Genomic DNA, 138,137 nt, shown 5'->3' on the forward strand with positions numbered 1-138,137 from the left:
CTTTGTATTTCTGTGGGGTTGGTGGTGATATCCCCTTTATCATTTTTTATTGCATCTATTTGATTCTTCTCTCTTTTCTTCTTTATTAGTCTTGCTAGCGGTCTGTCAATTTTGTTGATCTTTCCAAAAACCAACTCCTGGATTCATTGATGTTTTGGAGGGTTTTTTGTGTCTCTATCTCCTTCAGTTCTGCTCTGATCTTAGTTATTTCTTGCCTTCTGCTAGCTTTTGAATGTGTTTGCTCTTGCTTCTCCAGTTCTTTTAATTGTGATGTTAGAGTGTCAGTTTTAGATCTTTCCAGCTTTCTCTTGTGGGCATTTAGTGCTCTACATTTCCCTCTACACACTGCTTTAAATGTGTCCCAGAGATTCTGGTATGTTGTATCTTTGTTCTCATTGGTTTCAAAGAACATCTTTATTTCTGCCTTCATTTCGTTATGTACCCAGTAGTCATTCAGGAGCAGGTTGTTCAGTTTCCATGTAGTTGAGCGGTTTTGATTGAGTTTCTTAGTCCTGAGTTCTAGTTTGATTGCACTGTGGCCTGAGAGACAGTTTGTTATAATTTCTGTTCTTTTACATTTGCTGAGGAGTGCTTTACTTCCAATTATGTGGTCAATTTTGGAATAAGCGCAATGTGGTGCTGAGAAGAATGTATATTCTGTTGATTTGGGGTAGAGAGTTCTATAGATGTCTATTAGGTCCGCTTGGTGCAGAGATGAGTTCAATTCCTGGATATCCTTGTTAACTTTCTGTCTGGTTGATCTGTCTAATGTTGACAGTGGAGTGTTGAAGTCTCCCATTATTATTGTATGGGAGTCTAAGTCTCTTTGTAAGTCTTTAAGGACTTGCTTTATGAATTTGGGTGCTCCTGTATTGGGTGCATATATATTTAGGATAGTTAGCTCTTCCTGTTGAATTGATCCCTTTACCATTATGTAATGGCCTTCTTTGTCTCTTTTGATCTTTGACAGTTTAAAGTCTATTTTATCAGAGACTAGGATTGCAACCCCTGCTTTTTTTTGTTCTCCATTTGCTTGGTAGATCTTCCTCCATCCCTTTGTTTTGAGCCTATGTATGTCTCTCCATGTGAGATGGGTCTCCTGAATACAGCAGACTGATGGGTCTTGACTCTTGATCCAGTTTGCCAGTCTGTGTCTTTTAATTGGAGCATTTAGTCCATTTACATTTAAGGTTAATATTGTTATGTGTGAACTTGATCCTGCCATTATAATATTAACTGGTTATTTTCCTCGTTAGTTGATGCAGTTTCTTCCTAGCCTCGATGGTCTTTACATTTTGGCATGTTTTTGCAATGGCTGGTACCAGTTGTTCCTTTCCATGTTTAGGGCTTCCTTCAGGGTCTCTTGTAAGGCAGGCCTGGTGGTGACAAAATCTCTAAGCATTTGCTTATCTGTAAAGGATTTTATTTCTCCTTCACTTATGAAACTTAGTTTGGCTGGATATGAAATTCTGGGTTGAAAATTCTTTTCTTTAAGAATGTTGAATATTGGCCCCCACTCTCTTCTGGCTTGTAGAGTTTCTGCCTATAGGTCTGCTGTTATTCTGATGGGCTTCCCTTTGTGAGTAACCCGACCTTTCTCTCTGGCTGCCCTTAAGATTATTTCCTTCATTTCAACTTTGGTGAATCTGGCAATTATGTGTCTTGGAGTTGCTCTTCTCGAGGAATATCTTTGTGGCGTTCTCTGTATTTCCTGAATTTGAATGTTGGCCTGCCCTACTAGGTTGGGGAAGTTCTCCTGGATGATATCCTGAAGAGTGTTTTCCAACTTGGTTCCATTTTCCCCCTCACTTTCAGGCACCCCAATCAGACGTAGATTTGGTCTTTTTACATAATCCCATACTTCTTGCAGGCTTTGTTCATTTCTTTTTCTTCTTTTTTCTTTTGGTTTCTCTTCTCGCTTCATTTCATTCATTTGATCCTCAATCGCTGATACTCTTTCTTCCAGTTGATCGAGTCGGTTACTGAAGCTTGTGGATGTGTCACGTATTTTTCGTGTCATGGTTTTCATCTCTGTCATTTCGTTTATGATCTTCTCTGCATTAATTATTCTAGCTATCAATTCTTCCACTCTTTTTTCAAGATTTTTAGTTTCTTTGTGCTGGGTATGTAATTCCTCCTTTAGCTCTGAGAAGTTTGATGGACTGAAGCCTTCTTCTCTCATCTCGTCAAAGTCATTCTCTGACCAGCTTTGATCCATTGCTGGCGATGAGCTGCACTCCTTTGCAAGGGGAGATGTGCTCTCATTTTTTGAATTTCCAGTTTTTCTGCCCTGCTTCTTCCCCATCTTTGTGGTTTTATCTGCCTCTGGTCTTTGATGATGGTGACATAATGATGGGGTTTTGGTATAGGTGTTCTTCCTGTTTGATAGTTTTCCTTCTAACAGTCAGGATCCTCAGCTGTAGGTCTGTTGGAGATTGCTTGAGGTCCACTCCAGACCCTGTTTGCCTGGGTATCAGCAGCAGAGGTTGCAGAAGATAGAATATTGTTGAACAGCGAGTGTACCTGTCTGATTCTTACTTTGGAAGCTTCCTCTCAGGGGTGTACTCCACCCTGTGAGGTGTGGGGTGTCAGACTGCCCCTAGTGGGGGATGTCTCCCAGTTAGGCTACTCAGGGGTCAGGGACCCACTTGAGCAGGCTGTCTGTCCATTCTCAGATCTCAACCTCCGTGTTGGGAGATCCACTGCTCTCTTCAAAGGTGTCAGACAGAGTCGTTTGCGTCTACACAGGTTTCTGCTTGTTTTTTTGTTGTTGTTGTTTAGCTGTGCCCTGTCCCGAGGTGGAGTCTACAGAGACAGGCAGGTTTCCTTGAGCTGCTGTGAGCTCCACCCAGTTCGAGCTTCCCAGTGGCTTTGTTTACCTACTTAAGCCTCAGCAATGTCGGGCACCCCTCCCCTAGCCTCGCTGCTGCCTTGTGGTTAGATCACAGACTGCTGTGCTAGCAATGAGGGAGGCTCCGTGGCCGTGGGACCCTCCCGGCCAGGTGTGGGTACAATCTCCTGGTGTGCCCGTTTGCTTAAAGCACAGTATTGGGGTGGGAATTACCCAATTTTCCAGGTGCTGTGTGTCTCAGTTCCCCTGGCTAGGAAAAGGGATTCCCTTCCCCCTTGCGCTTCCCAGGTGACGCAATGCCTCGCCCTGCTTCAGCTCTCGCTGGTCAGGCTGCAGAGGCTGACCAGCACCAATTGTCTGGCACTCCCTAGTGAGATGACCCCAGTACCTCAGTTGAAAATGCAGAAATCACTGGTCTTCTGTGTCGCTCGTGCTGGGAGTTGGAGACTGGAGCTGTTCCTATTCGGCCATCTTGCTCCGCCTCCTAGATGGATTACGTAAATTTTTTAATTATTTTGAAAACTATAGAGTAGCCTAAAAAATGATGCTATGTGAAAAAATAAAAAAGTTCTCAAAACATTATTTCACAGTGTGGATATCATACACTGAAAATACGCATATTTATAGTATTTAAAATTATCAGGTCAGATGAATTTGTCCAGCATGAGCAAAAGTTCAGTGTACTGAAATAAAATAGTCGAGAATATTAACATGTAGAGTGGATGCCAAGCTGCTCAGTACAGTTGTGTAGGTTGTACACTGCACGTTTATGGGAACCAGTCATATCACTCTAGGTGAAGGGCAACCCCAGAAGTTGTGTAGCACACTACCTGTGTGATTGTATATGGCAATTGGATAAAGAGAAAGTACTTGTATAAGGCCGAGAAAGACTAGTATTAGAGATAGGAACAGAAGTGGGAAAGAATGTGACACAGAAGTCGCAGAAGCAGAATATTTCTCTAGAAGGGAGCAAGAAACTATGTCTGAAAGCTCTGAAGAGATCTAATAGTTTAATATCCCATAAGACTGTCTGACTGAAATGCAGTCTCCATCTCTAGGTAAAATTGCCATATTTAACCTATAAAAATATATTATTTCAAATATTGCATGAAACACATGTGCCAAAACATTATTCATTGTTGATCTCAAATTCAAATTTCACTGGGTGCCTTGTATTTTATCTGGCAAACTTATCTGTAGAGGTAGTGACTCAGGGAATGGTAATCTATCGGAGGGAAACTTTTTTAGCCAAAGCTTTTAAATTATTTCTGCCGTTGCTCTTTACACTCATTACCTCTTTTGGAGACAAGATTTTCCTCTGTGTTATAGCCTACTACCACTTTTCCTCTTGGAGCCCATCCCAGCAGCATCCTGGTCCAAGATATTCCCCAGGAAGCATTTTTGGATGCTGTGTCAGACGACCTTCAGTGCGTTTTGACTGGGAAAATCCATAGACAGTAACACTTTTAAATTAAAAACTGCGCATTAACAAAGTGCTTCATGGGCAAAGCCAGAGCAAGAGGATGAAAGTGTGAGCATCAGGAAGAATCACCTCCTTCTGGTTGTTCCTGATGAGCCTTTAGCCTGGCCTTGCTGCCTCAATTTCCACTGTAGCATCTTCCTCCCACTGCCAGAAAGAGCCTTGAAGGACACGCCCTCCAATGACTTCTCCTTGGTCTCAGTAAAATTAAAGCTCTCACCGCGGGGTGGGAGGCCCTATGTTATGGGCCCTTGCCCACCCTCTAGCCTGCTGGCAGCTCCCCAAAGGTCCAGGCAGGTGCCCGCCCTGTGGCCTTTGCACTTCCTCTTGCACTGGCCCCCTCTCTCACTATTGAGGGTTGCTGCTCAAATGTCACCAATCAGAGAAGCCCTCCCCCCACTGAACCCACTTACTCTATCCCTGTTACTATTCTTTGTTGCATTTTGTTCATAGCTCTCACCACCCTCCACAGTATGTACTGATGCTGTCACCCACCAACCATGTCTAGAGTGGGAGAAGAAACACCGTCTAATTTAGTCCTGCTGTACCCATTGTGCCTGGAGCCATGCCTGTCTCTTGGTGAGCACTCCATTCATTCATGATAAAGTGTTCACTTCCAGTTAGAGATGCGCGGAGCCTCCTCCACACAGCAAAGAGGGGACGATGGAGGGAGGAGAGCAGATAGCCGGGAAGGGACAGGATTCAGGGAGAACAAGTTCTAGAGCATGGGACCCTGTAGACCCTCGGACAGCTCCTCCCAGGGGGGTAAGCCCCCTCTGGCACATGGTTGACATGTTCTTTTTTTTTTTTTTTTTTTTTGAGACGGAGTCTCGCTCTGCCGCCCAGGCTGGAGTGCAATGGCCGGATCTCAGCTCACTGCAAGCCCCGCCTCCTGGGTTTACGCCATTCTCCTGCCTCAGCCTCCCAAGTAGCTGGGACTACAGGTGCCTGCCACGTCGCCCGGCTAGTTTTTTGTATTTTTTTAGTAGAGACGGGGTTTCACCGTGTTAGCCAGGATGGTCTCGATCTCCTGACCTCGTGATCCGCCCGTCTCGGCCTCCCAAAGTGCTGGGATTACAGGCTTGAGCCACTGCGCCCGGCCGACATGTTCTTCTGACTGGGACAATTCTCTGTGGAGACCTCAGTGCCACACCATGACTGATGCCACCTTCCCAGGGCTGGAGGGAAAGGACCTTGTTTTGGATGATGGTGGTGACTGGTTCAATTCCTTTTTTTTGTTTTCACCTTAATCTCCCTCCTTTCTCACTTTTCCTGCCAGATTCTCTTTGTAGCACATTCTTCCTTTCTTACCAACCAGCCCTCTGACTTTTACTCCTGCCTCACTCATAACCATGTGCAGAAAAATCCTTCCATGACACTCCACCCCTTTTAGCCACCCTCCTTTCCTCTTGGCAGATGCAACAGTGGAGAGTGGCCTCCATTTGTAACCACTGTCTCGCCTTCGATCACACTTCGACCTTCGGAGTTAGGACTTCTGTCCCCACCAACATGTGGAAATCTGTTTCTCTAAGGTCACCAAAAAATACCTATCAAGCAGACTCTTAGGTTTAAACTACTAGATCACTTCAGAGTTTTCAGACATAGTTTATTGCTCCCTCCCAGAGAAATAGTCTGTGGCTTCTGTGTCACATCATTCCCAGTTCTGTTCCTATCTCTAACACTAGTCTTTCTTAGCCTTAGACAAGTATTTTCTCTTTCCCCGGTTGCCACGTACAGTCACACAGGTTGTGCACTACACAACTTCTGGGGTTGCCCCTTCACCTAGACTGTGATATGACCAATGTCTGGAAATGCACAGTGTACAGTCTGCATAACTGTACAGAGCTGCTCTGTATCCATCTACATATTATATTCTCCACAATTTCGTTTCAGTGCACTTAACTCCTCATTCTTCATGTTCACACTGGGCAAATTCATCTGATCTGATACTTTCAAATGTTCTGTATACGATGATATTTCCCAAATTGACATCCCCAGTTCATGCTTCTGTTCTTGTGCAACAGACCTGTATTTTTATTGCCATTCTGGATATTTCCCTTTGGATGTCCCACAGGCACTTCAAATTCAGCATTTCAAAACTTAACTCAGTATATTTATCACCCATTGAACCAGATGTTCTCCTATATACCCTACTTCAGTTAATGAGTCTATTATCCACCTGTGACACGAGTCAGACACCGAAGAGTCATGCTTTTCAATATTCTCACCACCCAGTATCATTTATCACCAGGTTCTGCCAAATAAGCGTATCTCTGCCTCTCCTTCCCCCACCTCCATTCTTCCAGATATGCCCCTCTTCATCACCCTTAGGCTATTGCAGAAGGTTCCAATTTCATCTCTCCATCTGCAATCCATCTTCCACATCATACCCCAAATTGTCTTAATAAAAATACAAATCTGGTCTTGTCAGTTCCCTACTTATAACTCTCATTATCTTAAAAATTACATCTCGTCTTTGACAAGCAGTGCCCTCTACAATGTGGCCTCCTGCTGATGCTCAGATTCATATCATGCCAGTTTCCACCTATACCTCCTACTCCAGCCATACCAGCTATTGCCATTACAGAGAAAACCAGACTTCTGGTACAGTTTCGTGCTTTTGCGCAAGCCAGTCTCATGATAGGACTTGTACTCCAGGCTACCTGGAAAACCCTCAAAATCAAGTCCTCTGTAAACTCACCACTGGGCTCAGACCAGGCTAGCCACTCTGCTCTCTGTGCCACCATGTAAATATGTGTATAACTCTATGCTTTTCCTTATCCCACTACATTGTAATTGTTTTGTTTGCATGATGGTCTGTGTGATTGCTTGAGGGCCAAGCTCATATCTTGTTCGAATTTGCATCCTCTGTGCCTGGCCTAGTGCCTGACGTAGATTATGTATTCCACAATTACATGCTGATGAGTGATGAAAAGTCATATGCGTCACCATCTAAATAATACAAGGAATGGAAACATCTTGTATGTTTGGAATTAGTGGTTCTAAGTCTTCCCCGAGAGAATGCCTAATTTACATACATGGAAAGGAGAGAATCTTTCACCAACCCTCTTTCAATATTGTCCCTTTTGCCCATATTTCATCTTGTGTGAACAAATAATAAGCCAACTGCAGCCAACAGATGTCTCCTGTAATATGTCTAAGTTGCAAGCATGTGACAAGGAGGAACCCAGGAAGGGTTGCAAGTTGCCAGGCCAGGGTTAATGACTGGGTGGATAGAAATAGATGCAGAGGATGGGTGAATTAGAAGTCCAGGCAATTAAATGGCACTAAGGGAAGAGGGGGTCAGGGTTCACAGGAGGACAGAAGCTGCAACTAAGAAACAGCCAAAGAGTTCTGCTAATGGGCCAAGCAGAGGCCCAAGAAGATATTGCTGAGGCTACTTGAAAGAGAACCTGCCCTTCAGAATCCAAGTTAGAGGTCAGGCAAAAGCTGGCTAAAAGTTTTAGTCTGATAAAACGATGGGAAGAAGGAGGAGGAGGAACAAACACTTATATCATAGTACTCACTATGTGACAAATACCGTTCTAAGTTACCTTTACAGGTGTTAACAACATTCCTAGGAGTTATTTTCCCAAATTTTACAGATTAGGGAAATTGAGTCCCAAAGAGCTGAAATATCATTTCCAAAGCTGCATAGTAAGTTGTGGAGCCAGAATTTAAACCAAGGAATTCTAGCTCCTGGGAGCAGGCACTCTCAACAATATGCTGCCTCCTAGAAGTAAATTTCTGAGTCAAATTGTGTTTGATTTTTAATGATCTTTTTCCATATTACCAAATTGTCTGAGAAAAGGGTTGAAACACCTGATCTTCAGAAGCAAAGTATAAGGCTGAGCCTTTTCTCACACCTATGCCAACTGCGAGCACCATGATGTTTCATTCTTGCCTGTCAGATATACAAAAAGTGGTCCCTATTCTCAGAATTCGATTACTAATAAAATCATCATTTTTATACTTATTTTTATTTTTGCGAATTTATTGTTCGTGTTGTTGGTTCTTTTTTTTCTTCTGGCATCCATCTTTAATGGTGATTTTAAAGCAATCTTATATTTTAAGTTTACTAACCTTTTGACTCTTATATGTGTTGCTAATTATTATACAATTTTGTCTTTGTATTATGTATATAGTGCTTTTTACCATACTCAAATCTTGAGTTTTTCATAGTCAAATCTATCTCCTTAGAATTTTAACTATGAAACTTTATTATTTTATACATAATTTTCATTACTACTAATTACTTCATTATTATTCTTCATTGTAATATATTACTATACTTTAATTAATACATATTTTATATACAAAGGAAAGCACAGACTCTCACAAACATTTACGTAATCTCGTTCAAATTTCACCATTGTAACTTTTGGCTGCAAATGTATTCAGATCATTTAAAAACGCATCTCAAAAACAACAAGCAACTCTTCCCACATTCTCTCTCTAACTCCCTAGTTATTTATAGCTCTGAAAGTTTAAGCATTTTATCACTTACATTTAAGTCTATGATCCATTGTGAATTAATTTTTGTGCAGCATAAGGTAAGAATCTAGGTTATTTTTTCCCAAATAGAATTTTCCCCAGCAGCATTCATTGAAAGAAATGTATTTTCCCCATAGGAATACCTGAGGACATTGTGGAAAATCAATTAAGCATATAAGTATGGATTCGTTTTTTAACTCTCTTCTGTTCCATGGATCATTTTATGTTTACACCATACCACACTGTCTTAATTACTATAGCTTTATAGTAGGTCTTGAAATGAGGGAGTTTATGCTCTTTATTTCTCTTTCTAAAAAATGTTTTGGATATCCATGTATTTTGTCTATTTATATAAATTTTAAACTCACCATGTCAATTTCTTTAAAAAAAAAAAAAGGATTGCTAATAGTTTGATATTTCACTGAATCTGTAGATTACTTTGGGTAGAACTGGTATCTTAACAATATTGACTCTTTAAGTTGATTAACATGGTGTAAGTCTCCATTTATTAATTACCCTTGGCAACTTTTCTACATCATTTATTAAATGTATTCCTAATTTTATGTTATTGTCAATAGTATGTTTTATCTCGTTTTCTAAATGTTTATTGCTAGAACATAGAAATACTATTGGGTTTTGAATACTGGCCTTTATCCTACAACCTTATTAAATTAATTTATTATTCCTACTAGATTTTTGTAGATTACGTAAGCTCATGTTGTCTGCAAATAATGACACTTTGCTTTTTCTTTTCCAATGTTTATACCTTTTTTTCCTTGCTTTACTACACTGGCTAGGATGTCTAGTAAAATTATAAATATAGAAGTGCTGAAGCAGAAATTCTTAATTTATTCCTGATCTTAGGCAGGAAGCGCAAAGCTTTTCATCACTGATATGTGCAGTAGTTTTTAGGGGTCTTAACCAGGTCAAGAAATTTTCTTTCTAAAAATCATCATTCATTGAGATTATTTTAGTTATGAATGAGTGTTGAGTGTTGTCAAATGTTTTTGGCAACTTTCAAAGTGATTGTGTGTTTTCTTCTTCTTTCTTTTATTAATATGATAAGTTACATTAATTGATTTTCAAATATTAAATCAATCTTGCTTTTCTGGAATGAAACCCCACCTCCCCATAATCATGTCTCATCCTTCACATATACAATTAGATTTGATTTGTGAACTTTTTAAAAGGATCTCTGTGTCCATGTTCATTAGAGATACTAGTCTGTAGTTCTGTCTTTTCTGGACCTTTTCTTCAGTTTGGGTAACAAGGTAATAGTGGCCTCACAAAATAAGCTAAAATGTTTTTCCTCCTCCTTTATTTTTGAAAGGGTTTTGTAAGAGTAGCTTTATTTTCTTTTTTACATATTTGATAAGAGACATCTAGGACTAGAGTTTTCTGTATAGGAAAATTTCAAGTCATAAATTCCACTCTGATATGATTTCGCTCTGTATCCCCTCCCAAATCTCATGTCAAATTGCAATTCCCAACTTTGGGGAAGAGACCTGGTGGGAGGTGACTGGACCATAGGGGTGTTTTTCCCCCTTGCTGTTTTCGTGATAGTGACTGAGTTCTCATGAGATCTTGTTGTTTAAAAGTGTAGCACTTCCGCTTCATGATCTCTCTGTTTCCTGCCATGATGTGGAGATGTACTTGCTTCCCCTCTGCCCTTCTGTCATAATTGAAAGTTTCCTAAGGCCTCCCAGCCATGCTTCCTGTATAGCCTGTGGAACTGTGAGTCAATTAAACCTCCCTTCTGCATAAATTACCCAGTCTTGGGTAGTCCTTATAGCAGTGTGAAAATGGACTATGACAAAAAATTGGTACCAGGAGTGGGGTATTGTTATAAAGATACCTGAAAATGTGGAAGCAACTTTGGAACTGGGTAATGGGCGAAGGCTGGAACAATGTGGAGGGGTTCGAAGAAGGCAGGAAGATGAGGGAAAGTTTTGAACCTCCTAGAGATTTGTTGAATGGTTGTAACCAAAATGCTGATAGTGATATGGAAAATAAAGTCCAGGTTAAGGTGGTCTCAGATGTAGATGAGGAACTTACTGGGAACTGGAATAAAGGTCACTCTTGCCATGCTTTAGCAAAGAGACTGGTGGCATTGTGCCCCTGCTCTAGAGATCTGTGGAACTTTGAACTTGAGAGAGATGATTTAGGATAGCTGGCAGAAGAAATTTCTAAGTTTCTGGCAGAAGAAATTTCTAAGCTTCTGGCAGAAGGAATTTCTAAGCAGCAAAGCATTCAAGATTTGACCTGGCTACTTCTAACAGCATATACTCATTTGCATTTGCAAAGAGGTGATCCGAACCTGGAAGTTACATTTAAAAGGGAAGGAGAGCATAAAAGTTTAGAATATTTGTAGTCTGACCATGAAGTAGAAAAAAAAATCCCATTTCCAGTGGATAAATTCAAGCCAGCTACAGAAATTTGCATAAGTAAAGAAGAGATGAATGTTAATAGCCAAGACAATGAAGAAAATGTTTCTGGGGCATTTCAGGGACCTTCACAGCAGCCGCTCTTATCACAGGCCTGGAAGCCTAGGAGGGAAAAAAATGGTTTTCTAGGTCAGGTCCAGGGCCCCAGTGTTCTGTGCAGCCTCAAGACCATGGTGCCCTGTATTTCAGCCACTCTAGCTACAGTCATGGCTAAAAGGGCCCAAGGTACAGCTCAGTCCATTGCCTCAAAGGGTTCAAGCCCCAAGCCTTGGCAGTTTCCATGTGGTCTTGGGCCTGTGGGTGCACAGAAGGCAAGAGTTGAGGTTTGGGAGCCTAGATTTCAGAGGATGTATGGAAACACCTGGATGTCCAAGTGGAAGTCTGCTGCAGGGTCAGAGCTCTGATGGAGAACCTCTACTAGGGCAATGTGGAGAAAAAATGTGGGGCTGGAGCCCCCACATAGAGTCCCCAGTGGGGCACTGTGTAGTGGAGCTGTGAGAAGAGGGCCATCGTTCTCCAGACCCCAGAATGGTAGATCCACTGACAGCTTGCACCATGTACCTGGAAAGGCTGCAGGCACTCAATGACAGCCCATGAAAGCAGCCACGAGGTCTGTGTACTTTGCAGAGCCACAGGGACAGAGCTGCCCAAGGCCTTGGGGAGCCCACCGCTTGCATCAGTGTGGCCTTGATGTAAGACGTGGAATCAAAGGAGATTATTTTGGAGCTTTAAGATTTAATGACTGCCCTGTTGGGTTTTGGACTTGCATGGGACCTGTAGTCACTGTGTTTTGACTGATTTCTCCCTCTTAGAATGGGTCTATTTACCCAATGTCTCTACCCCCGTTATATCTTGAAAGTAACTAACTTGTTTTTAATTTTACAGGCTGATAGGCAGAAGGGACTTGCCTTGTCACAGATGAGACTTTGGACTTGGCCTTTGATGAATACTGGAATGAGATAAGACTGGGGACTGTTGGGAAGGCATGATTGTGTTTTGAAATGTGAGAAGGACATGGTGTTTGGGAGGAACCAGGGGTAGAACAGTATGGCTTGGCTCTGTGTCACCACCAAAATCTCAGGTCAAATTGTAGTTCCCCATATTGGAGACAGAACCTGGTGGGAGGTGAATGGATCATGGTGGTGGACTTCCCCCTTGTTATTCTCATGATAGTAAGCGATCCTGAGATCTGGTTGTTTAAAAGTGTGCATCACCTCCCCCTTCACTTTCTCTTTCTCTCTCTCCTGCCACATGCTTTCTCCCCCTTCAACATTCTGCCATGATTGTAAGTTTCCTGAGCCTCCCAGGCATGCTTCCTATACAGCTTGCAGAACTGTGAGTAAATTAAACCTCTTTTCTTCATAAATTACCCAGCCTCAGGGAGTTCTTTAGAGCAATGTGAGAACAGACTAGTATACACTCCCTTAATTAATATAGAGCTATTCAAGTTTTGTATTCCTATTTTGGTAATTTGTGTTTCTCATTTCTATTTTAGCAATTTGTATTTTTCAAGGAATGTAGCCATTTTATCTTAATAGATTTTCAAATTCACTGGCATAAAGTTAATATTCTGTTGTTGCCTTCTTATTATCTATAAGTTCTATAGTAATGTCCCCTCTCTCATTGCCATTGTTATTTTAGTCTTCTGTGAACATCAATGAAATCAAGATGGTTGATAATGTTGTTCACATGTTCTATCTTTGCTGGATTTTTGCTTAGTCGTTCTTTTGATTGTTGTTGTTGTTGTTGTTGTTGAAACAGGCTCACCCTCTGTCACCCAGGTTGAAGTGCAGTGGCACAATCACAGCTTACTGAAGCCTTGACCTCTCAGCCTCAAGTCATCTTCCCACCTCAGATTCCTGAGTGATTGGGACTACAGACGTGCATCACCATGTCTGGCTACTTTTTAAAATTTGTTTGTAAAGATGGGGTCTTGCTATGTTGCCCATGTTGATCTTGAACTCCTGGGTTCAAGTCAGCTTCCTGCCTCAGCCTCCCAAACTGCTGGCATTACAGGCATAAGACACCATGCCTGGCCTTTTCAATTGTTGAGAAAGTAGTATTAGACTCTCCAACCGTCATTGTGGAATTGTCTATTTCTCCCACGAACTTTGTCAATATTTGCTTCATGTACTCTGAAACTCTGTTATTAGGTGCATGCACATCTATGATTGTTAGAAGCAGCAGTGACTTCCAGAAACTTCAATTATTCTCTGGGAATTATCAACTTCAGAGTTACAGGCAGCTGAAAATATTGGTAACATATACTTGCATTTCCAATAATTTTTTACAGCTTTATTTTCCTACGTTAAACTTCTTTCTACTCAAAAAAACCTTAAAATTGTTCCTGTTTTACTTGAACAACATTTTACGACTATAAGTACAAGCAATACCTACATGATCATAATAAACACTGAATATTTATTTAGTAAAAATTATCACATATAAGAAGAATGTGGGCTACATAAGACGAATGGGAGGAAGGAAGTGTAAAATTGGGGATGGGGTATAGAATTAGTATGGCAGCTAAATTTTCATCTTCCTTAGTAGGAAGTGAATTGATAATCTAATATTAATGGTCAAGAAATAAAAACTTAGGTATATTATATACAAACATGGAAATAACTACAAGAGGAAACATTTAAGAGTTGAAATTGTTTATTCTGGAGAGAGGCACTAGGTTTCTTCTGGAGACAGGTACTTGGGTATAGGGAAGGGTGGAAGAGAAGGAGCCAGAGAATGCTGGTTTTATTAGTCCTGCATTATTATTTGACTCTTTACATATACTTCGATAAAACCAAAATTTTACTTAAATGTAATTTAAATGTAACTCAAAGTGTGATTCCACTTGTGTGGACGGTCATACAAGTACCATATCCAGGGAATATTCAATAGAAGAAAAGAAACAGTGGCTGCTTGATAGGTCCTGGTTTCATGGCAGAGACATAATTTAACTTGAATTCTAAAATATGAGAGCAAGTGACATTAGATTTCCGTTGGTGATATTACTAGGTTATAAGTGTTTTCTAGGGAAGATACATACCCATGACAACTTACAGGCCTGAATTCTTAGTGACATTTCCTGTCCCAAGGCTGATTCAATTCTCAGACTAACAATTATTGCCTTTCTCCAATATCCTTTTTCATTTCTGTAACACCAAAGAACTTTCTGCCCTAGAATTGTTCTACTTCCAACACAGCTGACATGTGATGTTATGGCAAATTCAGAGACTCAGGTTTCTCCTGAGAAATCTGAACATCTTTTCCAATTAATTATATTAAATAGTATATAATTTTTCTTTGAGGATTCAGAAAGCCCCTGAGTTAAGTTTGCCTAAGTTAAATTAGAAGCAACAACTTAGAAATAGCAGGACTCTGAAGGGGCTGAACATTTACCTAAGCAACTATACTGTGGGATGTAATGAAAAGGTGATTTTAGCATTTTTCCACTATACCTTAAATATTTTTCTGGGTCTAATTCCTCACTAGGATGAAATTTGAGACAAGTTACATGAATCTTCAGGTAACTCTCTATTTCAGTGATTAAAATGGACATTTCCCTGTAATAGAAGTGACTTTAATCTGGAGTTAAATTCACTCTCTCCTGAAGTTCAAAACTAATAGGTACAAAGTTTTGAAGTCAAGAGAGTCAGTGTTGTCAGAGTACTTATTCTTTCCTATTGCATATTTTTATATGTTCTCCCCCAACCTCAATTTATGACCTTGCCAGCTTTGGAAGAAGGAAGGAACAGAAATGTTTTACAGTGGTGAGTCTGTTTCATACTCTCTGATCCTTGCAGCCAGGGTCTCTCATGGGGTCTTTGCACAGTTTGAAGGATCCCACCTCTTTTATCTCTGAAAATCTTCAATAACTATTTCCACAGAGTAGGTGGTCCATCCTCCCTAGTTGGTCATATATCTCTTTCCTTAGTCCTTAGACACCTAGCTCAAAGGGAAATGTCTTTCTGCTAAGATCTCTTCTCCTCTCTCGTTTTTCCTCATGAAACTCTCAGGAAATCCCCACACTGATCTCTATTGCAGGTGTCCCACAACTGGGAAACACTTGCTCAGCCTGAGCCCCATCAAACATTTTGAGTGCCAACTGCCCACAGAAGATGCTGCTCTTTCACTCTTCCATTAAACAGATTTGTTGGCCCATAGCTCACCATGTAGATTTCCCAGGAGGATGTTAGCAACAATCCATTATGTCACTTAAACTGCAGGGGACACATGAGGCACTCTGCACCTGGTCCTGTTGTATCCTCATTGTCTTGATTTGAGAGGATGGAGGTAGGGAAAGGCATCACAGGACACTAATATTTCTTTTTAAGAATAACGAATAATCTCTTATTGTCAATTGTTTTGTACCCTTGATGTGGGTGAGAGATGTAAGAGGCAGAAAACCAAATTATGATTACCCCCCAGTAAATCCTTCATCACTGTAAGTGGTAAACATGGAGATGTGGTGCTCATATCCTCTTTCATGAAAGGACATTTATTGCCCAATTGCTGGGAATGCTGTCTGTGAAGAGTCTTTAGATAACAGTCCTTTAGGAATGGACCCACCCAAGGTCACATCCTTTTTGGGGATGGCCAACATGATGGAGGCAGAGGTATCGAGGACCACCTATTTTGTCGCAACATGGAACAACTTTGACAGATCATTTTGTAGGGTTTGCTGAGGCTGCTGGGCCTACATCACAGCTCAGTTTCTTCCCCTTCCAAGTCCTGCTGTATCCTTCTACCTTTCACATATATGGATGCCAATGGCACTACTTAATAAACATCTAGATGACTAACCTGTATATCAAAGTCAGGTCCTGGAGAACAAAAACTGTGACGATAGGTCTCATACCAGCGAGCAATGTGACACTTATCAAATCTTGGTGCTCTCACCAAAATTTCTATATTTATATCTTAAAACACCATTTGAGCAAAAAAGAACAAATGCAGGCCTTACTTAATAACCTTATGCTGAGATGGAATATTTATCATAATAAAAACACTTTTACCTTGGTATAATTTTCACATGAAATGTCAAACATTATATTCTAGTATTAAATCTATTTGAATTACTCATCCCTTATTCTTTTGTGCTACATATATACTCTGCTTTTATCACAGTATATTATAATTATCTGAAGTACCAGGCCTTGGTTTATCAAAGACAAGAACTCTCTCTTATTTGTAGATATGAAAAGACTTAAGACAGAATTACTAGTACTTAGAAATTAAGAAATATAACTTGGGAAATAAAAAAAATTATATCAGAAATGATGACAAAATTAGAAAGAACAAGAACAAGAAAACACAAAAATTATTCCTTAAGAAAAGCAAAAGGTAAAGAGGATAAAAAATTAAAAATCTAAAATAAATGTAACAAGAGAAAAAAATTAATAACAAATATTGAATATAAGCAAAGAAGATTTAACATGCAGATACTATGAGTCTCCGAAGAAGAAAACAAATCAAGAGGAAAGAGCAAATAAGAAAGAATAATCAAGAAAACTCTCCTTAACTTGAATATGCTATTTGAAACTACATACAAAACCAAGAAAAGTACATACCTGAGAATATTGACTCAGAGTGACCAATGTCAAGAAAGTCTAGTAAAACGACTGCACTATGAAGAAAAAATTTAAAAATCCTTTGGACAGCTAGGCAAAAAAGCAAGAGATTAATAAGGGAAAATATTAGATTATTATTAGACTTTTCAACAGTAAAGTTTAACGCCAGAAGTAAATGAAGTAACATATTTAGAATACTTCAGGAAAAAAAAAATGTGAGTTGAGGATTTTAATATCCTAAAAACTCTCTTTCGAGTATAGAGTACACATACAAACTGTTACCAACATGTAAGAACTCAAACATGTTCCCAGGAGCCCTTGTGAGAAATCTATTGAGTGTAAGTTTTAGGAAACAAAGTGACCAAAGGAATATTGATATAAGAACTGATGGTGAATATAAAACATATAATTACTTATAGAAGTAATTTTAAATTTAAATTTAATACATATTTACACACAGAAGAAAAATTGAGCTGTCTTCACCAAAGAGACTTAGGTATAAAGGCCAAGAGAGAAGCAATGATTTTTCCTAACAGTCAAATTTTTTCTAAAATATTATTTACCACTAAAAGAAACCAGAACTTCTTGGCTGATTTCAGGTTTGGGGCAAGAAGTGAACCAAACAAACCTGAAACATCTTGTCATATGAAGAAGACATGAGGACATATGTCCTCAGACAGTGAGGAAGCCATTCAAAACTATTAGGGTCATATCAAAAGAACTCAGAAACCAGCTTGAAGAAGCTTCTCTCCGCAAAAGACGAAACAATTTGAGCCTCCAAATAAATACAATTTCAACTGACTGAAACTCAGAGAATATGTTTAAGTCCATGAGTATATAATAATATTTCAATCTAATTGGTTTCCTTAGAAGATGACAGGTAATAAACTCATAATTTTTAAAACAGGTTAAATAAAAGAAAAAATCAATAATCTATCCTTCTTCCCATGTGAGAATTGTACCAGAATAACAAAATTGTAAATGGCATAAAGTACCACTTTATAAAAGTTTTCTAACAAATAAATAAAAAGTAGCAATACCATTAGAATACAAATTAACGAATTTAGGCATTGAGCACCAACAGCTACTAATATCACAGAAAGAGAGACAACTATACATTTTATGCCTCCTGATGAAAGAACATCACGCCACCTGCAGTGCTGACAGCAGGATTAAGCAAGTCTCTGGATTCAACTATCAATTTACAAAAATACTGAGAACAGAGGAACCTTTTAACCTACACCAAGAGAATGCAAAATTTAGACTGTGACAAACTCTTGGGAGGAAAATAAACTGTATGAAAAATAAAAGAATAGGAGAATGACTTACAGATTAAAGGAGACATAAAAATATGTCTATTTGTTAATGGCAAGGCTATTAGCAATTTCTAGGGTGCACATGAGGATAATAAAGCTATGAAGAAAAATAAAGAAGTGAATAATATAAAGTCAGGATACTCATTACTTATTGGGGTAGGGAGGCTGTGATTTTCAATCACACATAAAGAAACTTCTGAAGTGACTGTCACAGTTTTATTTCTTTACTGAGTGGTAGTTACAATACTGTTTGATTTACTACTCATTAAGTTATATCTAATATGTGTTTTTCTGTTTCTACAATGAAACGTTTTTTTAAAAAAGTAATAAAGTGAATTCTTGGAAGAATTAAGAGAGTTACATGGGCATTGAAGCCTCAAACCTCTGAATACTGGAACTTACCAACCCATCAAATAGTTTCAACATAATCCCCATCAGAATCCTAGACGAATTCTTAGTAGAAACTGACAAGTTGATTTTAAAATTCACATGGAATTGCAAGAGACCCAGAACAGCCAAAACAATCTTGAAAAAGAACAAAGTAGGAGGACTCATGCCTCCTGGTTTCAAAATACGCTACAAAGCAATGTTAATTAAGACAGTGTGCTACTGGCACAAGGATAGACAAATAGATCAGTGGCATAGAATTGATAGAGTCCAGAAACCATGTGTCTGTGGTCCACTGATTGTCAACAAGGGTGCCAAACTATTCAATGGGGAAAGAATAGTCTTTTCAGTAAATGGGTGCTGAGACAACTGGATAGCCTCATGCAAAAGCAGTAATTTAGACCCTCACCTCATGCAAAATTTAACTCAGAATGGAGTTTAAAATTACAAAAATTAATTCAAAATGGATCGAACACCTACATGTAAGAGCCCAAATAATAAAACTTTTAAAGGAAAACAGAGGTAAATCTTCATGACCCCCAATTTGGCAAAACATTCTTAGCTATAATACAAAAAGCATGAGCAACAAAAGAAAAAAAATACATAATTTGGACTTCATAAAAAAGAAAAATCTTTGTGGCTTAAAGGATGCCATTAAGAATGTGAAAATACAACAAAAAGAATGAGAGAAAACTACTGGCAAATCATATATCTGATAAGGCAATTGCATCCGTAATATATATAGAACTCTTACAACTCACTTGTAAAAAGGAATAATGCAATTTTTATAATGAGCAAATGATCTGAATAGACATTTCTCCAAGGAAAACACGCAAATGGCCAATAAGCACACAAAAGGATATGCCGCATCATTAGTCGTCAGAAAAATACAAAGCAAAACCACAACAAAAGACTTCTTTATACCCACTACAATGACTAGAATCAAAAATCAGGTAATAGCAAGTGTTAGGGAATCTGTGGAGAAATCGGAATGCTCATACTCTGTTGGTGGGAATGTAAAATGGTGAAGCTGCTTCGGAAAACAGCGTGGAAATTCCTCAAACTCTAAACACACAGTTGCCTTAGAACTCAGGAACTCCACTTTAGATGTATATCCAAGTAAAATGAAAATATATATATCAAACCAAAAAACGTATACGTGAATGCTTATAGCAGTATTATTGATAATATCCAGAGATGAAAACAACCCAAATGTCCATCAACTGACATATGAGTAAACAAAATGTAGTATATCCACACAACAGAATATTATTGAAGCATAAAATAATAAGTACTAACATATGATACAACATGGATAAACTTAAGAACTTCATGCTAAGTGAAAGAAGTCAGTCACAAAAGACTACATGCTGTGTGACTCCATTCATATGCAATATCCAGAAAAGGGAAATCTAGAGAGACAAAAGGTAGATTAGAAGGTAGATTAGTGGTTGCTGGCTGGGCGCAGTGGCTCACGGCTGTAATCCCAGCACTTTGGGAGGCCAAGGCGAGCGGATCACGAGGTCAGGAGATCGAGACCATCCTGGCTAACATGGTGAAACCCCATCTCTACTAAAAACACAAAAAAATTAGCCGGGCGTAGTGGCGGGCGCCTGTAGCCCCAGCTACTCGGGAGACTGAGGCAGGAGAATGGCGTGAATCCGGGAGGCGGAGCTTGCAGTGAGCCGAGATGGCGCCACTGCACTCCAGCCTGGGCGACAGAGCAAGACTGTCTCAAAAAAAAAAAAAGGTAGATTAGTGGTTGCTTAGAGCTGAGGGAGATGGGAGGTAGGGGCTTATATAACAGCCAAAGGACATAGAGTTTCTTTTTGAGGTAATGAAAATGCTCTAAAACTGATGATGGTGATGGTTGCACAGATCTGAAAATACACTAAAAACCATTCAATTGTATACTTTAAATGGGCAAACTGTATGTTATGTGAATTATATCTTAATAAAGCTGGTTTTAAAAAATCAATTGGAATAGACACACAGTGTTCCCAAGCAATGATTACTCATTCTTAAATATAAAAATAAAAATGGCCAAAAAAGTCTAAACATAAATCAAAGGAACAACATGATACATATTTTAAATTGACCTAGTTGTTATTCTCAGAAAGTTTTGAGAATATATTTATCCATGAAACAAGTACAGGATATTAAGAAGCAGAAACAATTAAAGAGATGACTTGGAAGGTGAAGTAAAGTAAGTCTACCAAAAACAATCACAAAAACAGGATAAAAAAGAAGGAGGGGGTAGAAATGGCATAGAGAAGCAATCCAGCAGGTTCAACCTCCTGATAGACATCGCAGAAAGAGAGAATTAAGAAAAGGAAGAAAAAGAGAGTAATCAAATAACAAAAGAAAATAATATCCAAGAGCTGAAAGTCTTCAGATTGAAAAAGGTCAACAAGTGCTCAGGGCAATAAATGAAGAAAGGTCCTTACCTAGATGCTTGATGTGAAATTTCAGAACACTGAAGATAAAGAAAATGGTTTACAAACCTTCATAAAGTTAAAAAAAAAATTAAGACCTCATACACAAAGGAACAGACAGACTTCTTAGCAGCATACTGAATGGCAGAAGATGATGGAGCAATGTCTTTTGTGTTAGGCCATTCTTGCATTGTTATAGAGAAATACCTGAGACTGGATAATTTTGCTCATGGTTCTGCAGGCTTTACAAGAAGCATAGTGCAGACATCTGCTTGGCTTCCAGGGAGGCCTAAGGAAGATTACAATCGTGGTGGAAGTTGAAGGGGTAGCAGGTACATCACATGGCAAAAGCAGGAGCAAGACAGCAAAGGGGGAGGTACCACACACATTTAAACAACCAGATTCTACAAAACTCACTCACTATAGAAACTTAGCACCAAGAGGATGGTGCTAAGCCATTCACGAGAAATCTGCCCCCATAATCCAGTCACCTCCCACCAGACCCCACCTCCAACACTGGGGATTACATTTCAGCAAGAGATTTGGAAGGGGACACACATCCAAACTACATCACCTTCCACAATCATAGCAAATCATTCTCAGCTTTTAGGTATATTAAGTAAATATGAGTAAAAGATAAACCGTGTAATGGCAACTTGATTTGTCAAGCTTGGGTTGCCTAGCACCCAACTTCCTTCCTAATAAAATCCTAATATTTTTATACATCTTTACCACTCCCTCCTTATACATAGCCTTGGTGGAAGAAAATTCCTGGTTGCTACTTCCCACTGCCCCCTCACCATTATTAAAGCTGAGAGACAAATTCTTCCTCTTTCTGCCACATGCTATATGCTTCAGTATGGGCCCATGATATAGGTTTAACCAAAATAACTCCTCTCCATTGAACCATGAATACAAAGTCTAAACAAACTTCTGGAACTCCTTTTCTTCACAGTAATGCCAGCAACAGTAGAGTAGTGGTATCATGGTCTCAGAAAACTTCTCTTTTCAGGAATTTAATGATATGTGCATATAAATAAAATAAGGAGAAAACCAAAAAGAAAAAATATATATTAGATTACATAATACACTATATCAGACTAGATTATATATAATAATCTAGAATGATTTATATCCTAATGTTTATAATACATATCTTATATTTATATATCCAGTAATTTATATATAATTTATTCCAGAATAATTTTCTAATAATAATTTATATTTTGGTTTAATCCACTCTTTCTTTTTCTTTCCTGAAGAAAGAGTAGATCTAATATGGAATATAAATTATACAGGAAGAAATCAGCTGACATTGGAAAATCAGAGAAACCATATAATTTGGAAGTTAGAAAGATTTAATGACATAATAAAGTAAATAGAGGGTGGAAAAGAAATCATACTTGAAGTTTAAACAAGAAATATTCTCCATTGAAGGACACAGTGGTTATGATATTTAATCCACAAAGAAGGAAATGTAATCTTAGTTTATGACTAGGCTTAGAGTATACAACATTTACCTAGTCATAATAATAAAAAATATTTTATTGATTTTAAAATCCTAATATTGACTTGTAGAGAAATCATGGCAGCTTCTATCATATTAACAAAATAATATTATTCATCTTGTCAATGCAAAAATAAAGATATTTTCAAGAGAGATAAAGAAGTGAAAAGGAGTAAGAAGAGATAGGACTGGCTATCTATGGGATAGCCATAGATATTTAGAAGCATTAGGGTGCTTCTCTTACAAAATGAGGGTTCATAAGCAATTTTCTCTGGTTGATGAAACAAGAAATGGAGGTTTAGGTTGTTTAAAATCACGGAGTTTGTAAGTGAAGCTCAGAACAGTGAGATAAAATACACTGAAAGAATTTCTGGAATTCAAGGAAGATGAAATGTAATTTTTCCAATTCCTCTCACTAATACAACTAAAACTCTGAAAATTTTATATATAAAAAAATAAGATGACTCTACTATGTAAAAAGAAGACAGATTGGCTAGGGACCACAGGACAGGAGGAATAACATGATGGTGACCTCTCCAGGCTTTCTTTTTGCCTCATATACTTCAGACTTGGAGATAAAAAAGCCAGAAATTCCATAATGCCAACAGAAGCAGACAAGAAGAGCCCCCCAAAAAGCCTACTCTCTCTCTCAGAGGACAGGAAGGGGGCAACTATCAAGAGAGACAACTTTTAGACAATGGCCATCCTACTCGGACTACCACCACAGAAAACCTGTGGCCCAAACCCATCATACCAGTAGAGGCACAGTGGGGAGCCTCATCCATCCTTGTAAGTTTATAACAAGTGTGTCAACACCTCTGCAGTTTCAGAGTAAGAGAAGGACGCATAATGAAGCAAACCTTTTTTCCACCCTCTGGTTACAACCACCCAACCTCACCCCAACCAAAGTGTCAGTGGGTACCACATAGAAAGTCTGGATTTTCCCTACCTGACAGAAATGAGGTACTCCCTCCTAACTGGTTTAAATTAGGTGGTTTAAAATAACAGAAATTTATTCTCCGACAGTTCTGGAGACTAGAACTTTAAAACCAACGTTTCATCAGAGCCACATTCTCTGAAGGCTTAGGGAGAAGATCCTTCCTTGCCTCCTCCTAGCTTCTAGTGGTTGCTGGCAACCCTTAGCTTGTAGATGCATCACTTCCACCTCTGTCCTCATCATCACACCACGTTTTGTGTGCCTTCACTTCATCTTCCTTCTGTGTGCATCTCTGTATCCAAACTTTTCTCCTCTTATGAGGAAACTAGTCATTGGCTTAGGGCCAACACTGTGACTCATTGTAACTTGATTACATCTACAAAGATCCTATTTCTAAGTATGGTCACATTCTAAGTTTCTGAGTGGGAATGAGTTTTGAGGGAACACTACTCAACCCAGTGGAGACAACTAAAGTAAAATGTTTAAATAAGACCCAGAGTCTTATATTATGAAAACTTTCCAAGTTTCCATGGAAAACTACTCTCATACCAAGAATCAAGAAGTCTCGAATTAAATAACAAAAGACAAGCAATAGATGCCAACACGAAGATGACATAAATGTTAGAATTATGAGACAAAGATTTGTAAACAGCCACAATAAAAATAACTTAATGAGCAACTAGAAATATGTTTGAAGCAAATTTTTTTAAAAATAGAAAACCTCAGCAAAGAAATAAAAAGTCTCAGTAGAGACTAGAAGATGTAAATAAGAACCAAATAAAAATGTTAGAGCTGAAAAACACAATAGCTGAAATTAAAAGCTCTATACATGGTCTGACAACAAAATGGGGGAAGTAGAGGAAATAACCCATTAACTAGAATACAGAACAATAGAAATTACCTAATTTGAACAGCAGAAAGAAACACTGAGAGAAAAAAAACAACAGGAAACAGAGCCCCTGGGGATTTGTGGGACCATAAGAGATCTAACATTCATGTCATCAGAGTTGCAGAAGGAAAGAAGAAAAAAGGTAGGGCTAAAAAAGCATTCGCAAAATAACTGCTGAAAACTTTCAAAATTGACCAAGAGACATAAACCTAAAGAAGCTGAGAGAATCCAAACAGGATAAACAAGAATATCCACACCAAAGCACACCACAAGCTTCTAAAAACTAAAAATTATAAACAAAGAAAAAACATTGAAAGCAGTCAGCAAAAAGCAAAAGACATCTTCCCTATAGGGGGAAAATAGTCCATGCTAATGACAGCAAATTTCACATCAGACACATTGGAGGTTATAAGGAAGTGGCACAATATTTTCACCTGCTGAAAGGAATCAACTATCAACCCAAAATCCTGTATTTATATCCTTCAGAAATGAGCTGAAGATCAAAATGTTCTCAGAGGAAGAGAGAATTTGTCATCAGAAGATCAATTCAAAAAGAATGAAAATGAAATGATAAAAGAAGAAATCTTGGAACATGAGGAAGGAAGAAAGAACACAGTAAGAAAAAAATAGGGAAATACAATATACTTTTCTTCTCTTGTTACATTTCCTAATTTATGTTTGACATTTGAAACAAAGCTATAATACTATCTGATGCGGTTAAGGCAATTACATTACAAGCAGAGAGGTAAAGAGAAGTAAAGGAAAGTTAGATTTCAATATCTCACTTGCACTAGTAAAATGATGACACCAGCAGTGTAATATCTAAAACAACTACTTTTTTGAATACATAAAAAGAAATGCATTTAAAAACATTATACATAAGTCAAAATGGAATACTAAAATATAACCCACTGGAAGGCAGGGGAAAGAAAGATAAACAAAAAAAAAAGAAGAGAAAGAGAGAGAATAAAATGACACAATTAAAACTTAATACATCAGTAATTACATGAAAGGTAAATGATATAAATATGCCAATTAAAAGACACAGTTTGCCACAGTGGATTAGAAAAACATGATCTTACTATATGCTGTCTAGAAGAAATTCAGTCCAAATGTAACAATTTAGGCTGGTTGAAAGTAAAATAATGAAAAAAATTATGCAAACCTTTTTTTGGTTATTAAATAATTTGTTCATTGTATGACATTTACAAAGAAAACAAAAAGGATAGCAAGATAAAGTAAACTTCAGAACAAAGAAAATTGCCAGAGATGGAGAAGGATATTATGTAATAATGAAAGGGTCAATACAGCAAGAACACATAGTAATTTTAAATGTGTATGCACCAAAAAGCAAAGTTACCAAATATGTGCAGAAAAACTGATAGAATGGAAAACAAAAATAGGTAAATCCATAATATAGTTGGAGGCCTCAACAACCTCTCAAAATTTGATAGAGCAATTAGACAAAAAAATCCAAGTGAGACCCCATCTCTAATAAATAAATAAATAAATGACCAAAGATATGGAACTCAATCACACAATCAACCAATAGGATCTAATCAACATTTATAGAACCCTCCACCCAAAAACTGCAGAATATATATTCTTTTCTAGTGCCCATAGAACATACACCAAGATAGATCATAGACTGGTCCATGAAACAAACTTCAAGAAAATTTTAAAAGTTAAAATTATGTAGAGTGTTTTTCTAAACACAATGGAATGAAAGTAGAAATTAATGACAGAAAGATTTTAGGAAAATCTCCAAACACTTGGAACTGAATAACATGCTCCATGGATCCACGAGGAAATTTCAAGGAAAATCAAATGGCACATTGAAATGAACAAAATGAAAACACAACAGGAGATTTCTCATTTCTGGCCAGCATGCAGAAAGCATGAAATTGCCACTCAATCCTAACAAGTAAAAGGTTGGAAAAATGAAGAAATGAACAATTCTTAGATTTGTAAGAGAAGTGAGGTCACAGGGCAAACCACTGGCCCCAAAATCAGAAAGACAGACATGTATAGAGAATCACAACTTACCAGAGCAGAAACCCATGAGCAGAAGCCTCCATGGGAACCAGTGCCAGGGTGGGAAAACCTGAACTGTAATTAACAAATCGCTGGACTCTCAATGTGGACAAGTCAGAGAGTTTGAAACTTCAGGGGGATTCAGTTATTGAGGAGCCCCCTACTTTTGTGAGTTTTGCCTGCTAGAGCTCCACCAGTTTATCAAAGCAAATGCCAGATTTTTTAAAATGCCTCCATGCTTACAGCAAGGGAGGGAAAAGTGCCATTTTGAAATATGCCAGAGCATTGTACTCTTCTTAACAAAGTCTGCCCTCAGGAGAAACTATTTAACCAGAACGTAAACTGCTGGGGTTTCATCAGTGCCTAACTAACTTGGAGGAAGTAAAATTACCAACTCCAGCTGGCTCTAGTCTTCCTGTGGAACAAAGGAATTACACAGTTCCAGCCCCCTCCAGCCATATGGTCATACCTAAAGAGGGGAGTGGAACTGAACAGCACTTGTGAAGTTCACAGTCAAGAGGTACAGGCTCACTAAAAACTGAGGCCTAATCATAAGTAATTACATTACTTAAGGCCTATTTATAGCAGTTCCCTTGACCCCATACATCATATCCAGCTGTCAGTTAAAAAATTACAAAACATACTAAAAGGCAAAACACAGTTTGGAGTGACAGAAAAAGCACCAGAACAAGACTCAGATATTGGAAGAAATGTTGGAATTATTAGATGAGGAATTTTAAAACAACTGTGATTAATATGCTAAGTGCTCTAATAGACAAAGTAGAAAGCATGCACAAATAGATGGGAAATGTAAGCAGAGAGATGGAAATTCTAGCAAAAACCCAAAAGGAAATAGTTGACATCAAAACTAATGTAGCAGAAATGAAGAATGCCTTGCCTTTGATGGGTTTTTTAGTAGACTGAATACAGCTTAAGAAAGAATCTGTGTACTTAAAGATATCTCAGTAAAAACCTCTAAAACTAAAAAACAAAGGGGAAAAATTGTTTTAAAATCCAGAATATTTGAGAACTGTGAGAAAACTACAAAAGGCATAACATATGCTTAATGGGAATACCAGAAGGAGAGTAAATATTCAAAAAAATAATGATCGAGAATTTTCCCCAAATTAATGTCAGGCATCAAATGTCAGATGCAAAAAGCTCAGAGAATACCATGAAGGATAAATTCCAGACAAACTACACCTAGGCATATTATTTCCAAACTACAGAAAATCAATGATTAAAAAAAAATCCTGAAAGAAGCCACAAGAAGTGGGTGGTGGCCCTTGCATACACAGGAGCAAAGATAGTAGTTACATCCTACTACTTCTCCTAAGAAACTATGCAAGGGTGGAGTGAAATATTTTAAGTGTTGAGAGAATAAAAATCAGCCTAGAACTCTGTATCCTGCAAAATTATCCTTAATGTGAGAGAGAAATAAAGACTTACTCATACAAACAGAAATTGAGGGTATTTGTTGCCAGTAAACCTGACTTGCAAAAAACGTTAAAAGAAGTTATTTAAGGAGAAGGAAAACAATATGGGTCAGAAACTCAGATCTACATGAAGAAAAGAAAAGCATTAGAAATGAAGAAATTGGTGAAAGTTAAAAAAAGGAAATAAACCTTGTTTTTCTTGTTCTTAATTGATCTACATGTATATATGCTTATGTTTGCTCAGGTACAAGTAAAATGAATGATAGCAATGATACAAGGGATTGGCAAGAGGAATTAGGATTATTTTGTTATTATAAATTACTCATATTACTTGTGAAGTAGTATAGTGTTATTTGAAAATAGACTTGGGTTGAGCAGCTCTTGGGGAATCACTCCGGTACGCTCCATGCGGTCGCTGCCACTGCTATGGTTGCCGGTCGGCCGAGAGACCGTGATACTGGTTGGCCGCGGTGTGAGCAGGATTCAACGTGTACCGCTGCCATGAAGATGGAGGGGCCTTTATCCGTGTTTGGGGACCGCAGCACTAGGGAGGCAATCCGCTCCCAGAACGTTATGACTGCAGCTTCGATTGCCAATATTGTAAAAAGTTCTCTTGGTCCAGTTGGCTTGGATAAAATGTTGATGGATGATACTGGTGATGTAACCATTGCTAACGATGGTGCACCCATCCTAAAGTTACTGGAGGTAGAACATCCTGAAGCTAAAGTTCTTTGTGAGCTGGCTGATCTGCAAGACAAAGAATTTGGAGATGGAACTACCTCAGTGGTTATTATTGCAGCAGAACTCCTAAAAAATGCAGACGAATTAGTCAAACAGAAAATCCATCCCACATCAGTCATTAGTGGCTATCGATTTGCTTGCAAGGAAGCAGCAGTGCGTCATATCAATGAAAACCTAATTGTTAACACAGATGAACTGGGAAGAGATTGCCTGATTAATGCTGCTAAGACATCTATGTCTTCCAAAATCATTGGAATAAATGGTGATTTCTTTGCTAACATGGTAGGAGATGTACTTGCTATTAAATATACAGATATAAGAGGCTAGCCACACTATCCAGTGAATTCTGTTAGTATTTCGGAAGCCCATGGGAGAAGTCAAACAGGCAGTATGCTCATCAGTGACTATGCACTAAACTGTGTGGTGGGATCCCAGGGCATGCCCAAGAGAACTGTAAGTGCAAAAATTGTTTGCCTTGACTTTAGCCTGCAAAAAACAAAAATGAAACTTGGTGTACAGGTGGTCATTACAGACCCTGAAAAACTGGGCCAAATTGGACAGAGAGGATCAGATATCACCAATGAGAGAATTCAGAAGATCCTAGCAACTGGTGCCTACATTTTCTAACCACTGGTGGAATTGATTATATGTGTCTGAAGTATTTTGTGGAGGCTGAGGCTATGGCAGTTAGAAGAGTTTTAAAAAGGGACCTTAAACGCGTTGTGAAAGCTTCTGGAGCAACTATTCTGTCAAGTCTGGCCAATTTGGAAGGTGAAGAAACTTTTGAAGCTGCCATGTTGGGACAGGCAGAAGAAGTGGTACAGGAGAGAATTTGTGATGATGAGCTGATCTTAATCAAAAACACTAAGGCTTGTACATCTGCAACGATTATCTTACGTAGGGCAAATGATTTCATGTGTGATGAGATTGAGCATTCTTTACATGATGCTCTTTGTGTAGTGAAGATAGTTTTGGAGTCAAAATCCATGGTTCCAGGTAGGGATGCTGTAGAAGTAGCCCTTTCTATATACCTTGAAAATTACGCAACCAGCATGGGGTCTTGGGAACAGATTGCTACTGCAGAGTTTGCAAGATCACTTCTTGTTATTCCTAATACCCTGGCAGTTAATGCTGCCCAGGACTCTACAGATCTGGATGCAAAATTAAGAGCTTCTCATAATGAGGCTCAGGTTAACTCAGAACGTAAAAATCTAAAATGGATTGGTCTTGATTTGAAGAATGGTAAATCTCGAGAAAACAAACAGCAGGAGTTTTTGAACCAACCATAGCTAAAGTTAAGAGTTAGAAATTTACATGCCCCATTCCAAGATGGCCGAATAAGAACAGCTCCAGTCTGCAGCTCCCAGAGTGATCAATGCAGAAGACAGGTGATTTCTGCATTTCCAACTGAGCCTCCACTGGTGATACCCAGGCAAACAGGGTCTGGAGTGGGCCTCCAGCAAACTCCAATAGACCTGCAGCTGAGGGACCTGACTGTTAGACGGAAAACTAACAAACAGAAAGGAAAACCATCAACATCAACAAAAAGGACATCCACACCAAAACCCCATCTGTAGGTCACCGATATCAAAGACCAAAGGTAGATAAAACCACGAAAATAGGGAGAAACCAGAGCAGAAAAGCTGAAAATTCTAAAATCCAGAGTGCCTTTTCTCCTCCTAAGGATTGCAGCTCCTCGCCAGCAACGGAACAAAACTAGAGGGAGAATGACTTTGACGAGTTGACAGAAGTAAGCTTCAGAAGGTAGGTGACAACAAACTTCTCCAAGCTAAAGGGGTATGTTTGAACCCATCTCAAGGAAATTAAAAATCTTGGAAAAAGATTAGACGAATGGCTAACTAGAATAAATAGTATAGAGAAGATCTTAAATGACCCAATAGAGCTGAAAACCATGCCAAGAGAACGTGACACATCCACAAGCTCCAATAGCCAATTCAATCAAGTAGAAGAAAGAGTATCAGCGATTGAAGATCAAATTAATGAAATAAAGTGAGAAGAGAAGTTTAGAGAAAAAAGAGTAAAAAGAAATGAATCAAGCCTTCAAGAAATATGGGACTATGCGAAAAGACCAAATCTACATTTGATTGGTGTACCTGAAAGTGACAGGGAGAATGAAACCAAGATGGAAAACACTCTTCAGGATATTATCCAGAAGAACTTCCCCAGCCTAGCAGGGCAGGCCAACATTCAAATTCAAGAAATACAGAAAATGCCATAAAGATACGCCTTGAGAAGAGCAACTCTAAGACACATAATTGTCAGATTCACCAAGGATGAAATGAAGGAAAAAATGTTAAGGGCGGCCAGAGAGAAAGGTCGGGTTACCCACAAAGGGAAGCCTATCAGACTAACAGCAGATCTCTCAGCAGAAACACTGCAAGCCAGAAGAGAGTGCAGGCCGATATTCAACAGTCTTAAAGAAAAAAATTTTCAACCAAGAATTTCATATACAGCCAAACCAAGTTTCATAAGTGAAGGAGAAATAAAATCCTTTACAGACAAGCAAATGCTGAGAGATTTTGTCACCATGACACCTGCCTTACAAGAGCTCCTGAAGGAAGCACTAAACATGGAAAGGAACAACCGGTACCAGCCATTGCAAAAACATGCCAAAATGTAAAGACCATCGAGGCTAGGAAGAAACTGCATCAACTAACGAGGAAAATAACCAGTTAATATCATAATGGCAGGATCAAGTTCACACATAACAATATTAACCTTAAATGTAAATGGACTAAATGCTCCAATTAAGAGACACAGACTGGCAAATTGGATAAAGAGTCAAGACCCATCAGTCTGCTGTATTCAGGAGACCCATCTCACATGCAGAGACATACATAGGCTCAAAATAAAGGGATGGAGGAAGATCTACCAAGCAAATGGAGAACAAAAAAAAGCAGGGGTTGCAATCCTAGTCTCTGATAAAATAGACTTTAAACCATCAAAGATCAAAAGAGACAAAGAAGGCCATTACATAATGGTAAAGGGATCAATTCAACAGGAAGAGCTAACTATCCTAATATATATGCACGCAATACAGGAACACCCAATTCATAAAGCAAGTCCTTAGAGACTTACAAAGAGACTTAGACTCCCATACAATAATAATGGGAGACTTCAACACTCCACTGTCAACATTAGACAGATCAACGAGACAGAAAGTTAACAAGGATATCCAGGAATTGAACTCATCTCTGCACCAAGTGGACCTAATAGACATCTATAGAACTCTCCACCCCAAATCAACAGAATATACATTCTTCTCAGCACCACATTGCGCTTATTCCAAAATTGACCACATAATTGGAAGTAAAGCACTCCTCAGCAAATGTAAAAGAACAGAAATTATAACAAACTGTCTCTCAGACCACAGTGCAATCAAACTAGAACTCAGGACTAAGAAACTCAATCAAAACCGCTCAACTACATGGAAACTGAACAACCTGCTCCTGAATGACTACTGGGTACATAACAAAATGAAGGCAGAAATAAAGATGTTCTTTGAAACCAATGAGAACAAAGATACAACATACCAGAATCTCTGGGACACATTTAAAGCAGTGTGTAGAGGGAAATGTAGAGCACTAAATGCCCACAAGAGAAAGCTGGAAAGATCTAAAACTGACACTCTAACATCACAATTAAAAGAACTGGAGAAGCAAGAGCAAACACATTCAAAAGCTAGCAGAAGGCAAGAAATAACTAAGATCAGAGCAGAACTGAAGGAGATAGAGACACAAAAAACCCTCCAAAACATCAATGAATCCAGGAGTTGGTTTTTGGAAAGATCAACAAAATTGACAGACCGCTAGCAAGACTAATAAAGAAGAAAAGAGAGAAGAATCAAATAGATGCAATAAAAAATGATAAAGGGGATATCACCACCAACCCCACAGAAATACAAAGTACCATCAGAGAATACTATAAACACTCTATGCAAATCAACTAGAAAATCTAGAAGAAATGGATAATTTCCTGGACACTTACACTCTTCCAAGACTAAACCAGGAAGAAGTTGAATCCTGAATAGACCAATAGCAGGCTCTGAAATTGAGGCAATAATTAATAGCCTACCAACCAAAAAAAGTCCAGGACCAGATGGATTCACAGCTGAATTCTACCAGAGGTACAAGGAGGAGCTGGTACCATTCCTTCTGAAACTATTCCAATCAATAGAAAAAGAGGGAATCCTCCCTAACTCATTTGATGAGGCCAACATCATCCTGATACCAAAGCCTGGCAGAGACACACAAAAAAAAGAGAATTTTAGACCAATATCCCTGATGAACATTGATGCAAAAATCCTCAATAAAATACTGGCAAATCGGATTCAGCAGCACATCAAAAAGCTTATCCACCATGATCAAGTGGGCTTCATCCCTGGGATGCAAGGCTGGTTCAACATACGCAAATCAATAAACGCAATCCAGCATATAATCAGAACCAAAGACAAGAACCACATGATTATCTCAATAGATGCAGAAAAGGCTTTTGACAACATTCAACAGCCCTTCATGCTAAAAACGCTCAAGAAATTCGGTTTTGATGGAATGTACCTCAAAACAATAAGAGCTATTTATGACAAACCCACAGCCAATATCATACCGAATGGGCAAAAACTGGAAAAATTCCCTTTGAAAACTGGCACAAGACAGGGATGCCCTCTCTCAACACTCCTATTCAACATAGTGTTGGAAGTTCTGGCTAGGGCAATCAGGCAAGAGAAAGAAATAAGGGTATTCAGTTAGGAAAAGAAGAAGTCAAATTGTCCCTGTTTGCAGATGACATGATTGTATATTTAGAAAACCCCATTGTCTCAGCCCAAAATCTCCTTAAGCTGATAAGCAACTTCAATAAAGTCTCAGGATACAACATTAATGTGCAAAAATCACAAGCATTCTTGTACACCAGTAACAGACAAACAGAGAGCCAAATCAGGAATGAACTTCCATTCACAATTGCTTCAAAGAGAATAAAATACCTAGGAATCCAACTTACAAGGGATGTAAAGGACCTCTTCAAGGAGAACTACAAACCACTGCTCAGTGAAATAAAAGAGGACACAAACAAATGGAAGAACATACCATGCTCATGGATGGGAAGAATCAATATCATGAAAATGGCCATACTGCCCAAGCTTATTTATAGATTCAATGCCATCCCCATCAAGCTACCAATGAGTTTCTTCACAGAATTGGAAAAAACGGCTTTAAAGTTCATATGGAACCAAAAAAGAGCCCACATTGCCAAGACAATCCTAAGTCAAAAGAACAAAGCTGGAGGCATCACGATACCTGACTTCAAACTATACTACAAGGCTATAGTAACCAAAACAGCATGGTACGGGTACCAAAACAGAGATATAGACCAATGGAACAGAACAGAGTCCTCAGAAATAATACCACACATCTACAGCCATCTGATCTTTGACAAACCTGAGAGAAACAAGAAGTGAGGAAAGGATTCCCTATTTAATAAATGGTGCTGGGAAATTTGGCTCGCCATAAGTAGAAAGCTGAAACTGGATCCTTTCCTTACTCCTTATACGAAAATTAATTTAAGATGGATTAGAGACTTAAATGTTAGACCTAATACCATAAAAATCCTAGAAGAAAACCTAGGTAGTACCATTCAGGACATAGGCATGGGCAAGGACTTCATGTCTAAAACACCAAAAGCAACGGCAGCAAAAGCAAAAATTGACACATGGGATCTAATTAAACTAAAGAGCTTCTGCACAGCAAAAGAAACTACCATCAGAGTGAACAGGCAGCCTACAGAATGGGAGAAAATTTTTGCAATCTACTCATCTGACAAAGGGCTAATATCCAGAATCTACAAAGAACTCAACAAATATACAAGAAAAAAACAAACAACCCCATCAAAAAGTGGGCAAAGGATATGAACAGACATTTCTCAAAAGAAGACATTCATACAGCCAACAGACACATGAAAAAATGCTCATCATCACTCGCCGTCAGAGAAATGCAAATCAAAACCACAATGAGATACCATCTCACACCAGTTAGAATGGCAATCGTTAAAAAGTCAGGAAACAACAGGTGCTGGAGAGGATGTGGAGAAATAGGAACACTTTTACACTGTTGGTGGGATTGTAAACTAGTTCAACCATTATGGAAAACAGTATGGCGATTCCTCAAGGATCTAGAACTAGATGTACCATATGACCCAGCCATCCCACTACTGGGTATATACTCAAAGGATTATAAATCATGCTGCTATAAAGACACATGCACACGTATGTTTATTGCGGCACTATTCACAATAGCAAAGACTTGGAATCAACCCAAATGTCCATGTGTGACAGACTGGATTAAGAAAATGTGGCACATATACACCATGGAATATTATGCAGCCATAAAAAAGGATGAGTTTGCATCCTTTGTAGGGACATGGATGCAGCTGGAAACCATCATTCTTAGCAAACTATCACAAGAACAGAAAACCAAACACCGCATATTCTCACTCATAGGTGGGAACTGAACAATGAGATCACTTGGACTCGGGAAGGGGAACATCACACATCAGGGCCTATCATGGGGAGGGGGGAGGGGGAGGGATTGCATGGGAGTTATACCTGATATAAATGACGAATTGATGGGTGCTGACAAGTTGATGGGTGCAGCACACCAACATGGCACAAGTATACATATGTAACAAACCTGCACGTTATGCACATGTACCCTAGAACTTAAAGTATAATAAAAAAATAAAAAAGAAAAAAAAGAAAATAATGAAGTTGAAAACAAAAAAAAATGTATAAATAAATGTACATATAAAAATGTAAAAAAAAACAAAAAATAAAATAAAATAAAAATAAATATTAATAAGTGGAGAAAGATATACCATGCTAACACTAAGCAAAAGAAAGCAAAAGTATCTCTACTCATTTCAGACAAAACAAACTTCATACTGGCATATTTATTAGAAATAAATAGAAACATGACATAATTATAAAGGAGTCAATTCTCCAAAATAATACAGCAATCTTTAATTTGTATGAGCCTAACAACAGAGTGTCAAAATATATGAGGCAAAATCCTATGGAACTACAAAGGAAAAATAGATGAATCCACTATCACAGTTGGAGGCTTCAACACCCTTCTATCAGAAATGAACAGATTCAGCAGGCATAAAATCAGTAAGGATATAGTTGAACTAAAAATACCACCAATCAACTGTATATAATTAACACCTTTAGATTACTTAATGCAACAACAGCAGAGTATACATTCTTCTCAAGTACACATGGAACCTTCACCAAGATATACCACATCCTGGGCCATAAAACACGACCTTAACAAATTTAAGAGAATTAGGAATCATATGATGTCAGCTCTCAGACCAAAATGGAATTAAACTAAAAACAAATAATACAAAGATACCTGGGAAACCTCAAAACTTGCAGATTAAACAACACATTTCTAAATAACACATAAGTTGGAGATAAAATCTCATTGGAAATTTTAAAATTTTTTTTAAAGATCAAAATTAAAACAAAACTTATTAGAACTGTGGAATGCAGCAAATGCAGTTCTTAAATGAAAATTGATAGCATTAAAAGTAAAAAAAAAATTAGCTGGGCATGGCAGCAGGCACCTGTAGTCCCAGCTATTAGGGAGGCTGAGGCAGGAGAATGGCATGAACCTGGGAGGCAGAGCTTGCAGTGAGCCAAGATCTCACCACTGCGCTCCAGCCTGGGTGACAGAGCAACTCCATCTCAAAAAAAAAAAAAAAAAAAAAAAAACAGGAAGAAAAAAAGAAAATTGATAGCATTGAATGCATATATTAGCAAAGAAGAAAGATCTGAAATCAGTAATCTAAGGCTATACCTTAGGAAACTGGGGAAAAAAAGAGCAAATTAAATTCAAAGCAAGCAGGAAAACACATTAAAATTAGAGCAGAAATCAATAAAATTGAAAACAGAAGATCAATAGAGAAAATAAATAAAACCAAAAGTTGGTCTTTGGAAAAGATCAATAAAATTAATATGCCTCTAGTCAGGCTATCTAAGGGGAAAAAAAGATGACATAAATTACTAATATCAGAAATGAAGAAAGACATTAAAAGAATAATAAGGAAATACCAGGAACAAGTCTATGCCCACAAATCCGATAATCTACATAAAACAGACCAATTACTTGAAAGATACTATCTGCCAAAATGCACACAAGAAGAAACAGACAATCTAAACAGTCCTGTATCAAATAAATTAAATCAATAATTAATAATTTTCCCAAAGGGAAAGGACTAGGCCAAGATACATTCACAGGTGAATTCTAAAAAACATTTAAAGAAGAGATTATACCAATTCTCTACTCCCTCTTTCAGAAGATAGAAGCAAAAGGAAAGTTTTCTAACTCATTCTATGAGGCCAGAATTACCTTATACCAAAACCAAACAAAGACATTACAAGAAAAGAGAATTATAGATCAATATTTTTCATGAACATAGATGCAAAAGTTATCAAAAAATGTTAGCAAATCAAATCCAACAATATATAAAAAGAATTTTACACTGCAAACAAGTAGGATTTATTCCATGTATGCAAGCCTGGTTCAACATTAAAAAATCAAATAATGTAATCCATTACAACAAATTAAAGAAAACAAATTACATGATCATATCAATAAATACAGAAAATTTATTTGACAAAATTCAATATCCACTCATAATTAAAACTTTCACAACTGCAGATTGCAAACACTGGAGTTACCTGGAGCAGGAAATACATTCTTCTTCAACCAGCAAAGATAACTTCCAGAAATTACAGAGAAATAAAAATTTCCCAAACAACAAAAACTAAGAGAGTTCATCGTCATTAAAAATGTCTTACAGGAATTGCTATGGTGATTTCTTTAAACTGAAACAAAAATGTGCTAATTAATAACATGAAACATATAAAAGCACAATCTTAAGGGTATAAATAAAGCATAGCCATATTCAGAATAATCTAAGACTATAATGATGGTGTGTAAGGCAATTTTATCCCTAGTATGAGGCTAAAAGATGAAACTATTAATAACAATGATAGCTAAAATAAATTTCAAAGGGATACATTACAAAATTACGTAAATTTTGACAGCAAAATCATAAAATGTGGGAAGGGAAATAAAAATATAGAGTTGTTATGTGCAATTCAAGTTAAGTTATTATCAGTTTGATGTAGGCTTTTGTATAAGAAAGATGTGTGCAAGCTTCATGGTAACCACAAAGCAAAATCTTTAGTAAAATTACAAAACAAAAATAGAAAGCATTTCAAGCATAATACTATAGAAGACTATCAAACCACAAAGGAATTCATCAAGACTTCCTGAAAAGACAACCTGAAAAGAACTAACAAAATGGTAGCAGTAAGTCCTTACTTAGTAATAATTACCTTGAATGTAACAGATTATGTTCTTCCAAAAAGATGTAGAATGACTGAATGGATTTCATGGATTTCACAAAAATAAGATCTACCTACCTGCTGCTTACAAGAGATACACCTTACTTTGAAGAACACACATAGATGAAAGCAAAAGGATGGAAAAAGACATTCCATGCAAGTGGAAATCAAAAGAGCAGGAATAGCTATAATTATATCAGACAAAATATAATTTAAGTCAAAAACTGTAACAGGCAAAGAAAGATATTATAACATAGTAAAGGAGTCAATTCAGCAAAAGGATATAACAAATATATATATCCAACATTGGAGCACCTAAACATGTAAAACAAATATTAAAGAATCTGAAGAGAGAAATAGATTGCAATACAATAGTAATAAAGAAACACTGGATTTAAATAACACTTTAGACAACATGTACTGGACAGACATGTACAGAACAGTCCATCCAATAGCAAGAGAATGCATATCTTCTAAAATGCACACAAAAGATTCTCCAAGAGAGATCACATATTAGAACACAAAACAAACTTCATACAATTTAAGATTGAAAGTGTATCAAGTATCTTTTCCAATCACAATAATATAAAACTAGAAATCAGTAACAAAATTCGCAAGTACATGGAAATTAAACCATGCTCTTGAACAATCAATTGGTCTGTAAAGAAATTAAAGAAAAATTTTAAAACATCTTGAGACAAATGAAAATGGAAACAAAATTGTCAAAACTTATATACAGCAAAAGCAGTTCTAAAAGGAAAATTTGTAGCAATAAATGCCTACATCAAAATAGAAGAAAGATCACAAAATAAACTAATGTTACACCTCACAGAACAGGAAAAAGAAAACAAACTAAACTCAAAGTTAGCAAAAGGAAGAAAATAGTAAAGACTAGAGCAAAAATAAATGAAATAGAGACTAGAAAAACAATATAAAACCTCAATAAAGTAAGTTGGATGCACTGAGTTACATCTATACTCCCAGCACTTTGGAAGGCTGAGATAGAAGGATCACTTGAGGCCAGGAGTTCAATAACAGCCAGGGGAACATAGTGAGACCCTGACTTTACAAAAAATTTAAAAATTAGTCAGGTATGGTGGCATACATTTTTAGTCCCAGTTACTTGGGAGGCATGATGGGAGAATCACTTCAGCCTGGGAAGCTGAGGCTGCAGTGAGCTGTGATCATGCCACTGCAATTCAGTCCAGGCAACAGAGCAAGACCCTCTCTTTAAAAATGAACAAAATGTATTGGCTTTTTGAAAAGATAAACAAAATTGACAAACCACTAGCTAAATTAACTGAGAAAAAAGAGAGGAGACTCAAATAAACTAAAAGTGAAAAGAGGAGACAATAAAACTGATACCACAGAAATACAAAGGTTCGTAAGAAACTACTATGAACAATTATACACCAACAGATTCGATAACCTAATAAAGCCCTAAAAGTATACAATGTACTAAGACTGAATCATGCAGAAGTAGAAAACTGAACAAACCAATAAAGGATAAGATGATTGAATCAGTGATAAAAAGTCTCTCATCAGAAAAAAAAAAAAAAAAAAAAAAGCCAGGACTGATGACTTTACTGCTTAATTCTACCAAACATTTAAAGAACTAACATCAATCCTTCTTAAACTCTTCCAATACATTAAAGAGGAGAGAATGCTTCCAATCTCTTTTAATGAGACTAGCATTACTCTGAGACCAAAGCTTGACAAGGACATTCCAAGACAAGAAAATTACTAGCCAATATCCTTGATGAACATATGCTCTAGACAGGTGATCTGCTTAAGAATATAAGAATTTAATATTTTTTAAAATATCCTTGATGAACACAGATGCAAAAGTTCTGAACAAAATACTGGCAATCAATCTCAATAACACATTAAAAAGGTTATCTACCATGACCAAGTGGGATTTATCCCTGGGATGCAAAGATGGTTCAATATTCACATCAATAAGTGTGATATATTACATTAACAGAATAAAGGATAAAATCCATACAATCACTTCAGTAGATGCAGAAAAACATTCTTTCATGTAAAAAACTCATCAAATTAGTTATAGAAAAAATATACCTCAACACAATAAAGGTCATATATGAGAAGCACACAGCTAACACAAAAGTGAAAAATTGAAAACCTTTCCTCTAAGATATGAAATAATATAAGGATGCCCACTCACACCACTTCTATTCAACATAATATTGGAAGTCCTTGCTAGAGTAATTTAGCAAGAGAAAAAATAAAAGACATTCAAATAGGAAAGGAAGAAGTAAAATTATCAGTGTTTGCTGATGACATGATTTTATGTAGAGAAAATAGATTTTACCCAAAAACTCTTAGAATTAATTTTTTAAAATACAGTAAAGTTACAGGATACAAAATCAACACACAAAAATCAGTACATTGGAAATAAACGATCCCAAAAAGATATCAAGAGAACAATCCTATTTATAATAGTTATGAAAATAGTAAGATACTTAGGAATAAATTTAACCAAGGAGATGAAAGACCTGCACACTGAAAACCATAAAACATTGGTGAAATAAATTGAAGAAGATACAAATGTGGAAAGATATTCTATACCCATGGACTGTAAGAATATTGTTAAAATGTCCATACTGTCCAAAGTTATGTACACATTTAATGCAGTCTCTATCAAACTTCCAATGTCTTTTTTCATAGAAATAGGAAAAACAATCCTAAAATTCATATAGAACTGCAAAAAAAAAATCCCTAATAGCCAAGGCAAATATGAGCAAAAAGAACAAAGTGGAAATATCACATTACCTGATTTCAAATTATATTAAAAAGCTATAGTAATTAAAACAGCATGATACTGGCCAAAAAAAAAAAGACACGCCAACCAATGGAACAAAATAGGAAGCCCCAACACAAACCTATGCATATGTGGTCAATTGATTTCCAAAAAGGTGCCAAGAATATATAATGAGAAAAGGATAGGTTCTTCAATAAATGGTTTTGGGAAAACCAGATATCCACATGCAGAAGAATGAAAGTAGGCCCTTATCTCACACGATATTAAAATAATCAACTCAAAATGGATTAATGATATAAATATTAAAACCAAAACGGTAAAACTATTAAAAGAAAACATGGTGATAAACTATATGATGTTGGTCTGAACAACGATTTTTTTAAAATTTGATCCCAAAAGCACAGGTAGCAAAAGCAAAAATAGACTAATGGGATTATATCAAACTAAAAAGCCTCTGTACACCAAAATAAATAATTACAGAGTACAGAGATAACTTATGAAATGGGAGAAAAACATTTGCAAGTCATACATCCAATAAGGAGTTAATATCCAGTATATATAAGGAGCCCATACAACTCAATAGCAACAAAACAGAAAGCCCAACTTAAAAATGGGCAGGGAAACTGAATAGACATTTCTCAAAAGAAAACACACAGATGGCCAACAAAAATATTTTTAAGTGCTCAACTTTGCTAATCACAAGGGAAATGTAAATTAAAACCGTAAGATATCATCTCACCTCTGTCAGAATGTCTATTATCAAAAAGACAAAAGATAACCACCAGTATTGGTGAGGCTGTGGAGAAAAGGGAACCTTGTACACTGCTAGTGGAAATGTAGATTAGTACAACCACTATGGAAAACTGTATGGAGGTTCATCAATAAATCAAAAATGAAATTACCATATGATCCAGCAATCCAACTTCTGAGTTTTTACCCAAAAGATCTGAAATCAATTGTTAAAGATGTCTCTGCATTCCTGTGTTTATTACAGCATTAATATGATAGCCAAGTTATAGAATCAACTAAGTGTCCATGAGCAGATAAATAGGTAAACAAAATGTGGTATGCATACACCATAAAATACTATTCAGACTGAAAAAAAGAAGGAAATTCTGTCATTTGCAAGGACATGGATGGAAATGAAGAACATTATGCTAAGTAAAATAAGCCAGAGAAAGAAAGACAAATACTGGATATTCTCACTTATATGTGGAATCCAAAACAATTGAACCCATAGTAGCATAGAACAGAATAGTGGTTACAGTGACTGGGGGTTGGGGGGAATGGGGAGATGATGGCCAAAAGGTAAAAAGTTTTAGACAGAAGGAATATGATTTATTTGATTGCTATTGCTCAAAATAGAGCATAGAGTATTATACAACTCAAAATTGCTAAGAGGGTAAATTTCAGATGTTCTCACCACAAGAAGTGTTAAGTATATGGAGTGATGAATACGTTAACTAGCTTGATTTAGTTATTCCACATTGTATTCATAAATCATAATGTCACTTTGTGCCCTAAAAATGTATACAATTATAAATTGTCAATTTGTAATTTAAAAATTAAAAATAAGAAAGAAGGAGAAAAATCACAGGATTACACCAATCAGTATAGAAAAAGGCTGAAAAAACTCAACATCTACTCATGATTTTTTAAAAAACTTAAAAATATAGAAATAGGAAACCTGTCAACTTGATAAAGACCATCTACAATAAACCTACAGCTAACGTTGTGCTTAATGGCAAAAGATTGAATGCTTTCTCCTTAAGAATTTCTGCTCTCAGTTCTCTCATTCAACTTATTTCTGGAATTCTAGCCAGTGCAATAAAGCAAGAATAGGACATAAAAGACATATAGATTAGAAAGAATGTAGTAAAAATATCCCTATTTGCAGATGACATGATTGTCTACAAAAAAACTCCTAGAAATAGTGCGTCATCAAGATTGCAGGATATAAGATAAACATGTAAAAATCTATTGTATTTCTGTATGCTAGTGATAAATATGGACAACAAAATTAAAAACCTAATACAATATATAATCACTCAAAATAAAATACTCAGGTAAATCTGACAAAATACGCACAGGACTTGCCAAAGACTATACAATGCTAATGAAAGCAATCAAAGCTCTAAATAATTGAAGAAATATATATTTATGATTGGAAAAAAATACCTCAAATTAATATCCAGCTTTAATGCAATTTCTCTCAAAACCAAGATTTTTGTAGATATAAACAACAGTATCCTAAAATGTATATGGAAAGCAAAGAAACTGGAATAGCTAAAATAATTTTGAGGAAAAAAAGAATATAGTGGGAGAAATCTGTCTCCCCAATATCAAGGCACTATGTAGTTACAATAACCAAGACTGTTGGCAGAGAGGTAGAAACGTAGATTAATGAACTAGAACATAGGCCAATGAACTAGAAGAGAGAAACAGAAGGTGCAAAAACTATTTAATAGAGAAAAGATATCCATTTCAACAAATGGTGCTGGAGCAATTTAATATCCACAGGACAAAAAGAAAAAGAACCTTGACATAAACCCTGAAACTTCTACAAAAATTAATTCAAAACAGATCAAAGACATGGCTAAAATATAAAATTATAGATCCTGGATATCAGCAAAATGGCAGAGTAGAAGACCCAAGTCTTTGTCTCACTAAACACAAAAACATTAGACAGCTGTACACAAATGAAAATAGCTCTGGGAGGGCTCAGAAGTCCAGTTAAGAAGTACAGCAACAAAGTGGAGCACAAAAAGAAGAAGGAAGAAGGAAGAAGAGGAAGAGGAAGGAGAAGGAGGAGGAGGAGGAGGAGAAGGAGAAGGAGAAGGAGAAGAAGAAGAAGAAGAAGAGGAGGAGGAGGGGGGAGGGGAGGAAGAGGAGGAAAACGAGAAGGAGAAGAAGGAAGAGGGAAGAAGAAGAAAAAGAAGGAGAAGGAGAAGGAAGAAGCACCCAGAAAGGGTGGGAAGAACAGTTTTATGTTGCCTGCCTCATTCCATTCTCAGGCCAGAACAACTCAGCATCAGTGGAAATGAATTCTGCTCACAACTTCCCCAGTATTTCAGGGCAATGCCCAAAAGGCCCACTTTGTTTCATCTCACCTAGGTGGCTGAGGAGGTTTTTATAGCAAGATACCTGAAAATAGCTAGGAACAAAGATGACAGATAGAGGCCATCAGTATCAACCACACAAGGCAGCTTAAAAAATTGCTGAAGGAAGTTCTTCAAATTGACACCAAAATGATAAACATCAGTGCAAAAGCATATGAAAGCATAAATCTCACTGGTGAAGGTAAATATGTAGACATACACAGATTAATGTTACAGTGTAATAGTGGTACATAATTTACTTTTGAGCCTAATACAAAAGTTAAAGCATAAAAAGATGATAATGACCACACAATATAAAAAGAAGCAAATTCTGACTATGAGAACACAGAGTATGTTGGGGAAGTAAAACTGTAGTTTTTTTATGAAATTGCAATTAAGCAGTTATCAACTTAAAATAGAAGAGTATAACCAGAAGATAGTTTACACAAACCTGGAGCTAACAACAAATAAAAAACTTATAGTACAAAATATAAAGAGAAAATAAAGCAAATCACTACAAAAATTTATTAAACAACAAAGACATCAAGACAAGACAAAAAAGAAAAACAACTGCAAAATAGAGAGAAAACAACACAAAGGCAATAATAGTTTTTCATTTAACAGTATTTATTTTACATGCAAATAGATTAAATTCACCAATCAAAAGTCATTGAGTGGATGAATGGATTTTTTAAAAAGCATGATCCAGTGATATGTTTTTTACAAGAGACTCACTTTAGAGAGACACATAGGCTGAAAGTAAAGAGATGGCCAAAAAAGAAAGCAAGAGTGGCTACACTTATATTAGATCAAATATAAGTGTACAATAAGGCCATAAATGTCTCTAAAGATAAATTAGGTCATTATATAAAAATAAAATAGTTGATTCAACATAAAGATATAACAATTTAAATATATATGCACCCAGTAATAGAGCACCTAAATATTGAGAGAAAATGTATCAGATCAAAAGACAGAAATTGACAGAAATATAATAATAGTAGGGAACTTCAATGCCCAATTACAATAATGGATAGAACAACCAAACAGGAAATCAATAAGCAGGTACCTGGACAACACAATAGACCAAATGGGCCTAATAGCCTTTAGCCTCATTTCGACCTAAGAGCCCAATAGCCTCATTTCAAAGACCTGTGCAGGTCTTTCAAATAGCCTAATAGCCTCATTTCAACCTAAGAGCCAAAGTATACTTACATTATTTTCAGGTGCACACACAATATTCCTCAGAATAGGTCACATATCAGGTCACACACATAACAGTCTTCCACTTAAGAAAAATCAAGATTATTTGATGTACCTTTTCTGACCACAATGAAATAAAACCAGAAATCAATAACAGCAAGAAAATTCACATATATGTAGAAACTAAACAACACTCTGTTGAACATCCCATTAGGCAAAAGAGAAATCAAAAGAAAAATTTAACAGTATTTTCAGACAAATGAAAATGAAAACACAACATACTAAATCCTAAAGATGGCACAAAAGTAGCACTAAAAGGCAAGTTTATAGCAATAAATATTATATTTAAAAAGAAGAAAGCTCTTTACCCCTCCACAACCTAACACCGTACAAAGGAATTAGAAAAAGAACTAATGAAACCCAAAGTTAGCAAAAGAGTAAAAATAAATCAAATGAGAAACTTTAAAAAAAAAGAAAAAGAAAAAAATCAACGAATAAGAATTAGGTTTTTTGAAAGATAAAATTAATCAAACAGTTAGCCTAAGAAAACACAGAAGACTCAAAATCAGGAAACATTTCAATGGATGTCTCAGAAATAGAAAGGATCATAAGGAACTATTATGAACAATTCTATGCCCAACAAACTGTATAACTTAGAAGAAATGAACAAATTCCTAGACACATATGATCTACACAAACTTAATCAAGAAGAAGCAGAACACCTGAACAAACCAATAACAAGTAAGGAAACTGAATCAGTAACCAAAAACCTGCCAACAAAGAAAAGTCTAGGATGTGATGGCTTCATGGATTAATTCTAACAAACATTCAAAGAAGAATTAATAACAATACTTCTCAAACTCTTCCAAAAAATAGATGAGAGACACTTCCAAACTGAGTCAATGAGATTAGCATTACCCTGACACCAAAATCAAAGACATTAGAGAAAAGGAAAACAACAGGCCAATATCTCAAATGAACATAGATACAAAAAATTATCAATAAAATACTAGCAAACCAAATTAAGCAGCAATTAAAAGTATCACATACCATAACTAAGTGGAATTTATCCCTGGGATACAAGAATGGTTTAACTTATGCGAATCAATCAATATGATACAATACAGTAACAAAATGAAAAAAAAAGTATACTTATCTCAATAGATCCAGAAATCGCATTTGATGAAATATAAGATACATTTATACATAAAACTCTCAACAGAATAGGTATAGAAGGAACTTATTTCAACACAATAAAGGTGATATGAAAAACCACAGCTAGCATCATAATCAATGGGAGGAAACTAAAATTATTTTCTCTAAAATCTGGTAAAAGGTAAGAATATTCACTTTTACCACTTTGTTTCAACATAGTACTGGGAGTCGCAGCCAGAACAATTAGAAAAAAAAAGAAAAGGCATCCAAAGCTGAAAAGATGTAAAATTATCTTCATTTTCAGATTACATATATAGAAAACCCTAAATACTCAATTTAAAGAATACTAGAGCTTATAAATAAATTCAGTAAAATCAGATACACAATCAACATACAAAAATCAAATGCTTTTCTATACACAAACAATAGACTATTCAAAAACGAATTAGGAAAACAATCCTATTCACAGTAACAACAACAAGAAGAAAATATGTAAGAATAAACAACAAAAATTTGAAAGACTTATACACTGAAAATTATGAAACACTGATGAAAGAGCTTTTAAAAAAACACAGATATATGGAAAGACATTTCATATTCATGGAACAGAAGAATTAAAGAATTTTAAATGTCCATACTATTCAAAGAAATCTACAGATTCAATACAATGCCTATCAAAATCTCAATGGCATTCTTTACAGAAATAGAAAAACAATCCTAAAATTCATATGGAACCTCAAAAGACCCAGAATAGCCAGAGCAAACTTGCCTAAGAAAAATAAAGCTAGAAGCATAAAACTCGCTAATTTAAAACATATTTAAAAGCTACAGTAATTAAAACTGTATGGTACTGGCATAAAAATAGACATATCAACAGAGAATGGAATTGAAAGGCCAGAAATAAATCCACACATCTTTGACAAGGGTGCCAAGAACACAAAGTGGGGATCTCTTCAATAAATAATGCTGGGAAAATATGATATGCATGTGCAGGAGAATAAAATAAAATCATTATCTCACACCATACACAAATATCAACTCAAAATGGATGAAAGACTTAATTAATTAAATGGATTAAAACATCTTAGTTTTATGTCTAACATGTAAGACATAAATAACCAAAAGAAAGCAAGAGTAGCTACACTTATATTAGATAAATATAAGTGTAAAATAAGGCCATAAATGTCTCTAAAGACAAATTAGGTCATTAGGTCTAACATGTAAGACATAAAACTACTAGAAGAAATCATAGGGGAAAAGCTTTTTGACAATGGTCTTGGCAATAATTTTTTGGATATAACACAAACAGTGCAGGCAACAAAATCAAAAATAGGCTAATGAAATGGCATCAAACTAAAAAGCTTCTGCCTGGCAACCTATGTAATGGGAGAGAATATTTGTAAACCATATATCCGATAATAGGTTAGTATTCATAATATATAAGGAATTCATGCAAGTCAACAGCAAAAAAATAAATAACCCAATTTAATCAGGGATAAAAATCCTGAATGAATATTACTCAAAAGAAGACATACAAATGGCCAACTTAAGTTCACTAATCATCAGGCAATGCAAATCAAAAGCACAATGAGATAACACCTTACACCCATTTGAATGGCTACTATCAGAAAGAAATGTTGGGGAGGATGTGGAGAAAAGGAAATTTGTATATTGTTTGTGGGAATGTAAACTGGTGCCGGCAGACATTATAGAAAACAATATGTAAGTTCCTCACAAAGAACCCATCAGTCCCATTCAAAGGAAATGAAATCAGTACCTCAAAGAGATATCTACACTGCCATTGCTCATTTTTGCATTCCACAGAATAGCCAAGATATGAAATCAGACTAAATTTCCATTGATAGGTGACCAATAAAGAAAACATGATATATAAATCCAATAAAATATGATTCAAGGCTGGGCATGGTGTCTCATGCCTGTAATCCCAGCACTTTGGGAGGCTGAGGTGGGTGGATCACGTGAGTCCAGAAGTTCAAGACCAGCCTGAAAAACATAGCAAAACCCCATCTCTACTAAAAATACAAAAATTAGCCGAGTATGGTGCCACATGCCTGTAGCCCCAGCTACTTGGGAGGCTGAGGTGAATCATTTGAGCCTGGTAGGTCAAGGCTGTACGGTGAGCCGTGATTGTACCACTGCACTACAGCCTGAGCAGCAGAGTGAGACCCTATCTCTCTCTCTCTCTACATATATATACACATATACATGCCTTTAAAAGAAAGCTGAAACACATTTTCCAACAACACAGATGACCTTGGAGGACACTATGCTAAGTGAAATAAGCCAGACACCACAACACGAATACAAAATTTTTTTTTTTGAGACGGAGTCTCTCTCTGTTGCTTAGGCTGGAGTGCAGTGGCGCCATCTTGGGTCACTGCAAGCTCCGCCTCCTGAGTTCACGCCATTCTCCTGCCTCAGCCTCCCGAGTAGCTCGGACTACAGGCACCTGCCACCACGTCCAGCTAATTTTGTTGTATTTTTTAGTAGAGACGGGGTTTAACCATGTTAGCCAGGATGGTCTCGATCTCCTGACCTCGTGATCCGCCTGCCTCGGCCTCCCAAAGTGCTGGGATTACAGGCATGAGACACCGCGCCCAGCCACAAATACAAAATTAATGCTAGTGAGGATGTGGAGAAACAAGATCATTCAAATATTGCTGACAGTAATGTAAAATGGTACAGCCACTCTGGAAAACAGTTGAGCAGTTCCTTAAAAACCTAAACATGCAACTGCCATATAAAACGGCAATTGTACTCCTTTAATTTATCCCAGAGAAATGAAAACTTAGATTCACACAAAAACCTATGCATGAATGTTTATAGCAGCATTATTCCTAATTGCCAAAAACTGAAAACTATCCAGATGTCTTCCAATGGGTGAATTGATAAACACACTGTGGTAAAGCCATACCTTGGAATACTACTCAGCAATAAAAGTAGCAAACTATTGATAATGCGCAAAAGTCTGAATCAATCTCCAGCAAATTGTGCTGAATGAAAACAAGCAATTCCAAAAGTTTCCATGCTGTATAACTTAATTTATATAATATTATTAGGCCAGGCACCATGGCTTATGCTTGTAATCCTAGCACTTTGGAGGCTGATGCCAGAAGATCACTTGAGGCCAATAGTTCAAGACCAGCCTAGGCAATAAAGTGAGACCCTGTCTCCACAAAAAAATAGAAAAACTAGCCAGGTGTGGAGGCATGCACCTGTAGTCCCAACTACTCAGGGGGCTGAGGTGGTAGGATCTCTTGAGCCCAGGATTGTGCCACTGCAATCCAGCCTGTGCAACTGGTCTCCAGCAAGACCTTGTCTCAAATCATAATGCTAATATTATTATTGAAATGACAAAAGTAAGTATAAAAATGGAGAATAGAGTAGTGATTGCCACGGTTAAAAAGGAGGCTGAGGATGAGAAGGAAGCAGAGTAGCTACGAAAGGGCAAGACGAGATCTTTGTGGCAATGCAGTGTTCTGTGTCTTGACTATATCAATATTGATATCTTGGTGATGGTATTGGACCTACTACCTGTGCAGGATGGGGAATGCTGAGTAAAGGGCACATGAGCTCTTTCTGCATTATTTGTTATAATTGCATGTAAATCTATAATTACCTCAAAATAAAAACTTTAAAGAAAATTAACAAAATGCATACTAAAGGATAAACAAACAAAGACACATTGGGAGAGAAGAGGTGTGAGAAAGCTAAAAGCTCATCTACACACAGGAAACTGGAAAGCAATTACACATTGTCAAAAGCTGGTAAGAAAGATCAGGATAAGCTCATTTTATCAGTCTATCCGTATAAAATCATATTATTTAGAAATATGAGCTGTTCTCAATAATAAGGATCAAAAGCGGTTGTCTCTGAAGACAGGCCTTGAGAAGGAGAAAAGTAGGAAAGAAGGCAGGTCCTTTTCTTTTTTTTTTTTTTTTTTTTGAGACGGAGTCTCGCTCTGTCGCCCTGGCTGGAGTTCAGTGACCTGATCTCAGCTCACTGCAAGCTCTGCTTCCCGGGTTCCCGCCATTCTCCTGCCTTAGCCTCCGGAGTAGCTGGGACTACAGGCGCCCGCCACCTCGCCCGGCTAGATTTTTGTATTTTTTTAGTAGAGACGGGGTTTCACCGTGTTAGCCAGGATGGTCTCGATCTCCTGACCTCGTGATCCGCCCGTCTCGGCCTCCCAAAGTGCTGGGATTACAGGCTTGAGCCACTGCGCCCGGCGGCAGGTCCTTTTCATCATAAATTCCTCCGTACACTTCTATTAAACAATGTGTTTGCATTACCTTAATTAAGTTTTAACACTAAGTCAGTTCAGGGCCTTCTCTGAAGCATACAGTTAGAACGCATGTGAATGTCTTTCTGTTACTGATCATCTTGGTCAATAAATGGCTGAACTTAAACAAGGTCTTAAAGTACCTTTTCCCTTGCCCCTTTGTCGTGGATCAGCTCCTTTCCCAGATCAGAAATAAACAAAGGGGAAAGCCCACCTTACTTTCATTCCTCACATTCTGTTGACTTGTGCAACTCACTTGTGATTTTTATTCCCCTGAGTGTTCACAGGAACACTGTCCTCACTCCTTGCTCTCACCCCTCTGAGCTTCCTGATGAATAGGAATTCAATCCCACATTCACTAAGCCTCTTCAGCTTTAACCTTTTCATTCTTCTCTGGCAGAGACCTCTTCTTGAAGAATCCCAAAGCCTCGTCATTCTGAACATCTTAGATCACAAATTAAAATTAATACATCAGTTTCAAGATAGAGTTATATTGTGATTTATTCATAATCGGCCTCCCTTCAATTACCCAGGCATGTATTCACTTTCCTTGGGCTGCAGATCCAAAGAGTGATTGATTTCCAGGATCATGGTGGACACCAGCTCAGGGATAAGGCTTTTCTGGAGGGGAAGGAGCCACCCGTGAGCAGAAGCTACCTTGAATTCATACTCCACAGGTGGAATTAAATGCTTCTGGCACCCACCATCAACGGGATTTTTAATGTATCATGAAAGGAAGTTGAACTAAAAAAGACACATGCAGGAGAAACAAACAGAAGGACCATGGGGTTTTATTCGTAGGCATTATGATAGAAAAGGTAAGGTGGTGCCAATGGTTTTACAGTTCAAGTCAAGTAAGATAATTTGTGCTGGAGCCTCAGAGTTGGTTCTTGAGAGAGCTGTATCCTACAATGGAGCAGGGAGCAGTTCAAAAGGCACTGACTGACAGATTCCTCAAAATGTTTGTTCCAATCCTAGGCATAATAAGTGATCCCCTTAAAGCAAAGCTGGTTCCCCAGAACATTCATACCAACAAGAGGGTTTGGACTTCACTAGGAAAACATTGTCTTTCTGGTTTAAAAGTTGGAGGTTAGTATGAATCTTTTCCCTCAAATTGCATCTCTAAGGGAAATAACAAGTGGAGAGTGTGTGAGCCTTTGGCGTGAGCACCCTCCAAAACCTGAGCCCATTCAGATGCTGCATCTCGAAGGCTCTGAGAGATGATCATCCTCTTTACATCCCATTAAAACACTTGCGCTGAGATGATTTCTTCATCTTGGGGAAATAGAGTTGTGAACCTCAAGATGATGCATTGTGTGGGCTGGGCAAGTCTTATTTAACTCACCATCAAATGTTTAACTTTTGGATCACTTTACCCCAGCAGCACAACTGCCTCTTTACAATGCATTTGGTTGAGCTTGGAGCCTCTACATCTGGTTTCGTCCAACTTCAGCTCATTTGATTTCCATTGTCCAAAGATCACATCTGTGTATTTGAAATCCCCCACCAAATGCCACTACCGGCTCTGGTTCCCACTGGATATAGTGCTTCTCCTAATCAGAGCTGATGCTTTAACGGTGAGAAAAACAGGCGTCAAGTATTCAACAAATCTATTCTTTGGCACTTCTTTTAGCTTTGATTAAGGCAAATGTGAACAAGGGCAATGCGAAGTCTAATAAATAGAGAGGACAGGAAAGGCTCACGTTGGATTATGGCCAGACCTGCTTTGCCCATAATAGGGCATTTAATTTTTCCTTTATTGATTACACTGTGTTTGCCACAGCAGCCCAGCTTGCCAAGAACATAGCATTATATGAATCCCGAGAGCAGAAAGGACTCAAGGAGTAATACACAAGGAAATTCAAGAAACTTTCTTCAAAACATTGACCATTGAATACCATTTTTCTCAATTTTGAAAGTAAATTTTTTAACAAGTATAAGGCCTCACATTACGTGATGTGAAAAGGCTAAAAAGAGCAATAGAAATTACATTCATAAAAGTGCATTGCCAACATACAACAAAGGCTTTGGCTTGTTCTGTGCCTGTAGGGATGTAGACATGGCTAGGAGGGCTGCCTGGTGCTAATCCTCAGCTCCCTGGAGATGCCCATCCCTGGGCACTGGCTTGAAAATAAAAATTTAAACCTCTCTGATGTTGGACATGATATGAACTTAAGCCTTACAAGTTGAGTATCTGTGCATGTGGATATGTATATGTGAGTGTGGACTTTGATGGGTGTGTGCCTATGTGAGATCTACTCCTTTTCCCTGATTATTGTCTGTCCTGGTCATATTCTCATACATTTCTTACCCCTCAGACCCTCTTGGTATAAAAGGAGTACCTATTGACTTAAAAGAAAAAATTTAATTTTAGAACATTAAATTCCATTGGCATTAGTGATTAAGAGACTCACAGGTCCTTGCTCATCAGACATCAAGAAATCAGAGAAGTCCATGTCTCAGGACTCTTAAAAATAAGATTAACCTCTCTATTTTTTTTAAATGCTCTCTTCCAATAAGTAGAGTATTTGGAGCTTAACAATCATGTATTTACTATTTTGGTAGCTTTTAATCTAATATTAAAATGGTTCTGTTCAAAACATTTGGGACTATTTTAATATACCATTTGCTTAATACAATCACACAAACATGTTCTCAATAGGTATGTATTTTATTCCCTCCTAAAGGCACAAAGGGAGGAGGGAGACTTGGCTGCTCTTTGCTGTAGAGCCCAAAGGCATGAACCATTGAGGTACAACAGTTTGAAAATACACATGGGCTCTTTTTTGGTGCACATTTGGTTTCCATTTGCTTGAAATAGTTTTGTAGCCTAATAAAAAAAGAACCTACATTTTTTATATAGGGAAGTTAACTGGCTGTGGTTGGAAGACTTTTTTGTTTTTTACTCAGTTATTTTAAGGATATTATCACAATAATGCCCAACACTCCATTAGAGTGATGGAAATGAGCACTGACTTGATTTAGTATGTTTTATTATTCATCATCTAAAACACCAAATGCCAACACCCACATATGGGGTTATGGCATATGTAAAATAGGAAAGCATTTTCTAGAAAGCAGTAGTTCTTCTATAACATAATATTCCAAGGTTGCCATCATTCTTTAACCAACCCCCTAAAAGAAATAGTAAATGGTCAGGGATTTTTTTCATGCATAAAACTACCATAAACTCTAATCAAATGGATGCTTGCTTAAGGATTTGAATTCCAGAGTATCTCTCATGCAGAATAAGTTAAGAGCTAGTCTGGGTTATTGAGTAAGGGAAGCTCACAGACCTAGCAGAAGTCAGCACAGATGAACATTCAAAAGTTCACAATTTCCAGGCTTAGGTCAGTCCTTAGGATTTCACAAGCACAGATGGAATGTTTCTAAATACTTCTACTCAATATTTAGCGTCCTAAAATATCAACTAATAAGCACCACTGGAAGGATTTCTTAATTCATGAGTTCCAAATATACCCAGAATTTGGCATTTAGAATCCCCGTGATCCAGGTACTTAAAAACTCACCTGTTCATATTCAATCAGACATCTATTCTTATAGATGTTCATTTATTTGAAATATAAATTGATGTTCAGTAGAAAGCAGATTTCTCAAGAAGTAACCATAGTGGCCCAACAACAAAGAGGTAATATTTTGTAGACCAGTGTGCATCTTTCTCATTGGGGGGATTACAACAACATGAATTCCTCTCCAGCCATCCTCTTCAGGAGTGTTGTAGGAAGGTAGACAATTCCCAGGCATGGTGGCTCATGCCTGTAATCTCAACACTTTAGGAGGCCAAGGCTGGAGAATAGCTTGAGCCCAAGAGTTTGAGACAAGCCTGGGCAACATAGTGAGACCCCATCTCTACAATAGTTTTTAAAAAAGCAAGGGGACAACAGATGCTAACGCACTTGGAGAAAAACATTCTACCTTCATAAAATAATGGCTGCCAGTGAGTCCTTCTTATGTGGTACTCTTCAGCTTGCCTTCCCCTTCACAGCAATGCTGTAAGACAGGTATCATTCCCATTTTGGAGGAATAAATCGAGTTACCTAGAGGGCAAGTGGCTTCCCCAAGACACATAAACTAGAAAGCAGAGTACTGGGATTTAGCTTGAAGATGCTGCTAAATTATTCTCACTATCCATGAGCTTAAGTCTCCCCTTTGTGCCTGGAGGGATAAGGGGAAGGGGACCATTCTACCTTTCTCACAGACATTCTCTCCTACTCCCATCTTTCTATTTCCAGCTAATTCCTGACCCCACTCATGTGGCCAAAGAAGAGGCTAGATTGAGCTGAGTGAGAGCAGGTGTTGGAGGAGGCAAAGAACGGAGAGCATTTCCTCAGTCACGGAATTCCCTGTGATTGATTTGGGGTGGTCATGGCGTTTCCTTCACCTGAACAGCAATCTTGAAGCATCATCAGTGGTCCGTAACAAGTTCATATGGTCTGGGCCTTCTCTAGCCTTTTATGTTTCCTTCCAGGATTATCCAGGTGGATGCCGCCTTTGGGTTTCTGGTGTCTGTAAGTCTCCTGCACAGTACCCTGAAATGTCGGGATTTATCAGTAGTCTCAGCAATGACAAAGCCCACCTGGATTTGTGTTTTTTGCTTTTATTTCCAGCTTGTTTTTCCTATTAAGCGTGATCACTCCCTTTCTTCTCCATTGGAAGATCAGCTCGACTTGGGGAAGATGGTTCACTCTGTGTTCACAGGTGAATCCCCAGAACTGTTCCTGACACACAGGAGGAACTGGAGGCCTATTTGTTAAATGAATTAATCAATCAGTAAATGAACATATGCTAGCGATTAGCCCAAATAAAGCAGGAACCAGATTACTATGTTCTATATGAAGGTAATGAGTTGGGATAGACTCCTTGTAAAACAAACAAACAAAAAAACAGCCCAGTGGTTGATTTCTCATACCTGGCACATGGCTTTTGGGAGTCAGCAAAAGGCTCTGTTTCTACAGTTCCTTAGGGAGCCAGACTGGGGAGCAGCACCAGCCCTTCTCTGGAGCTCCTTGTCTGAGGGATATGGAACCAGGTAGAGATGCTCCGACCTAGAAGTGAAACACATCACACTGACAGGTCCTGGCCAGAACTAGTCACGTGTTTCTACTCCACCCCAGTGGGCCAGGAAATGCAAACTTCCCACGGGCCTGCAAGGCAGGAAGCTGGGAATATTTGGTAAATTGCATGTCTGGTACCACCGAAAACAAATGAAACAGTGACTCTGTAGGCATCAAAGTGCAGTGTGGAGATTCAAAACACTAGAGCCAGGAAATGGAAGGAGGTGAACATAGAAGATGGCCAAACTAGCCGCATTCGGCATAGCAATCTTCATAAACTGTCAGAGGCAGTGCTTGCAGTGTGGCTACAGCCGCACTAGGCAACACAGTAATTAACACACAAGAAGAGCTCAAAAAAGATTTGCTGAATGAATGATCACACAAAACACGAATTCTATAGACGAAATAGAAACAGAATGAGGCTGACCATTGCTGCTTCTATTTGGAATGGTATTGTTTCATGGAAGGATGTGGGTTCATGCATAAGCCACATCAGATAGCTCACTTTTCATTTCCCTGGAGTTAAAACATGTGGCTCTTCAAAGTCACACACACAAGGCTGCAGAAACCCAATACATTGGACAAGAGGCTATAGTCGTAAGTCCTGGGACTCTCGCCATATGAAAACACCCTCCCGTCCTGGAAGCTTTCTGCCTCCTCAGATGGGGGCTTGGATCAAGTGCTCTGCTACCCCGGTCTCTCCAGCTTTGAAATGCTGTTATTCTCTGATCCTGGTTTTGGCTTTAGCACTAAGTTATAATATATTGCTGAGGTCATTGTTTATTCTACCACATGGTTGTAGTGGCCTCATTTTATAAATGAAGGAACAAAGAACAAGAAAGTTCATGTAGAGTCCAGACTCACACTATGGTTTTATGCTGAGGCCAGGGCAATGACACAAGATTCAGTGTGGGTGGTGAGTGTGTGTGATGTGTGGGGCGTGTGGTGTGTGTGTGTGTGTGTGTGTGTATTGTGTGTATGTAGTATGTATGACTGCATGTATGGTGTGTGTATGTGGTATGTGTGACTGCATGTGTCGGGGGGATTGGGGGGTACGTTTCAACCTCTGCTGAAACAGCAGTTCAGGTGATAGAAGCCTCCTGTTCAACCACAAAAGAGATTGTTTTCCTCCAAATTCCTCTGACATTGTGGAGCCCTGAGCCGGGATGACTATCTCCACCATGGAGAGGGAAAAGGTTAACCTGAAATCAACGTTCAGGAGAGTTGCAAGTCATCTCCCTCAGTGGCAAACTAACACATGGAAGGCACTCACAAGAAGCATTGAATAGATGCCTCCGATGTGGAATTATACATGCTACTTTATGCACAAAGCCAGGCTGCCTGAAAGTTCCTTCGAAAGTTTTAAAAAGAGTGTGAATCTGTGCTGCAAATTTGAAGGCAGTTCCAATTCGGACAGAAAGCTCCCTCTGCTGGCTCCAGAGCTCCCCTTTTTCTTACCGTTGGTGCAACATAGTCCACCTGGCAGGGTGCAGCCGAAGGACATGGGATCATGGCATGTATGTGCTGAATTAGCAATACCTGGAATGACAGGCCATGGCTCAGAAAGGACACCAAAGGAAAAAGGAGCAAGTGGCCTCTGGCCAGGGAAGGAAATGCTACTGACACAGCCAGAGCCACTTCTCAAAAAATAGTCTTGCTCTCCAGCTTGGGTGACAGAGCGAGATTCCGTCTCAAAAAACAAAACAAAACAAACAAAAAAAAAGAAACAGCATCCGCACAGATTAAACACTCAAGTTATCCCCTCCATCCTACAATTCACTCTGACTGAAGCATTTGAGCACAAATTATACTCTCCAAGTTTTCTTAGGAACTTATAGTAAATAGAAACTCAAGCTAAAGTTCATCTCAGGAATCTGTCAACTTTACAGACAATGTTTATTTGGAATAAACTCCCTCTCCACGGTAGAGATAGTAATCCTAGCTCAGGGCTCCACACTGTCCAGGGAATTTGGAGGAAAACAATCTGTTTTGTGGCTGAACAGGAGGCTTCTATCACCTGAACTGCTGTTTCAGCAGAGGTCACAATGTGCCCCACACACACATGCAGTCACACACACCACATACACACACCATACATGCAATCATACATACTACATACACACAATACACACACACACACATATATATATACCACACACACCACACATCACACACACTCATACTCACCACCCATACGTGTTTGTACACACATGCACATGCAACCACAGACCCCATACACTGATTCTTACCACTCACACGCACACAGTCACACATGCTTATCCACACGTGTTCACACCACACACCCACAAAGTCAAGCACATTTTACTTTCCAACGTTTTAAAGTTTGTATGCTCAAAGTTAAAACTAGGATTTTATTTGGTAAGTACTCCACACCCCACTCATGCCCAAAGATTTTTGAATTATGCCTTCTGACAGATTTGAAATTCCTGAATAACTCATTCCTTAAGAGGTCACTCTAACCTCTGAAACTGATTTTGGGGGAAAGACCGTGCCAGAAATCACTCAGCCTAGTGAGGCCAGTTTTACAAGTAGGTGGAGAAGGTGAATATTGAAAGGTATAATTACCAGAGTTCAAACAAGTGTTTCAACCCTCAGAAGCCTCTGCTACCCTCTTCCTATAGCCTAAAATATAGAATTTAAGCTCTACTTTTTTTGGTCTAAAGCCATGTGACCATTTTAAAGGGACATGTTAGTCAAGGAGTACAAGGTTTCAGTTTTGTAAGATGAATAAATTCTAAGATCTTACTTATAACATGGTGACTGGAGTTTCCAAATCTGTATGAATCCTTGAAATTTGCTAAGAAGTTGGTCTTTGGTGTTCACACACACACACACACACGCAACTACATGAGGCAACAGATATGTTAATTAACTTGATTAAAGTGATCATTCCACAATGCATAAGTATATCAAAGCATCAGGCTGTGTACCTTAAATATATACAACTTTTATTTGTCAATTATACCTCAACAAACCTGGAAAAATGAGATAAAAAGAAATAATGTCTTAGACCAAGAGGTTATTAGATACTCTCTCAAAAACAGATTTTGTTGGAGGCAGGAGGAGCAAGGGAAGGAAGGAACCCTAAGACATTGGACACCACATCTAAAGAGAAGTTGGGGGAGGTATGACAGTACCAACTGGGAGATGACTTCTAGAATGAAGAGCCTTGAAACTGCTAACAGGAGGCTTGGATCAGCTCACGGTGTTGCTAAGCCAGGATGTGGTTTGGGGTTATTAACGAGCACCGATGGCTCTTCATTGCCACATACTGAGTGCTGTGCCATGGGTCAGATACTGGGCCCATTTCCCTATCACAGAATCCTCTCACAATCCTGTGAGGAAGAGACGAATCTCTCAACTTACAGATAGAAAACTAAGGTTTGGTACCTTATCCAGGGTTACGGACCTTTGCTCTAGGAAGTAGAATCACCTAAGTGCCCTAATAGGGACTGCTAAAATAGCCATGAATGGAGTCATTATTATTTTTCTACTGTTTTCACCACAAACAAGACGAATTCTGAATAATAAACTCCAGAACAGTATCCTGTGAGTACCAACACATTCTTCCAAGGTAATCCTTCAACCCTCCCTTTAGTGATGAAGATTTTGAAGGCCAGAGGGGGCCAGTAGCAAAGCAGCATTGCTCACGAGATGCACAAGCTGCCCCCACCCCTCATTAGGGCAGGACGAAGAGCCAGCCACGATTCTAGAAAAGAAACCAGGTGGGGCACAGCGGCTCACTCCTATAATCCCAGCACTTTAGGAGACTGAGGTGGGAGGATCACTTGAGGTCCGGGTTTCGAGACTAGCCAGGCCAACATGGTGAAACCCTGTCTCTACTAAAAATACAAAAATTAGCTGGGCGCCACCGTGCCTGTAGTCTCAGCTACTTGGGAGGCTGAAGCTGGAGAATCGCTTGAACCTGGGAGGCGGAGTTTGCAGTGAGCCAAGATTGTGCCACTACACTCCAGCCTGGGCAATAGAAAGAAACTCCGTCTCAATTAAAAAAAAGAAAAAAGAAACCAAAATGCACAGTAAATAAAGTATGATTTTTCACAATTTCAAGAACAAAATTGGCATAGGATGGTATATATAATTCCACAACTACATTAATGTTTATAACTGAAGAAACACTCATATATCAGCATTTTCATTGTATTGTATAGTTTTTCCATTGAATGCATTTGTTTATTTTGCTAATTTAAAAAAAAATGTTGTGCAGTTAGAAGTTTCCAGAATCTACAAAACAGATATGAATCAATTCTAGTAAAACAGCAATTACATTCTAATGTGAATGAAAAAGTTTTGTTCTAATTTTTCATGAGCACTACCTCGATTTAGCCCTCAAGACTGAAGTTTTCAAAGTTGAGGGCCCTCCTTTGTGTAAGTAAATCAGGAAATATGCTGAGAAGCATTTACAACCCACACGAAAGGGACTATTGTGAAATACATTGACTTGGTAATTGCTATGAAGAGTTGCTTTGCTGTTTTGATCTTTGCATGGTAAAACTCTTCCAAATGTTTCTAAAGAAAGAGAGCAGTGTATGAAGTACAAAAGTGTTGAAATCTATTACTGATCAAAATATTCCATTTGATCTTTTTTCTCTCAACACTGTAAAGCTTAGAGTCCTCATTTAGAGAATGGACATAGGTTGTCTCTGTTTTTTCCTAAATTCATCTGCCTTCCTATTGGTGGCCCTGAGAAGCTTTTTGCTATTTCTTCGATGGCTTTGCATTTGAGGCTTTGCAGGTATAGGTGGGCTGGGGAGGTGTTTTTGTTTATGTCTTCAAGGAGAATGCCTGGGCAGAGAAAGAATTATTCAAGGGTTTACTTTGGTATTTAAAAAATGATTTTCAACTTATTAAAATTACAAATTCATCTCATCTCAGCCTTTTGAAAGTTAAAAACTCAAAACATTTATTTCTTCTGTAAGCTTTTAAATTCAATCTATATATATAACTATACGTGTCAGTTTAAAAAGTTTTAACAATCACTTTTAAGGAGACTGATTCATAGTTGATCCTACTTACAAAATTAATTTTAAAACTTCAAATATATAAAACAACATCTATAAATTTCAAGTAATTTATTTCCTTCTAAATACTACAATTGTCTAATTGAACAAACTTTTCATAAACATGTAAAAATTACACTGTACATTTAATAAATTAAACTTATAAATAAGAACTTCAGGTTTTCTAAAATGATCTAATATTTACAAACAAAGCTATTTCAACTTAGAAATGACAAGTTTCAATCAATTACTCAATTACACATTTTTAATTTATTGATAAGTTTGACTAGCATTCTAATAGACAAAATCTTATAAACATATTCAGATGCCTTATTACAAAAATATTAACATTATGTTTTGATTCTCTTACAGATTTTGATGTTAATCTAAATCTTTTTCTGGGTAAAAGATGCTAACCAACTAAAATACAATATGTCACTCTCCGAAATGTAAGGGATACCTTCTTCACAGCTAGAAGTTCTTAACAGCTGAAAATATCAAGTCTGATACAAACTGAATTCTTGTCAGTGATACAAATGGGCCACTTCAAACCGAATGGACAGACTATAACAGGGACTTCATAGCATAATGAAGGGGCTGATATCACAGAGAACCTATGTCCTGTAAAATACAGTTTCCCCAAAATGAATGAAAATCTCAATGAAAAACTGCTACTACCCTCACTTATGCTGTTACATCACTTAACCGAGCTTTTTCATTCCTTTCCTTTACACAATATTTAAATGTCTTTCCAAAAGCTGCAAAGACCTTGAGCTTGACAGACTCTTGCACTTTTTTTCATATTAACCCTGTCTCTTAGGGCCACAGAACCTTTATAGATTATAAGATGGCATCTAATCGAGTATTTATTTATTTATAGTTAGTTATAGCATAGTTATGAAAAACAGATTTTGCAATCAAATTTGCATGGACTGAAATCCCAGCCCTGCCGTTTTCTAATTAGGCGACCTTGGGCAAGATACTTAAAGTCTCTGGGTCTCAGTTTTCTCATCTGTGAAAAGTATTATTTTGATATTTGTTGTGAGATTTAAATAAGTTAATATAGAAAAAGACATTAAGACAGTCCCGGGCACATACATTATATAAGCATTAGCAACCATATATTGTTGCTCTTTCATAAGATAGAACATTCTCTTGATAGACTGTCTGCCCATTTTGTAATATTCAATAATTGTCCATAAGATGTGCCTGGTAAAAGTTTCTAGCTTAGGCCTTGTGTATTTCTCTATTAATTCAAATCTTACTGAAGTGTAATTATTTTTTATAAAAGAGGAAAATGATCATTCTAAAGTTTTGTTGGAGCACTCGGCCTTTTTGCTTAGCCAAAGGCAACTTCTCCAGGCTTAGCCTGGGAAGTCTGGGAAGTCTGAAGCATGGGAGAGGGTGGACCCATGGACTGGCTCACTCAACATCCATCCCAGACTCTTCTCATAGGTCTCCCCTCACACAGAGGTGAAAAGCTGACCACCTGCTATGGTTTGGATATGGTTTCTTTGTCCCCACAAAATCATGCTGAAACTTGATTCTCAATGTGGCTGTGTTGTGGGGTGGGGCCTAGTGGGAGGTGATTGGGTCATGGGGCAGATCCCTCATGAATGACTTGGTGCCATTCTCATGGTAGGGAGTTATTTCTTTCACAAGACTGGATTGTTTCTTGAAGGAAAAATTAGTTCCCACAAAAGTGGGTTGTTATCAAGCCAGGATGCCCCCTCCGGTATGGTCTCTCTTCTCACGTGTCTGCTTCCCCTTTGACCTTCTCCACCATGTTTTGACACAGCACAAAAGCCCTCACCAAAAGTTGAGCAGATGCCAGTGCCATGCTTCCTGTACAGCCTACAGAACCATGAGCTAAACAAACCTCTTTTCTTTATAAATTAACCAACCTCAGTTATTCTTTTATAGCAACACAAAACAGACTAAGATACCATCACATTCTTTTTTTTTTTTTTTTTTTTTGAGACGGAGTCTCGCTCTGTCGCCCAGGCTGGAGTGCAGTGGCCGGATCTCAGCTCACTGCAAGCTCCGCCTCCCGGGTTTACGCCATTCTCTCGCCTCAGCCTCCCGAGTAGCTGGGACTACAGGCGCCCGCCATCTCGCCCGGCTAATTTTTTGTATTTTTTTAGTAGAGACGGGGTTTCACCGTGTTAGCCAGGATGGTCTCGATCTCCTGACCTCGTGATCTGCCCGTCTCGGCCTCCCAAAGTGCTGGGATTACAGGCTTGAGCCACCGCGCCCGGCCACCATCACATTCTTAAACTCCCTTGAAACTAGGGTCTGCCCAGTGATGTGGGCTCCACAAATGAGGTGCACCTATACATGTGTGGGAAGGTGGCAGCAAAGATGGAGGAGATCCGTGGTCCTTATGCTGCTTCTCCTCTTTCTTCTACAATCACAGAAGTAGAAATGTTGGGCTGAAGCAGAGATTCCAGTCCCTAGTCCCTGATTTTGTTAGTGTTGAGAACTAGCAAGAAAAAAAAAAAGAAAAGAAAAGAAAAACACACACACACAAAAATGTTGCTTTCTTCCTTTCTTCACTCGAAAATTTCGTGTTTGGTCCCCAGGCCATGCACAGTCTAGAGCAGTGGTTCTCAACCAGGAAAAATGTCTCATCCTCCAAGGGACATCTGGCAATATCTGGAGACATTTTTGATTGTTGTGAGCAGGTATCAGGTGGGGTTGGGATTGGTATTTACTGGGTAGAGGTCAGGGATGCTGCTAAACATCCTACAATGGACAGGCCAGTCTTCACAACAAAAAATTATCCAGTCCAAAATGTTAATAGTGCAGAAGCTAGGAAATGCTAGCACCTTACCCTGTGTTCTGTATCTGCTAACTACGTGGCTCTTTAGCTCCATGAGTGTGCTTGTATTGAACCCCACAAGATGAAGCGATAACAAGTAAAAAGTGAAATTGGAGGAGAGCATGAGATGACTGTAAGGAGCAGAAAAACTTCCTGGGATTGTGTGTATTTTGTTGGTTTATTGATGAGTTAGTATGCATTTAATTCAAGTGAGTGAATTCAAGTGAGCAAGTGTTCTAAGAGTAAAAAGATGGAGGGAATTTTGAATATGTTACAAAGCTATTGAAATCATCCCCAGACCCTTACCACCCAAAATGTGGTCCAGAAACCAACCCCACTGGCACCACCTGAGAGTTTGTTAGAAATGAAGACACCCATGAAGGGCTGTTGAATTTTGTCAAAGACCTTTTCTGCATCTACTGAGATAATCATGTGGTTTTTGTCTTTGGTTCTGTTTATATGCTGGATTATGTTTATTGATTTGAGTATGTTGAACCAGCCTTGCATCCCAGGGATGAAGCCCACTTGATCATGCTGGATAAGCTTTTTGATGTGCTGCTGGATTCGGTTTGCCAGTATTTTATTGAGGATTTTTGCATCGATGTTCATCAGGGATATTGGTCTAAAATTCTCTTTTTTTCTTGTGTCTCTGCCAGGCTTTGGTATCAGGATGATGCTGACCTCATAAAATGAGTTAGGGAGGATTCCCTCTTTTTCTGTTGATTGGAACAGTTTCAGAAGGAATGGTACCAGCTCCTCCTTGTACCTCTGGTAGAATTCAGCTGTGAATCCATCTGGTCCTGGACTTTTTTTGGTTGGTAGGCTATTAATTATTGCCTCAATTTCAGAGCCTGCTATTGGTCTATTCAGGGATTCAACCTCTTCCTGGTTTAGTCTTGGGAGGGTGTAAGTGTCCAGGAAATTATCCATTTCTTCTAGATTTTCTAGTTTATTTGAGTATAGGTGTTTATAGTATTCTCTGATGGTAGTTTGTATTTCCGTGGGATCAGTGGTGATATCCCCTTTATCAATTTATTGCATCTATTTGATTTCTCCCTTTTATTCTTTATTAGCCTTGCTAGCGGTCAATCAATTTTGTTGACCTTTTCAGAAAACCAGCTCCTCGATTCATTGATTTTTTGAAGGTTTTTTTGTGTCTCTAGCTCCGTCAGTTCTGCTCTGATCTTATTATTTCTTGCCTTCTGCTAGCCTTTGAATGTGTTTGCTCTTGCTTCTCTAGTTCTTTTAATTGTGATGTTAGGGTGTCGATTTTAGATCTTTCCTGTTTTCTGTTGTGGGCATTTATAAATTTCCCTCTACACATTGCTTTAAATGTGTCCCAGAGATTCTGGTATGTTGCATCTTTGTTCTCATTGGTTTCAAAGAACATCTTTATTTCTGCCTTCATTTCATTACTTACCCAGTAGTCATTTAGGAGCAGGTTGTTCTTTGTAGTTTCCATGTAGTTGAGTGGTTTTGAGTGAGTTTCTTAATCCTGAGTTCTAGTTTGATTGCAATGTTGTCTGAGAGACAGTTTGTTATAATTTCTGTTCTTTTACATTTGCTGAGGAGTGCTTTACTTCCAACTATGTGGTCAATTTTGGAATAAGTGCAATGTGGTGCTGATAAGAATGTATATTCTGTTGATTTGGCGGGGAGAGTTCTGTAGATGTCTATTAGGTCCACTCAGTGCAGAGCTGAGTTCAATTCCTGGATATCCTTTTTAACTTTCTGTCTCATTGATATGTCTAATGTTGACAGTGGGGTATTAAAAACTGTCAATAAATTAGGTATTGATGGGATGTATCTCAAAATAATAAGAACTATTTATGACAAACCCACAGCCAATATCATACGGAATGGGCAAAAACTGGAAGCATTCCCTTTGAAAACTGGCACAAGACAGGGATGCCCTCTCTCAACACTCCTATTCAACATAGTGTTGGAAGTTCTGGCCAGGGCAATCAGGCAGGAGAAAGAAATAAATAGTATTCAATTAGGAAAAGAGGAAGTCAAATTGTCCCTGTTTGCAAGTGACATGATTGTATATTCAGAAAACCCCATCATCTCAGCCCAAAGTCTCCTTAGGCTGATAAGCAACTTCAGCAAAGTCTCAGGATACAAAATCAATGAGCAAAAATCAGAAGCATTCTTATACACCAATAACAGACAAACAGAGAGCCAAATCATGAGTCAACTCCCATTCACAATTGCTTCAAAGAGAATAAAATACCTAGGAACCCACCTCTTCAAGGAGAACTACAAACCACTGCTCAATGAAATAAAAGAGGACACAAACAAATAGAAGAACATTCCATGCTCATGGATAGGAAGAATCAGTATCGTGAAAATGGCCATACTGCTCAAGGTAATTTATAGATTCAATGACATCCCCATCAAGCTACCAATGACTTTCTTCACAGAATTGGAGAAAACTTCTTTAAAGCTCATATGAAACCAAAAAAGAGCCTGCATTGCCAAGACAATCCTAAGCCAAAAAAACAAAGCTACCCGACTTCAAATTATACCACAAGGCTACAGTAACCAAAACAGCATGGTACTGGTACCAAAACAGAGATATAGACCAATGGAACAGAACAGAGCCCTCAGAAATAACATTACACATCTACAACCATCTGATCTTTGACAAACCTGACAAAAACAAGGAATGGGGAAAGGATTCCCTATTTAATAAATGGTGCTGGGAAAAGTGGCTAGCCATATGTAGAAAGCTGAACCTAGATCCCTTCCTTACACTTTATGCAAGAATTAATTCAAGATAGATTTAAGACTTAAATGTTAGACCTGAAACCATAAAAACCCCAGAAGAAAACCTAGGCAATACCATTCAGGACATAGACATGGGCAAGGACTTCATGACTAAAACACCAAAAGTAATGGCAGCAAAGCCAAAATAGACAAATGGGATCTAATTAAACTAAAGAGCTTCTGTACAGCAAAACAAACTACCATCAGAGTGAACAGGCAACCTACAGAATGGGAGAAAACTTTTACAATCTATTCATCTGACAAGGGGCTAATATCCAGAATCTACAAAGAACTTATACAAATTTACAAGAAAAAAACAAACAATCCCATCAAAAAGTTTGCAAAGGATATGAACAGACACTTCTCAAAAGAAGACATTTATGCAGCCAACAGACACATGAAAAAATGCTCATCATCACTGGCCATCAGAGAAATGCAAATCGAAACCACAATGAGATACCATCTTACACCAGTTAGAATGGCGATCATTAAAAAGTCAGGAAAAAACAGGTGCTAGAGAGGACATGGAGAAATAGGAACACTTTTACACTGTTTGTGGGACTGTAAACTAGTTCAACCATTGTGGAAGACAGTGTGGTGATTCCTCAAGGATCTAGAACTAGAAATACCATTTGACCCAGCCATCCCACTACTGGGGATATACCCAAAAGATTACAAATCATGCTGCTATAAAGACACATGCACATGTATGTTTATTGTGGCACTATTCACAATAGCAAAGACTTGGAACCAACCCAAGTGTCCATCAATGATAGACTGGATTAAGAAACTATGGCACATATACACCATGGAATACTATGCAGTCATAAAAAAGGATGAGTTCATGTCCTTTGAAGGGTCATGGATGAAGCTGGGAACCATCATTCTCAGCAAACTATCACAAGAACAGAAAACCAAACACCACATGTTCTCACTCATAGGTGGGAATTGAACAATGAGAACACTTGCACACAGGAAGGGGAACATCACACACCAGGGCCTGTCGTGGGGTGGGTGGAGTGGAGAGGGATAGCATTAGGAGATATACCTAATGTAAATGACAAGTTAATAGGTGCAGCACACCAACATGGCACATGTATACATATGTAACAAACCTACACATTGTACACATGTACCCTAGAACTTAAAGTAAAATTAAAAAAAAAAAAGAAATGAAGACACCAGAGTCCTACCTCTGAGATTTTTAATGAGAATCAACATTTTTAACAAGACCTCCACTATACCAATATGCACATTGAAAATGTACTGCATAGGCAACACCAGCAGTGAGAGACAACTTTTAATTGACAAGAACTTGGATAGCGAATTGCATGGTATCATACTTTTGCTCCCTGGCTGGTAAAATGCAGAATTTCAACATGAGACACAAATCAGAGTAACTTCGGATCTGCTTTGTTTTATATCTGATTGCTACTTAATCACCAGTGTCCTGGAACACATCGATTATTTCTTTCTCCCTCTATTAAGTATTCAATGATCTGCAAACAAGCTCCTGAAAAGATACCACTTAAAGAGACCCTATAGTCCTTTTGTAATATGACTCATTTCGCCCCTTATTGTTCCTCTTTGTAAGAAAGATGTTTAGTCCGGAGCATTGGGTGTACTATTTTAAAATGTGAAAGGCTATTTATTAGACAGAGATTATATCTCCCCAACAGAAATATTCCCAGCACTGCCACCCACACACATATAAACACCACTCCTCGTCTATACCCCAAAGAGATTTTGTAGTCAGTACTTCTTGGCAGCCCTCACTTTGCTCCTCCAGAGATCACACATCGACTGTGGTTCCACACATCACTAAATTACCTCTGCAGGGATTCTGCAGGAACATCTGCCAAGAGTAAGACCATGGCAGAGGCAAATGGGTGGTTTTCAAACTCTGTTTCCTGGAGCCCTAGTATTCCTTAGGGCAGTCTCAGGGGTTGAGGGAAAGTTGAGTAGTGGGATTTATGGGACCTTCCACTCCCACTCCATCAAGAGCACTTGTATTTGTATCTGTTTTAGAGATTGGGGTGTATGAAATTGCATTTGAAAAATGCAGACTGTTTATAAGAAACATCTGAAGGACACTGGAGCAGATGATTGCTAAGATTTAGTCAAGATCCATTATTCTTTAACCAGAAGAAACACAACTGTAACGAAAATATGAAAAAATGCTTACCCTTAACAATAATCAAACACAATTCCATTTTTTAATTGTTATTATGAAAAGCATCAAAAAACACCTACAGTTCATCGGGGTATGATGTAACACATTCAAATATATGTGTGATGGTTTATAAAATGACATAAAATTTTTGAGTAGTTAGATAATATTCATAAAAATCTGAAAGATTATGCATATCCTCTTATATAGCAATCCCATATAACTCTTTCATAGAGAAATATTCAAAACTGATTAAAAATTATACCCACTAACATATTATTACAGTGCTATTAATTACATGAGAAAAATGGAAAACAATCTAAAGTCCAAGATAGTGCAATTATTCAGATATGATTATAATAGCTATGTAATGACATAAGAAATGCTTATGACATCATGTTAGTTAAAAAATACAATACAGAAAGTGTGTAAACTATGCATTTAAAATTTCATTATATATTTTAAAAAAAGCAAAACATTCAGAGGAATTGTATAGATTATGAGATTATCATTCATCTTTTTTGACACCATTTTCTAAATTTTGTACAATTTGAATGTTACTTATAATGAAAAAAATATTTTTGAATGATCTTAACAGACTTCAGTGATCCACCATTAAAGATGTATCTTCAAACTTTTATGTAACATCCACCACCCTAGGCACTTGACATTTTAAAAAAGAGAATAAAGCAGCTCTCATCACTTAGTCAACTAAAGAAAACTTTTGACAAGGTAAATATGCCTAAATGTGCGTACATAGCACTGCAGGGACCCAGTGAAGGAATTAGAATAAAGAATTAGCTGAAGGAACTAATTCTATCAGAGTGAACCTCAGAATGTATTATCTGTATATTAACGATATGACACATAGGAATTCATTTCTTCCTTTGTAGTATGTGTCCCCTCACCCCAGCCAAAAAGGCGTAAAAGTGCTGAAGGCAGACTTGACTCTATATAGAGAGAGTAACATGGGCAGCAATTTTAGTCTTACTTGTGGAGACTTTTATGCATACAAGAAACAGGGTCGAAGGACAGGACTTTGGAAAGCAAGGACTCACTGTCACTGGGCCATGCTAGAGAGGTAAAGCCAGAGGGTTAAAACAGGTACTTCCCAGATAACCAAACAGAAACAAAAGCAGCATCACATCAGAGACTCTAGGACACCTGGTGATTTCTGATGCCCTTCTATCTGGGCATGGCCTTTTTAATTTAATGCTTATAAAGTAGACCCCTGACCTGAATTTATAAGTTGAAGGATTATTATGTATGCCAGTAGTTTGTTGGGAAATGGGAAGTGGAAAGGGACTTATCCTAGAAAATTTATCTGAAGACAGAAAAAGTTTTAGACCTTAATCTAATAGATAACATCAGGTCAGCAAACAGCTCACTGCTTCCTTTTCCACACGTCTTCCTCATTGTTCATTTTTATGCTGGCTTGATGCTTGATTCAACCGGGAATAGATTAGCTAATTACTAATTAGGGTTAAATGATCATCCCCAATTTGCTATTTTGTGGTATATGGTGAGTCATTTGTATTAACTGCCTAATACACTTACTGTGTGCAAGTACTGTGCTGGGTTTTTTACAGGTTAAATTCATTAAACTAGAAAAGATCATCTATGTTAATTGCCATAAGAAATGTCTGAGGTAGTTGTTATTAATTCCATTTTACAGATTAAAAGATGGAGGCTTGGGAAACTTGAATAACTTGGCCATGGCACAGGGCGAGTAAGCGGCCAGCTACAAAGTAGACTTAGGTGTGCGTGGGCCCAATGCCCCTGATCTTTCCGCCATGTCAAGTAACCAGCATTCTGGGAGAGCTAATGGGTGGCAGTCCTGAAGTCCTTGTGAAGGTACTGTCTCAGCAGCACCAGCTGGGCTGAACAAAGAAAGGAAGTGTAGAACAATTTCAGTGCACAGGGCACAGGGCACACTGCTGCTTGATCTTCCCAGCAGATCTATAAGTTGGTTCATTGTGCCTGGTCCCTTTCTCCTCCTCAATCTCAGGAGCTGAAAAGTAGCCTCTCTTCATAAAATGTCTGGGATACACCCAGTTTATGGCCTTGCAATATCATTTCTCACCAAGGGAACCAGAAGAAATGACTGATTCCAGGGCTGGGCCAAAAAAAAGTCCAAGATGAGCCTGGCACGTCTTGCCATACCAAACTGCAACAAAGCTCTTGGTGAGCACCGGGATCATGACCAAAGTACCTAAAAGTCGATCTGAATAAACCCCCACTGGGCAAAGATAGCACAGTAACTGCAATGGGTTGAAACACAAATATGCTTAAATCCATGAATTCATAATGATACCACAACAAAAACCTTATTGGTCACCTTTGGCAGATGCCAGGTATATTAGTCTGTTCTCACGCTGCTGATAAAGACATACCTGAGACTGGGTAATTTATAAAGAAAAAGAAGTTTAATAAACTCACAGTTCCACATGGCTGGGGAGGCCTCACAATCATGGCAAAAGGCAAGGAGGAGCAAGTCACATATTACATGGCAGCAAGCAAGAGAAGAATGAGAACCAAGCAAAAAGGATTTCCCCTTATAAAACCATCAGAGCTCGTGAAACTTATTCACTACTACAAGAACAGGATGGGGGAAACCACCCCCGTGATTCAATTATCTCCCACCCAGCCCCTCTCACAACACATGGGAATTATGGGAGCTACAATTCAAAATGAGATTAGACTGGGGACACAGTCAAACCATATCACTAAGTAATCAGCATATTGTTGAGAAAAAGCATATAAATACAAGGAAATCCTCAAACACTTACCCTGTCTCTCTTATAACATCTGAACCTAAGACAGCCAAGTAGTTGATCAAACAAAGTCTCTTTATAGAAGTGTTCCAGTTAATGAAAAGAATTAGCGAATCACAACATGATAAAAAGAGACACAAGTATAGGTTAAATAGATAGATTATAAACAATAGATGATAGATGACAGAGAGATAGAGAGAGAGAGAGAGAGATGCCATCTATTCAAGCCTCTAACTATAAACACCCAATTTATAAGAGACAGGAAAACATGTAAAACAACCACCACACGTGAACAACAAAATCAAAATTGTGAGAAATTCTCCAGGACAAAAGACTCAGTTTCTTTATCAACAATAACACATGAATCATGAGAGACATAGAAGAAATGTCAACAAATCACAATGTTTAGGTGATATTTGGATTGCAATTAAAACAAACTATTGAAAAATTTACCTTACCATCGCAAAGCAGATGAGAAAGAAAGAAAATGAAATAATTTAAAAATTACCTGATAATCAGAAATCTGGGAACACTGGATAGTCGACGCTAAGGAATTAATGATGTGAGTGTGACAATAATATTGTGGTTATCTTATCTTTGAGACGCACATATCAAAGTATTCCAATGTGATGTCTGAGATTTAGTTCAAAATAACATTGTAGAGGGTAGAGTTGAAACAATATTTCCCAGGCATTGATAATTTTAATTGTGTATGGTATGTATGAATAAGTAATGATACATCGGATCCACTGTACTGTTTTCTCTATATATTTGGAATTTTCAATAATATAACAGCTTTTTTTAAAACGCAAAGACTCCTATGAAATAGCATCCTTTATCTTCCAAACTTGGGGACAAATTAAATTTAGTAATATTAGAAGATCTGATCCGAAGCGGTGACTCACGCCTGTAATCCCAAACACTTTGGGAAGCAGAGGCAGGAAGATCTCTGGAGACCAAGAGCTCAAGACCAGCTTGGTCAACATAGCGAGAGACCATCTCTTTGTTAAAATAATAATTTTTTTAAATTTTCTTAATAAAATAGAGCAAATGCAGTCTAGGGCTTATTTGCAAATCTAATCCTTTCTTTAGCTGCAGAAACGACCTATTCCACACAAGCCATAAAACATAACGTTGCAATGTTCTTCTACTTAAATTTAAACTGTCACTAACTTTTTGGTGCCACCTCAGATGACTAGATTTGGTGGTCTTGTCGGAAAAGGGGCGTACATTTGGCCAAAACGTGACTATCATCCTTGCCTCTCCATTAATATAAGGAGAGGGGCGACCGGGCTGTACAGAAAAGGCTTAAAGCTCCCCTGTGTGGTCAGTGTGGGTTAAAACAAGCCGTGCCTCTCGCTCCATGCATGTGAGTAGCTGAGTGCCTCCTTATCCCTTCAGTCCTAAGGACAGCTGTAGCCAGAGATTTTTTGAGAATTCATTTTGCTAGATCTGATACCCTCTTAAAGGTTAATCCAAACTTCCCATCCTAATAATATAATAAATTAATTTCTCAAGAAATTCTTTTTCTTTGGAAGAGAACAACCACCCAAAAATCTTCAATAACAGTATTTCTAAAATGTTTCGATACTTCATGTGTTTACAGTCTTAGGTGTCAACTTTTGCAGAGACACAACAGAGTTCACAAAGACACATGAAGTGCAGTTGATATGGAAGGAAGAAAAATGCAAATGAGGTTGGGGAGAAGAAGAGAAAAATAATTAATTAAATAAAACAAAGCAAGAAAAGGGCCTGGCATCGACCAATGATGTGAATGAACTGAGTAGTATAATTAGCACAAATGTCTGTGACTGCAGTTGGAAGGAAGGGAAGAGAAGGATGGAAGTAAGGGTAGGGTGATAAATCCAAAACTACCAGAATCTCACCTCCATACAATGTGACTTCAACTCTCTGATCTTGCTTCTCCAGAAAAAAAAAGAACAACCTCACCCCCACATCCCACCCAAGTGTACCCCTGATGTGGTTATTCAATGACTGGGCCTCTGAAAAGCATCTGGCACATAGCAAGAATCTACTATTAATTCTCTTTTCTCCTCTTCCTGCATCTGGGCTGTCACCTTATGCTCCTAGTTCCTGGGTCCCTGCCTAGCTAACCTTCCCAGTACACCCCAGGATAAGCTCCTCCAGGCACCTTTTAAGGCAAGGGTGTAGATGGGGTTCAGTATATGCAAACGATATCTACTGCCACATACATGGAGTCCCTTCTGCAAGATGAACTTTTGCTCCAGGGTCTGCAGATCTGTAGGTTGCACCTCGGAGCAACAAATGACGGCAGTGCCCCTTTATGGGGTCCAGTTCCACCTGCATCAGAGTCATCCACTCTGTTCTTTAAAGGCAGATTCCTGGGTAGGAAGCCCAGGAATAAACACAGTTAGCCAACTCTCCAGACGATCTGATGCACAGTAGAGTTTGGGAACCACTTACAGAGTGGGAATGAGATAAACAGGCTAGAATCACAAAGTTTCGGGGCTTTTTTCATGCAAATATTTGAAAAATATTAATTGTTCAGCTCGTTACTGATCAGAAATATGTCCAGATTAAAATATCACATAAAAAGTAACACTGGTTCACAGTCCTCTATTTGAAATTCTGAAGCCCACAAAGCCCTCACAGCTACGTTAAAACAAATTGATGTGGCTGCAAAACCTGAACTGGACTGATGAGAGACTATTCATATTATTTACATATCTCACCTGATGCAACTATTTGTGTTTCACTGCTGAAATATTTATATTTTTAGAGGATGCTGCCCCAAATACAATTAGGACTATATAACACATGTTATATGCCTTTTCCTGAAATTCAAAATATTCTGAAATCCAAACTACATCTGGCTGCAAAGGCTTGAGATATGGGATTGTAGATCTGTTCTAAAAAAGAATGGAGTATATTAAATACTTTCTTCTCAAGCAACTGTTCTTTATTGTACCCTGGTTAATGCTAGTTTCTTCCCACTCCTTTGGAAGCGTATGAGGCCTCCTAGCATCAGAAACATCCTAGAGCTCTCTTGGAGGAGCTGCTGCAGCCCGCTACCTAGTAGAGTCTGAGTCAGCCACGTTTGGCTTGCATACCTGTCAATAAGGTGTTCAAGTCACCTTCTTTCTCTGCTGAGTCTCTAGAGAAAAACTAGCTTACTGGAGCTTTCTTAGCATTATCACCAGAGCTTGCCAATTTTCCCCAGCAGAAAGCTCTTCCTGCAAAGCAAATAGGAGGCAACCCCACTGCCCTCCACTCTGGCCTTCTCAGATCAACAGCAATCACGTCACTGGGGCCAAGAGCACTGGTGTGTGTCACCAGACCTGATCCCTGCATTCAATTCACACACTGTCCTTAGAGCAGGCAAATTATGTAAGCCTTGACTTTCTCCTTTGTGGAACAAAGGAATATACTTTTCCATGGCAATACTCCTTATCGTCAGTAACCGGGGTTGGAATTTAGGCACTCTCAACCCCTGATCTGAGAGCTAAACTCATAAAAACAATGTAGATCTGTTGAAACATGTCATCTGCTCTTTAAAAAATGTGATACTTCTCAAGCAGAAATAGGCCGGGCGCGGTGGCTCACGCCTGTAATCCCAGCACTTTGGGAGGCCGAGGCGGGCGGATCACAAGGTCAGGAGACCGAGATCATCCTGGCTAACACAGTGAAACCCCGTCTCCACTAAAAATACAAAAAATTAGCCAGGTGTGGTGGCGGGCGCCTGTAGTCCCAGCTACTGAGGAGGCTGAGGCAGGAGAATGGCGTGAACCCGGGAGGCGGAGCTTGCAGTGAGCCGAGATTGTGCCACTGCACTCCAGCCTGGGCGACAGAGCGAGACTCCGTTTCAAAAAAAAAAAAAATGAAGTAAATGACCAAACAGAACAGAACAGACACTCTAATCTTCAGAAAGCCTATCTGAACTAAAGACTATGAGAACTAGGTGATATGAAATGTAGAAAAGACAAATCGGGATTTGTCAGCAGTCTCCTGTGCTTCTCAGGGGAGCAGTATGAACCATTAGAAGCATTTGGTCATGTGCCCATGTGCCAGGCTCCAGGCAACTTCTAAGGATACCTGTGCTCCCTGAGTGTCTTCACCTCCTGATACTGTATGATTAGCTGACAAAAGCATTCTGCTCAGCTTGGCAGTCACAGTCTTTCATAGAGACTACTACATGATGATTCCTGTCCCTCATCATTTTCTTGTGAGTTTTGCTTATGTCCCACCACATGAAGGAGATTGAATTTACAGATTTACAGAGTTGAGACTTACACCCAGCCATGGTCTCTAGCAACTGCCCCCTTGGCCCAATCTGCCTCCTCTATTTGCATCAGGAACAAACCATCTTTGTCTGACTTTTCAGTGCAGTTCCCCAGGCCTTTCTCAAGGTCTTACTATTTTAGAACTTCATTCACCCACTTCAGGTTTCCAGCCAAGAACAAAATCTGCATGCCTCCAAATTGAAACTCAGTAAAGATGCCAGATTTTTTTCTTTCTAACACCATGAAACAAATTATCATTTAGATTTACTAAGAACACCTTTTACCATATTATAGTGGAGTCTTTGATATAAAATTAAACATATTGTAGGCACTTGATAAGGAATTATTGGCTGACAATGACCTACATTAAGAAAAAGGGAAGACCTCAAATAAACAACCTAACCATACTGAAAGGAACTGGAAAAAGAACTAGGTCCAAAGTCGGCAAAAGGAAGGAGTAATAAAAATTAGAGCAGGTATAAGTGAAATAGACACTAGAAGGACAATAGGAAAAATCAACACAACTAAAAGTTGTTTTTTAAAAAAAATCAACAGAAATGACAAACCTTTAGCTAGACTAACCAATAAAAGAGGAGAGTGGACTCAAATACAATTATAAATGAAAGGGAGGACATTACAGTTGATACCACAGAAATACAAAGAGAAGATCATAGAAGCTACTGTGAACAAATTGGATAATTTAGGACTAGATAAAGTCCTAGAAACATACAAGCTACCAAAACTAACCATGAAGAAATAGAAAACCTGAACAAACCAATGTTGATCAACGAAATTGAATCAGTAATCAAAAACCTCTCAACAAATACAAACAAAAAAACCCCTCAGGACCAGACACCTTCACAGATGAATTCTAACAAGCATTTAAAGAATAATTCACACCAATCTTTCTCAAACTATTCCTAAAACTTTAAAAATAGAGAACACTTTCTTTTTTTTTTTTTTTTTTTTTTTGAGGCGGAGTCTCGCTCTGTCGCCCGGGCTGGAGTGCAGTGGCCGGATCTCAGCTCACTGCAAGCTCCGCCTCCCGGGTTTACGCCATTCTCCTGCCTCAGCCTCCCGAGTAGCTGGGACTACAGGCGCCGCCACCTCGCCCCGCTAGTTTTTTTGTATTTTTTTAGTAGAGACGAGATTTCACCGTGTCAGCCAGGATGGTCTCGATCTCCTGACCTCGTGATCCGCCCGTCTCGGCCTCCCAAAGTGCTGGGATTACAGGCTTGAGCCACCGCGCCCGGCCAGAACACTTTCAAACTCATTTTAGCCTCATACCAAATTACCATCATATGAAAGCCAGATGACGGTGCTACAAGAAAAGAAAGTTACATGCCCATCTCCCTAATGAACGTAGATGCAAAAATCCTTAACAAAACCCTGGGAAGCCAAATTCAACAGCATATTAATGGATCACACCGCATGATCAAGGATGGTTCAATATATGTAAATCAACATGTGTGATACACCACATTAACAGAATAAAGGATAAAGATCATGTGATCAACTCAAAAAATACAGAGAAAACATTTGACAAAATTCAATGTTCGTTCATGATTTAAAAAAAAACTCAACAAATCAACAAATTAGGTATGGAAGGAATGTACCTCAACATAATAAAGGCCAAAATACAAGCCCACAGCTAATATCATACTCAACAGCGAAAAACTGAAAGCTTTTCCTCTAGGATCAGAAGCAATAAAAGGATGCCCACTCTTGCCACTTCTAGTCAACACAGTACTGGAAGTCCTATCCAGAGCTATTTGGCAAGAAAAAAAAAAGGGGGCATCTAAATTTAGAAGAAAGAAGTTAAATTATCTGCTTGCAGAAGACATAATTTTATATAAAGACAACCCTAAAATTCCACCCCCAAAAAAAGTTAAAACTGATTAACAAATTCAGTAAGGTTGCAAGATTCAAAAATCAACAAATGGAAGTCAGTTGTATACACTACAACCAACTACCCAAAAAAGAAATGTTAAAAGTGACTCACTTACAAAAACATCAGAAAGAATAAAATACTTAGGAATAAATTTAACCCAGGAGGGAAAAGATCTATTCACTGAAAACTGTAAAATATTGATGAAAGACATTAAAGAAAACACAAATAAAGGGAAAGATTATCTGTGTTCATGGATTGGAAGACTTAACATGGTTAAAATAGCTATACTACTCAAAGCAATCTACAGAAATGCAAACCCTATCAAAATTCCAATGACATTTTTTACAGAAATAGAAAAATGCGTATGGAATCACAAAAGGCCCAGAATAGCTAAAGTAATTTTGAGAACGAAGAACAAAACTGGAAGTATCACACGCCCTCATTTCAAACTATATTGCAAAGCTATAGTAATTAAAACCGTATAATAATGGCATAAAAATAGACACACAGACCAATAGAAAAGAATAGAAAGTCCAGAAATAAAACCAGGAGTGGAATGTACAATGGAGAAAGGAAAGTCTCCTTAACAAATGATTAGAAAAATTGTATAGCCACATGCAGAAAAATGAAATTGAACCCTTATCTCACACCATATACAAAAATAACTCAAGTCAATTACAGACTTAAATGTAACATCTGACACTATAAAACTATCAGAAGAGAATCTAAGGAAAAAACTTCTTGACATTGACCTGGGCAGTGGTTTTTTTGGATGTGACCCCAAAAACACAGGCAAAAAAAAGCAAAAATAGACAAACAGGATTGCATCAAAGCAGAAAATTTTTGCACAAAAAAAATGAAACAATAAACAGTAAAAAGGCAACCTATGGAAGGTGAGAAAATGTCTGCATATTATGTATCTGATAAGGAGTTGATATTCAAAATATGTCAGAAATTCACACAACACACAAAAACCTCAGTATTATTTTTAAATAAAAAATATGTATTAATTACTCTATTATTTTTAAATAAAAAGTATTGATTACTCAATATTATTAATTAAAAATAATAATAATAACCATATTTAAAAGAAGCAAAGGACCTGAGTAGACATTTTTCCAAAGAAGACATTCAAATGGCCAACAAGTATATGAAAAGGTGCTCAACATCATTAATCACCAGGGAAATGCAAATCAAACCACAGTGAGATACTACCTCACACCTATTAAGATGACTGTCATGAAAAAGACAAACAATGGCAAGGGTTGGCAAGTGTGTGGAGAAAATGGAACTCTTGTACAGTGTCAGTGGTAAAGTAAATTGGTGCAGCCATTATGGAAAACAGTATGGAGATTCCTCAAAAAAAATTGAGGACTTAGCAATCCCATGTCTGGGTATATATCCAAAGCAAATAAAATCAGTATACCTGCACCCCCACATTCATTGCAGCATTATTCGCAAGAGGCAAAATACAGCAACAACCTAAGTATCACTCAGCAGATGAAAGGATAAAGAAAATGTGGTATATATATACATAATAGAATGTTATTTAGCCAGAAAAAAATAAGGGAATCCTGCCATTTGTGACAATATAAATGAATCTGGAGGACATTATGCTAAGCAAAATAAAATCCAGAAATAGGAAGATAAATACCGTGTGATCTCACTTACATGTGGAACCTAAAATTGTCAAACTCATAGAAGAAGAGATTAGAACAGTGGTTGTCAGGAACTATGAGGGTGGAGAAATGGGGAAATGTTGGTCAAATACAAAATGAACAAGTTCTAGAGATCTAATGTACAGCATGGGTGGTAATGGACATATTGATTAATTTAATTTAGGTAGTCATTACACAATGTATAAGTAGATATAATCATCACATTGTACACCTTGAATATACTCAATCCTTATTTGTCAATTAATATTTTTAAATTTTTAAAGTTTTTTAAAGAGTCATTGGCTATTTGTACCCGATTTAGATTATGTCCATATTTTCTTTTTTTATTATTATATTTTTTTGAGACAGGGTCTCGCTCTGTCACCCAGGCTAAAGTGCAGTGATGCGACCTCAGCTCACTGCAACCTCTGCCTCCCGGGCTCAAGCGATTCTCCCACCTCAGCCTTCCAAGTAGCTGGGACTAAGGTGCATGCAACCACACCTGGCTATTTTTTTATTTTTTGTAGAGACAAGGTTTGACCACGTTGCCCAAGCTGGTCTCAAACTCCTGAGCTCAAGTGATCCACCTACATCAGTGCTGGGATTACAGGCATGAGCCACTGTGCCCGGCCTATTTTCACATTTTTCATGTCTGTCTCAATTCAACTTTGGGAATGAACCTCTCCCTTCACAGCTCTGTAATTGTTGCTGCTCAGCCATGTCATCACCTGTCCTTTACCTTCCTTTTACCCACAGGATAATCTGTTTTGTTTAATTTTTCTCCAGATATCCTAGTATATATATTTTTTCTGATGCTTGGTAACCACTTAAGTGTTGACCACCTAGACCTTCAATAAAAGCAAATTAATCTGGGTAAACTTAATTTATTGGTGTCATCTGCTCAAATATGACAGTAAGCATCTAGCAACAAGGAGGTTAAATATGAAGGAAAATAATGCATATCAGACTCTCTTAGAAGAAAATAATATATGGGTTGGAGGCGTTCTCATTGAGAACCAATGTTAGAGTTGTCTGAGTCAGTATATATGACTTGAGTCACTGTCTTCTAGATTTGTGAAAATTCCAATTTGCTTTTAACTTCTTGAATGTGTTAATTCCCTGAACTTTGTAGAGATTAGGAGTTTTCATCACCTCCTAGAACTGGATGCACCTACTGATTTTGATCTCTGCTGACTAACAAGACTAGAATTTTTCATCAAAGTGGCTCATTTAGATTGTTCTGTTGGTACAAAATTTCCTCAAAATTCCCATGCAATTTTGAGTTACATTAAAAAACTTTAAGCTCTGCCCTTTCCTTACACTGTTTCAAGGTACAACCAAAAGGAGAATCTACGGAATATGGGATACGAGGGTAGCGGGGCACAAACAATAATTGCCTTTCTTTTTGGCTGACCTGAAGGTTTGCCTCTAACAGTCAAGGCCGTTTCATGATTACATTAGGTACCGCCACTCAAGATGCAGCCCATTAAACTATTGTGTGTCTTATCTCACTAATGAATACTACGTCTGAAAATGTTATCAGCTGGGCACAGTGGCTCACATCTGCAATCCCAGCACCTTGGGCAGCAGAGGCAAGAGGATCACTTGAGTCCAGGACTTCTAGACCAGCCTGAACAACATAGTGAGACTTTGTCTCTACAAAAAAAAAAAAAAGAAAAACAAAATTAGCTGAATAGGGTGGTGCACATCTGTAGTCCCATCTACTCGGGAGGCTGTGGTGGGAGGACTGCCTCAGGAGATGGAGGCTGCAGTGAGCTGTGATTGTGCCACTGCACTCTAGCCTGGACAACAGAGACCCTATCTGGAAAAAAGCAATAATAAAGAAAGAAAAGAAAATGTTATCCAATATTGTTCATTGATTAGCCACACATGAAAATTAATGAGACTGAACACCTGCTGCTAGTTTTGCTGTGTCACACCAGTGTGCCACCAAAGTTCAGGTTAGCAGGTTTGGTCAGTTGATTATTGCAGTGGGAGCTAAATGTGCTAAACTATATAATTTTGGCCCATTCCAATTTAATTCTATGTAAACTATACCATGGAACTGTGACAGTATGAAGAATCACAATGAAAGGATTATAAAGGATCATAGTAAAAGGACCATGAAGGATCCTGACAAAAAGAAAATAGATATTAGTAAAGTCTCTGCTCAATATAATTTTATAAAGCCCATATCTGAGAGCATTTACCATAATGCGGCCCACAGCTGAAAAACCTATTGGTACTTTTTTTTCTTCTTTTACTTTTTGCTTTTGTCTAAAAAAAAGAGATTAGGTCAAGTGTAGTGGTGCATGCCTATAGTCCCAGCAACTTTGGAAGCTGAGGTGGGAGAATTGCTTGAGCACAGGAGTTTGAGGCCAGCCTGGGGAACATAGCGAGACTCTGCATCAAAGGGAGAGAGAGAGAGAGGAAGAGCGAGCCACATGTCATTCAACTGCGCTGACCAAGGCATAATTTTTCATCTTCCTTTACCCATAATTTTGAAGAGATACCAGATGTAAACTGTTTTATTGTCCCACTCCCTATGTTTCATTTGTAAACCCTGCTTTTTCTGGACTTCTATAAAGTCTGTCTGGCTGTGAGCCTAGGATACACTGCTTACACTAGTTGCATGGAGCTCCAGGCAGGAGTATGTCAGTGATAAAAGAGTTGAAAAGTTTACCCTGAAATCCATTTAGCTCTGCTGACAAACATGACTGGAACAAACAAGGTCCCAAGAGCCCAGGCAACTTTGAAAGGAAAGAGTCAGAGCCCATGTTTCAATTTCCCAAGCTTTGGTCCTAGTGTTGTGAAGCACCCTGTGAGTCCTTCACTCATTCCCTGCTTTTTTATTTACTAGCTATGCAAATTTTAGTGAATTAATTTATGGAAAATGAAGATAATTGCCGCTACTTCATCAGGAGTAAGAGTAAAATGAGATTTAGTAAAGTACTCTGTGCACAGTCAAGTACATTTTTAGGTGCTCATTACTTGTTAGTGACCTTCCTCCCTTCATAGTGTCACTTGAGTGTGTTATCATTGCACAACACAAGCAGTCCCATAACTTATACATGCACAACTCACATATGCCCCGTACTTATCAGTAGCTGCTTGTAGACATGAAAAAGCCTCCTTCCCCTCCGGAACCCACAGAGGCTTTCCCCCTCATCCTTTACCCCTGCTAACCTGTCTACAGACTCAACCCCTGCACCACCCACCACCATCCTTGCTCTTGAGCCCGCATCCTGGAACCAGGGACTCCAATCTGCCCCAGGCAGAGCTGGTAGAAGACAGGAGAGGAAGAAAGAGAGAAGACAAGGGAAGGAGAAGACAGGGCTTCCTCCCCTTCCCCAACCCTCCACTTCAGTACTGCTTTCAGGACAGCTAAGGGAGGGAGGAAGGCAAACAGGACAGAGAAAAGGCCATGGAGAAAACCTTCTCCCATTTTTCTCAGCAGAGACTCAGCCAGGGCTTGGGCGTGGAAGCAGCCATTCCAATGCCAGGGGAAGGATTCTCTGGTTCCCAATTCTGATCTCTGAGAACAATCTACAAACTTTTTGGAACATGGTCCTTTATAAATAGATACTATTTATATTCCACCTTATGTTTCAGTATGCATATGTTTATAGTTCTATATTGAAGAATATTGTTTTCTATCATACACTAAATATAGCCACTTTAGTCCATCAGTATAATTATTTACATTTGATTACAATTACATTGTAATTATTTACATAAGCACCATTGTTTTAATCATTTTAGAAACCAATTATCTTTATTATCTCACATTTTATAATCACATTTCAATACTTTTATTGTTAATGCAATTACTATTACAAATGTCCAAAGTACCTATATACATATGCTTATGAAATTATACATAAGAAATTATATATTAATATATTATGTAAAATACATATTTTACATATATATGTAATATTACACACCATACGAAAAAAGACACAAAAAGACTAAAAGAAAGTAGTAAAATGTTAACAATGGGAATAGAATTATGGGCTAGTTTAGAATTGTTTCTACTTCTCTAAAGTTTCCAAATGTCATGTTACATTACTTTTATAATTGGAAGAATAAACAAAATTATATATTTTAATATATTCATGCCTGCTAACCATGAAGTCCTGACTAAAATAAAGCAATGGCAATTTTGGAGCACATGTTTCAAATTTTGATTTTGAAAAACAGGGATACCTATTACAATACTTTTAAATACAACAGGAATTTGGAAATTGTCATAGTAAAACCCCACAATTAAGAGACTTTAAAAAGATATCTTCCCAGAGGTTATCTGTGGTGGGAGAAAAATCTAGCTAATTCCTAGAAAAACAAACCCCTATCTAGATACACAGCTCAAGTGACGGGAAGTGTCACCTGGTAAAGTCTTCCAGTCTTGGTGAATTTCCTGATTTTAAGACACACATACAGTTTCGTTATTTCTGAGGTGTATACATGTTTTTAATTAAAAATTCTTTGTAATATCAGTGTTCCCATCAGAGCTATACTTGCAGCAGACGGTGTGAATGCAGGTAATTAAGGAGAGTTAGTCTCAGCACTCATGGTCATGGGCGCTGTCTCTGTGGGGCTGTCACTCACTCAGAGTTCTAGGGCTGCCTCCTCCCCAGAACACAGCACCACGATACAGACTCCCTCACAGTTGCTGCAAGGATCCCATCAGATCGTGCCTACTAAAGGGCACCATTTGAACTGGTCGCCTCTGTGGTGGCTGTGGCTTCTCTGTCTCTCTTGCTGACAAATGAACCAATTCTAGGGGAGTGCACAGAGGCATGGGGTAGTGGACAGGACTCTGGTCAACAAGCTTGTGGAAGACACTCTAAAGCAAGAGAAGGACATAGAGAGTAACAAAGTCTTCTGATCCCAGAGACACTGATGGACAGAAAGGAGGCCTGGATAAAGGAAAGGTGCATTTGGAGGAGAACGTTTGCTTGTTTCCTTTCCCAAAGCCATGGAGACTTGAAGGGATCAAGTGACAGCATGTCCAGAGTGCTGAGGCAGAGCCATGGTATTTGGGACAATGAAGACAGAACAGTGGCTGGTAAACCTCTTTAAGAGACTTGCTCAGAAAGCCTCACCCAGCTCCTGTTTCTGCTCAGGGACTCCAGAGACTCCCTCAGGTGGGACCTGAGGACAGTGGGACACAGTGAGAGTCTCCAGTTCATTTGCCGGTGAAGATCTATGACTGCTGTGCCCCATTCCTCAGACTCCTAACTAAAATATTATGATAAGAAAGCTGCTGGCAGGGAGCGCCGGCAGAGAGGTTGTGTGTATTTTCCCAGGTGCAAGCTGGGATTAGAGCGAGGAGAAATATGAACTCTTTCGATAGAGCACCCAAGGCCAGTCATCGCATGGACATCTCCAGCCATGGGTTTAAAAGGCTGCTGTTGTGTCTGTGGGGCAAGACAAACAAACCCCTGAATGATTCAGACCTTGTAGAGGGATCAGATGCTCATTAGGGCTTGGGGATGTCAACAATAATCTTTCAAAGGAAAAATAAAGTGCTCATAAACTAAATTCCCTGGCTCACATTTCCCAAAGATCTAACCCAGACGGCTAATTGGTGAGCCACTTCACAATGGCCGTGTTTATGCCTTTTTGACCTTCCTTTTGTTTATTTAAAGATGTCTTCAATAAATCTCCACAAGAAGGAGGTTTCACTGACAGAGTCAGTATGGTCAGTGACGATCTCACAGGTCAAGCGACAGAAAGATTAGACTTGAATAGACAACAAAGAAAGGTTCAAAAACTTGAGGATGGAAACCAAAAATTATTTCAGTTGAATGAGAAATATTCACTCAATTTGAAATTCTCATGGATTTCTTTTAATGTATGTGACAAAACAGTCTGGGGTTTTAGCTTCCTATCTAATAAAGTAAAAGATACTTAATGACCACAAAAATTTCCATTTGTTAATATTACATAATTACTTTGAGACTGGACCACAATATTTCTAAATCCTTAATAATATTTTTAAATTTCAAGGCCAAAACAATAATAATAAAACTTTCAGAAATGTCTGCCCAGTGGTTCTAAGGGTTGTGAGATTTATTTTTAGGAAAGACTCTTGCTTTATTTTTGCATTCTCTATCTTAGAGATTAAAGGCAGATACTTTATGTCTTCAGTTAGCACCACATAATAGTGAATTCCTGCAAAAACTACTCTATTTACATAATGTAAAAATCTAATTTTAAAAATAAAGGGTACATTCCTAAAAAAAAAAAAATCATATGAGGCTGAGTGTGGTGGCTCATGCCTGTAATCCCAGCACTTTGGGAGGCCAAGGCAGGCAGATCACAAGGTCAGGAGTTTGAGAACAGCCTGACCAACATGGTGAAACCCCATCTCTACTAAAAATACAAAAATTAGCCAAGCGTCGTGGCATGCGCCTGTAATTCCAACTACTCAGGAGGCTGAGGCAGGAGAATCGCTTGAACCCAGGAGGCGGAGGTTGCAGTGAGCCGAGATCGTGACACTGCACTCCAGCCTGGGCAACACAGTGAGACTCCATCTCAAAAAAAAAAAAAAAAAAAATCATGTGAAGAAACTGGCCCTTTGCCCTTGGATGCTTGAAGACTGGTTTGTGGAACTGACATTATTAATGTCCAAGATAGAAGCATTGTAACTGAGTAAAGCAGCAAATTTCCAGGTGGTATCTATAGTATTTCCCTCTTGTATAGTAATAATATAGTGTATGTACTGAAAATATCTTCAGGAATGTCTAAACAAAAAGTGGACCAAAAAATCCCTTGAATGTGAGCCCTTTCCTGGTCCTATCTTACATGTTTCTGTGAAGCTTTCATTTTTAAGCTTTTCCAATCAGAAAAAAAAAAAAAAAAATTGAATAAAGATTTATACGTCGGCTATTATTTTGAGGCACTGACACTCTGGATATTGGAAATAGACTGAGTTTGATCATTGCATTTCAAAGTACAGATTTTCCCGCACAAACAAAACTAGAGGAGAGATGCCACGCAACGCAATTTATGCTAGAAAAGGCTTGGTCCTGCACGGAGGTAGCAGCTGCACGGTGAAACCTGCGTGCGGGAGGCGCACTACATCTCCACCCAGCGCCCCGCCTGGAACCGCCCCCGGAGCAAGGGAGCTGAGCTAGGGAAGGCCGAGGGTTTTGCCAGCAGGCCATTGTTAATAAAACTCATCACTCTGGGAATGTTCCGAGGCAGCCCAACCCTTGCCTGCCTAAGAAAATCAGCCTCTGTTCCTCAGTCTAAGCCCTTATCCAACGTCCACCTGCAAGACAAGTTCCTCAGGGATGAAGACGAGGAAAAGCACGTGGAGGATAGAGTAAAATACGTAGACTAAGAGAGAAAGTGGGATTAGGTGATGAAAGTGAGAGCCTCTTGGAAAAAAGTAGGAGAGAGGAGGATGAGGTGGGGCTTGGAGAAGGAAAGACCGCGGTGTGTGCGCGTGCGCGCGAGAAAGACTGGTGAAAGTAACAGATATTCGAAAGGCTAACTGGGTTGATGAATGGAATTCTACTCCGTTATTTTTGGAGTCATAAATTTTGCCCCTTGGACTGTGCTTCTTGAAGTGCAGCGTGCCTGGAGCCCGGGCCATGGGGCCACTCGGCTACTGATGCTGCGAGATCGAACCAGGACCCAGGAAGGGCCCTCTGGCTGCAGTGAGAGAGGGGGACACGGGACGACACGCAGTGTTCCCGGGAGGGGGTCATAGCGGCTGCAGGTGAGAAGTGCTGGGGACTGTCGAGATCACTGGACGCCCTCAGAAATGGTACTGCAGCTGGAGAAATCATTAATGAGGAAAGAAATAACCCAATTTCCAGGAGGCTGGGACAGGAGAATTGCTTGAACCCGAGAGCAGAGGTCGCGGGAGCAGAGATTGCGCCACTGCACTCAAACCTGGGCGACGGAGTGAGATTCCGTCTCAAAAAAAAAAAAAAAAAAAAGATCATCGAGGCTAGGAAGAAACTGCATCAACTAATGAGCAAAATAACCAGTGAATATCATAATGACAGGATCAAGTTCACACATAACAATATTAACCTGAATGTAAATGGACTAAATGCTCCAATTAAAAGACACAGACTGGCAAACTGGATAAAGAGTCAAGACCCATCAGTCTGCTGTATTCAGGAGACCCATCTCACATGCAGAGACATACATAGGCTCAAAATAAAGGGATGGAGGAAGATCTACCAAGCAAATGGAGAACAAAAAAAAGCAGGGATTGCAATCCTAGTCTCTGATAAAACAGACTTTAAACCATCAAAGATCAAAAGAGACAAAGAAGGCCATTACATAATGGTAAAGGGATCAATTCAACAGGAAGAGCTAACTCTCCTAAATATATATGCACCCAATACAGGAGCACCCAGATTCATAAAGCAAGTCCTTAGAGACCTACAAAGAGACTTAGACTCCCATACAATAATAATGGAGATTTCAACACTGCACTGTCAACATTAGACAGATCAACGAGACAGAAAGTTAACAAGGATATCCAGGAATTGAACTCATCTCTGCACCAAGCGGACCTAATAGACATCTATAGAACTCTCCACCCCAAATCAACAGAATATACATTCTTCTCAGCACCACATCGCACTTATTCCAAAATTGACCACATAATTGGAAGTAAAGCACTCCTCAGCAAATGTACAAGAACAGAAATTATAACAAACTGTCTCTCAGACCACAGTGCAATCAAACTAGAACTCAGGACTAAGAAACTCAATCAAAACCACTCAACTACATGGAAACTGAACAACCTGCTCCTGAATGACTACTGGGTACATAACGAAATGAAAGCAGAAATAAAGATGTTCTTTGAAACCAATGAGAACAAAGATACAACATACCAGAATCTCTGGGACACATTTAAAGCAGTGTGTAGAGGGAAATTTATAGCACTAAATGCCCACAAGAGAAAGCAGGAAAGATCTAAAATTGACACTTTAACATCACAATTAAAAGAACTAGAGAGGCAAGAGCAAACACATTCAAAAGCTAGCAGAAGGCAAGAAATAACTAAGATCAGAGCAGAACTGAAGGAGATAGAGTCACAAAAAACCCTCCAAAAAATCAATGAATCCAGGAGTTGGTTTTTTGAAAAGATCAACAAAATTGACAGACCGCTAGCAAGACTAATAAAGAAGAAAAGAGAGAGGAATCAAATAGACGCAATAAAAAATGATAAAGGGGATATCACCACCGACCCCACAGAAATACAAACAACCATCAGAGAATACTATAAATGCCTCTACGCAAATCAACTAGAAAATCTAGAAGAAATGGATAATTTCCTGGACACTTACACTCTCCCAAGACTGAACCAGGAAGAAGTTGAATCCCTGAATAGACCAATAACAGGCTCTGAAATTGAGGCAACAATTAATAGCCTACCCACCAAAAAAAGTCCAGGACCAGATGGATTCACAGCTGAATTCTACCAGAGGTACAAGGAGGAGCTGGTACCATTCCTTCTGAAACTATTCCAATCAATAGAAAAAGAGGGAATCCTCCCTAACTCATTTGATGAGGCCAACATCATCCTGATACCAAAGCCTGGCAGAGACACAACAAAAAAAGAGAATTTTAGACCAATATCCCTGATGAACATCGATGCAAAAATTCTCAATAAAATACTGGCAAACCGGATTCAGCAGCACATCAAAAAGCTTATCCACCATGATCAAGTGGGCTTCATCCCTGGGATGCAAGGCTGGTTCAACATTCGCAAATCAATAAATGTAATCCAGCATATAACAGAACCAAAGACAAGAACCACATGATTATCTCAATAGATGCAGAAAAGGCTTTTGACAAAATTCAACAGCCCTTTATGCTAAAAACGCTCAATAAATTCGGTATTGATGGAACGTACCTCAAAATAATAAGAGCTATTACGACAGACCCACAGCTAATATCATACTGAATGGGCAAAAACTGGAAAAATTCCCTTTGAAAACTGGCACAAGACAGGGATGCCCTCTCTCAACACTCCTATTCAACATAGTGTTGGAAGTTCTGGCTAGGGCAATCAGGCAAGAGAAAGAAATCAAGGGTATCCAGTTAGGAAAAGAAGAAGTCAAATTGTCCCTGTTTGCAGATGACATGATTGTATATTTAGAAAAACCCATCGTCTCAGCCCAAAATCTCCTTAAGCTGATAAGCAACTTCAGCAAAGTCTCAGGATACAAAATTAATGTGCAAAAATCACAAGCATTCTTATACACCAGTAACAGACAAGCAGAGAGCCAAATCAGGAATGAACTTCCATTCACAATTGCTTCAAAGAGAATAAAATACCTAGGAATCCAGCTTACAAGGGATGTAAAGGACCTCTTCAAGGAGAACTACAAACCACTGCTCAGTGAAATCAAAGAGGACACAAACAAATGGAAGAACATACCATGCTCACGGATAGGAAGAATCAATATCGTGAAAATGGCCATACTGCCCAAGGTTATTTATAGATTCAATGCCATCCCCATCAAGCTACCAATGACTTTCTTCACAGAATTGGAAAAAACGGCTTTAAAGTTCATATGGAACCAAAAAAGAGCCCGCATTGCCAAGACAATCCTAGGTCAAAAGGACAAAGCTGGAGGCGTCATGCTACCTGACTTCAAACTATACTACAAGGCTACAGTAACCAAAACAGCATGGTACTGGTACCACAACAGAGAACTAGACCAATGGAACAGAACAGAGTCCTCAGAAATAATACCACACATCTACAGCCATCTGATCTTTGACAAACCTGACAAAAACAAGAAATGGGGAAAGGATTCCCTATTTAATAAATGGTGCTGGGAAAATTGGCTAGCCATAAGTAGAAAGCTGAAACTGGATCCTTTCCTTACCCCTTATACGAAAATTAATTCAAGATGGATTAGAGACTTAAATGTTGACCTAATACCATAAAAACCCTAGAAGAAAATCTAGGTAGTACCATTCAGGACATAGGCATGGGCAAGGACTTCATGTCTAAAACACCAAAAGCAACGGCAGCAAAAGCCAAAATTGACAAATGGGATATGATTAAACTAAAGAGCTTTTGCACAGCAAAAGAAACTACCATCAGAGTGAACAGGCAACCTACAGAATGGGAGAAAATTTTTGCAATCTACTCATCTGACAAAGGGCTAATATCCAGAATCTACAAAGAACTCAAACAAATATACAAGAAAAAAACAAACAACCCCATCAAAAAGTGGGGAAAGGATATGAACAGACATTTCTCAAAAGAAGACATCCATACAGCCAACAGACACATGAAAAAATGCTCATCATCACTCGCCATCAGAGAAATGCAAATCAAAACCACAATGAGATACCATCTCACACCAGTTAGAATGGCAATCATTAAGAAGTCAGGAAACAATAGATGTTGGAGAGGATGTGGAGAAATAGGAACACTTTTACACTGTTGGTGGGATTGTAAACTAGTTCAACCATTATGGAAAACAGTATGGCGATTCCTCAAGGATCTAGAACTAGATGTACCATATGACCCAGCCATCCCACTACTGGGTATATACCCAAAGGATTATAATTACTCTACTACAAAGACACATGCACACGTATGTTTATTGCGGCACTATTCACAATAGCAAAGACTTGGAATCAACCCAAATGTCCATCTATAACAGACTGGATTAAGAAAATGTGGCACATATACACCATGGAATACTATGCAGCCATAAAAAAGGATGAGTTTGCGTCCTTTGTAGGGACATGGATGCAGCTGGAAACCATCATTCTTAGCAAACTATCACAAGAAGAGAAAACCAAACACCGCATGTTCTCACTCATAGGTGGGAACTGAACAATGAGATCACTTGGACTCGGGAAGGGGAACATCACACACTGGGGCCTATCAGGGGGAGGGGGGAGGAGGGAGGGATTGCATTGGGGTGTTATACATGATATAAACGTTATGCACATGTACCCTAGAACTTAAAGTATAATAAAAAATAAAAAAAAATTAAAAAAATAAAAAAAAAGGAAGAAAGAAAGGAAAAGAAAAGAAAAGAAAAGAAAGAAAGGGGGAAAAAAAGAAGAAACACTCAGTTTCAGAAAGAGATGAGAATGGAGAGCTCAGAAGACACAATTTCTCTCTCTCACACACACACACTTCTGCCTTCTGGGCACATGCTCCCAGACAGGATAAATTTGAAGGTGGTTCCCCCACACCCCGCTAAAGAAAGATAGAGGGAAAAGTGGATGATTAATGATTGCCTGGGCTAACTTAAGTCACAGGCATTATGAATAAAAAGCAGTATGAATTACCAGCCCCTGGAGCAATCCCTATCTCCTACATTCCGGATCTTTAATGGTGCCAGCCCTGCACCTGAACTGAGTTACTCCTAAACTCGAATTTGAATTTGTTAAACTACTTAGTCACAGTGAACTCTTTAGTGAAGCTGAAATTTTCAGAGAAAATGGTTTTATGGTAGAGTTCTTTTAAAATACAGTGCTTTTACGAACTAGTCCACTTTTGGCTGCCACACATCTTAGGTTTAAATTAACCACATTTTAAAATATTATGATGAACACTTCCCGTGTTGTCAAGTAGAGGCCACTGTTAAAGCAGTTTCTCAGGTATTTGAAAACAGGTTGTTACCATTCATTCTTAAAAATATTAGTGTTGGGCTTTGGACTTAGAAGACCTGGACTTCAGGTTCCACTCACTACTAACTTGGGCAAGTTATTTACCTTCTAAGCATCAGTTGCCTAATCTGTAGAAAGAAAGAAAAAAATAAGAAGAAGAATAGCACTTCACAGAGCTTTTGTCAGAATTAAATTAGATAAATGACAGAAATGGATCTGGCACCGTACCCAGCACATTCTAAATGTTAGTTTTCTTTCCCTTAAAATTATTACTTTGCTTTGCAAATCTATTTTCCTGCATCAACAGTGCAGTGAACTCCCGATGTGCATTTTAGAATCACATGTAATTTTAAATTAATGGGGTATGTGTTAATAATGCTGTTATAAAAATTTATGGCAATCAATATTAAATTGCATAATAAATATTCCTTTGCAATACACACATAAAATCAGATGCTTCTATTCAACAATCAGCTCTCAGTCCCTGGTCTGACCATAAGTTTATCAATAGTCTATCCTGAATCTATTTGGCATCACATGTGATTTTCATTTCTGGGCCTGGCTTCAGGCCAGGCCGCAGATCTAGATTGCACCTTCCTGAGACCTGTGCAGACTGCTCATATCCAACACCTCTTATTCATGTTTAAAATATGCAGAAGGCAAAAGTAGGAAACTTGGGAGGAAGTAGAGCTAAATGGACAGTCATGACAATTCTGTCGCCCTCTGTCTGCCAGTTCCTCCCAAGCACTCACTCCAGGGAAGCGCTGGAAAGCCTGTAGAATCACCGCAGTGATTTTTATTTTGAATGAGATTATTTTTGTCAGTGTCATTTACAAATAATTTTTTTAACTTCCAAAACTTCAGCTAAACAGAAACTGCGGTCTGATGGCTGTTAAGATTAAAAACCAAAGGGTCTGTGTCCAGTTTTCAATGTTGTATAGATTTTATAAATGCTTGGAATCAGTTTTGTTTCTGTTTTTTATTATTATTATTATACTTTAAGTTCTGGGATACACATGCAGGACCTGCAGGTTTGTTACATAGATATACATGTGCCATGGTGGTTTGCTGCACCCATCAACCCATCATCTATGTTAGGTATTTCTCCTAATGCCTTCCCTCCCTTTGCCTCCCATCCCCTGAAAGGCCCTGGTGTGTGTTGTTCTCCTCCCTGTGTCCAAGTGTTCTCATGGTTCAACTCCCACCTTATGAGTGAGAATATGCAGTGTTTGGTTTTCTGTTCCTGTGTTAGTTTGCTGAAATGATGGTTTCCAGCTTCATCCATGTCCCTACAAAGGACATGAACTCATCCTTTTTTATGGCTGCATAGTAGTCCATGGTGTATATCTGTCACATTTCCTTTATCCAGTCTAACATTGATGGGCATTTGGGTTGGTTGCAAGTCTTTACTATTGTGAATAGTGCTGCAATAAACATACGTGTGCATGTGTCTTTATAGTAGAATGATTTATAATCCTTTGGGTATATACCCAGTAATGGGATTGCTGGGTCAAATGGTATTGCTAGTTCTAGATCCTTGAGGAATCACCACACTGTCTTCCCCAGTGGTTGAACTAATTTACACTCCTACCAACAGTGTAAAAGTGTTCCTACTTCTCCACATGCTCTCCAGCATCTGTTGTTTCCTGAATTTTTAATGATCACCATTCTAACTGGTGTGAGATGGTATCTCATTGTGATTTTGATTTGCATTTCTCTAATGACCAGTGATGATGAACTTTTTCTCATATGTTTGTTGACTGCATAAATGTCTTCTTTTGAAAAGTGTCTGTTCATATCCTTCACCTACTGTCTGATGGAGTTGTTTTTTTCTTGTAAATTTGTTTAAGTTCCTTGTAGATTCTGGATATTAGCCCTTTGTCAGATGGATAGATGGTGAAAATTTTCTCCCATTCTGTAGGTTGCCTATTCACTCTGATGATAGTTTATTTTGCTGTGCAGAAGCTCTTCAGTTTAATTAGATCTCATTTGTCAATGTTGGCTTCTGTTGCAATTGCTTTTGATGTTTTAGGTCATGAAGTCTTTGCCCATACCTATGTCCTGAATACTATTGCCTAGGATTTCTACTAGGGTTTTCATGGTTTTAGGTCTTATGTTTAAATCTTTAATACGTCTTGAGTTACTTTTTGTAGAAGGTGTAAGGAAGAGGTCAAGTTTCAATTTCCTGCATATGGCTAGTCAATTTTCCCAACACCATTTATTAAATAGGGAATCCTTTCCACATTGCTTATTTTTGTCAGGTTTGTCAAAGATCAGATGGTTGTAGATGTGTAATGTTATTTCTGAGGCCTCTGTTCTGTTCCATTGGTCTATATATCTATTTTGGTACCGGTACACACTGTTTTGATTATTGTAGCCTTGTGGTATAGTTTGAAGTCAGGTAGCATGATGCCTCCAGCTTAGTTCTTTTTGCTTAGGATTGTCTTGGCAATGCAGGCTCTTTTTTGGTTCCATATGAAATTTTAAGTAGTTTTTTATAATTCTGTGAAGAAAGTCAATAGTAGCTCGACCGGAATAGCATTGAATCTATAAATTACTTTGGGCAGTATGGCCATTTTCACGATATTGATTCTTCCTATCCATAAGCATGGAATGTTTTTTCATTTGTTTGTATCCTCTCTTATTTCCTTGAGCAGTGGTTTGTAGTTCTCCTTGAAGAGGTCCTTCACATCCCTCGTAAATTGTATTCCTAAGTATTTTATTCTCTTTGTAGCAATTGTGAATGGGAGTTCGCTCATGATTTGACTGTTTGTCGATTATTGGTGTATAGGAATGCTTGTGATTTTTGCACATTGATTTTCTATCCTGAGACTTTGCTGAAGTTGCTTATCAGCTTAAGGAGTTTTGGGGCTGAGACAATGGGTTTTTTTAAATATACAATCATGTCATTTGCAAAAAGAGATAATTTGACTTCCTCCCTGCCTATTTGAATACCTTTCTTTCTTTCTCTTGCCTGATTGCCCTTGCCAGAACTTCCAATACTATGTTGAATAGGAAGGTGAGAGAGGGCATCCTTGTCTTGTGCCAGTTTTCATAGGGAATGTTTCCAGTTTTTGCCCACTCAATATGATATTGGCTGTGGGTTTGTCATAAATAGTTCTTATTATTTTAAGATGTGTTCCACCAATACCCAGTTTCTTCTGTGTTTTTAGCATGAAGCGGTGTTGAATTTTATCAAAAGCCTTTTCTGCATCTATTGAGATAATCATTTTGTTTTTGTCATTGGTTCTGTTTATGTGATGAATTATGTTTATTGATTTGCATATGTTGAACCAGACTTACAGCCCAGGGATGAAGCCCACTTGATCATGGTGGATAAGCTTTTTAATATGCTGCTGGATTTGGTTTGCTAGTATTTTATTGAGGATTTTCACATCGATGTTCATCAGGGATATTGGCCTGAAATTTTCTTTTTTTGTTGTGTCTCTGCCAGGTTTTGGTATCAGGATGATGCTGGCCTCATAAAATGAGTTAGGGAGGAGTTTCTCTTTTTCTATTGTTTGGAAGAGTTTCAGAAGGAACAGTACCAGCTCCTCTTTGTACCTCTGGTAGGATTCGGCTGTGAATCCATCTGGTTGTGGGCTTTTTTTGGTTGGAAAGCTATTAATTACTGCCTCAATTTCAGAACCTGTTATTGGTCTATTCAGGGATTCAACTTCTTCCTGGTTTAGTCTTGGGAAGGTGTATGTGTCCAGAAATTTATCCATTTCTTCTAGATTTTCTAGTTTATTTGTGTAGAGGTGTTTATAGTATTATCTGATGGTAGTTTGTATTTCTGTGGGATAAGTGGTGATATCCCCTTTATCATTTTTTATTTCATCTATTGATTCTTCTCTCTTTTCTTCTTTATTAGTCTTGCTAGTGGTCTATGTATTTTGTTGATCTTTTCAAAAAACCAACTCCTGGATTCATTAATTTTTTGAAGGATTTTTGGTGTTTCTAACAGTTCTGCTCTGATCCTACTTATTTCTTGTCTTCTGCTAGCTTTTGAATTAGTTTGCTCTTGTTCCTTTAGTCCTTTCAATTGTGATGTTAAGGTGTCGATTTTTGATCTTTCCTGCTTTCTCCTGTGGACATTTAGTGCTATAAGTTTCCCTCTAAACATTGCTTTAGCTGTGTCCCAGAGATTCTGGTACATTGTGTCTTTGTTCTCATCGGTTTCAAACAATGTATTTATTTCTGCCTTAATTTCATTATTTACCCAGTAGACATTAAGGAGCAGGTTGTTCAGTTTCCATGTAGTTGTGCAGTTTTGAGTGAGATTCTTAATCCTGAGTTCTAATTTCATTGCACTGTGGTCTGAGAGACTGTTTGTTATGATTTCTGTTCTTTTGTGATTGCAGAGCGTGTTTTACTTCCAATTATGTGGTCAATTTTAGAATAAGTGCTATGTGGTACTGAGAAGAATGTATATTCTGTTGATTCGGGGTGGAGAGTTTTGTAGATGTCTTTTAGGTCCACTTGGTCCAGAACCGAGTTCCTGTCCTGAATATCCTTGTTAATTTTTTGTCTCATTGATCTGTCTAATATTGACAGCGGGGTGTTAAAGTCTCCCACTATTATTGTGTGGGAGTCTAAGTCTCTTTGTAGATCTCTAAGAAGTTGCTTTATGAATCTGGATGCTCCTAAATTGGGTGCATATATATTTAGGAGAGTTAGCTCTTCTTGTAGCATTGATCCCTTTACCATTATGTAATGCCCTTCTTTGTCTTATTTGATCTTTGTTGGTTTAAAGTTTGTTTTATCAGAGACTAGGATTGCAAACCCTGCCTTTTTTTTTTTTCTTTCCATTTGCTTGGTAAATCTTCCTCCATCCCTTTATTTTTAGCCTATATGTATCTTTGCACATGAGATGGTTCGTCTGAATACAGCACACTGATAGGTCTTGACTCTTTATCCAATTTGCCACTCTGTGCCTTTTAATTGGGACATTTAGCCCACTTACATTTAAGGTTAATATTGTTATGTGTAAATTTGATCCTGTCATTATGATGCTAGCTGGTTATTTTGCCCATTAGTTGATGCCGTATCTTCATAGTGTCAATGGTCTTTACATTGTGGTTTGTTTTTGCAGTGGCTGGTACTGATTTTTCCTTTCCATATTTAGTGATTCCTTCAGGAGCTCTTGTAAAGTAGGCCTGGTGGTGACAAAATCCCTCACTATTTGATTGTCTGTAAAGGATTTTATTTCTCCTTCACTTATGAACCTTAGTTTGGCTGTATATGAAATTCAGGGTTGAAAATTCTTTTCTTTAAGAATGTTGAGGCTGGGCACAGAAGCTTATGCTTGTAATCCCAACACTTTGGGAGGCTGAGGCAGGAGGATCATGAGGTCAAGAGATTAAGACCATCCTGGCCAATATGTTGAAACCCTGTGTCTACTAAAAATACGAAAATTAGCTGAGCATGGTGGCACATGCCTGTAATCCCAGCTACTCAGGAGGCTGAGGTGGGAGAATCACTTGAACCTGGGAAGAGGAGGTTGCGGTGAGCCGAGATCACACCATTACACTCTAGCCTGGGCGACAAGAGTGAAACTCCATCTCAAACAAAAAAAGAATGTTGAATATTGGCCCCCGCTCTCTTCTGGCTTGTATGGTTTCTGCAAAGAGATCTACTGTTAGTCTGATGGGCTTCCCTTTGTGGATAACCTGACCTTTCTCTCTGGCTGCCATTAATATTTTTTCCTTCATTTCAACCTTGGTGAATCTGATGATTGCGTCTTGGGGTTGCTCTTCTAGAGGAGTATCTTTGTGGTCTTCTCTATATTTCCTGAATTTGAATGTTGGCCTGCCCTGCTAGGTTGGGGAAGTTCTCCTTCTCCTAGATAATATCCTGAAGTGTGTTTTCCAACTTGGTTCCATTCTTCCTGTCACTTTCAGGTATACCAATCAAACATAGGTTTGGTCTTTGCACATAGTCCCATATTTCTTGGAGGCTTTCTTCGTTCCTTTTTATTCTTTTTTCTCTAATCTTGTCTTCATGCTTTATTTCATTAAGTTGATCTTCAATCCCTGATGTCCTTTCTTCTGCTTGATCAATTTGGCTATTGATACTTGTGTATGCTTCACGAAGTTCTCGTGCTGTGTTTTTCAGCTCCATCAGGTCATTTATGTTCTTCTCTAAAATGGTTATTCTAGTTAACAATTCCTCTAAACTTTTATCAAGGTTTTTAGCTTCCTTGCATTGGATTAGAACATCTCCTTTAGCTCAGAGGAGTTTGTTATTACCTACCTTCTGAAGTCTGCTTCTGTCAATCCATCAAACTCATTCTCTGTCCAGTTTTGTTCCCTTACTGGCAAGGAGTTGTGATCCTTTGGAGGAGAAGAGGCATTCTGGTTTTTCGAATTTTCAGCCTTTTGTGCTGGTTTTTCCTCATCTTCATGGAATTATATACCTTTGGTCTTTGGTGTTGGTGACCTTTGGATGGAGTTTTTGTGTGGTCATCCTTTTTGTTGATGTTGATGCTATTGCTTTTTGTTTGTTAGTTTTCCTTCTAACAGTCAGGCCCCTCTTCTGCAGGTCTGCTGGAGTTTGCTGGGGGTTCACTCCAGACTCTATTTGCCTGGGTATCACCAGCAGAGGCTGCAGAACAGCAAAGATTGCTGCCTGCTCTTTCCTCTGGAAGCTTCATCCCAGAGGGGCACCTGCCACATACCAGCTGGGGCTCTCCTGTATGAGGTGTCTGTTGACGCCTGCTGGGAGGTGTCTTCCCATCATGAGGCATGGGGGTCAGGAACCCACTTGAGCAGGCAGTCTGCCCTGGCAGAGCTCAAGCACTGTGCTGGGAGATCCGCTGCTCTCTTTAGAGCTGGCAGGCAGGAACATTTAAGTCTGCTGATGCTGCACCCGCAGCCACCCCTTCCCCCAGGTGCTCTCTCCCAGGAAGATGGGTGTTTTATCTATAAGCCCCTGTCTGGGGCTGCTGCCTTTCTTTCAGAGATGCCCTGCCCAGAGAGGAGGAATCTAGAGAGGCAGTCTGGCTACAGTGGGCTGCAGTGGGCTCCACCCAGTCTGAACTTCCTGGCGACTTTGTTTATACTGTGAGGGGAAAAACCACCTACTCAAGCCTCAGTAATAGTGGACACCCCTCCCCACACCAAGCTCGAGTGTACCAGGTCGACTTCAGACTGCTGTGCTGGCAGCAAGAATTTTAAGCCAGTGGATCTTAGCTTGCTGGGCTCTGTGGGTGGGATCCACTGAGAAAGACCACTTGGCTACCTGGCTTCAGCGCCCTTTCCAGGAGAGTGAACAGTTCTGTCTCGCTGACTTTCCAGGAGCCACTGGGGTATGGAAAAAAGCTCCTGCAGCTAGCTCAGTGGCTGCCCAAACAGCCTCCCAGTTTTGTGCTTGAAACCAGGGCCCTTGTGGTGTAGGCACGCAAGGGAATCTCCTGGTCTCTGGGTTGTGAAGAACATGGGAAAAGCATAGTATCTGGACCAGATAGCCCTGTCCCTCATGGCAAGGTCCCTCATGGCTTCCCTTGGCTAGGGGACGGAGTTCCCCGACCTCTTACACTTCCCAGGTAACGCAATGCCACCCTGCTTCGGCTTGCCTTCCATGCACTGCACCCACTGTCTAACCAGTCCCAATGAGATGAACCACGTACCTCAGTTGGAAATGCAGAAATCACCTGCCTTCTGCATTGGTCTCGCTGGGAGCTACAGACTGGAGCTGTTCTTATTCGGCCATCTTGCCTGAGAATCTCTGAATCAGTATTTAAGGGAAAAAAAAAACATATCTGAGTGCAGCAGCTCATGCCTATAATCCCAGCAGGAGATCCCAGCAGGAGCCCAAGGCAGGAGGATTGCTTGTGCCCAGGAGTTCAAGACCAGCCTGAGCAACACAATGAGAACCCTTCTCTACAAAAAATTAAAAATTTAGCCAGGTGTGGTAGTGGCACACATCTATATTCCCAGCTACTCAGGAGGCTGAGGCAGAGGGTCACTTGAGCTGGGAGTTCAAGGCTGCAGTGAGCTATGATCATGCCACTGCACTCCAGACTGGGCAACGGAGCAAGACCCCATCTCAAAAAAAAAAAGAAAGAAAGAAAAAATACATAGTTTAAAATGAGTTCCAGCTATCTTTAAATTATGTCCCACTTATCACTGGTCTGAATAAAGAAGAAGAAAGAGAACTTCCCTGTGCCAGAATGCAGTCAGGTCTATTTCACAGCCAGCTTCTGCTGACTTTGAGAAAGCTCAGCTTACCGCATCAGAGTGGAATTCCTTGGCCCAGGGCCTCCAGCAGAAGCCCCCTGAGAGGACACCCTGATCCTCCAACCCATCCCACCTCCTGACCTTCTCTGTCATTGCTATCTTGCCAGTCACCCCTCTGACCCCCACTTCACCCAAGAGCTTCCCCATGGGAATGAACTGAAACACTGAGATTTTTCTGTGGTGATGGAACTGGAGGACTCTAACTTTCACTTACAAGGTCTATTCATGTTTGCAGCAACATTTCATAATGGGTGGAGAATACTAATACCAAAGGACCGAGTCTCTTTAAATATGACCAACTGACTTAGCAGGCGCCTGGTGCCTTGGTTTCTTTCTATTTCTCACACTTAAGATAACTTGCCAAGACACTGAAGGATATTTTCAACCTTTCAGGCCTAAAAGCTCTGATTTGGATGAAATCAATAAAATGGCAAGGTAATTGCAATCCTTTTCTCTATTTGTTGGCTTGTATTTTGCTATGTTGATTCTGAAGTGGAGAACTTGTTGTTCTATACTTTTTAACTTAAGACAATGTGTTCAATATGATTTTGTGTCTTCCTTAATGAAAAGAGTGTTTATTTTCCATTGCTGGTTTGCCACAGACTCATTTCTGGCTAAACATAGAACTCTTCAGTCATCTAAACCACTGTCTGGACATATTTGAGCAAGGAAAAGTAAACGTTTTGGGAATTTATCTGTGTTGGGTTGACTGTCATGTATTTCTATTGATCTCCAGACATAGAAAAGATCATTTTCCTTCCTAGGACACATTCAAATACGAATGCTGGTTTTATGGAAAGATCGTGTCTGGATTTAACATATCAGATGCCTTAAGATATGTGAATCTGGTAAACTCACTAATTTCCAGGCCTGATTATCTGATCATTTGTGTATTAACATTTGGAGGCCAACAGCAATTCTCATAGAAGGGAGTGGGAGAGCTTACATAAACTGAATCATTGTGATCTAGGCATGATTTTTAAGTGGAAGTAAATTTTTCCTAAGATAACTTGAGTCTTTATCCCCTTTTTATTATTAATTGCCTTGATTTAAAAATGGGGCAAACTCAACAGAAAGATGAAAGCAATCTTATATAGAGCCACACTTCATTTGCTGCAGGTCTTGTTTTCCGGAACTATCTCCAACTTTGCCACCTGAGAAACACAAGTCCAAGTCCAATACTTACAGAAGAAACAACTATTCCACCTAGTCAAGGAACTAGCCATCCCTTAACAGAGGATTGCCCTTAGTTATAGAGCTAACTGAAAAGGAAGTAACTGGAGGAAGACCATTTACCTTCACCATCAAAGAGACCATTCAAGAGCCAACTCAGGAACCAGGGTCTAGCAGTGTTACTGAACGGATGACTGGCACTTAAGGTCCAGCACCCTGCTGAGAAACCAGCAACCCATGTGGGGATTCCATGGCCGGTAAGCACGCTCTGCGTCTTGACTTTATGTAGAGGCTGTTGGTTAACTTTCCAGTGCAGATTTTGCTCATTTGGATTTCCCTGTTTTGTGTGTTTTTCCTTTTCATTCATGCACATTTTACAGTCCACCACTCTGCTTGGCTCCTTATATAGATTGGATATTTGTCCCTGCCCAAATCCCATTGTTGAGCTGTAATTCCCAATGATGGAGGTGGGTCTTAGTGGGAGGTGTTTAGATTGTGGGGGCAGATCCCTCATGGCTTGATGCTGTCTTTGCAATAGTGAGTGAGTTCTTGCCAGGTCTGTTAGTTTAAAAGTGTGTGGCACCGGGGCCAAGCACGGTGACTCACACCTGTAATCCCAGCACTTTGAGAGGCCAAGGCAGGTGGATCACCTGAGGTCAGGAGTTCAAGACCAGCCTGGCCAACATGGTGAAACCCCATCTCTACTAAAACCAAATACAAAAAATTAGCCAGGCATGGTGGCAGGCACCTGTAATCCTAACTACTCCAGAGGCTGAGACAGGAGAATTGATTGAATCCGGGAGGCAGAGGTTGCAGTGAGGCAAGATTGCACCATTGCACTCCAGCCTGGGCAACTGAGCGAGACTCTCTCTCAAAAAAAAGAAAAAGAAAAAGTATGTGTCAGCCCCCCATTCCCCTCTGTCTTGCTCCTGCTCTCACCATGTAACGTGCCTGCTCCCCCTTCCCCTTCTGCCATAATTGTAAGATTCCAGAGGCCTCCCCAGAAGGCAAGCAGATGCCAGCACCATGCTTCCCCTAAAGTCTGCAGAATCATGAGCCAATTAAGCCTCCTTTTTTAATAAATTACCCGGTCTCAGATGTTTACAGCAGTGCAAGAATGGCCTAATACAGCTTCCATCCTGTCACCTTTGATAAATGTGGAACAATAAACAACCACTGTCCTGCAGCCAAAATGTATTCTAACTCATTTCTCAGGAATGAATAGGCTCTATTAGCATTTCCCATTGTGTTTCCTTCCTGCAAAGTTTTCTTTAGAGTTGTAATCTTGCCTTACTGTCACATCTTTTCTTTTGAATCCATGTTATGTATTCCAGAAATCAGGTAGGAAGAGAATAATGTGTTCCCTTAGATCACTACACATTGTAAAATAGAAAGAGAAAGAGGTGCAGCAGAGAATGCACAAGGCACCCCTTTAAATAAGCAGAAATGAATTTACTTTCTGGTCCCAACTCAAACATCCCCTATTTGTTTTTATTTCATAGACTAAGATCACAATACAGTTGAACAGAAGAAATGCCAAGAGAGCTAGAATCTTACAGATGGTGGCATTAATAATGTAGCAAACTAGAACCAACGACAAAGACATGAAGTCTGAAATTAACACAGAGAATATAAATATTGTGAGATGAATCTTCACCCTCCAATTCTCCTTATTTGCCAAATATTTTCATTTCCTTTCCTCATTAAAGAAAATGGAACCATACATCACAGTCAAAAATGCTCCACTGGCAACACTGTATGATTCACTCTTTTTGTCATACATGTCTTTAATAATTGATGGATATTAAAATCACACAGAATATTTAATAAGGGCTTATTTTACTTGCATCACCACTTTGATTCAAAAAAAGATTTAAGGTAGTTAGTAAGATTAGAAGGAAAGACAGTTAACAAAGACAAGAACTTTAACTAGAGTCAAAACTGAAGTCAGTATTTAAGAAATAAACACCACATAGTCTCCCATGCTTTCTCTGGGTGACATTTAGAGCGGGTGACCAAGGAGAGGCTGAGTCATCTTTTCTACCACTGTCTACCCCAAGGGTTCATGCACACTTAGGCGGAGTTCAAACTCAGAATTTGTTGAACAAATGACAAGCAGCATATGCACAGATGAGCAGTCTTGAACTGGGGACCAAGGTTGATTGGAAAATCTGGGTTGTCTTTGAACTGTTTACCATCAGCACTGAAACTTCCCCCAAATCTACCTGCCCACAAAAGTCCCATCTTCCTCCGCTCCATCTGCCCTCCCCTACTTCTTAATACACAGGCATAGAAGTAAGGTAGCCTGGCCAATGTGTTCTTCATAGAAACTGAAAATAGCCCCCATGACAAATTGCTAGGACCCCTGTTCTGGGGTGGTCACGGAGTGCCATCGTCAAGCCTCACTGGATTCTCTAATTGTCATGCCTGAATTATTGCCAGAATTATTACCAGGAAAGAGGTGCAATTTTTCTTAGGAGTCAAGCAAAAAAGCAGAAAAAAAATGGAATTCTCAAAATGAAAAGTAGTCGAGATGCAAAATAATAAGGAGGAAGCATATGTATGTGGGACATATATAGTACATATAATGCAAATGTACACATTATTCAAAAAATAAGTAATTCGCTTGAAAATTAAAAGAATTACATTTAAAAGATACTGGGAATAATGGCCGGGCGCAGTGGCTCACGCCTGTAATCCCAGCACTTTGGGAGGCCAAGGCAGGCGAATCACGAGGTCAGCAGATCAAGACCATCCTGGCTAACACGGTGAAACCCCGTCTTTACTAAAAATACAAAAAAAAAAAAAAAATTAGCTGGGCGTGGTGGCGGGCACCTGCAGTCCCAGCTACTCTGGGACTGAGGCAGGAGAATGGCGTGAACCCGGGAGGCGGAGCTTGCAGTGAGCCGAGATCACGCCACTGCCCTCCAGTCTGGGCGACGGAGCAAGACTCCGTCTCAAAAAAAAAAAAAAAAAAAAAAGGTACTGGGGGTAAAATAACTAACAAGGCTAATAAGGCTACTAGGTCTTTATTTTGTGCCAAATTCTCCTTTAAATGCAATACAGTGTCTTATCTCATTTTAGTCCTCAGGTCTAAAGCAAAGATACTATTATTATTTTACAATTAAGAAAACTAAAGCTTGGTGAAGTTAAGTCGCGTGCCCCGGATCACACAGATCCTGGCAAAACTAACAATCAAATCAGGGCCTGACGCCAAAGGCCAAGCTCTGACCTTTACATGTGCTGCCTCCCAGTGGGAAGCGCTGGTAATTACAAAGCCTGATTTCTGGCTCTATTACACTCCTTCACTTTCCTAGAACTTTTTTTTTTTTTTGACAGGTTCATAGAGAATTTACTCACAATAGCCAAGACCCAGAAACGGTCCCAGTGTTGATAGACAAGTCAAGGGATAAACAAATCATGGTAAATCCATACATATCTAATTAGCCATAAAAGGGAATATGTTGCTAATACATGCAACACCCATGAAGCTCAGAGACCCCATGCTTAGTGAAAATACCCAGACTGAAAAAAAGAACTCTGTCCTCACCTGGAACATGAGATGGGTTAAATAAAAATTATCTTCAAAGTCATTTTTATTTCTAGCACTCTTAATTGCACCAAATTTAGAAAAATATGTTCCCATATCAAATTGATTTTTAAGTATCTTAACCTCATGACCAAAACGATAGTAATTCACTCAGCCTAGAATTTATAAATCACATGTTATGAATAATTAGTCACACATCCCAGTCCTGAGGAATATAATTATTGGGATATATGTAAAGCTCCATGAGAACCAGAAACAAGGTAACTTCATTCACCTCTGTGTTCCTGGTGTCAACAACATTTTTCACAGTGGACATGCTCACAAATGACTGGGGAATACTAAGGGATTAACGTAAGATCACTAAACCACCTCTATGCTCCTCCTTTTGAGAAAAAGAAAAGAAAAACGGGAAACAATGGATCTTCAGAGCTAAGTTGAAGTTAAGGATTATTTCGTTTATTCTCTTTGTTTTATAAGTGATTAAAATAGACCCAGAGAGGACATTTTTACCATTGATACTGCTATGATTAGTACTGTTGTTGCTATTATCATTGTCTTCATGTTCTGAGGTAATTCTATTGGCTGAGAAATCTTTCTTTTTCATCCACCGTGAAATATTGTAGGAGAAGACTCAATGGCTCTCTGCCTTTTTCTTGAACTAGAGATTTAGGAACCACACTCCTCTGCCCACCAGTCCCACTCCCGCACTCCCCACTCCTTAAGGGTAGAATTACTGATTTAGTTTTATATATATATATATATATATATATATAACAACTTATAACCTCAAAATATATGTAACTTAATCAGTAATTCTACCCTTAAAGAGGAAGAGCTTTATTGAGCAATAAAGTGGGCAGGTCCCTGGTGAGGCTCCACCTTCAGGCCAGCGAGGGCCTGAAGGCTGAGGGCCAGGCTGCCAGTCCTGCAGACCACAGTGGGATCTTGTGGTGCCTTCTCCAGGACTACCCATGGCCACCCATGGACCAATCAGCACCTACTTCCTCCCCTCTGAGGCCCATAAAAGCCCTGAGATCAGCCAGAGCAGAGCAGACATCAGGACAACCAACTGCAGAGGGAAGCAACACACTCCAGGGCCACCTTGCTGCAGAGAGCTAAGCAGACAATGGGATCACCTGTCTACAGAGAGGAGCTTCCCACTTCAGGGTCTCCTCTCTGCTAAGAGCCGAACACTTGTCAGGACACTCTGGTTGTGGAAAGGAGCTACCCCATTGCTCAATAAAGCTCCTCTTTATCTTGCTTACCCTCCACTTTTCTGTGGACCTCATTCTTCCTAGTCACAGGACAAGAACTTGGGACCCGTCGAGTGGTGGGGCTGAAAGAGCTATAAGACAAACAGGGCTGAAACATGCTCCTTGATCACCACATTGCAGGCAAAGAGGAGAGAAGAGCTGCAGCCCTTCGGGGAGCCCAGACCTGGAAACAGTCTGAGCCAAGTCTGTGACTTCCTCTTTGGAGCTCTGTGGTTCCTGGTGTCTCCAAGCTTCCAGCACACCCATGTTCCCTGGTGCCAGCTGTAGAAGCTGCCTGTGAAGCATCTGGTCCAGCTGCAGCCTTGCAGAGGGCCAGCACCTGGAGTTGCCCACCCCGCTGCAGCAGCCAGCATGTCTGACTGCACAGTGGCTGGACACCAGGCTCACTCACACACCCCTTGCTGCTCCACACAGTCTCCCTTGGCAGGCATGGGATCCAGGTTGATAGTGTGAGCTGAGTGCAGCCTGCCAGGCTGAGTGGACAGAACAAGCACCACAGGATTGAGTAAACTCAAGCAAAGGCACCACTCGCCACAGGTTTCCAGCCAGAAAAGCAACACCCCAAAGATCCCATAACATAAAGACTACACCTTAGTATAAGGGCTGTGCTGTAGCACTAACAGCAAAGCTGAAAGTAATGCTGCCCAGAAAACCAAACTTTGACTGGATCAAGTAATCCACAAGTAAATGAGTTGTCCACCAGAAAATAATTTAACAAATCTTTAGAGGAAGAACCTCCAAAACTTGTAATCTATAATGTCTGCAAAAAAACTTATTATGAGGCACATAAAAAAGGAAAATATTATAGATAATTAAGAGAAAAAACAACCAATAGAAATAATGATCTAGAAGATCTATATTTGGGAGTTAGCAGACAAGGACTTAGTTGAATAACATTTTTAAAAACATGAAAGATATATTAGTCAGGGAGTAACAGAGCAAATAGGGTGTGTGTGTGTGTGTGTGTGTGTGTGTGTGTGTAGAGAGAGAGAAAAAAGAGAGAGAGAGATTTATTATAAAGAATCAACTCATGCAACTATGGAGGCTGAGAAGTTCAGACCCAGAAGAGCCGATGGTATCAGTTCCAGTCTTGAGTCTGAGTCAAAGGCATGAGAAGACCAGTGTCCCAGACTAAAGACAGGCAGAGAAAGAACTCTTTCTTATTTAGCCTTTTATTCTATTCAGGCCTTTGACAAATTGGGCGAGGTCCACTCAAAATAGAGACAGCAATCTGCTTTCCTCAGTCTACCCCTTCAAATGTGAATCTCACCCAGAAACGCCCTCACAGATAGACCCAGAAATAGTGTTAAACCAACAAACCAGCTATCTGGGCATCATGTGGCCCAGTCAAGTTAACACATAGCTAATCATCACACACAGACATTGGGACACTTTCAACACACCTGTCTATATAACCATATATAAATTGCACATAACACATTTACCATAGACCACAAGATGGAAGCATATCCTAGGCTCACATAACAAATTGACAAGTTTCAAATGATTTACATCATATACTGCATGTTTTTTCACCACTATGGAATTGAGTGCTCAGTAAAAGAAAAATAAATAGAAGGTAGAAAAGCAACACATCTCAAATTACCCATGAATTAAAGAAGAAATCACAATGAAAAAATAAAAACTATTTTGAGTTGAAAGATAAAGAAAAGACAATAAACCAAACTTGTGGTGTACACCGAAAAGTGCTTTGGGGAATATTAATAGCTTCAAATGCATATATTGGGTAAAAGGAAAATATTGAAAATCACAAAGTTAAGCCTCCATCTCAATAAATGAGGAAAAGGACAATTAATTAAACCCAAGGATAAAAGAAGTAAATAATAAATATAATAGCAGAAATCAATAAGATAAAAGAAGTAAACATAGTCAAAGCTGCTTCTTAGAAAAACATACAAAATTAATAAATCCCTAGGTACACTAATCAGGGGAAGAAAAGTGAGAAAATTCAATTTATCAGTATCAGGCATAGAAAAGGAGAAATCACACAGAACTTAGAAATATTAAAAAGATAACAAAAAGACATTGTGAAAAACTTCATGCCCATAAATTTTTAAAAATTTGTGTCAAAAAATTAGATTATATGGAGAAAAAAATCCTCAAACTTCCAATATACCATCACTGGCACAGGATGAAATGGAAAATGTGAATGATATTGAATCTGTAATCATAACTGTTGTTTTTAATTTACACAAAAAATGTCAACTTCCCACAAACAAAACTTTAAGCAAGATGGCTTTATTAGCAAATTCTCCTTCACATTTATGAAAAAACTAAAACCAATCTTATCCAACCTCTTAAAGAGAGAGAGAACAAAAAGAAATACATTTCAACACATTTTATGAGGCCATCGGAATTTTGATTTCTAAACCTATCAGTGCATTATTTTTAAAAAGGAAACCACAAGCTAATATATTTCATGAACACAGGAGAAAACTTTAGTAAATCAAATGCAAGTACATATTTAAAAAAGTAATACATCTTGAACAAGGGTAGTTTATTCCAGGAATAAAAGGCTAGTTTAATGTTTAAAAGTCAATGTGATTAACCACATTAACAAAACAAGTAAGAAAAACTAATGGTAAAATTCAAATAAGCCTAGAAACAGACTATTAGTAAAAAAATTTATCAAGGGCACTATACAAAAGTTGCTGGTATTTTTATATAAAGGCAACAAACAAATAGAAAATATAAATTACCATTTTCCATAATATCAAAACATAAAACACTTATAAATAAATCTTTTTTTTTTTTTTTTTTTTTTGAGATGGAGTCTGGCTCTGTCGCCCAGGCTGGAGTGCGGTGGTCGGATCTCAGCTCACTGCAAGCTCCGCCTCCCGGGTTCACGCCATTCTCCTGCCTCCGCCTCCCAAGTAGCTGGGACTACAGGCGCCGCCACCTCGCCCGGCTAGTTTTTTTTGTATTTTTTAGTAGAGACGGAGTTTCACCGTATTAGCCAGGATGGTCTCGATCTCCTGACCTTGTGATCCGCCCGTCTCGGCCTCCCAAAGTGCTGGGATTACAGGCTTGAGCCACCGCGCCCGGCCATAAATAAATCTAATGAGAAATGTGTAAGACTTTTATACAAAAAACTGCAAAACATTAAGAAGAAAATGTTTGAAATACTTAAGTAAATAGGATGTATCCTGTTCATTGACTGGAAAACTCAATGTTGTTAAGACGTCAGTTCTCCCAGAATTGGTCTATCAATTCAATGCAATCAATGTAATCCCAGTAAAACTCCCTTGGTTTTCTGTTGTTGTGTTGGGGGTTGGGGGTGGGGAGTGGGAGTGGAAATTGACAAGCTGATTCTTCTCTTTTTCCCCCATTGGCTAGGCTCCCTCAAAGTAGACAAGGTGATTCTAAAATTCATATGGAAATCCAGAGAGCCTAGAATGTCCAAGGACATAAGGAAGTAGAACAAAGCTCATATATTTTAAACCATGAGATATAAAGCCTATTAGAAAACTACAGAAATTAAAACAGTGCAGTACTGCTACTGGAATATGGAGACAGACCAATCCAATAGGAAGAGGAGTTCAGAAACAGACCCACAAGTTTCCCACACCATAATGGGGAGAGAGAGAACTCCACTGCAATTCAGTGGGAAAATGTACATGGTACCAGGTCACCTCGCCAGCCATATATGGAAAACAAAAACAAGAAACCTTGGCCCCTGCTTTATGAAAGCTGAGAAAATCAAGTTTCTGTAAGAAATATAGGACAATATCTTCATGAGCTTAGAAGAGGCAAATATTTCTCAAACGTGACACCAAAACTGAAACTGCCTTTGCAAAACTCTGACAATAAAAGAAATTCAGTATGGCTGGGTTCATCTTGCTTCTAGCCTCACAGTCTGGCTGTCTTCATTCATTCCCGGGTATAGAACAAGGTTACTCTGGGAGAAATTTAGTTTACAGTTTAAGTGATAATAACCCTTCCCAAAAACTAAACTTCCTTTGTAAAACTAATGAAAGGCCACCAAGTTAGGAGGACGAAAGGGGTCTGAATTCTACTAGATGTAGGGATAAATAATTACCAGTCATTATTCTGGAGGTCCCAAGATTTGCAACTTCCCCAATTACTCCTGCAGATAATCTCACTCTTGTAGAACCTAAGATTGACGTTTTGAGATGCCTTTTAAGGCTTTTGCATTTCTGACAACCACGATTCCACTTGGACCTGCACATTGGACCTGGACTCCTCTAGTAGCCCCCACTCAGAAACAGCCTCAACACATAAGGATCGTTTTCCACACCCCTATGATTGCATCCTCAACTAATTGGCATGTCCCTTCTGGACCCCCTTGCCCAACAAATTCTCATGGAAAACCCTAGTCTACAAATTTCTGGAGAGATTGAGTAATAACTGTCTCCCATGTGGCATGGCCAGCCAAGTGTTGATTAAACCCTTTCTTTACTGCAATGTCGTGGTCTCAGTGGATTGATGTTGTTTGTGCAGCAGGCAGGAAAAACCTATCAGGTAATTACAGAACTACTCTTAAGAAAGTAAAACAGGCCAAGCATGGTGGCTCATACCTGTAATCCCAGCACTTTGGGAGACTGAGGCAGGAAGATTGTTTGAGCCTAGGAGTTTGAGACCAGCCTGGGCAACACAAGGGGACTAAAACTTCAGCCAAAAATTAGCTGAGTGTGGTGGCCTGCCTGTAGGCCCAGTGTCATGGGACTTTTGGGGTATTGCTTTGCCATCCAGAAATCCTGTAGCCAGTGGCACCTTTGACCGAGTTTTGCTTGGACTTGGAGCTGGGCTTATTCTGCCCACTCGGCCTGGCAGGCTGTACTCAGCTATAACTACCAGCCTGGATCCCATGCTTGCCAAGGGCAAGCCAGGCACAGAGCAGCAAAGGTTGTGTGAGAGAGCATTCAGTCTAGCCACTGTGCACAGCCAGGCATATCATCTGCAGTGGGGTAGGCAGCTCCAGGTACTGGCACAGATGCCAGCTCCCTGTAAGGCTGTGGCTGGACCAGGTGTCCAACAAGCAGTTTCCATGGCTGGCACTAGGGAACATGGTGGCACCTGGAAGCTTGGAGATGTCAGGAACCACAGAACCTGAAAGAGGGTGTCACAGCCCTGGCTTGGGGATCTCCTAGGTCAGTGCTCCCCAAAGGGCTGCAGCTCTTCTATCATTTTGTTTTATCTCCTTCTTGTTGCCTGCAAAGTGGCAAGCAAGAGGCATTTCAGCCCTGTTTGTGTTACAGCTTTTAGCCCCACCATTCAGCAGGACTTGAGTTCTTACCCTGCATCCGGGAAGAATGAGGTAAACAGAGAAGTGGAAGGTGAGCAAGGCGAAGAGGAACTTTATTGAGTGATAGAACAGTTCAGAGGAGACCTGCATTAGGTAGCTCTTCTCCACAGGCAGGGTGTCCCAATGAGTGTTCAGCTCTCAGCAGAGAGAAGACCATGGAGTAGGTAGCTTCTCTCCACAGCTGACTGTTCTGTTGTCTTCCCAGTTCTCAGCAGAGAGGAGACCCTGGAGTGGGCAGCTTCTCTCCACAGCTGGCAGGTCACTGTCCCCTCGAGTCTGGCTGAGTCCGGGGCTGTTATGGGCCTTAGAGGGGAGGAAGTGCATCCAACTGGTCCACGGGTGGCCATGGGTGTGCCCAGAAAAAATACCACAAGTTCCCACTTCGGTCCATGGGACCAGCAGCCTGGACCCAGGCTTCAGACCCTCTGCAGTTTGAAGGTAGGGCTCCACCGAGGACCTGCCCATTTCCACCCAGGAGCCTGTCTGTCTCCTGCTGCCGTTCATGGCACCTAGGCTTTCATGTTGAGGGGTACGTGCAGGCCAGCGCTGAGTCGCCCTTACACCCCCTCGGTCTCCCTCCTATGCTCATCAGCACCCAAAGTCCACAGGGGCCAAGGCACCAGAAGGCTGGCATGTGTCAGTGCTGCCCCAAGTGTGCACACACCTGGCTGTGTGTGACAGCACCCAGGCTCAGCCCCAACCTTGTTCCGAGATCGGAGCGGGTGCCAGGAGTGGGGAGAAGCCAGGCAGTGGGAGCAGACACCTCTGAGCCTGTGGGGGCAGGGAGGACCAGGTCTGCAGCTGTGGCTGAATGGCTGCAGTTGTGTCCAGCAAGGCAGGGCTCCTGCCTGCCCCCAACCCCCAGGAGCACAGGGAGGCCCGGGTCCACAGCCACAGCTGGGCAGCTGCAGCTGTACCCAGGAAGGCGCATTCTTGGCTTCTGCTGGCTCTGTGGAGCATGCAGCCCAGCCACACCTCCCCCTGCAGCCAGATTCTTGGCAGTTGCTGCTCCAGGTAGGCCACTACTGCCATCACCAGCTATTAAGGAGGCTCAGGTGGAAGGATTGCTTAAGCCAGGAAGACTGTGAGGCTGCACTGAGTCATGATGGCACCACTGCACTCCAGCCTAGGGAATGAAGTGAGACCCTATCTCAAAAAAATTTTAATTTAAATTTAGAAAAGTAAAAGAATTGAACATCATTAACAGAACACTTGCTCATGAAAAGACACAAAACAGTGAAAAAGAAAACTACAGAATGGACAGAAGATACTTGCAATATATGTATATATATAAAACATATACTACATATATAATATATATTATATATATCTTACAAACAACTTATATCTCTAGCATATATACAGAATCTCTACAAATTAATAAGGAGACACAGACAACCCAGTTAAATGATAAGTAAAAGATTTAAACTTCAGCAAAAACGATACTAAAATCCAAAATAAACAGGAAAGATACTCAATTTCATTGGTCAGCAGATAATTACAAATTAAAAATTACAATGAGACAACACTTCAAATTCAAAATAGTGTCGATATGTACAATGCTTTGGAAAAATGTTTGACAGTATTTTATAAAACTAAACATGCATATATCTCATGATCAACAATTCCACCTCTAGGAATGAGTGCATATGATCCACAAAAGACATGTAAAATGATACTCATAAAAACTTTATTCACAATAGCCAATGATTGAATGCAACTCAAATTTCTATCAATACTTGAATTAAAGTTTGTAGTCATACAATAGAGTCCTACAGAAAAATGAAAGATTATGAACTACTACTGCATGCAACAATCTTAATGAATCTTCCAGACAAAATATCGAGGAAAATAATCAGAAACAAGAGAATACATAATGTATTCTCCATTTACGGAAAGCTCAAAATAGATAAGGCTTATCTAGGGTACCAGAGGTCAGAATACTGGTTATATATGGAAGGGGTCTTATTAGGAATAATTAAATAAGCAATTGAAGATATTAAATAATACCACAAATACAAAAATCACAACTCAGAAAAACAGATGAACAAACAGTGAAATAAGAACTGACAGGCTGAGCATGGTGGCTCATGCCTATAATCCCAGCACTTTGGGAAGCCAAGGTGGGAGGATCACTTGAGGTCAGGAGTTTGAGACCAGCCTGGTCAACATGGATAAAACCCGTCTCTACCAAAAACACAAAAATTAGCCAGGTGTGGTGGTGCACACCTCTAATCCCAGCTACTCGGGAGGCTGAGGCAGGAGAATCACTTGAACACGGTGGGGCAGAGGTTGCAGTGAGCCGAGATGGAGCCACTGCACTGGTCTCAAAAAAAAAAAACAAAACCAAAAAAAAAAAAAAAAACAGGCCAGGAACAGTGGCTCATGCCTGTAATCCTAGCACTTTGGGAGGCCAAGGCAGATGGATCACCTGAGGTCAGGAGTTCAAGACCAGCCTGGCCAACATGGTGAAACCCCACCTCTACTAAAAATACCAAAAATTAGCCGGGTGTGGTGGTGGGCGCCTGTAATCCCAGCTACTTGGGAAGCTGAGGCAGGAGAATCACTTGAACCCAGGAGGCGGAGGTTGCAGTGAGCTGAGATCGTGCCATTGCACTCCAGCCTGGGTGACAGTGCGAGACTCCATCCAAAAAAAAAAAAAGAACTGACATAATTAAGAACTTGAGAAAAAGACAAATCTTAGAAACAAAAATTGCATTACTAGGTAGCCAAGGGAGAATAGGAAGACAAAAAAGTACAGTAAGAGACATAACAAACAGATAGAAATAATAAAAGCCAAGAAAATGGAAGCAGAAAGAACAGGATACAAGCACAATCGAACACAAATGTCATTAGAGAACCTGAAGAAGAAAAACTAAATAATAGACTAGGACTAATATGTAAGACTATAATCAAGAAAACTTTCCTGGGGAAAAAAATAAGTTCTGAATCTACATATGGCAAAGATATAGCACACGTATGAAAAATAGACTGCAAGAGCTAGCTTAACAAATTATTATAATTTATAGAACACTAAAACTCAGACTTCACCACTACACAACATATCCATGTAACACAACTGCACATGTACTCTCTAAATCTATAAAAATAAAAATAAAAATAAAATAAATGATCATTAATGATGGCCCAATGGATACCTTCCAGAAGAAATGGAATCAGTCTTCCCCCTTGTGGATAACTAGCAAAAGTACCTTATTTTCCCCACTAAAAGTTACATGTTAGAGTTTTGAGGGAACCACAGGCAATGTATTTTTTCCTTCTCATCTAAAGGTAATAGGAAGTCATTTTATATAAAATTTGTGAACCGGACACGGTGGCTCATACCTGTAATCCAGCACTTTGGGAGGCCAAGGGGGGCAGATCACTTGAGCCCAGGAGTTAGAGACCAGCCTGGGCAACATGGTGAAATCCCTTCCCTACTACAAATACAAAAAATTAGCTGGGTGTGTTGGCACATGCCTGTAGTCCTAGCTACTCAGGAGGCTGAGGTGGGAGTTTGACTTGAGTCTGGGAGGTCTAGGCTGCAGTGAGCCCTCCTGGAACCAGTGCCACTGAACTATATAGCCTGGGCCATGGAGTTACCCTGTCTCAAAATATATATATATATAAAAATAATAAATTAAATTAAATTTGTGATAAAGTAACTACACATATCTTTGTAATAGCTAGCTGGCTTTATGACTGGTATTTTAAAATACATAATTTTTTAAAAAGTAAAATGAGTCAAAGAGAACAAAACGGAGGAACATTTACAAGAAAACAAGGAAAGTGTAAAGTGAGGCTTCTATAACCAAGCAAGATTCCTTCACATATCCAAGCTATGGAGAAACAGTTTTGAACAAGCTGAAACTCGGGGGATGCTGTCCCACTGTCCCATGAGCTCTTTTTGAGAAACCTGACACCTGGGAAAACTGGTGAAACAAGATTCATAGTGAGTGTTTAATATATTTAACTGAAGATCTAAGACTAAACCAAAGATAAGATAAGAGTCAAAGGATGATATGGAAACACGTTCTCTGACAAAGTTAGAAAAAAGCACAACCTAAAAAAGAAAGAGAGGGAAAAGCATAATTAGCTCACTGATTTACTTACAAAAGTTGGGGAATAAATGACATCATTTCAAGCTATAAAAAAAAAACAGAAGCTTAAATATATTTAGGTGCACAGAGTGAAAGCAAAGAAAAAGAATATGCATTATTATAATAATTAAAATTGAATGGCAGAGAAAGGAAGGAAAGAAGAGTTTGCAAAACAACTTATATTCTTGCTTACAGGAGAGCTCCAGTCAATATTATCTAAAGGAAAGAAGGAAGCATGGGTATTATAAAAAGGTCAGTACTAATACAAAAGTTCAAACATTTCCAATTATCAAAAACAAACAAAAAAACAGAACAGAAAAACTAAGAAAACAGAACACATGGTAAAAGTTTTTCATAACTCTTTTTGAAAAAATGAAGCATTTTTTAATGCCAGAACTGAGTATAAACATGTGGTGAGTGCTTATAATTTTATGTTGCCTTGGCATCCATCTTAAAATATGTTTTCACTTTCTCATACCAGAAGCAGGGCTCAGTCAGCCTTGACACCTTTTCTAATACTGTTCCCCACTGGAATGGCTCCAGTCGGTGGCCAGAGATAAAACACAGAAGCATGTTTCTGCCTAGTAGGATGGGCGTCCCACCTTCCTGTTGCTTCCTTTCAAGGGACCACTCAGACATTTGTCTGCAGACTTAACGTGACCGCCTCTCAGTCAGGGGACCTCCTGGAACCAGTGCCTGCTTGCTTTAAATTCAACAATTAAACCTGTCTGGATAACACTCTGAGCCCAATAAACGTATTGGCCTGTGGGTCTCTTCTCTCTCTTTCTCTCTCTCTCTCTCTGCCTGTGCTCCTTGGTTGTGTGTGTGTGTGCGTGTGTGTGTGTGTGCGTGTGTGGTGTGTGTGGGTGTGTGTGCGAGCGCGCGCCCTCCAGGATCTGTAAGTACCAAAAACACTTGAACTTTCACACTGCGGTTGTGTCACTGAAGCAGCGCCCGAAATCTAATCCCTGAGTGTGACGCCGCCCCAAAGGGCCCCCAAAGCAGGTAGATCCCATGCTGATCCTCTTTTATCCTGGTCTCTCAGCGGCTGAGGACAGTAGTTGCGGGGCTAAACTGATAAAAAGTTTCATTCCAAACAATTGGCCTAGTCTGCAGGATTGCGGTCGCGGCTTGGACACCATCCCGGTGTCTGTGCCCCGCAGAGGGCTTGCTACCTTGCTGTATCAGCTGACCCAGTAGGTCTGGGGCCGCGCGCTGCTTGCTGGCGCTGGATCTCGCTGCTCGCCGCTACGCGCTACCGGGTCCTGCTGCCATCCTTGTGGCCTCCGGGACTCTCCGGAATTGCAGCGGCTGTAGCCGGCTCTTTGCCTGCAGCGCGGAGGGCAGGTCCCGGTGGTAGGAGGATGTGTTCACTTTGCAGAATCAGACCCCCTCCTGGGACCGTGGGGACCCCCGGTCGCCGGCCTCCATTGGATGATGCGTTGTCCCTGGAGCCGGGTGCGCTGTTGCGCGGCCTAGGGCCTAGGTGGTGGGCGGGCCTGTCCACGGCGAAGTGCACGGCGGCGAGCTACTTCCCGAGAACCCGCCTGCAGGCTCTCGGGAAGCAGCGATTTCTCCTTAGTCACAGTCAGAGAGGGTGATGCGACACTGGGATTCACTGTGTTCGTGAAGCGGAGCCAGGGTGAAAGATCTAATGGCCTAACCCTAACCCGAATAGGATTAAGTTCACCTGCGTCCCACAGGCCCTGCGAGAGTAATGCTGCCAGGCAGGCCCCTCCCGGGTGGGTTCCTGCTGCTGTCGCTCCCCGCTCCCCGCTCCCCGCTCCCCACCACCTCCAGAGCTCCGGTGGGTCACCCTGGAAAGGGAAGCCGCTGCCTGCAAGGCCAGCAGACACAGAGGTCACCCTCCAATTTTTCCAGTTAACATTCTGTAAGGACAGAACACCAGGAGGCTACTCCACCACCAGGAGCTTGTCAGGAGAACATCCAGCGACAGGAAGGAAGAAAAAATTTTATTTTAGCCACCTAGAAATACAAGCCGTTCTAAAGATTATACTTTTAAAAAAAAAGGAGGAGGAGGAGGAGGGGGAGGAGGGGGAGGAGGAGGGGGAGGAGGAGGGGGAGGAGGGGGAGGAGGAGGGGAGGAGGGGGAGGAGGAGGGGGAGGAGGGGGAGGAGGGGAGGAGGAGGGAGAGGAGGGGGAGGGGGAGGGGGAGGAGGGGGAGGGAGGGGGGAGGGGGGAGGGGGGAGGGGGGGGGGGAGGGGGAGGGGAGGAGGGGGAGGGGGAGGGGGAGGGGGGAGGGGGGAGGGGGGAGGGGGGAGGGGAGGAGGAGGGGGAGGGGGGAGGAGGAGGGGGAGGGGGGAGGAGGAGGGGGAGGGGGGAGGGGGGGGGGGGGGGGAGGGGGAGGGGGGAGGGGGGAGGAGGGGAGGAGGGGGAGGAGGAGGGAGAGGAGGGGAAGGGGAGAGGGGGAGGAGGGGGAGGAGGGGGAGGAGGGAAAAGGGGACTGATTATCTTGCAATCAGGGAAGTTGTAGAGAGAGAGAGCTGGCTGCCTAGAGACACTGGGCCCTTCCCTCCTCCCTCTTTTCCTCTTATCAACCAGAGACAGAGACTAAGAATGCCTTCAAGGAACTAAAGCCTAAAATGAAAAAGAAAGAAAAGAGGGAAGGGGGGAGAGAGAGAGGGAGAGAGAGAGAGAGAGAGAGAGAGAACGAGAGAGAACTGTTGCTGTAGGTTATTACAAGTCCAAGAAAAAAAAAAAAGAAATGAACTTTAAACTTTAAGTACTGCACGACTGCCAGGTCTAGCAAACATGCTAGCCCTAGATCGCTTACTGATTTATAAACAGACCCCTAGATACAGAGGGGAAAAAAGGTAATTAAATAAAAGTTTTATATAATATTTTAACATAAATATATGTTGATAAATGGTGTCTATGATATACTTTTCATCTTTTGATACAGTTAGAAGTTCGTAATGCATATAGTAATTTATATATCAAGGAATTTATATAACAAAAAGATTAAAAAGGACACTGGCTTTGTGCTTCTACAATGTCAGTTCTAATTTAACTTTAACAATTTGTTAAAATGCACTAACAAAAATTCATGGACTTAATATTGGGGTTCAAATTATATTTATACCTGGGGAATTCCACTAAACTTAAACACTCTTCCCGTGTAATCTTGAGCAGGTAACTGAATATAATATTTTGTAAATGAATATGCCTTGCATATTCATTTGTAGCATTGCCTAAATTTCCCACAGTTATATATCCATTGCTGTAAGATATTCTGTATTAGGCAGACATGCTCTGACACAATAAATAATAAGTTAAAATTAAAGTAAGTCTTTGGCACTTACAAATTGGCTTAATAAAATGGAACCCCTTGTACCCCCAGTTAAGATAGTTAATATGGCCCAATGTAAGTTGAAATGGATTAAGACTAATTCTAAAAAATCTATTAATAAAGGCATGATTATTCCCACTTCCCCATTTAACAGTCCATTCGTTAGGGCCCCCATATCGAATACCTAACATTATTAAAATTGCTGATTCTATTCAATCAACAACTGGTAAATATTTTGCTCTTGTGGATTTGGCTAATGTGCTGTTTCAATAGCCTCTTCACTGCAGTTTCCCTCCTCCTCTAAAAGAACACAGTCCTTTTCAGACCTCTGCAGCTGTGTCATCACACACAATCTTTAATTAATCTTAATGACATCCACCTTCTCCAGGAGCACTGGTATGAGAGTACATCCAGGACATTCTCAGCCAAGGAGACTCATTTAATACATACATTAATGATATTTAAGACCAATATTTCTTAATACTTTTGGGTTTTGGTGGCAACATATTCCTCATTTATAAATTTTACTTCTAAATTAAAGTCTACAGACACTCCTGTAAGTGCTTTCTTCAAAACAACAACAAAAAAAAATGCCTTTATTGTAGAGTCTTTGCAACCTTCTCAAATGCCTCCTGCAATCTCCGAATCCTTTAGGATGGCCATCAGTTGCCCCAGGATTTCTGATAGAAGATATTGCCCTAGTGGCTTCATGCTATACAGCATTAATACAACAGATGACTGGCCCCCACTAACTGGGCTCTCCCAGAAATAGAGGCTCTCCCAGACCCTGAGCCCATGACTCTCTATACCCAGCTGCCCATTATGCTTTGGGCCATGGAGACAGACCCCACAAGCTCAACACAGCTAATGAGGCTCCCTAAGACAGATGGGAACAAACCTGGGTCTTCTGGTATATTCTACCCACAGGAGAGTATGGCTTCTCCTATTCTAAGCCCCTTGCCAGACACCAGGGTGCTGGAGGATGACATCCCTCCCCTAAACCCCTTGACTACTTAGGAAGCCCTGTGGATTAACTGAGTGACCAGTAAAGGGAGTTCATAAACTATGTGAATGGCACTGCCAGTCCCTGTGCATGGTGGGGCCTAGTGGAATGTGCTGCTTTCCATTCCGTAGCCAGGATGTCCCTAATAAAGGATGGGGCCCAAACACAACACACTTGGACAAAACTCCAGGCGGTCATCTTAGTGCTGGATACCCTAGTCAACGACTGGTCCTGTCTTCGTGTTTATTATAAACTCTTAGGCCATTACCGAAAAATTGGCCCCTTCAAGGTTAAAAGAAAAAGAAAAAAGTCTCTGAGAATCTCCCACTTCACACTCACCCAAAACATAAATTAGAATCACACTTCTCCACTCAGAGTTAAGGCCACAATGCAAGGCCTTGCTAACCACGCCTTATTCCCTTCAGAGTCACGGTTGTTATTAATAGTAACCAAGGCACACAATTCACTTCTTAGAACACTTCATGCTGGACTCCTGAGAAACATTCAATAGAACTTTCATGTCCATGACAGGTACCAAATAACTGGTCTCAATAAGAGACATCATAATGACCTTAAACAACTCCCTTTCAAACTGCAATACCACAAATAAACTAAAGTTCTCTAGTTTGCCCCAGGGCTTAACCTACTTTTGTTAATGTTTGGACGAACGGAGGCAAGATGGTGCACTTCCGGGTTCTTCTTCACCAACTTTTCCCACGCCCGCAAAATTGCAGCCGGCGACCCGGGAAGGTGCAGACCAACTAGGCATGCGCCAGGTGACGTCAATCCGAAGAGACCAAGATTTACATGGTCGCACCGGCGGAACGCCCCCTGACACGCCCGTGCCCCGCCTATTGCCCGCCCACTCCTAGAAAAGCCGCTGGGGAGGGACGCCACTCCTGTCGGGATGTCGGGACTGTGGGAACTCCCTCCGAGAGCCCCACCGGGGTGGGGGGGCTCTGTCGGCCTTCTTTGCCGGAGGCCGACAGACCTCTTCCCCACACCTTAGGTGACCAAAATAAACTTGCAGTTTTGCTCCTACACTTGCCTACTCGCTGGTTCTTTTGTGCCCGCTCTGGTGGTCTTAGAAAAACAAATCAGTTAATTTTTTTTAATCTTGTCCCGCATCCCTTAAGGGCTGTAGGTCAGATCAAGGACATAGACTCTCCTGGGACTCATTAACCAGACATTGTCCCACAGGCCTGGCAGCTGCTCATCTTATATGAAACCCATTTGAACCTAAACGTCCACCCAAACAAAACCCTGTCAGGTGCAGCTGCACACCATTTCTTTGATTGTTGGTCTTATTACTACCGGTTTCGGTGCTTTCATTGGTTTACAATCAGACACCCAAACCCTCCAGTAGACCATTGTTTCAACCAGTTATGACAAATGCTGAGGCCCACACCAAATCAAGTGGCTACCCATTAGAAAGAACACCCCAGTCTCACCTCTTGGGGGACACTGCCCCAACTCAAGACAGCGTTGGAGATGACTTTGCTCCCCGTACCAGAGATGGCTTCACTCCGGACACTAAAATCTCCCCCCATTGACACAGACTGCCTCTCCAAAAGCAGAAAATGCACACAGGACATTATTTTTCTTCCTGAACTCACTGTCTGCCTGATCCTGCTATACATCTTACTCTCTGCTACCTCCACACTCCCATACCTAAAGGGAACTCGTGATACAGGTTACTAAAATGAATGAAGATTATTGCCTTTCCCAGGAGGTACCAGCCCCACGTCAGTCAATCCTGTGGCTCCCTGGGGAGATGACCACCTACTCCCTGAAATCTTTCCTACTAAGCCCCTCCAGTTTTCACCACAATCTATCACCCTGCATCTCCAAACATCACCACTGTGATCCCTCTCTCCCCTTAATCTTGAGAAATCTCCAACACTCAACCACAACTGCCTTACTTTTGAATAAGATACCAAGGCACCAAGAGGTGAATTGCAGTGAATTTCATTCAAAATGAAACCTACAGTCATATATGGACTTAACTGACCAATTAAACATCATGATTTTCAAATTTGATCACATAGCAAAACTCAAACCTGTGCTATAAAATAAGAGACGTATTTAAAATATAATAACTCCAAGGACTAGATTGCAGCTTCAGACAGAGCAGCATGCGGAGGCTTGCATTGTGAATTTTAGCTCCAGATCAACTGCAAGTAAAAACCAGCAATCCCAAGAGGACCCACAGACCCTCTGAAGGAAGCAGGCTGCTCCTGCAGGACCCGGGAGACACCCCAGACACTCTGAGTGCCCCAACTGCGGAGTGGGAAAGGGTGACCCTCCTCTCCCAAACACATGTCCTCACCGGAGAAGCTGAAGTTCTGTTTGCAGAAGTTTCCGACTTTACCTGGAGCTGAGTCAGGTTAGAGAGCTGAGTGAAGTGCAGGGGTAGAGGAAGCAGCAGAAAGGCCCTGGGGAGCTCACTGGGTCCCCAAGCAGCCCATTCCTGCCTGGCACCACAGGGATCCATCGGGAGGGTGGCCAAAGGAACAGGAGTAAACCTCCACAGGGAGAAGGAATTCTCTACCTGAACTTTGTAACAATTTGAATGGTGGAGAAGCCTCCTGGCCAAAACTCAGTGGGAGGGCACAAACTGGGCATGCAGACTTCACAGGCCAGGAAGAACTAAAGTCCTTTTCTATCACAACTGGGAGGCAGATAGCCTCGGGCAAATTTTCAAGCCAGTCTTGCCCTTCACCTGGAAATGGACTCAGGATGTTGGTGGGGGGTGCCCGGTGGAAGTGAGACTGGCCCTTCAGTTTGCGTGGGAGCTGGCTAAGGCCAGCCATTGCTGGCTTTCCCCCACTTCCCTGACAACCTGCATGACTCAGCAGAGGCAGCCATAATCCTCCTAGGAACAGAACTCCAGTGACTGGGAATCTCACCCCCTCCCCATCCCCTACAGCAGCCGCAGCAAGACTGGCCCAAGGAGAGTCTGAGCTCAGACACCCCTAGCTCTGCCCCCACCTGATGGTTCTTCCCTACCCACCCTGGTAGCAGAAGACAAAGGGCATATAATCTTGGGAGATCTAGGGCCACACCCACTGCTGGTCCCTCTCCACAATACTACATAGAGCTAACGCTTTCTGGAAAGCGCCACCTCCTGGCAGGAGGCCAACCAGCACAAAAATAGAGCATTAAACCACCAAGGCTAAGGACCCTCAAGGAGTCAGTTGCACTCTTCACCACCTCCAATGAACAGGCCCTGGTATCCAGGGCTGAGAGACTGATAGACTGTTCGCATCACAGGACTCTGTGCAGACAACCCCCAGTACCAGCCTGGAGCAGGTAGACTCACTGGGTGGCTAGACCCAGAAGAGAGACAACAATCACTGCAGTTAGGCTCACAGTAAGCCACATCCATAAGAAAAGGAGGTGAGTACTACTTCAAGGGAACACCCTGTGAAACAAAAGAATCCGAACAACAGTCTTTAGCCCTAGATCGTCCCTCTGACAGAACCTACCCAAGTGAGAACCAGAAAACCACCCTGGTAATATGACAAAACAAGGCTCTTCAACACCCCCCAAAAATCACACTGGTTCACCAGCAATGGATCCAGGCCAAGAAGAAATCCCTGATTTACCTGAAAAAGAATTCAGGAGGTTAGTTATTAAGCTATTCAGGGAGGGACCAGAGAAAGGTGAAGCCCAATGCAAGGAAATCTAAAACATGATACAAAAAGTAGAGGAAGAAATATTCATGGAAATAGGTGGCTTAAATAAAAAAACAATCAAAGACTCAGGAAAATTTGACCACGCTTTTAGAAATACGAAATGCTCTGGAAAGTCTCAGCAATATAATTGAACAAGTAGAATAAAGAAATACAATAACACAATCCAACAAAGACAAAGAAAAAAGAATAAGAAAATATGAACAAAGCCACCAAGAAGTCTGGGATTATGTTAAATAACCAAACTTAAAAATAATCAGAGTACCTGAGAAAGAAGAGAATTCTAAAAGCATGGAAAACATGTATAGGGGAAGAATTGAGGAAAACTTCCCCCGCATTGTGAGAGACCTAGACAGCCAAATACAAGAATCACAAAGAACACCTGGGAAATTCATCACAAAAAGATCTTCGCCAAGGCACATTGTCATCAGGTTATCCAAAGTTAAGATGAAGGAAAGAAACTTAAGAGCTTGTGAGACAGAAGCACCAGGTAACATATAAAGGAAAACCTAACAGATTAACAGCACATTTCTCAGAAGAAACCCTGCAAGCTACAAGAGACTAGGACCTTATCTTCAGCCTCCTCAAAAAAACAATTATCAACCAAGAATTTTGTTTCCAGTGAAACTAAAGCATTATATATGAAGGAAAGATACAGTCATTTTCAAACAAACAAATGCTGAGAGAATTTGCCATTACCATGCCACCACTACAAGAACTGCTAAAAGGAGCTCTAAATCTTGAAACAAATCCTGAAAACACATCCAAACAGAACCTCTTTAAAGCATAAATTACACAGGACCTATAAAACAAAAATACAAGTTAAAAAGTAAAAACAAACACACAGAAAACAAAGTACGGCAGGCAAAAAGGGCATGATGAAAGCAACAGTACCTCACATTTCAATACTAACATTGAATGTAAATGGCCTAAATGCTCCACTTAAAAGATACAGAACCGCAGAATGGATAAGAACTCACCAAACAACTATCTGCTGCCTTCAAGAGACTCATCTAACACGTAAGGACTCACATAAACTTAAACTAAAGGGGTGGAAAAAGGCATTTCATGCAAATGGACACCAAGAGTGAGCAGGGGTAGCTATTTTTATATCACGTAAAACAAACTTTAAAGCAACAGCAGTTAAAAGAGACAAAGAGAGACAGCATATAATGATTAAAGACCTTCTCCATCAGGAAAATATCACAATCCTAAACATATACGCACCTAACACTGGAGCTCCCAAATTTATAAAACAATTACTAATGGACTTAAGAAATGAGATAGACAGCAACACAATAATAGTGGAGGACTTCAACATTCCACTGACAGCACTAGACAGGTCATGAAGACAGAAAGTTAAAAAATAAACAATAGATTTACACTATACCTTGGAACAAATGGAATTAACATGTATATATGGAACATTTCATCCAACAACTGCAGAATACACATTCTATTCAACAGCACATGGAACTTTCTCCAAGATAGACCGTATGATAGGCCATGAAATGAGCCTCAATAAATATAAGAAAATTGAAATTATATCAAGCACTCTCTCAAACCACAGTGGAATAAAACTGGAAATCAACCCCAAAAGGAACCTTCAAAACCATGCAAATACATGGTAATCAAATAACCTCCTGCTGAATAAACACTGGGTCAAAAGCAAAATCAAGATGGAAATTTAAAAATTCTTCGAACTGAATGACAATAATGACACAACCTACCAAAACCTCTGGGATGGAGCAAAGGTGATGCTCAGAGGCAAGTTAATAGCCCTAAACACCTACATCAAAAAGACTGAAAGAGTACAAACTGACATCCTAAGGTAATACCTCAAGGAACTAGAGAAACAAGAACAAACCAAACCCAAACCCAGCAGAAGAAAGGAAAGAACCAAGATCAGACCCCAACTAAATGAAATTAAAACAAACAAAATACAAAAGATAAATGAAGCAGAAAGCTGGTTCTTTGAAAAGATAAATAAAATCGACAGACCATTAGCAAGATTAACTAAGAAGAGAGAAAATCCAAATAACCTCACTAAGAAACGAAACAGAAGATATTACAACTGAAATACAAAAGATCATTCAAGGCTACTATGAACACCTTTATGCACATAAACTAGAAAACCTAGAAGAGTTGGGTAAAAACCCTAGCTTAAATCAGGAAGAATTAGATACCCTGAACAGACCAATAACAAGCAGTGAGATTGAAGTGGTAATTTAAAAATTACCAACAAAAAAAGTCCAGGACCAGACAGAGTTACAGCAGAATTCTACCAGATATTCAAAGAAGAATTGGTACCAATCCTTTTGACACTCTGCCACAAGATAGAGAAAGAAGAAACATGCCCTAATTTTTCTATGAAGCCAGCCTCACCCTAATATCAAAACCAGGAAAGGACATAACCAAAAAGGAAAACTACAGACCAATATCCTTGATAAACATAAATGCTAAAATCCTTAACAAAATACTATCTAACTGAATCCACCAACATGTCAAAAAGATAATCAAGTGGGTTTCATACCAGGGATGCAGGGATGGTTTAACATAAACAAGTCAATAAATGTGATACACCACATATACAGGATAAAAACAAAAATCACATGATCATCTCAATAGATGCACAAAAAGCATTCGACAAAATCCAACATCTGTTTATGATTAAAACTATCAGCAAAATCAGCATACAAAGGACATACTTTAATGTAATAAAAGCCATCTATGACAAACCCAGAGTCGACATAATAATGAACGGGGGAACACTGAAAGCATTCCTTTTGAGAACTGGAACAAGACAAGCAAAGTTTCCGGATACAAGATTAATATACACAAATCAGTAGCTCTTCCAAACACCAACAGCAACCAAGCAGAGAATCAAATCAAGAACTCAACTGCTGCCGGGCGCGGTGGCTCAAGCCTGTAATTCCAGCACTTTGGGAGGCCGAGACGGGCGGATCACGAGGTCAGGAGATCGAGACCATCCTGGCTAACACAGTGAAACCCCGTCTCTACTAAAAATACAAAAACTAGCCGGGCGAGGTGGCAGGCGCCTGTAGTCCCAGCTACTCGGGAGGCTGAGGCAGGAGAATGGCGTCAACCCGGGAGGCGGAGCTTGCAGTGAGCTGAGATCCGGCCACTGCACTCCAGCCCGGGCGACAGAGCGAGACTCTGCCTCAAAAAAAAAAAAAAAAAAAAAAAAAGAACTCAACTGCTTTTACAATAGCTTCAAAAAATAAAATAAAATACTTAGGAATATACCTAACCAAAAGTCAAAAGATCTCTACAAGGAAAACTACAAAACACTGCTGAAAGAAATCATAGATGACACAAACGAATAGAAACACATCCCATGTTCACAGATGGATAGAATCAATATTGTGAAAATGACCATACTGCTAAAAGCAATCTACAAATTCAATCCCCATCCAAATACCACCATCCTTTTAAACAGAATTAGGAAAAACAATTCTAAAATTCATGTGGAACTGAAAAAGAGCCCACATAGCCAAAGCAAGATTAAGCAAAAAGAACAAATCTGGAGGCATCACACTATGGAATTTCAAACTACACTATAAGGCCATAGCCACCAAAACACCATGGTACTGGTATAAAAATAGGCACATAGGCCAATGGAACAGAATAGAGAACCCAGAAATAAACCCAAATACTTATAGCCAACTGATCTCTGACAAAGCAAACAGAAATATGGAGTGGGGAAAGGACATCCTTTTCAACAAATGGTGCCGGGATAATTGGTTACCCACATGTACGAGAATGAAACTGGATCCTCATCTCTCATCTTATACAAAAATCAACTCAAGATGGATTAAGTACTTAAACCTAAGAGCTGAAACTATAAAAATTCTAGAAGATAACATTAGAAAACCATTTCTAGACATTGGTTTAGGCAAGGATTTCATGATACCCAAAAGCAAACGCAATAAAAACAAAGATGAATAGCTAGGACCTAATTAAACTAAAGAGCTTTTGCATGGCAACAGTCAGCAGAGTAAACAGACAAGCCACAGAATGGGAGGAAATCTTCACAATCTATACATCTGACAAAGAAGTAATATCCAGAATCTATAACAAACTCAAACAAATATGTAAGAAAAAAACAAACAATCCCATCAAAAAGTGGGCTAAGGACATGAATAGACAATTTCCAAAAGAAGATATACAAATGGCAAACAAACATATGAGAAAATGCTCAACATTGCTAATAATCAAGGAAATGCAAATCAAAGCCACAATGTGATACCACCTTACTCCTGCAAGAATGGGCATAATAAAAAAATAAAAAAACAGTAGATGTTGGCATGGATGTGGTGATCAGGGAACATTTCTACACTGCTGGTGGGAATGTAAACTAGTACAACTACTATGGAAAACAGTGTGGAGATTCTTTAAAGAATGAAAAGTAGTACTACCATTTGATCCAGCAATCCCACTGCTACCCGGAGGAAAATAAGTCATTATTCAAAAAAGATACTTGCACATGCAGATGCATGTTATAGCAGCATAATTCCCAATTGCAAAATCATGGAACCAACCCAAATGCCCATCAATCAACAAGTGGATAAAGAAACTGTGGTGTATATATATGTGTATATATATATACACACACACATACACACACACAATGCAATACTATGCAGCCATAAAAAAGGAATAAATTAACACTTATAGTGACCTGGATGAGATTAGAGACTATTCTTCTTATTATTTATTTATTTATTTATTTATTTTTGATATGGAGTTTCCCTCTTGTTACCCAGGCTGGAGAGCAATGGCGCAATCTCAGCTCACCGCAACCTCTGCCTCCTGGGTTCTAACGATTCTCCTGCCTCAGCCTCCCAAGTAGCTGGGATTACAGGCATGCACCATCACACCCAGCTAATTTTGTATTTTTAGTAGAGATGGGGTTTCTCCATGTTGGTCAGCCTGGTCTCGAACTCCCGACCTCAGGTTATCTGCCTGCCTCAGTCTCCCAAACTGTTGGGATTACAAGCGTGAGCCACTGTGCCTGGCCTAGAGACTATTATTCTAAGTGATGTAACTCAGGAATGGAAAACCAAACATCATATGTTCTCACTGATATGTGGGAGCTAAGCTATGAGGACACAAAGGCATAAGAATAATACAATGGACTTTGGGGACTTGGGAAGAGTGGGAGGGGGATGAGGGATAAAAGATTACAAATATGGTGCAGTGTATACATGGGTGATGGGTGCACCAAAATCTCACAAATCACCACTAAAGAACTTACTCATGTAACCAAATATGACCTGTACTCCAATAACTTATGAAAAAATTAAAAAATAATAATTCAAAGGCTAAAAAGTCAAAAACAAATAAAAAGAATGGAAAAAGGTATACTAGGCAAATTAATATTATATTCACCAGGAGGTCCTGATCTTAATATGAGACAAACTAAAAAGAGTATTAAGGATGACAAAGATAGATAATTTCTAATGATAAAAGCTGTAATTCACAATTAGAAGTTAACACATTTTTATATACCAAATAAAAAGCAATTTGCACAAAACAGAAACTACTGAATATTCAAGGAGGTGTTACTATACTTTCTCAATAAGATAGATTAAATGAACCAGAAAATGAGAATATATAGAAGAAATGAACAACATAGGCAGGATGCAGTGGCTCACGCCTGTCATCCCAGCACTTTGGGAGGCCGAGGCGGGCAGATCACCTAAGCTCAGGTGATTTGAGACCAGCCTGGCCATCATGGTGAAACCCTGTCTCTCTTTAAAATACAAAAATTGGCTGGGCGTGGTGGTCAGCACCTGTAATCCCAGCTACTCAGGAGGCCCAGGCAAGAGAATCACTTGAACCCGGGAGGCAGAGGTTGCAGTGAGCCGAGATCGCACCATTGCAATCCACCCTAGGTGACAAGAGCAAAACTCCATCTCAGAAAAAAAAAAGAAAAAGAAAAGAAAAATAGATGAACAACATAATCAAAAAGGTAGCCCTAAGAACACATGAAATGTTCACAGACAAAAATGAAAATGCAAATTTCCCTTAAACACAGAAAAAGTTTCTCAAGTTCATTCTTAAAAGGGAAAATGCAAATAATTAAGTAATTAAATAATGCCATAGTGAGACAATACACTCTACTGATGAAGCTATGGAAAAACAGTCACTCTCGCACATTACTGGTGAGAAGGCAAACTGTTAAAATTCCCAGTGAGAGACATTGGATAATACCTGGCTACCAAGACACCCTTTGATAACAAATTCTCACTTGTATAGATGCACTTTCACAAGGACAAGCAACAACAAAACAAAACCACAAACAATGCACAAGCTATCCTACTGGCTTTATTTGGAAAAGCAAAAGATTGAAAACAATGCAAACATCCATCAGGATGGGGATAGTGGTCTACACTGTGGCCGACCCAAACTTTTGAGTACCCTTTCATAGGCTTGATGAGGACCACTATCTCGAGGAGTGACCTCGGGCTTGTATTTTTAAATGAAAAAAAAAAAAAAAAAAAAAGACAAATTGCTACCTCTTCTGAAGAAAAGTAATGGGGGAAAAAAGCTATTTGTAAGTATGTGCTTTATGTGAGAAAGAAAAGAAAAAAGGAAAGAGGGAGAAAGGAAGAAAGAGAGAGGAAGGAAAGAAGGGAGGGAAGGAGAGTGAAGGGGAGAGTAATGAGTGCAGAGGGAGGGACATATAGAAACACTACATTTGTGACGGCAATTTTTATATAGTTTTTGCTTTTGAGCCACAAATTTTATATCCTTACATTTTAAAGAATAAAATTAAGTCAAAAAAGAGAACTCTAAAATTGAAAATAAACTAGAATAAATGAAGCTCACTGTATATCAAATCAGTAACATAGCCTCACCAAAAAAATACAAACCATATGACTTTAAAACAGTACTTGAACCTTATATCTGAGCTAAAAGGACAGAAGAACCGCAAATAAATATTCATATTGATTCAGTGACTTTATTGTAAGCCGTAATAATCATATGTTGAAACATTTTCATGTCCAGCACAGTGTAAAGCAAATAAGTATGATAGGAAAAAATTTGAAGAGCAAGAGACAAAAGTTTGAAATTAATGTTAAGTAAAAATCTGGGAATGTTATATAATGTTACTTTAGATCTTCCCCATCAGTTGAAGATATTTTAATTAATTTGAAATATGTAAACATTTCCATTTTGTGCATTGCAAGAGCCCGGGATCAATGACAACTGAGTGGCACTGAGTACCCTTCGCCCTTGGACTTTTCTTTGGAAATGCCACAAACTAGGAAAGGCTCCCTGAAGAAATAGTGGATTCCAGGTCTCCAGCAGAAAGTACAGGCAACACTGAGACATCTTGTTCTACCAGAAAGCATGAAATCAAAGAGCATGGGATTATGTGAAAAAGACACAGGAGACACTTGAAGGTGTTTCTAATGGCCAAAGTTTGGACAGTTAAAGCATCAAAAAGAATGATAAATAAAAGGGCAACATGAGAGATCCTACAGTGATGGAAATACTTGGCATCTTGACATAATCAACATTAATATCCTTGTGATATTATACTCTAGTTTTTCAAGATGCTCCCACTAGCAAAAACTGGATAAAAGGTACATGGGTTCTCTCTGTATTATTTCTTACAACTTCACATGAATCTATAATCTCAAAATAATAAGTTTAATTTTAAAAAGTAAGGTAATTGATGTGGGCATATTTGAATGCATAATAATTCATGAGTCCAATATAGTACTCACAAGATACAATCTTCTTCCTAAAAGGTTCATTTGATATTATTGGAGGTGATCATAACATGAATCCCTCACTCTGAAATCATTAACTGGAGAGAAAGAATCAAGGATACATACTACCATTCCAGAAGGGGAGCCAAATGGCCCCAGTTCCTAAGGGAAAGCTCTTCTTTATTGAAGAATGATAACTGATAAGTGTAAAGGAAATGATAGAATTGAGGAAATCACCATTTTGTCACTTGAATGGAATAATTGATTAGGGTTATAATCATCAACGCATGCTAAAATCTTAGGCAAAAGGGCAATGGGTAACTGAACACTCACAGTGGTGCCAAAGCATACTTCACAGTTTACTTACTAGTCACGAGGGCAAAAACGTAACTTCACAATGGAGAGTTCTGGCTGTTGCCACCTTATTCAAGGAACAATACTTAACATCACCAACAGTGGAAAAACAACAGATATTATGTGCCCGCTGGTGTAACGAAAATGAGGAACACAGTATCAACCACAAAGTATTCTTGCCCAAAATGTTTAACCAGAATTGAATCCAGCCTTTAGATCTCCTTTTCAGTTTACAGGAAATCAAACTGACCACTGGAAAATAACCAGAGAAATCAAGAATATAGGATATTCTGTAAGACAACTGTCCTGGTGTCTTCAAAAAACTCAAAGTCATAAAAGGGTAGGGTAATACCACAGATTGCAACAGAATTAAGGAATGCTAAACCCAAATGCAATATCTGGTGTTTCACTGGATTCTGGTAGACAAATCCCCTGACATCTGAATACAGATTGGGCACTAGATGATGCTCAGAATCATTAATTTCATTAGATGTACTCATGAAATCATGGTTGTCTAGAAAAATGTTCTTTTTAGAGCCAAGTACTGAGGGATATATGTTAAATATCATGATGTCTGTAATTTATTTTAAAATAATTTCAGCAAAAGAAAAACCTAGATAAAGCAAATAAGGCAAAATAATGACTCTGTTTAAACCTAGGTGAATGGTACACTGGTGTTCGTATTCTATTCTAATTTTTTGTCTGTGTGTTTGAAAAATGAATATGTTCCCTCTTCCCCATTCTGTCTATTGTCTCTTTTTGGAACAAATAAACTTTAATATCAGCTAGAAATATTTTCAACTATATGTAATGGAAAAACCAACTACAGTGGCTTAAATAAATTGGGATTGATCTTTCCACATAGCAAGAAGTCCTGCGGGAAGCATATGTCAGCACCAAAGCCTACAAGCCACACTTGGTCTTTCTCTCATCACCATAACACAGAGGCAAGTACAACCATCGATCATATCCAACCCTGTGGTGAAAGGAGAAGGCAGCACTATTGCACTTCCACTCGTGTCTCAGAGGCAAGGAATCTGACTGCCCCAGCTAAATGCAACACTGGGAGTGTGAGGGTTTTAGTCTCCAGCCTCTACGGCACAGGCAGGCAAAGGCCGTGAGGATGGGAATCCGGCTTTGTGCTCAGTCCATTTTGTCTGCCAGAACCTTTGATGGAATGGACTCATTTTTTCTTCATGTCTCAGCATCTTGTTTATATTTTTCATCATTTAATTTATTTGTTGAATCCTGGGAAACTTACTAAGATCTATTCATTTCAGAACTTTTTTAGTTTATCTTACCTACTATTTGAAACTTTATTTCTGAGATTGTAATTTTAGTTAATTTTTCTATTTCCTAAAGTTTTATTTGCTTGTACTCTTTCCTTATAGTTTCTTCTTTTTCTTTTCTTTTTTTTTTTTTTGAGACAGAGTCTTGCTCTGTCCCCCAGGCCGGAGTGCCGTGGTGCAATCTCAGCTCACTGCGACCTCCGCCTCCCGGGTTCAAGCGATTCTCCTGCCTAAGTGTCCCTAGTAGCTGGGATGACAGGCGCACACCATCATGCCTGGCTAATTTTTGTATTTTTTGTAGACGTGGTTTCACCATATTAGCCAGGCTGGTCTTGAACTCCTGGCCTCAGGTGATCTGCCCTCCTTGGCCTCCCAAAGTGCTGGGATTACAGGCGTGAGCCACCACACCTGGCCCCTTATCATTTCTATGCCTTCTTTTATCCTCTTTAATCATTTGTTATTTAGGTGAAGAGGGAAATGCCTTTTTTCCCCATTCTTTCTTGCATGATGGTGGGGAAATGGAGGGGTTATACCCCGCAGTATACTCCTGGCCCTTCTCTCCTGGGAATATAGAGAAATATATTTGATTGCAAGTTTGAGAGGAATGCCTGGAAGCTTGGCTTGGCTCATCTCTGTGCTTTCTCCTCTTGTGAATAAGCTTGCCACAGGCTGAGGTGTTCTCTGCAGCCCTTTTGGGACAAGCTCTTCCTAACACACACCCCAGAATTACCTGCAATCAAGTGGTTAATGTCTGCCTAATTCTGGGCTTCAGTGTTAGGAAGCATACTTGCTGCACATATAGACCACATCCTCCACCTGGGCTGTGTGTGCAATGTTTGATTGCAGGTGGTATTTTCAGCCTCCCTCTGCCACTTTGAATTACTACTTTTTTTTTTTTAACAGAGGATAGATAGGGAACACCTAGAAGATCCCAAACTTACCTTATATTATATTTTGCTATTATACATTTTACATATATATTCTATAATATCATATATTTTATTTTAATGTATTTTGTTATCATCTTAAATTTTTGAAGAACTAATGCTCCTCTTTCTGTGTTGCTGACTCACTGGTGATGGAAGGTTTCCTTCTACGTGTTGACAAGTTCTCACTGTAAGCGCATCCAATCAAAGCTCAGTTTTTCTATAGAAATCTATGTAGCTGGGAAACTGAAATGTCTCTAAGTCCAGAATGAGGTTGCCTATGTTGTTCTCAGGTGTCTGAGAGACAGTACTTGCCAGTGGCCAATTTTTATACTAATTTCACATCTCTAGGTTTCCCCTACGGTGCTATTAAAAGACTTGAACTCTGTGTGGGGCACAGTCTGGGCTTTGATTTCTTTCAGATTTCTTCCCCCTACCCCTTCACCCCGCCTCCGCAGAACCACTTGAGTCAAACCCTTGCTGCGTCCCTGGGCAAAGTTTACAAGATCCTCTTTCATGGGCATTACAGCCTTAAGGTTCTGGTTCACTCAGTGGGGGTCTTGGGGTTACCTCTTTACCTCAAGCAGGGCTTATGCCTCTGATTCTATCCCAGCATGGAGGTTAATCCCCACAGTCCTACTATTAAGGTTGGGAACTCATCCTTGTCTTTCTTCCTCTTGGGAACAAGATTCTTGGGCGCAATGGCTCACACCTGTAATCCCAGCACTTTGGGAGGCCGAGGCGGGTGGATCATCTGAAGTCAGGAGTTCGAGACGAGCCTGGCCAACATGGCGAAGTCCTGTCTCTACTAAAAATACAAAAGTAGAGAAGTCCCGTCTCTACTAAAAATACTGTACTAAAAACACCACTGGCCGTGGTGGTGCATGCCTGTAATCCCAGCTACTCAGGAGACTGAAGCAGGAGAATCAATTGAACCCATGAGGTGGAAGTTGCAGTGAGCCAAGATTGTGCCACTGCACTCCATCTAGGGCAACAAGAGTGAAACTCCATCACAAAAACAAAACAACAACAAGATTCCCACAGCATGAAATGTTCTCTGCCTGAATCCATTTTGTCTGTAATACCATTTTGTCTGGGATGTTTATGTATCTTTTTAAACTGAAATTTTGTTCCAGCTTCTTTTTTATGCAATCTTGTCAGGTTTTAGTATCAGAGTTATACTCATGTTCTGTAAAATGAGTTTGAAAACATTTCCAATACAATGATGACCTGAGACAGTCAGCCTGTTATTACATGAGTCAAGAAACACTCCGTGGACTTCAGTCCCATACCCAGGCCCTGTTCTCAAACAGGTGAGCAGGCCAAAGTTCTCCTCTTGGGGCAGGGGACAGGGAGTAAGAGGAACAACACATCTTACCATGTTACATATTTCAACCCCACTTACAGGATCATGCTGCATATTACCTTTTAGAGCATGGGAATTATTCGGTATTTTAAAGTAGGTAAAAACTTGTCTAATAAAGTTAACTGGACCTGCACATATTTCGGAGAAATTATTTAACTACCTGAAAAATGTTTTAAATGGTTATTGCTTATTTAGGCTTTCTATTCAATTCTAATTTACATTTCCTAAGACAGTCATCTGTTCCAATGAGATTTCCCAGTATATCACAATTGTCTATATATTTCCCTCTAAAGCTGTTTTATATCCTCCTTGTGCTTGCAGCTATCACTCTTATTTTATGCTTCCTGCTTTTTATGCCTCATTCACAATTCTTTTATCTTTTTCTTTTTGAGACAGGGTCTCACTCTGTTGCCCAGGCTGGAGTGCAATCAAAATTCACTGCAGCCTTGACCTCCCAGGCTCAGGTGAGCCTCCCACCTCAATCCACCTTGTACCTGGGACTACAGGAGCTCACTACCATGCCCAGCTAATGTTTGTATTTTTTGTAGAGACCAGGTTTTGCCATATTGCCCAGGCTGGTCTTGAAGTTCTGGGTTCAAGGGATCCGCCCTGCCTCAGCCTCCCAAAGTGCTGTCATTATAGGTGTGAGCCACAGCGCCCAGCCTGACTTGTCTTTTTCTACATGGACTGCATTTATTCTCCATCCTCACCTTTCGTTTGAAATTTATTCAGCTATTCAGCTTGGTTTAATTTATACTATCAGTTATGTTTCCTGTTTGACACTCAAAACTAAATAGCTCTATTTCTCAATAGCAAAATTTCAAAGCGTCTGTTGACTCTAAGTAAGATGAGGATTTTTAGCATGCTTTTACTTTCCTCAACCACTTCCAATTTCCAGGCATAATGATAGTATATTACATATCTTCACTCTTTAGAACTATTTGGATATTTGCTTTATAGCTATAGCTATGTGATTCCTTTGACTTGCCAGTTAACTGATATTTAATTGAACATTCCTTTTATAACTTCCCTCATTTTTTTTTTTTTTTTTGAGACACAGTCTCTCGCTCAGTCGCCCAGGCTGGAGTGCAGTGGCACGATCTCGGCCCACTGCAAGCTCTGCCTCCTGGGTTCACGCCATTCTCCTGCCTCAGCCTCCCAAGTAGCTGGGACTACAGGTGCCTGCCACTACGCCCTTTTTGTATTTTTAGTAGAGATGGGGTTTCACCATGTTGGCCAGGATGGTCTCCATCTCCTGACCTCGTGATCCACCTGTCTTGGCCTCCCAAAGTGCTGGGATTACAGGCGTGAGTCACCGCGCCCGGCCCCCTCATTGTTTTTATTGTCTCTTTTTTTTTGAGATGGAGTCTCGCTCTTGTCACCCAGGCTGGGGTCAATGACGTGATCTCGGCTCACTGCAACCTCCGCCTTCCAGGTTCAAGCGATTCTCCTGCTTTGGCCTCCTGAGTAGCTGGGACTACAGACACCCACCACCATGCCTGGCTAATTTTTGTATTTTTAGTACAGACAGGGTTTCACCATGCCAGCCAGGCTGGTATCAAACTCCTGACCTCGGGTGATCCGTCCGCCTGGACCTCCCAAAGTGTTGGGATTACAGGTGTGAGTCACCACATCTGGCCTTTATTGTCTAATTTTTTACCTTTATGAAAGGAATGTTTTGGCCAGCTGGAATAGACCTTGGGATACAGTGGTTTCTAGGGAAGGTGCTATTTCTTACATTCCAGGATCCAATGCCCTACAACTTGAGCATATGTACTGCTTGCGTTATTTATTACATTGTTAAGGAACTGTAATCACTGGAATGCTTGAAAAAACATCATGGTCTTTGGCAGGGCCACAGCTGTGGTCACTTCACAAAGCACTTTCCTAAAGAGTGCTGTGGCCTGTCCACTTCCTAGTTGGCAAAGATTCCAAGTTCTTAGGTATTGATTCATAGGGAGCAAGGATAGAAATCTACCTTCTTCCTGATGCCCCTTTAAAAAAAGTCTTTTATATGCCATGCCCTTTGTACTATGTCTGACACATGGCTGTCACTCAATGCTTATTAAATGAATGAGTACATTAATATGTCAATTCTGCCTCAAACAAATCCAACATGTATCCATGACTCTACAGTCCATCATTCCTGCTCTAGCTAAGGTCATTATAGTCCAAACTTTCCTTCCTTTAATTCTTTATCCACACTACAGATTTTTGTGGTTTCCTTAAGAGACCTGATCATAAGCCACACACTTTCTTAAAAATCACCAACGACTCTCTAATGCCAAACTCTTTAGAGAACTTCGACTTTTTTTTCTAGCTCCATCTCATTTTATAAACTGTCCACTTTAGCCTGGTCCCTGAACAGGTCCTCATGTTCACAGTTCTAGTGCTTTTCTAATCTCACTTCTCCATGTACTTTTGAGTACCCTTTCTTACACATCTTGTGAAATTTCACACCCCAAACCCTCAAACGTCACTTCCTCTCTGACTTCCTGACCCCATAGCAAGTACTCCCTTACTCTGTCCCCATAGCATTTTCAACATATCCTGGAGAATTTAGTACATTTAATTGCACTTCAGTTGTTTACTTCCACTTTAGACTTAAGAATTCCTTAGAGCAAATATTCATCTTTTCATACCAAACTATCATAATGCTTGGTACTTAATAGTACCAAATACTACGTGACCTTAATAGGTGCTCAAAAAGCTTAAATTCAATTTCTAACACTAGACATACACCACTCTACACTAAATTGGAAGCATATCACAGCCTTTCTGCTAGGAAATGTATTCTGACTTAGCAAAACAATCTCTCCCCAGAGAACCACCCCCATACACTTAATTTTGCATTCATTTCAGGGTGTTCATGAATGCCAATAACCAAATTCCACCCCCTCAACAAACACTGTGGCTGTAAACTGAGATTCTCTTCTCAAAAAATAGGACATCTGGCATGGTAGAAAGAGATCAGGCTGTGGCTAGAAACATCAAGTTTTAATACCAGCTCTTACACTTAGCATGAGTTAATATTTAAGCTCCAGGGCTCAAATTCCAAATTTTTTAATGTGGTGAATACATATCGACTTTGCTAGTTTTGCTTTATTGAAAACTGATAAAGTAGCGCAATGTAGCCACAGAAGTGTATTTTTAACTACAACTTGTGTCATGCAATTGGCATGGAATATTGTGTCACCATCTCATGAAAGTGAGGTAATGCAGTTGCCACTTGCAAATGAAACATGAAAATAGT

The 138,137-nt window shown here is 39.5% G+C and overlaps 1 pseudogene across 1 annotated transcript; it reads left to right on the forward strand.

Annotated features, from left to right (window-relative positions):
• Window positions 1–28,248: 28,248 nt before the first annotated feature.
• Window positions 28,249–86,299, forward strand: LOC117072232 (annotated as a pseudogene). Its single transcript, XR_004432728.1, has 3 exons — window positions 28,249–29,850; window positions 54,976–55,015; window positions 85,997–86,299. The product of XR_004432728.1 is annotated as a T-complex protein 1 subunit alpha-like (transcript).
• Window positions 86,300–138,137: the final 51,838 nt, after the last annotated feature.

Source organism: Trachypithecus francoisi, unplaced genomic scaffold, assembly GCF_009764315.1.
Source record: "Trachypithecus francoisi isolate TF-2019V2 unplaced genomic scaffold, Tfra_2.0 Lachesis_group4, whole genome shotgun sequence".
Classification (NCBI taxonomy): domain Eukaryota; kingdom Metazoa; phylum Chordata; class Mammalia; order Primates; family Cercopithecidae; genus Trachypithecus; species Trachypithecus francoisi.